The sequence below is a fragment of the Schistocerca nitens genome, chromosome 8 (assembly GCF_023898315.1).
Source record: "Schistocerca nitens isolate TAMUIC-IGC-003100 chromosome 8, iqSchNite1.1, whole genome shotgun sequence".
Taxonomy (NCBI): Eukaryota; Metazoa; Arthropoda; class Insecta; order Orthoptera; family Acrididae; genus Schistocerca; species Schistocerca nitens.
This window is the reverse complement of record NC_064621.1, coordinates 424,698,804-424,842,982: the sequence shown is the minus strand read 5'-3', so window position 1 is coordinate 424,842,982 and position 144,179 is coordinate 424,698,804.

Sequence of the window (144,179 nt, the reverse complement as noted above, 5' to 3'; positions counted from 1 at the left end):
CGCGAACGTTATCCATATTTTTATAGCCAGTGTATTTGACTCGCCTTTGCCACCCAGGACCCTTGTCCATTGTGGTTTTAAAACACCTGTTAGTTGTTTACGGTTTCTCGAAAATAATCTGTTTGGTTTTAATTAGACCTGTCCTTGTTTCTTTTGTTTTTTGTGTGCTTGGAAATATAAATGTTGTCAGTAAAGTAAATCTTGTTTGCCTTCTCAATTACATCATTACTTTAATAGAGTAAACCCAAATGTTTCTTTTCATTGTATACAACGTTAACAGGTAGCCATTCGTTGTGTACGACATTGCCAGGATAACTAACTTTTTATTGTCAAGTCTCATTACAAACAAATTGTTGAAAAGTATTACAAAAAGGAAACACGGCAGCAACTGTACCGAGGCATGTTGAACCTCAGGTGATCTGCGGCACGCACATTAAATGATGCTTATTTCAACCTGACAAAAAATGTAGCTACATGAGTGTGGGTTGTGAACCACTTAGGGAACTTTAGAAATATTGATTTTTGAGCTGTTGGCGAGTGTTTGAATAAAGTCGTTCAGTTTTCACCAAAGAAGGACAGTCATATGTTAATAAATAACGTCTAAGTCAGCTAATCAAAAATCTCTCATGAGGTTTACTTAGAAATATCATTTCAAAGATGTGATTAAATTTTCAAGAAAAGAGATTGAAAATGGTAGGAGTTATTCTGCGTGCTGTTTTGAAAAGTCGTATACTGATAAAAACATCTTTAAAGTTTTTAAATTTGTTAGAGACATGAACATATAAAGAAATTCTAGTTTTAGATAACTCTTGCAGTAATATACTATACCAAGTCTGGACTGTCGTACAGCTTCCGTGTTTCTAGAAATCATATCCACTAGTTTATCACAGAACAATTAAAATGTCGGTCGTGGCAATTCCATGAACGCAAAGAACTTTTAAAATCCGTTTATCCCTACTCCAAGCAGTCGCAGTGCTAGAACGCTTCGACGACTGTTTACATATGCGTTCCGTATAAAGCTACAACTTGGTGTAACAAATCGGGGCGGTCTTGACAAACAACAATCATACACAAAACTGTATACTGTATGAAAACAAACTATGAAAAGTCCATATTGCACAGAAAAATCCAGATTGAAAGCGAGAGCATTGTCCTTCTCACACACCTACTGACACTTGCTGATCCCAGGCTAACGTCTTATTGTTTTGAAATGCCTCTAACTATACCCAGACACTACATGTTGGAGCAGGTAGACCGTTTCGGGTCATCCGGCGCGCTAGGGGAGGAGCTCGGAATTCCATAGAATAATAATTTTTTTCCAAATGGTTCAAATGGCTGGACCACTATGGGACTTAACATTTATGGTCATCAGTCCCCTAGAACTTAGAACTACTTAAACCTAACTAACCTAAGGACAGCACACAACACCCAGTCATCACGAGGCAGAGAAAATCCCTGACCCCGCCGGGAATCGAACCCGGGAACCCGGGCGTGGGAAGCGAGAACGCTACCGCAAGACCACGAGCTGCGGACTTTTTTCTTGGGGGTGAACTTTTTGCCTCATATTTTGGAATGTTCAAAGCATCTTTAAAGCCGGTAAAAAATGATTTTCTAGAAAATTCTGCAGTTGTGTTACCCCTTAATCTCCCCTGTTTCGCGCCCTGCCGCTCCAACTCACGTCGACGCAGCGTTAGCTGGGGTATGAACACCGAAGAGGTTGGCTCTTTCTCAGATACATGCGCCAGAGTGACGCCACCAGAGCTGACTGCGATGGTAAGAAACAGAAAGTACCATGAATTTTGGATACACGTAGAAATGGATACATTGTGGTTTTTTCTTTCTATGTGAATGGACGTAATGACAATCAGCTATGGCAGGTTATAGTCTCGTGACTGTTTAATGCGTTGGTCAGCCGGGACGCAATGGCAGGCACCATACCTGATCGCACCTCACAACAACGCAGTGCGGCCCTGCCCCAGGAAATCCTGGGCCTAATCTCAATGAGGAATCGCCTCAGGAGACAATGGCAGCGCACCAGGCGTCCGTACTTCAAACGGCACATTAACAGACTACAGGGCATCATTCACGATAAAATACAAACACATAGAACACAACAGTGGAATCAAAAACTCGAAGGGCTTGACACCGCACGACCTGGCGTGTGGCAACTAGCCTGACACTTCACCAGGGAATAAATATACACCCCAACGCTTCAAGGGCCTGACGGACCTGCATACTCAGCGGAAGAGAAAGCAGAACTAATGGCTCGAACACTCGCAGTGTCATTCAATCCGAACCTGGTACCATCAGATCCAGTGTTCACACTTGCTACTGACCAAGAGGTTACACGCATTCTAGCCCAACCATCGCGCGACGACATTCGACATGCTAGCACAGCCGAAGTCTCCTGGGCTATACTGCATTCCGCTGCTAGGAAAGCCCCTGGTCATGATGGCATTCAAAACCGTGTCCTCCAGGAGTTCACGGATAAAGCAACTGAGTACCTAACACACATAACGAATGCCATACTAAAACACCAACACTTCCCCGCCTTTAGGAAGACGGCCAAGGTCCTGATGTTCAGGAAGCCGGGGAAAGACCACAGCCTCCCACAAAATTACCGACCCATCAGCCTTCTGAGCTCGCTCAGTAAGATTCTTGAGAAGGTGATTGTCAAACGCATCACTAGGCACTGCATAACAAATGACATCCTGAGAGCGGAGCAATTCGGCTTCAGGAATCACCACTCCACAACACTACAACTCCTACGGGTCGTTGAACATATAACACATGGCTTCAACATAAACAAAGCTACAGGGGCAGTGTTTCTGGACATCGAAAAGGCTTTCGACCGTCTATGGCACAACGGCCTCATCCGCAAACTCAGCGACGCGGGATTCCCCGACGGGCTGCTGCGTCTAATACACTCATACCTCACAGACAGGAGTTTCAACACTGACGTGCAGGGAAAACAATCAACACGACACGGTATACACGCGGGAGTACCACAGGGAAGCATCCTAGGGCCCCTACTGTTGAACCCCCACATAAACGATCTCCCAACCACACACAACACAATGATGGCAATCTACGCGGATGACACAGCCATCCTTGCGCAAGATTGGAAACCATCAAACATTACGACACGCCTACAGACTGCACTCAGATGGCCGAGCCTTGGTTGGAGAAATGGCTTGTTAGAGTAAACGTCGACAAGTGCGAAGCCGTTCTGTTCACTAGAAGACCGAAGCAACTGCGCAAACACCGCTACTGCAGACCAATAACTCTACATGCACGTCCAATACGTTTCCGCGAGAAAGTCAAATACCTCGGTGTCTGGCTGGACCGGAAATTACTCTGGGGGGACCACATACAATACATGACCAACCTAGTTAGAGCGAAGCTCAAACAGCTCTATCCTATGCTCAACAGGCGTAGCACACTGAACAGAAGGGTGTCGAGGTCCATGTACATGACACTTATCCGACCCCTGATGACGTACGCAGCTCCTGTCTCGGGATACGCTGCGCCTACACGCCTGCGCCGTCTGCAGCTCATACAAAACAAAGTACTCAAAATAATAAGCAATGCTCCACGATACACACGCATCGCGGACCTTCACCAGGAATACCGACTTGAGACTCTCACGGAGGTAATCCACAAACTCACCACAAGGCTATACAGAAACTCCAGACATTCGCAGAACCCGCTTATTCTGAATCTGGGGAACTACGACCACAACCATAGATGGAAACATAAAAGACCAAAAGACATACTTGTAAGGACATAACATCTATGGCCAAGCATACGCAAACATAACGGCACAGGCGAGCCCCTGTTAATTAGACGCCATTACTGGATATCCAGCTGAAATACACTGCCGAATAACTGGCACCACACAGGGAAGCCGTACCGTACACTGCATGCAAACAAGCTCTACACATCCCCCACACAGTGAGATGATCTATGGCCGAACTCCCACTACTGTATAACGATCTTGATTGTTCCAGGAATGTAGCAGCTGCAGCAACTGGGACACATTGCCATCGCTTGTCACGGTAATGATGCATGATACCTATACTAACAAATCCAACTTTGCATGAGCTATCGCATCTAGTAAACCACTACTGCTCTTACTACCCATCCCACTGACGCAGAGGTTTTCTTCCCACGGCACGAGCCATGGCACTTTTTTCCCTCTGCTCTTCAAATCGCTACCCTCACTCGCGTTTCGTCCACTATCTATCACCTGATGGACCGTGTTAATGCGTAGCCTTACCCAGAAGCACGGACAACATCACAGCCCAGCATCCTGTGATCCACTTACTGGACAACTAACATGTTTACGGAGGTGACAGTAGAACTTTTGGTTTGGTCACCACGTTGGTGCGGGTGTGGAGGGGCCCCATCTAAAAAAAAAAAAAAAAAAAAAAAAAATGCGTTGGTCAGATAATTGTTAAAAAATAAAATGTTTAACATCTGCGGTTACTTATTTTAGAGATATAAAATTTTATTGGACGTCATCTTCACGTATTATATAGAACTGAAATGGTAAGAACGAAGGGAACTGAGAATATGTTGTCTTTGCGGCAGCTTTTCGTAAACACCCAACATTCTCTGTTAAATTCAGTGAAAGATGAACCTCTGTCATAAAACAGCTGCTGTTGTTGCAAACAAAGGACGCACATATAATTCAGCAGAGAACCACCACGACTGGCATATCACCATCCTTAGCTATTCCAGATATTGATAAAGCAACTATCATCTCCATCGCACTATGCATTCAACCAAAAATACTGATTCTACGTCCCACATGGCTAATAATGCTTATTCTTGCCTATTGCTTTTAATATGAATAGATGAGAAATCTTAATACTGGCACAACCTCGTAACTTTTAATTACAACTTAACAGTACTGGATATCCAGAGAAATACTGGGTTGGTGCATAAGTTCGTAGTGTTTCCTTTTTCCTTTTTCTTTTCTTTCCTTTTCTTTTTTTGCGTGTTGATATTCCGGTTTCTACGCCTTTGTTTATCGACTGTCATTTTTTGTTTGTAATTCAATGAATTTATTACATATTGTCACTTTGTTATTTGGAGATTGTGATCAGAAATGTGGAAACTAGAAAATGGAGTGAGAAGTGCTGAAATCGGAATATTTACTGCTTATTCTTGTGTTTTAGTTCAAAAAGGGGATAACAACCGGAAACATTTGCGCCGTGTATGGAGATAATGCCACTGTGCAGGCTATGGCAAGGAAATGGTTTCCTCGTGTTAAAGAGGATCGTTTTGACATTAGTGAATCTCCACCTTCGGGGTTTGATAAAGATCGTTTTAACGCATTGATCCACAATGATCCACGTCATTGTACTTGAGACCACGAAAATCTGATGAACTGTGATCATTTCCCCCTCGTGCGACGTATGTATGTAATGGGGAAGATTAAAAACTTGGGTGTATGGATAGCGCATGCCGTAAGCCAAAATCATAAGAATTAGCGGGAGGCAATTTGTGTGTGTCTCTGGCTCGTGAAGAGCACAGACCATTCATATCCTGTATCGTTACTGGTGACGGGGGACGATGTCTATGTGCTAATTTAAGGAAAAGAAAGGAATAATTGAGCCCAAACAAAGCAGCACAATAATTTTAACAGGAAAGAAGAAGGCTTGAAGCTAGATAAGATATGGCGATCGACTCTGTACCAAAGATGTGACAATCGATTACCTTCGATCGAGAGTAATGACGCCAGCCAGAGATAGCTTTACTGGTGACAACACGTGACGAGTGGTGGCGCCCTCTACGCGCTCTATATAAACAGGACCTCCACGGCCTAGCAGCCAGTCGTAGACTCACCTCAGATGATGTTGCCCAGCAGCTGGCAACGAAATGTCAGGGAGAAGTATTTCTACTATTGGACCACGGCCTCTTAGCCCGGAAATTTTAATTACTAAAGCAGCAACTCCCCGTAGAAAGACCTGCACGCATCCACAAAAGGTAATGTTATGCATCTGGTCGAAGACCGTCGTGGTTGTGTTCTAGGAATTGCTTCGCCGTGGTGAAGCCGTCACTGCTGCCATTTAATGTCAACTATTGAGAGGTTCTGCAGACGCAGTCTGAGAACAATGACCGGGACGGCTACGTGATGTGATGCTACTTCGTAACAACGCCCACCCACATTCTGCTAGACTGTCAAAGAACAATGTACAGGAGTTGAGTTGGGAAGTCATTCCGCACCCATCTTATTCCCCTGAGACCGCGACATCATATTTTCACCTTTTCCGCACTCTATCGAACGGCCTTCGAGGGACTTCATTTTTCGATGAAAATGTGCTCCGATCACGGCTCGACGAGTTTTTCGCCTCGTAACGACATGGTTTCTACAGTCGCAGAATCGAAAACTTAGCTCGGAGTTGACAGACTGTTACAAATAGTGAAGGAGATTGATGCCTAACGTTTCTGTTATGCATACGTGTTCTGTGTACTGAACTTATGTAAAAACGCTAGGATCATGTGCACCATCCTAATGGCAAATTACAGGAGTCCAAAGATATATCAGCGGATAACCGCATCCCCGAAGTCCTCTAACACATCATAGTGTTTTCTTACCAATTATTTCAACAGCGGTTCTTGCAACTTGATAAAAGTTTGAGAACTTCATAATCATCCACCACGAAAAGATATTGCCCCTCAAAGAAAGCAATTCATCAATTCGAACACAATGATTCTACTATTTCTTAAGGAAGTTCGTATTTTACCTTTGAAAACACAGTGATGCAGTGGAGAAACTGAATAACTGATCTGTGGTGGTATGTTGCCTCTCTTCTGTTATTTTGGCCTTTTTGTTAGCTAGGCTCACTGAGACAGAGAGGCAGAAAGAGAGAGACAGATAGGCCCTCAACTCGGTAGGCCACAACCCACGTAGTGTGACTGCCACAGCGCGCATTGTGTTGCTGAAATACGGGACGCACTCCGGCATGTTCCCCATTCACAGCCGCTCCACGTAGCCCTCGCCCTTCAGTGCTGATGACAAATACGGCAGTCAGCTGCTAGCTCGTACGTTTAATCTCTAACTGCGCACAGTCTACACTAGAACCACCGTAAAGTACTGATGCTCGAGTGACATACGAAAGATAGCGACATCTATTTACTGATTACAGTTGCTAAAATTTAATTGAAGCGAACCGCTATTTGTACTGTTACTTTCTTCAAATGCTTGTATTTAATTTGAACTCTTTAGACATTTTTCCGAATATTTACTACGAATCGTTTCTTTTATACAAACAGCCCTCTTCGATCCAGTTTAAATGCATTTCGCTGTGTGCGTTACTGTGTCAATAAATAAAACTTAACGTCTTGCGAAGACTTCAAATAGGCGAACGAGAAGGAGAGAGAGCAACCCTTGCATCTCTGTGGATGCGTCTTGTATGCTGGATTATGATAATCAGTAAGTGGAGTACTGAACTACGCGTTAACGTGATACAACATGGTTGAGGCACCCACACCAAAATCTTACAATGATGTAGTAATACCACCACTCTGTTGTTGGCTGATTGATACGGCAACCAGTTATCATTGATATATACTGTAAATAAAACAGTCTCGGTTGCAAAGTTATTTATATTAAAAATTAACGCGTTTCGCCATGGTTGGGCATCACCAAATTATCGAAAAGGAAAAAGGAGGTTAATTCAAATAAATATTCTGTAAATATTATAAGTCATGTATCCTACCTGCCCCACTTGTTAAATTAAAACCGTAAACGACACTCACGTAAAACTGTCAAATCCCCACTACCAACGCTCTGTGTCAACGACATACACATCAAACGGTCTGAACGAAAATCCGATCTTTAGGAAAACAAAGGGACAGTGGGAACCTAGATGGAAAAATTTCGGAAATCAGCTCACAGCCACAAAGGAAAAGATGTGTGAAAAACTGATAAAGAAAACAAAGGGAGAATAAAAAACCCTTCACCAATGTCTTACATGTTGATTAACTTTTAATAGTACCGTCGTGTACCACAATACTGTTATTTTAGCGTCTACAGCAAGCATCATTGTGTACTGCACGTGATTTGGATGGTCTACATTAGCTGTTTAGTCATTTTAATTTTTATTACATATTAATTTTAATCTAATTTAATCCTTCTTATCAAATATACGTTAATCAGTTCCATATTACCCTTGTCCGCTACTGACGACAGTAGTGCTATCACGTTGGTCTGGTAACCAAACAAGTGAGTGGTCTAACTGCCAGCGACAGTGAATAACTAAACTGCAGAAGGCCGCATTCGGCCGAGCAAATACAGCGGAAGCGTAACAGATGGCACTACTGTCTTCAGTTACGGACTAGGTTAATATGGAAGTGATTAACTTGTACTTGACCAGAAGGATTAAATTAGATTAGTCTAAACATTAAATAAACAGTATTGTGGTACACGAAGGTACTATTAAAAGTTAATCAGCATGTAATCAGCATTGGTAAAGGGTACAAAACAGCGTCCATGAACAATTAAATAAGAAAACCAAACGTAAAATTGCAGTAAAACTTTCACAAATCTTAAGGGAGGTAGGACGTCAAACGGGCCGACTTATAGCAGCAGATGCACCACAGGACATTTTAATTTCCACTATCTATACTTTTACAAATAAATTCATAAACATTTGTCAGCATGACCAAGAAGTATTCAGGATTCACACTGATAGCAGTGGACCATGAAAAACATAACAAAAGCAATTTGTTTTATATGTGAAATTCGACCATTTTTTCCGTTACCATTGGCAGCGTTAATTGCTGTAGCTACACTTTTCTTCATAAGTAAGAGAGATTCTTCAATGAATTTTCCGCAACATACAAATCATACTTAAAGGAGTATGAAACTCTAGAATTTATTTGATGTATGAAAAAATGATTGAGTTATTACATGGTAAACTTCATGCTTTGAAAAAACTCAAATTTTATAGTAAATTATCCCAATTTTTACCACCAATTTTTAGTACATTTGGAAAATTCTAGAGTTTTGCATTAAAGAGTTTTTGTATAATAAGCGTACCAAGTTTGATAGTAATAGGATATTTATTTCGGATGCTATATGTACCTAAGTACAGAAAATTGTGTTCCGCGGAAAATTGCCGTTAAAGTATCTGCTTGTATTTGGCGTAGTTTTAGAACTGTCCAGCACCATAAGCAGGTTCTTTTTTTGTTTTCAATATCGGTTTCCGTCCTCTTCATATTCCTATGATGCACTCTTCTTGATTTTATGACCTCTAAAAATGATTTATCTGCTATCACTACACGCTCTCTGTCTATCGCATACAAAGCTTTGATACAGTTAACTCCGGGCTTAATTCCCACTTTCTCTAATACATATTTCCTGCTTTGCAACCCGTCATTAAAACATGAAACTGCATCATAAACACCCATAGCAAGTGCATTTCTTCCCACAAAAACGGTTTTTGGCAATCTTTCCCATACAGATTTGTTAAAACTTTCATTTGGGTTTTGGGTACCACCACGAAGGCATTTCTTCAGTAAGTTTTCATTTCCAAGATCCCTGAATATAGGTTTGATGGCTTCCATTACAGCAGTTGGTAGAGAATTCCTATGATGATATTCTTCACCACCAGCAATTGACCTTTGGTAGCCACACCATGATTCACTTCCTTTTGGGCATAAGTTGTGGATGGGGTTATGGTCTCTGGACATTCTGTGGAAGTATAAGGCCCAAACTGCTTGCTTCATATTTTTCAAGTCCTCTGTGTTCCTTCTTGTTGCCAAACGATAATATTTGTGTAGTTTGTCAATATCTGCATCCGTCACTCGCCCACTCCCTTTTATTCCCTTCCCATCAGATAATTTTTTCCGTGACCAATCTTGTCTCATCCTGCTAAGTCTAGTGCCAAGTCTTTTCTGTACATGTCCCACACATTATAACTTCTGCACAATAGTCTCTGCTCCATATGGTGCACACTTTTGAACCTTAAGGAAAGCTTTACTGTTACCATCACCAAGGTACTTCACATAACGCAGGCCACGGGAGGCAACAGATCTGGTAAACAAGCTTACAACTCCCTGCACTTCCATACCTCCACTTGAGCCTTTATAGTTCATATTACATACATGATCTGCAATCCCTTTCACACAACTATGACAAAATTTACTCAGTACTTCAACATCTAGTACCTTACCAGTGTCAACAGATGTTGCTGTTACAACACCATTCAATGATCTGTGTCCTCTTTTTTGACAGGTACCATCAAAAGCAGCCACTATGTCCCTGTCACCACCATTTTCGACAATAGATTCTTCTGCAGCACTTTTCACTGAAGATTCTGCAACTTCTTTTACAGCCTCAATCAGTAAGCCATAATACCTCTCAAACTTTGCTAAGGTAGAAGTAAGATTTATCACTGCACAAAGTGTTCTTTCTGCCTTCTGTCCCCAACCAATACAGCGCGTGCCATATGCTAACTTGAAGTTGACGTCATAACCTTCGTTTGCGATTTTAGATGTCTTGCAAGACGCACCAACGTTGTATTTGCTGGATATCACAGATAAGTTCGTAGCAAGGCCTTTCCTGGCACTCTTATCTTCCACCAAAGAAACACACTGAACACCAAAGCAATGCTTGCCCATAACATTGTCCAATATTAATTGTTACAGTATGTTAACATCAACTATAATATTACATGAACCTTTGGATTCACAGCCTCCATTTTCATTAGCACCATGAACATGTTTCCTTCTAGAAGCACTCGGTGGTGAATTGTTTACTGGCTCTAAGACGTTGCAGTCTTGAGCCACTGGTGTAACATTTGTTGTAACGCCCTTTACTGTGTATCTGTTGCCTTGCTGACGTTGTTTACGGTTGAAGCAACGAATTCTAGGCATCCTGTGCGATAATATGGCACAAACGAACACAAAACAACACAGCAAAATCAAAATTGCGTCGAAGATCACAGCACCACACTGCACGCCTTTCAAAACATAGAACAAACAAAACCTGCGATCAAAACAATGCATGTCGATAGCAGCAGAGAAAGTATCGATATCGATAGTCCTGTAGCGACGCTGCCGCGCGCTAATTCAAGCTCGCCAGTGTGTGTGTGTGTGCTGTGCGCGTGTGTCAGTACAGTGATGTAGCGACGCTGTGTAGTTCCGCGCCCAGCCTCTAGAGGCGCTGTGTTTTATAACTTTTATATACGTTCTGTTTCTTATGATTATTATTCCTTGTTTTTTAGAGTTAGTGAGTAGTTCCTTGTCTCCTGACTTGTGTGGACGGATACTATTTTCTCTCCTAACTACAGAAGTTCCCGAGGATTGAGGATCCTCTGTATAGATCGGAAGCAAAATTTTATAGCCCCGAACTGTCCACGCATGCCGGGCGTCGTCAGATACGCGCCGCAATAAAGTTATTATTACTCAACTGAAGGTCTTCATTCTTCCGAATCACGTCAAGCAAAAGTCGGACAGCCACCAGTTTAGCTGTACCCGACAAGTGGTGACCCCGACGTGATTCAAGCAGAGACCGACGTGATTCAAGCAGAGACCGACGTGATTCAAGCAGAGACCGACGTGATTCAAGCAGAGACCGACGTGATTCAAGCAGAGACCGACGTGATTCAAGCAGAGACCGACGTGATTAAGAAGAAGCAGTCGTGAGCTACGCAAGTAACGAGCACATAATGACCGAACAGCAGGCCGTCTCCAGGATTGCAGTCCGTTTGCCGCCGTTCTGGCCCGACAACCCAGTACTCTGGTTCGCGCAGGCAGAGGCAAGTTTTAGCTGCGCTGGAATAACGGTCGAAGCAACTAAATTTGCGCTGATTGTGAGCCAACTCGACCAACGTTATGCAGCCGAGGTGCAGGACATAATCACAGCACCGCCCGAGGCTGGAGCTTATGCCAGGCTAAAATCAGAGTTGATTCGACGGGTTGCCGCGTCACAAGAGGACCGGATACGTCAGGTTCTGACACAGGAAGAAATTGGCGACAGGAAGCCTTCCCAATATCTGCGACATCTACGCAGCAAGGTTGACACCGTTACTGTGCCAGACAGTCTGCTCAGAACGCTGTGGAGCAGTAGGTTGCCGCCGCAAATAAAAGCCATAATCGCCTCACAAACGGACATGCCGCTGGATGACGTGGCGCAGCTAGCAGACCGGATTCAGGACGCGATCACACCGGCTCCGGTCAGCGCAGTCGCGGCGTTGGACAACAGTGCAAACAGTACCGCGTCTGTGGCACGAGCCGACCATGATTCTCTCGCTGCCAAGGTTGAGCTTTTGTGCGCCCAGGTCAGTGCGCTGCTAGCACGGGACGACGACAATAATAGAAGAAGTCGATACAGACGGCGGCGTTCGAGAAGCAGATCTTCCGGCAGTGCTACCACTCCGCAAGGCGAGGTACCGTTGTGCTGGTACCACCGACGATTCGGCGATCAGGCAAGGAAGTGCACATCGCCATGCTCGCACCCAAACGCCACCGGCGGTCGACAATAGGCGCAACCGACTGCCAGTTATCCTCCAAGCGCCTGTTCGTTACCGATAGGAGTTCCGGCGTTAAGTTTTTAATTGACACTGGGTCGGACCTGAGTATCATACCACGAACAGCCATACATCGTTGCCGGCCGCCAACTGCCTTCCGTCTGACGGCTGCCAACAATTCTTCCATCGCAACATATGGCACACAGAGGATGGAGCTTAATCTCGGCCTACGTCGCGCGTACGAGTGGAATTTTACAGTTGCTGACGTCACGGAGGCGATCGTCGGGGCTGATCTCCTCGCGCACTACCACCTGCTGCCGGACGTCGCGAACGCACGCTTGGTAGACAGCGTCACTGGCTTAGCTGTCACGGGTTTCCGTCGCAACACCGCAACGCACAGTGCCAAGTTGGTCCATGCTACGGAGGGTGAGTACACTGAATTACTGCTTAACTATCCGAACTTGACCAGGCCGCCCGGCGCTCCCAGGTTCATACCACATGACACGGTGCATCACATTCAAACGACTGATGGTCCCCCAGTAGCATGCCGACCTAGGCGTCTCGCTCCGGACAGATTGAAGATAGCGAAGGCAGAATTCGACGCCATGATTCGCGAGGGCATAATGCGGCCATCTAAGAGCCCGTGGTCCTCCGCATTACATCTTGTTCCGAAGAAGGGTGGAGCTTGGCGCCCATGCGGTGACTACCGTGCGCTTAACGCGCGAACGGTGCCGGACAGATATCCCGTTCCGTTACTGAGGGATTATAATCATGCTTTACATGGTGCCACGGTGTTCACAGTCCTGGACTGCGCTAAAGCGTAAACACAGATTCCGGTGGCCAATGACGACATTCCAAAGACTGCAATAATAACGCCTTTCGGTTTATTTGAAAGTAAATTTATGACTTTCGGTTTACGCAATGCCGCTCAGACCTGGCAAAGGTTTATAGACTCGGTTCTCCAGGGGCTGCCGTTCTGTTTCGCCTACCTGGACGATGTGTTAGTGTTCTCTGCTGACCACGATCAACACCGACAACATCTGCGAGAGATTTTCGAGCGATTGTAATGTTACGGTGTCGTCTTGAACGTGGACAAGTGTGTTTTTGGGCAGTCAGAGGTGACATTTCTTGGCCATAAGATTTCTGCTGAAGGCTCTCTTCCTCTGTCCGAGAAGGTGGACGCTATCTTGCAGCTACCCCGACCAACTACAATCAAAGAATTACGTCGTTTTTTGGGGATGCTCAATTTTTATCGACACCTTCCTCACGCTGCGGAGCTGCAGGAACCTTTGACGGCGGCATTATCAGGCCCTAAAGTAAATAGCAAGTCTCTGATACAGTGGACAGAGGACATGTGTTCTGCGTTCGAGGCAACAAAGAGGAGTATGGCCGACGCGGCGCTTCTCGCACACCCACGACTCGACGCGCCATTAGCAATTGTCGTAGATGCGAGCCAGACGGCGATCGGTGCCGCGTTACAACAATGGTCCGACAACGCATGGCAGCCACTGGCGTATTATTCCCACAAGCTTTCGCCTGCACAGAGAAAATGGAGCACATACGACCGTGAACTCCTGGCAGTATACCAAGCAGTGAAATATTTTCGCCCTCAAGTGGAAGCGCGAACTTTCACGGTATATACAGACCACAAACCACTCACTTTCGCCTTCCGTCGGAATAGTGTCAACTGCTCTCCCCGTCAATTTCATCACCTTGAGTTCGTGGCCCAGTTTACTACCGACATTAGACATATTTCTGGGATCGACAACATTGTTGCGGATTGCCTTTCACGGATCAGCAGTGTTTCCAGTAACATAGACTTTCCTGCACTGGCACAGGCACAGAGAGACGACGAAGAACTCCTTGCCTATGTTGAAGACACGGCTTCAGCATTGCAACTGAAACTTGTTGATGTTCCGGGGGAGGACACACAGCTATACTGCGACGTTTCTCGTGGCCGACCTCGTCCCTTTCTGACGCCGGCTTTTAGAAGGCAAGCCTTTGATACGGTACATGGATTGTCCCATCCAGGGGTACGCCCGACATTCCGCCTAGTATCGCAACGTTTCGTGTGGCCAGGCATGCAAAAAGACTGCCGCGAGTGGGTCCAATCTTGTCTTCAGTGCCAACGCTGCAAGATTAACCGCCATGTACACGCACCGATCGGCGATTTTCCGGATACCACCGCCCGCTTTGCCCACGTTCATTTGGATGTAGTCGGACCACTTCCACCTTCGAACGGGCAAAGATATCTGTTTACAATGATCGACCGTTTTACGCGTTGGCCGGAGGCAGTGCCGGTGGATAATATCACAGCAGACACATTAGCTTCCGCTTTTGCAATGACTTGGTTGGCAAGATTTGGATGCCCACTACATATTACCACTGACCGCGGACGGCAATTTGAATCAGACCTGTTCTCACAGCTGGCCAAGTTTTGTGGTTACACCCACCATAAGACCACAAGTTATCACCCAGCAAGCAACGGCATGATCGAACGCTGGCACCGTTGTTTGAAGGCCGCGCTGATGTGCCACGAAGAAACCTGGACAACCGCACTACCAGTGGTCTTGTTAGGCTTACGGACGACTTTCAAACCAGACCTGGGGTCTTCAGCGGCAGAACTGGTTTACGGAGAAACACTGCGCCTTCCTGGTGACTTTGTAGACGCTGATGCCACGGAGACAGTTGCTACTGGCCAGCCGGATTTCTTGCGACGATTGAGGGACCATGTATCAAAGATTCGCCCTCCGAAAGCCACACGTCATGGCAAGCCGCCCACTTTCGTGCACCAGGACCTGGAACAATGTCGTCACGTCATGCTCCGCACTGAGGGCGTTAAACCGCCTCTACAAGCTCCTTATTCTGGTCCATATGAAGTGCTACGGCGCAGTGCCCACACCATGGATATCCTAGTGAACGGCAAAACGACGACTGTCGCGTTGAATCGGGTTAAACCTGCATATGTTTTTCCTGACACCCCACTAGCGGCACCTCGTCGTAGGCGTCCACCTACCGCTGTTCCAGACACTGACGCCACATCTCCGGCGCCGGCTCTTCAACATTCGCCGCCCAACGCAGCACAACATCCGCCTCCTGACGTTGTTCCTCCTCCTCCGACGAGGACGACCCGTTCTGGACGTCGGGTGCACTTTCCGGCGCGGTATCTTGACGCCGACGCTCCGCTTCCGCCCGGGGGGCTGATGTAGCGACGCTGCCGCGCGCTAATTCAAGCTCGCCAGTGTGTGTGCTGTGCGCGTGTGTCAGTACAGTGATGTAGCGACGCTGTGTAGTTCCGCGCCCAGCCTCTAGAGGCGCTTTTATAACTTTTATATACGTTCTGTTTCTTATGATTATTATTCCTTGTTTTTTAGAGTTAGTGAGTAGTTCCTTGTCTCCTGACTTGTGTGGACGGATACTATTTTCTCTCCTAACTACAGAAGTTCCCGAGGATTGAGGATCCTCTGTATAGATCGGAAGCAAAATTTTATAGCCCCGAACTGTCCACGCATGCCGGGCGTCGTCAGATACGCGCCGCAATAAAGTTATTATTACTCAACTGAAGGTCTTCATTCTTCCGAATCACGTCAAGCAAAAGTCGGACAGCCACCAGTTTAGCTGTACCCGACAAGTGGTGACCCCGACGTGATTCAAGCAGAGACCGACGTGATTCAAGCAGAGACCGACGTGATTCAAGCAGAGACCGACGTGATTCAAGCAGAGACCGACGTGATTCAAGCAGAGACCGACGTGATTCAAGCAGAGACCGACGTGATTAAGAAGAAGCAGTCGTGAGCTACGCAAGTAACGAGCACATAATGACCGAACAGCAGGCCGTCTCCAGGATTGCAGTCCGTTTGCCGCCGTTCTGGCCCGACAACCCAGTACTCTGGTTCGCGCAGGCAGAGGCAAGTTTTAGCTGCGCTGGAATAACGGTCGAAGCAACTAAATTTGCGCTGATTGTGAGCCAACTCGACCAACGTTATGCAGCCGAGGTGCAGGACATAATCACAGCACCGCCCGAGGCTGGAGCTTATGCCAGGCTAAAATCAGAGTTGATTCGACGGGTTGCCGCGTCACAAGAGGACCGGATACGTCAGGTTCTGACACAGGAAGAAATTGGCGACAGGAAGCCTTCCCAATATCTGCGACATCTACGCAGCAAGGTTGACACCGTTACTGTGCCAGACAGTCTGCTCAGAACGCTGTGGAGCAGTAGGTTGCCGCCGCAAATAAAAGCCATAATCGCCTCACAAACGGACATGCCGCTGGATGACGTGGCGCAGCTAGCAGACCGGATTCAGGACGCGATCACACCGGCTCCGGTCAGCGCAGTCGCGGCGTTGGACAACAGTGCAAACAGTACCGCGTCTGTGGCACGAGCCGACCATGATTCTCTCGCTGCCAAGGTTGAGCTTTTGTGCGCCCAGGTCAGTGCGCTGCTAGCACGGGACGACGACAATAATAGAAGAAGTCGATACAGACGGCGGCGTTCGAGAAGCAGATCTTCCGGCAGTACTACCACTCCGCAAGGCGAGGTACCGTTGTGCTGGTACCACCGACGATTCGGCGATCAGGCAAGGAAGTGCACATCGCCATGCTCGCACCCAAACGCCACCGGCGGTCGACAATAGGCGCAACCGACTGCCAGTTATCCTCCAAGCGCCTGTTCGTTACCGATAGGAGTTCCAGCGTTAAGTTTTTAATTGACACTGGGTCGGACCTGAGTATCATACCACGAACAGCCATACATCGTTGCCGGCCGCCAACTGCCTTCCGTCTGACGGCTGCCAACAATTCTTCCATCGCAACATATGGCACACAGAGGATGGAGCTTAATCTCGGCCTACGTCGCGCGTACGAGTGGAATTTTACAGTTGCTGACGTCACGGAGGCGATCGTCGGGGCTGATCTCCTCGCGCACTACCACCTGCTGCCGGACGTCGCGAACGCACGCTTGGTAGACAGCGTCACTGGCTTAGCTGTCACGGGTTTCCGTCGCAACACCGCAACGCACAGTGCCAAGTTGGTCCATGCTACGGAGGGTGAGTACACTGAATTACTGCTTAACTATCCGAACTTGACCAGGCCGCCCGGCGCTCCCAGGTTCATACCACATGACACGGTGCATCACATTCAAACGACTGATGGTCCCCCAGTAGCATGCCGACCTAGGCGTCTCGCTCCGGACAGATTGAAGATAGCGAAGGCAGAATTCGACGCCATGATTCGCGAGGGCATAATGCGGCCATCTAAGAGCCCGTGGTCCTCCGCATTACATCTTGTTCCGAAGAAGGGTGGAGCTTGGCGCCCATGCGGTGACTACCGTGCGCTTAACGCGCGAACGGTGCCGGACAGATATCCCGTTCCGTTACTGAGGGATTATAATCACGCTTTACATGGTGCCACGGTGTTCACAGTCCTGGACTGCGCTAAAGCGTATACACAGATTCCGGTGGCCAATGACGACATTCCAAAGACTGCAATAATAACGCCTTTCGGTTTATTTGAAAGTAAATTTATGACTTTCGGTTTACGCAATGCCGCTCAGACCTGGCAAAGGTTTATAGACTCGGTTCTCCAGGGGCTGCCGTTCTGTTTCGCCTACCTGGACGATGTGTTAGTGTTCTCTGCTGACCACGATCAACACCGACAACATCTGCGAGAGATTTTCGAGCGATTGTAATGTTACGGTGTCGTCTTGAACGTGGACAAGTGTGTTTTTGGGCAGTCAGAGGTGACATTTCTTGGCCATAAGATTTCTGCTGAAGGCTCTCTTCCTCTGTCCGAGAAGGTGGACGCTATCTTGCAGCTACCCCGACCAACTACAATCAAAGAATTACGTCGTTTTTTGGGGATGCTCAATTTTTATCGACGACACCTTCCTCACGCTGCGGAGCTGCAGGAACCTTTGACGGCGGCATTATCAGGCCCTAAAGTAAATAGCAAGTCTCTGATACAGTGGACAGAGGACATGTGTTCTGCGTTCGAGGCAACAAAGAGGAGTATGGCCGACGCGGCGCTTCTCGCACACCCACGACTCGACGCGCCATTAGCAATTGTCGTAGATGCGAGCCAGACGGCGATCGGTGCCGCGTTACAACAATGGTCCGACAACGCATGGCAGCCACTGGCGTATTATTCCCACAAGCTTTCGCCTGCACAGAGAAAATGGAGCACATACGACCGTGAACTCCTGGCAGTATACCAAGCAGTGAAATATTTTCGCCCTCAAGTGGAAGCGCGAACTTTCACGGTATATACAGACCACAAACCACTCACTTTCGCCTTCCGTCGGAATAGTGTCAACTGCTCTCCCCGTCAATTTCATCACCTTGAGTTCGTGGCCCAGTTTACTACCGACATTAGACATATTTCTGGGATCGACAACATTGTTGCGGATTGCCTTTCACGGATCAGCAGTGTTTCCAGTAACATAGACTTTCCTGCACTGGCACAGGCACAGAGAGACGACGAAGAACTCCTTGCCTATGTTGAAGACACGGCTTCAGCATTGCAACTGAAACTTGTTGATGTTCCGGGGGAGGACACACAGCTATACTGCGACGTTTCTCGTGGCCGACCTCGTCCCTTTCTGACGCCGGCTTTTAGAAGGCAAGCCTTTGATACGGTACATGGATTGTCCCATCCAGGGGTACGCCCGACATTCCGCCTAGTATCGCAACGTTTCGTGTGGCCAGGCATGCAAAAAGACTGCCGCGAGTGGGTCCAATCTTGTCTTCAGTGCCAACGCTGCAAGATTAACCGCCATGTACACGCACCGATCGGCGATTTTCCGGATACCACCGCCCGCTTTGCCCACGTTCATTTGGATGTAGTCGGACCACTTCCACCTTCGAACGGGCAAAGATATCTGTTTACAATGATCGACCGTTTTACGCGTTGGCCGGAGGCAGTGCCGGTGGATAATATCACAGCAGACACATTAGCTTCCGCTTTTGCAATGACTTGGTTGGCAAGATTTGGATGCCCACTACATATTACCACTGACCGCGGACGGCAATTTGAATCAGACCTGTTCTCACAGCTGGCCAAGTTTTGTGGTTACACCCACCATAAGACCACAAGTTATCACCCAGCAAGCAACGGCATGATCGAACGCTGGCACCGTTGTTTGAAGGCCGCGCTGATGTGCCACGAAGAAACCTGGACAACCGCACTACCAGTGGTCTTGTTAGGCTTACGGACGACTTTCAAACCAGACCTGGGGTCTTCAGCGGCAGAACTGGTTTACGGAGAAACACTGCGCCTTCCTGGTGACTTTGTAGACGCTGATGCCACGGAGACAGTTGCTACTGGCCAGCCGGATTTCTTGCGACGATTGAGGGACCATGTATCAAAGATTCGCCCTCCGAAAGCCACACGTCATGGCAAGCCGCCCACTTTCGTGCACCAGGACCTGGAACAATGTCGTCACGTCATGCTCCGCACTGAGGGCGTTAAACCGCCTCTACAAGCTCCTTATTCTGGTCCATATGAAGTGCTACGGCGCAGTGCCCACACCATGGATATCCTAGTGAACGGCAAAACGACGACTGTCGCGTTGAATCGGGTTAAACCTGCATATGTTTTTCCTGACACCCCACTAGCGGCACCTCGTCGTAGGCGTCCACCTACCGCTGTTCCAGACACTGACGCCACATCTCCGGCGCCGGCTCTTCAACATTCGCCGCCCAACGCAGCACAACATCCGCCTCCTGACGTTGTTCCTCCTCCTCCGACGAGGACGACCCGTTCTGGACGTCGGGTGCACTTTCCGGCGCGGTATCTTGACGCCGACGCTCCGCTTCCGCCCGGGGGGCTGATGTAGCGACGCTGCCGCGCGCTAATTCAAGCTCGCCAGTGTGTGTGCTGTGCGCGTGTGTCAGTACAGTGATGTAGCGACGCTGTGTAGTTCCGCGCCCAGCCTCTAGAGGCGCTGTGTTTTATAACTTTTATATACGTTCTGTTTCTTATGATTATTATTCCTTGTTTTTTAGAGTTAGTGAGTAGTTCCTTGTCTCCTGACTTGTGTGGACGGATACTATTTTCTCTCCTAACTACAGAAGTTCCCGAGGATTGAGGATCCTCTGTATAGATCGGAAGCAAAATTTTATAGCCCCGAACTGTCCACGCATGCCGGGCGTCGTCAGATACGCGCCGCAATAAAGTTATTATTACTCAACTGAAGGTCTTCATTCTTCCGAATCACGTCAAGCAAAAGTCGGACAGCCACCAGTTTAGCTGTACCCGACAGTCCTTTGTTTCACGTATGACTATCTTTGGTACAAATATTACATTCGAATTCTACAGAGCGAAATACACTCAGGTATGACAGACGGATGTTGTGCAGAGGGGCGTGGCGCTGCACCTTCATACACTTAAGACCAAATTACGTACCTTATACCTCCTCAAGTATGTATGTTTTTTACATCAAATTATTTAGGAAGATGTGAGCTACAAAATAAGTGTATTTTTGAAAAATCTAATGTTTTTTTAATTTTGATGTCCTACCCCCCCCCCCTTAAACACGTTAAAAAAAATACATATGTACGTGTTAGACACAGAATGCTATGACAGTGTACTATTAAATGCATGCTCGAGAACCACACAGTTATAACGTTCGTACAGCACTATAAAAACTTTGACACTTGAGTGCTTACGTGGTAGTTCTGTGACTAAGACATCTCATACGCCACAAAAATGGCGACAAATACAAGATGCGGAAACAATGTGTACCAATGGTACACAGTGTATAGGTTTCAGGTTATAATACGAGAATACAATGCTAAAACAATTTAAGACAGTGGAGGGAACTTATGCAGGTATCATTAAATCACAAAATGCCTGATTAACTATTTTTCTTAGTTTCATGAGAATAAAAATTCATGGAAATTCGTAGTTTCTCTAAAATATACTGTAGTTGGTCAAGACGACTGAATATCTGCAGCTTGCTCATAGCACATAGTAGATTAAATTACATTCTTTGTGCTAAAGGTAAAAAAACTTTTACCTTTATAAGAATTGGTAAAAAAAGCTGTGTCCTCATGGACTGCCTACGGTTTTCAGTTTCAGAAATGTAAAACATACATCAAACTATTATTATTGATATTCCACTAAACATCACATTTCTAGATCGTCGTCTTCGAATCTTGTCGCAGTTAGTGGGATTTATGGTGAGAATAACATTTTGCTTTTATTTCACGGCAAATCAACGATTTATTCTCCTACAAAGTTCATTTTCCGTGTTTTCAGTTTGATTTTACTATTGTAGTAAGTCTGTGTTTCTTTTGGGATAGAATTCCATCATCTAGTAGAGATTAAAGATATCAGCCAACGAGCTGCAAACCCAAAGTTTATTTAGTCCTTGACCTAGGTTTAGAAATTTATTATAATATCTTCTTCAGAAGGAGTAGACTAAAAATTTATATTAGCGGTTACAAACTGTCTTTAAATACACAACAAAATATTAATAGTAGAAAAATGTTTTTGAGATAAGCGTATGGTGACATGTCAGGTTACAGAGCACAGCCACAAATGTATTCGCTCATTGGTAAAGGCTCTTGTCTACATAAAATTACAACAGGAGTCGAAAGAATAACGTATTTGTATAACGTATATATTCACCGTACCAGAGAAAATGCCAGCTGCTCGAAGCTACAGACTCAAGCGATAAGGAAACATTGGGGTGGCTAGTCCGTCAGCTGGCATCCTAGCTGTTGTCTTCATTAACTCAATTGAAGAAGGCTTCTTCAAAACCATATCAGTATTAGTGACTGAAATACGGATTTCTGTGCGTTATGTAGACGACTAAATTTTAGCATTTGTTGGAACTGTCCAAGAATTAGATTATTTAACATCTGTAACGGCTTCCACGAGAAAATTAAATTTACAAAAGAAATTCGAAACGAGAACGGTGATTTCCTTAATGTGAAATCACGCATACAGAATTGCAGTGTCACTTTCGATATTCATCATGAGACAACCTACTACGATAATATTATTCCATCAGATTATTTCCACTGAAGGCTCAAAGTTAAATCGTGATTTAACAACATCACTTTCCTCAAATTGGTTTTACAACGAAATTCACTTGATTAAGATTATTCCTAGCAATAATAATCATAAACAAGACCTAATCGACCAGATATTTAGTAACAAACGAACAAATAAAGAGTTCTCAACACTAGGTGACAACAAACTGAAGAGTAATGAAGACGGTAAGTTCATTTGGGTCCCATATATTAGGTAATGGGTCCCACAACATTGGCCGCGTTATGACTAGAAAATACTGTTGTAAAGTTACGTTCTCTACTAACAATAGCTTGGAGAAATTTTTAGTACATTGAAAGGTGGCTACACTGAGCCACAGCGCCAGAGATCGCTAGAGAGCATTGTTCCGCCGCCTCCACTGGAGTGATTATTGAGCTGTCGTAGTGGGCAGTGCTTGTCGAGGACTCGTAGTAGTCAGTTCGTGTTCAGATGTGCTAGTAGGGAGTGCTTGCTGAGATGTGATACTGAAAAGTTCTTGTTGAGATGTGGTAATAGCGAGTCGGTGTGGAGATATATTGTAATGATTAGAGTGATTTTGGTCAATATATGAAGGTAACGAAACTTGATTTATTTTTCATTATTTCCATGTTTTAAATAATGCGTCATTACAGGTTCAGTCAACAAAGCATCTGGCTTGTGTTCTTGTATTAGAGTGTAATTCTGGTTTTCTTGAGTAATTATGGTATTTTTATTTTCTTTAATTAATTCAGTATAAATGATATTTAAAATTTCTTGTGTTATTGAAGAAGAACCGTGCCAGATGCGTACGTTGAGTTATACTTCCACACGCAGAACAGCTACACTTGTGCTTTGGTTTCGTAGGTTTTATAGTTGCTGGGGACTTAATTAATTAATTATGTTATTGATAATTTCCATTTCATTCCTTGTTGTTGTTCTATGCAGTCAGATTGCGTAATAATACTAGTCAGGGCCAACCGTTTACGAGACTTCGTAACCGAACATACAGCTACTAAAGCAAAAAATTAAAATTATTTGCATTTTATTTTAATTAAGCCCACATGCACGTGGCGACCGCTGCTTCGGATCGTCCCTTGGAATTCTTCTGATTGTAAAAATAGTAGACAGTAGTATTGTTGTAGTAATTTGTAATTTAGTAATTGTAGTCTATTTTGCATGTGTAGATTTGGTAATTGTCATTCTTCTAATGGTATTTTTTTCTCTGAATTTGATTGTTGTCCTCTATACGCGTTTGACGATTTAGTGCAATTATTTCAATTGTTCGTTAATCGTGTTTGAGGGAAACATTTCGAGTGAATGGTATTGTTGGAGATAAAGAGTCATTGTGTATAATTTCCGTACAGTGACGAGTTTTGTATGTTTTGTAAATGATTACGCGATCAATGAAAAAGGCGAAAATGATGGATAGTGAGAATGACGAAATTGTTAACATGGCGAACTCGCCAACAGAGGAAAACAGTATGATGGATAATGAAGTGGAAAACAATGTAATAAGTCGGGAAAATAGTCCGGAACCATTTCAAAATTTTTCTCAATCAGAAAATTCACAGATTCCGAGATTAACGACAGAAGATTCTGAAATAGTATCGAACACAGATAGATTTACAGCCATGACGAAAGAAGTTGGTTTCGCGGGAAATGTTGGGGGCGAAAAGAATTTCGAGCCGGCTATTACGGAGCAGTTGATGAGTGCTATATTAAATTTGGGAGCACGAATGGAAACAATTAAAACAGAGATAGGAACTTTAGCAACACGGTTAGACTCACAGGGATCACAAATAGGAATAATTACAACTGGTATGGGAACAATGGAGCAGTTTCGATCTGAATTTAAAACAGAAATAGGAACAATTAAAACTGAGATGGGAACAATGGAAACACGGTTAGATTAACGAATAGGGACATGTTTCAAAAATATGAAAGATGAATTAAAGAAAGAAATCAGAGAAGAAGTACAACCGATTTTGAATGCTCACAATAATAGATTAATTGCAGTAGAGATTAGACAAAGGGAACAGGATAGAGAACAGGAGGAAAGAGATCGCGTGATAGTACAAAAATTTTCAGAGTTAAATTTACAACGTGCACACGATAAGGAAGAAATATTTGAGAGAATCGAGGAATCCGTACCAAATGACAGATTAAATAACCTAACACAACAATATGGACAGTTAACTACCAAATGTGTCAATACCGAAACCCGAGTTGCGACACTTACGGAAGACGTAAGTAAACAGAAAGAAAAAATAGGTGACTTATCGGAAAGAGTTGAGGAGATTTCAGATAAATTGACAAATCTAAGTTTACATGGGGACAGAGATTCGGATGATACAGCTCCATTACCATTTGCAGAAACCGAAGAGTACCAGAACATAAAAAAACATGTTGACAATCAGGGAAAATTTAATGAACGTGTTAAAAGGGAATTTGAGGCATTAAAAAAGCAAGTCAAACAAATTGAAGGCGAAATCGTAGGAAAAGACGGCAAAAGAAATTTAGAACCACAGATACCAGAGGGGTTTGAAGAAGATAATTTGTTTCATTTATGGGATGCAACAAGGGAGCGCCAGGCGCGCGAACTTGACAATAATCAACATTGGGACTGGGACAGACGCGGTAAGTCTTTGTCGCCACGAGGCGAAAACTTTGACTATAAACACTTTTTGACTGTTCGGAAATTTAAGATCTTCCGCAATTCTAAGAATGACATACATCCATGTACATGGTTAGATCAATTTATGTATGCACTCCCACCAAATTGGCCACTAAGTCACAAACTGGAATTTATGTGTGGATATTTAGAAAATGAACCGGCGACGCGGATGCGCGCACTCATTAGAGATTGTAATAATCTGAATGATTTTTATCATGCATTTCTATCGGAATATTGGTCCGAAAACACGCAAGACAGAGTCAAACACAGTCTTATTATGCAGCGTAATTTCAAACAGTCTGAGTTCCGCACGCCAGCGGAATATTTTGAAGACATGATTCGAAAGAATCAGTTCCTTTCCAACCCTTATAGCCCGACTGAATTAATTCGCATTTGTTTAACTAAGCTGCCACAATCCATAAGACAAATTGCTTTAGCCGGAAGATGTAAAGACGACATTGAGACTTTTAAGACTTTATTGCAAGAACTTGAGTATGACAACGACGACGGGACTTCTTGTAACTTTTTCAGTAACAGTAATTACGATAGATTTTCAGAGAAAAGGGATAGTGATCGGAACGGGCGTTATATGGGTAATTTTGAGAATGACAGACGTAACAGACAGGACAATAGATACCAGCCTTATGACAATAACAGACGTTCTAACAGAAATTACACAGACAATTATAATAACGGTAATTCGTACCGGAATGATCAATCATACGGAAACAGTAATCGGTATCATCAAGACAGAAATTATTCATACAATAATAGAAACTCTTACTACAGAAATAACCAGTGTAGTAGGTCTAACAATAATTTCAGAAGTGACTGTCGAAATTATACAAGTAGTAGTTATGCAGACAGAGAGGAAAACAGAAATTTTAATAACAGACACAACCAAGAATTTGCATCTAACAGACAGGAAGGACCTAATTGGCATCCTCCGCGTGACAGAAATTCAGAGAGACAAGTGGAAATAGTAGAAATTGATCCGCGAAATGTCGGGAATAATCAAAGACGTGACGCAAACAATCGACAATGACTAGCAGCTTCGGCTTCTGGCAGCAATATAGACGGTTCAGAAAGTAATGACACTACAACTTTACACTACGTACGCCTGGAAGATATGAGAGACATTTTGCTTGGCGAAAAGGAAAATAATGTAGACGCATTTTTACATCCTGTTATTGAAGTATGTGTGGGTAAGAATAAGTTCACTGCAGTTTTAGATTCTGGGAGCCCATTGAACGTCATTAGTGAATCAGTTTTTCGTATATGTGAAATAACTATTGCCTGTCCTGTGTTACCTATTTCTAAAACTACAATTCGAGGAGCGATTTCTGGAAAAGGTGTGGAAGTTAAACAACAGGCCAACCTAAATTTCATTTGTCAAAGATACGAATTGTCTGCTAATTTTATTATTGTTCCATTACTCAGTACACAGATTATATTAGGTATGGAGTTTCTTAACACACATAAGGCAATTTTGAACTTTAAAGAAGGAAGTGTGAATTTGACTGTTGCCGGAATGCCGAAATGTTTGAAATTTTTCGAGTGTTTAGCAAGATCTGAATCAGATACAAAATGTTTAAGGTTTCTTACTTCTGATGTTTTCGTTGAGCATTATGACGACAGTGTGTTTATTCATGACAATGACAATAGATACAGAGACGCGATGGAGGATATAATTAGTAGCGAAGAATTAATTAATGAAAAGGTTAAAAAAGCTGAAGTGCCAGATGAGGTTGCAAGGGAAGAGCTGCACCATATTTTGACTTCACATGCTACAGTGTTTAGTCATCACACAGGAACTATACAAGGCTTACAATATTTATTTAAAGCAAAAGAACACACACCATTTCGCGGGAAAACGTACGCTATTCCTTTGGCTTACAGAGACAAGGTTAAGAATGAACTTCAATACATGTTAGATCAGGGCATTATTGAGCCTGCAGTCAGTCCTTATACTAGCCCATTACACGTTGTTCTTAAAAAGGATGGGTCAATTCGTTTGGTTCTGGATTCCAGACAGATAAATAATATCATCATTCCTGAAACTGACCGTCCACAAAATTTAGATGAACTTCTTCAACATTTCCATGGAATTAAAGTTTTATCCACGATTGATATGCGCGCAAGTTTTTGGCAAATAGAACTCCACCCTGATTGTAGAAAATAAACTGCCTTTTTAGCCTTTGGTAACTGTTACCAGTTTCGGAAATTACCGTTTGGACTTACTGTATCTTCAGCAGCATTCATTCGTAGCTTAAATGAAATTTTACCTGTTTATCTTCGTGACAATATTACTTCATATGTTGACGATATTCTTATTGCTAAACGTTCTCGGAGTGAGCATAACAAAATTTTGGATTCATTATTACGTATTTTTGCACGAGTTGGCATGACAGTGAACTTGGAAAAATCTGAATTTGGTCGTTCTCAGGTGAAATTTCTCGGTCACATTATTTCTACAGAAGGTATTCTTCCTGATCCAGAAAAACTAGACGCTATTCGTAATTATGCTGTTCCTACCACAAAACGTGATGTTCGTAGTTTCCTTGGTGTCTGTAATTTTCTTAGACGCTTTGTTAGATTGGACAATTTGGCCACACATCGTTTATGTGAACTATCTGGAAAGAATTCTAATTGGTGTTGGGATGAGGAAGCTCAATCAGAATTTGAACAACTTCGTGACGCTTTAGTTGCTGCTCCACTTCTTTCACATCCGGATTTATCTAAAGATTTTTGTTTGGCGACGGACTCATCATACAAAGGCCTAGGTGCACATTTATTTCAAGAGATAGAAGAAAACGGCGTTGTAGTACAGAAGACTATTGCATTTGGAAGTCGTGTTCTCTCTAAACCCGAAAAGAATTATTCGATTACGGAACTTGAAGCTTTGGCTGTTGTTTGGGCTTTCACAAAATTTCGCACATTTTTGTTTGGTAGACATACTAAGGTTTACACTGATCATCGAGCTTTGGAATTTCTTATGTCGACAAAATTAACTCATGGCAGATTGTCACGATGGGCGCTGTATCTACAGGAATTTGATTTTAGTATTGTTTACATACAGGGATCTTCAAATATTGTTGCTGATGCTTTTTTCACGTGCACCTATGGGTTTGAAACAAAGTGCTGAAGAGGACAGCAAAGAAAACCATTATTGTTTGATGTACATTCAAGGTGTTGCGTTTGAGAACTTTATTTCATCTTCGCTCCAGGACATCGCTAAGGAGCAAAATAAGGATCCAATCTGGAAGGACATTAAGGAGAAGTGGAGGAGAAAGGAAAGCGTAGCGATCAGACAGTATTATTTAGTTCGCAATGATATTCTTTTCAAACGAAAATCGGTCGACAACTCTGTTTAGTTAGTTTGTATTCCTGATGAGTGGGTCAATAAATTGATTTGGAACACACATTTTAGTTATGCGCACTTTGGTCCCAGAAAATGCTTTCATAAATTACGAGAAAGTTGCTACTCCAGTAATATGGAAAAACGTATTCGATCTGTTCTTGCCTAATGCAAATTATGTCAAAAGGCTAAGCCGCCAACAATTTCTCACAGAGCACCGTTGTTTCCTATCATTCCAGCGAAATTAAAGGAGATGGCTGCAGTTGATTTGTTCGGTCCAGTGGTTCGATCTACTAATGGTTTTGCGTACATTTTTGTAGCAGTGGAATTGACATCAAAATATGTGTGTTTTACACCGTTACGCAAAGCAACAGCTCGTTCAGTATCTAATGCTTTCATCAAACATTTTCTTAAAGAAGTGGGTCATGTTGACAAGGTTATATCAGATAATGGATCACAGTTTCGCTCTAAAATTTGGCTTCGTACTCTATGGCGTCGTAAAATTAAACCAATCTTCATTTCACTTTTTCACCCTCAATCTAACGCTTCAGAAAGATGGATGAAGGAAATCAATAAATTGTGCCGTCTTTATTGTCATCAGAATCACAGAACTTGGGATCAGTATCTTCATATTTTTTAAAACATTCTGAATGAACTTCCTAATGACTCAACTTCTTTACCGCCTCTATTGATATTAAAAAATAAAGTACCAACAAATCGCATTTCTGAAATCGTTCCATTTCCTCCTTCACGGAAACTGCGGCATTCTGAAGTTGTCAACCTGGCTCTACAAAATATTGCATCTGCGGCTGTTACAAGAGAGAAATCAGCTAAACGTCCTGGTCGTTTAAAAATCTTGTCAGTTGGTCAGAAGGTGTTAATTAAGTCTCATCGTTTGTCTCATAAAGGAAAAGGCTTGTGTCGCAAATTTTTTCTGCTTTATAACGGTCCATATAGGATTCGCAAAATTATACATGATAATACTGTGGAAGTAGAAACTCTTAAATCTCGGCGCTCTAAGGGAATACATCATATATCGAACGTAAAAATTTTTGTGGAATGACATACTTTTGAGAAACCAACAGTCATACGTAAACAGGTGGAGAATGCAAGGATACCGCGCCGTGTTCCGGCGGCGGCAGATACTCAAAGCAACAGTGAAGACTGCGCGCCGCAAAAGGCAGTCGTTGACTGCAAACAATTACTTCCTACGTCACGCGCCAACAGCTGATCGAGCACTCAGTGTGAATGCACTGACAGCCGTAAACAAATACAGAGTCTAATTTCTCCGATTAAATTCTGTATAAGCTATGGTGACTTTATAAATTATGTTATTAACGTTCAGTATTTTTCAGGATATGGTTCTATAAAATATTTAAGAACTTCAGGTAAATTCTGCGCGTGTCCGACGTTAAGACGACTTGCTATTGAGAAAATTTCAGGAAGAATGTCATTTCGAAGAAGAAAGTAATAAACAAAAAAGGGTACCTATTAATTGAGTTTATTTTTCAGGTAACATATTTCCACTTAGGTACGTACTTTAGACGTAATTTGCTGCTTGCGATTACGTGATTCATACTTTGTGCTAAATTTCATGTTCTATGAATTTACTAGTGAAGCGACGTGCTTGCGCACATTAACTGATTTTGACAATGATTGACTAATGAACAGGGTTGTTATTTGTATATATTATGCATCGCTTGGCTGCTATGCTTTTTCACTGATGTTATATTTTTTTTATTATGTGCCTGCTGTGCTTATTTATTAAAATTGTAATTGTCACCTGATTAATTGTGCTGATATGGTTATGTATGTAGGTTACACTTTGTGATTTCTCTGCTTGCGCCTTCATGTTTACTTATTAAGATTACATATAAACATATATTTGCTTATGCTGATATGATGCTAATGACTTGTTTATTACGTAAGATATATGTTTGCTGCTGTGCGTATGGATTGCATATTTACACATTTCTGTTTTGTTGTCATAACTACTCTTCAATTTAGTATATAGAAATGCTGATATACTGTGTACAAATATAGAGTTTAGGTTACACTGTGGTATTAATTATAGATTGTTCGCTTGGCAGAGCCTCGTTGTAGGAATTGTGCTGCATCCACTTGTTGACATTCAGTTCTCTACTGGTATATTTACTCGCTATTGCATGTTTTGCTTATGCTCAGTGCCTTATATTTTTAAGATAAGAAAATGAACTGCTATAATTCGACGAACGACGTGAGTACAAGAAACTTCATAGAAGTCACATGAGCTGAGGTTTTATGGAAGCTGTATAAATTTATGCTAATAGGAAGGAAGCTAACGACATGACATACCAAAACTAGGTTTAGACCATTGACAGTTACTACACTGCATTTTTCGTGAGCAATTGAAATAGGAAGTGACACTTGACACAAAAAATACTCCACATGTTTGCTTCTGCTATGATTCTTGAAGTGGTGTACACACTGTGAAATATTATGATCATTCACACTCCGTAATCGTACTTAATTACTGAGAGTTATTCGAACTAATTCTGTTAGAGGTCATGTACGCATTTCTTTTATTTAATGATGGACAAGGAACCAAAATGTATCTTATAATTTATAATGAGTAGAAAATTTGGGTCAGATGGATTACACAGAGGTTGTGTGTAGACACTGTGTCTTCGGATTGTATGGGATGATGAATTGAAGTTGCACTAGGATTTTGTCTGTACTTGTTCGAGGAGACTGACTAGAGGAAAGAGTTGTTATGGAAGTGAAATGATATTGGTGCTGAGGTTTATATATATCGGCGTAGTGAAGAGGTATTATTGAAGTATTAAGATTAAGTGATGATTATTGGAGTTTTCGTGGACAAGAGGTAAGGTAAATGATATTGATGATAAGGTTTATATGTATCGACGTATTGAAGAGGTATTAGTGAAGTATTGAGATTATGCTGATGATTATTGGAGTTTTGGTGGATAAGAGGTAAAGTAAGTGAGGAGCATATTTCTTTTTGTTGGTCCATATGGAACAAGGAGGATGAAGATGGCAGACTAGAACACTCAAGTAGAAGGAAGATTGTCTACACACACACTTTGTCAAATCACAATGCAGTATATACTTTTTTTTGAGAGAGGAAGCATTTGCATATCTTGGTACACTGACAGTTGTTCAGCAACCGTACATTTTGATCTGGCTTGGCAAACATTGGTCTTGACATGATGACTATGACGTTGACTTAACTATTATTGACTGTTCTACATTGCTGCCACTACTACTTGGTACACATGATGAACATCAAATCTTGGACAGAGTTACATTTACACAGTTAACACTATTCAATTACACAGTAGTACTTAATGTGGATGAAAGATGAGTGAGTGTGTTTTGTGTGGTTTCCTTTCCTAATCCTACCCACCTATCTCCTAAATATTATTTTATTTCTTGGTAGTGGCTTGCACTGACACCCATAAATGTTATAGGTTTACTGGTATTTGTGTATTGTAATAGTTAATAGGACAATTATCTGATATCATTTGTGTGTTTGTTATGATTTGTATGTTTAGTGTAAAAGCATTGTATGTGTATTCAAACTATTGTTCATGCCTGAACTGTCTGATTAGTGATGGTGCTGCACTTTTCAACATGATGTGTGACATTTAGTCATGTTTAATTTCTGCTGATGAACTGTGTGATCAGTGATTGTAAAAATTATGGACTGTTACTTGTACCTTTTCTACATGATTGGTGCCACTAGGACATGTTTAATTTCTGCTTATAAACTCTGATGAACAGTGTGATCAGTGATAGTGACATTTACGGAACTGCTTCTGCTGAGAAATGTGACTTGTTGCTGTGTGTACCTGCTCAACATTGCTGGGTACCACTGATGGACTGCTTCTACTGAAATGGTGTTACTTGTTGATGTCTGCACCTGCTCAACATTGCTGGGTGCCACTGATGGATTGCTTCTACTGAAAAGATGTCACCTGTTGATGTCTGCACCTGCTCAACATTGCTGGTGCCACTAATGGAACTGCTTATACTGAAATGGTGTTACTTGTTGGTGTCGGCACCTGCTCAACATTGCTGGGTGCCACTGATGGACTGCTTCTACTGAAAAGATGTCACCTGTTGCTGTGTGCATCTGCTCAACATTGCTGGTGCCACTAATGGAACTGCTTATACTGAAATGGTGTTACTTGTTGGTGTCTGCACCTGCTCAACATTGCTGGGTGCCACTGATGGACTGCTTTTACTGAAAATATGTCACCTGTTGCTGTGTGCACCTGCTCAACATTGCTGGTGCCACTAATGGAACTGCTTATACTGAAATGGTGTTACTTGTTGGTGTCTGCACCTATTCAACACTACTGGGTGCCACTGATGGACTGTTTCTACTAAAAAAAATGTCATTTGTTGGTTTTGCACCTGTTGACCATTGCTGGGTGCTACTGCTGGAACTGTCAACTGCTTATTCTTGAGCTATGGAAAGCGTTTATGTGAATATTTGTATAAACTGATTTTTTGTGTATTACTGGTTGTGAAAAGTTATGAGACTCTTACCTGCACATATTCGTCATTGCTGACGCTATTGATTGAATTGTTTAACCACATAATACTTGTGTAAACTATTATGTAAAGTCACATGTATGAAAGAATTTGTATTGCTTACTGTATTCTATATAATAGGTTATTGAAAGGTCAGTGCAAAGCCAAAATTTTATCTAGTTATATGATATTTACGTATTAATATTATCTTTTATTTTTGTCTGTATTTTTTTGACGAATTTGGTGGTATTTTCACCACCAATGCTGGCAAAAATACCATCAAATTCTAGCCGTGGAGGAAGGGCATATGAAAGGTGGCTACACTGAGCCACAGCGCCAGAGATCGCTAGAGAGCATTGTTCCGCCGCCTCCACTGGAGTGATTATTGAGCTGTCGTAGTGGGCAGTGCTTGTCGAGGACTCGTAGTAGTCAGTTCGTGTTCAGATGTGCTAGTAGGGAGTGCTTGCTGAGATGTGATACTGAAAAGTTCTTGTTGAGATGTGGTAATAGCGAGTCGGTGTGGAGATATATTGTAATGATTAGAGTGATTTTGGTCAATATATGAAGGTAACGAAACTTGATTTATTTTTCATTATTTCCATGTTTTAAATAATGCGTCATTACAGGTTCAGTCAACAAAGCATCTGGCTTGTGTTCTTGTATTAGAGTGTAATTCTGGTTTTCTTGAGTAATTATGGTATTTTTATTTTCTTTAATTAATTCAGTATAAATGATATTTAAAATTTCTTGTGTTATTGAAGAAGAACCGTGCCAGATGCGTACGTTGAGTTATACTTCCACACGCAGAACAGTTACACTTGTGCTTTGGTTTCGTAGGTTTTATAGTTGCTGGGGACTTAATTAATTAATTGTGTTATTGAAAATTTCCATTTCATTCCTTGTTGTTGTTCTATGCAGTCAGATTGCGTAATAATACTAGTCAGGGCCAACCGTTTACGAGACTTCGTAACCGAACATACAGCTACTAAAGCAAAAAATTAAAATTATTTGCATTTTATTTTAATTAAGCCCCCATGCAACATACATCAAAAGCTGAACAAGAACCTTTTCCAGAATCACGCACCTGTAAAATCGTCTGTACAGATTGCTCTAGCTATTGTATAGGGCGGACTGGTAGAGCTATTAAAGCCAAATATAAGCAGCCACTGTTGGGTAACAAAGGGGAGTAGGTTCGTAATTCTTCTTTTGCTTAACATTTACTTATTTCAGACCATTCTCCGAGGGAATGAGAAGATACAGTAATTTTACGTAAGGAAATAAAAGGCTAGATAGTGAATTTATTAGAAGAACTTTAAGTTTATAAATGTGTTGCTAAGAGGGACGCGAATATTTCGATCAACTGCAACTCGCGAGTAAGCACTTCCTTCAGGGCTTTAAATTGCTGCTCATGGTCACACAATATGTGTTTACCGGTCCCCACTAACATCGTCGAATTACCATTTTCCTCCAAATACGTTCTTTCTAGTACTGAGCTACTTACATGTCATACCACTGGGTTTCATGTTTCGTGATCTTTTCAGCATATGTTCCTACAGTTAGTATTAAAAAAAACTTTATTTTGTAATATGGTTTACACTTAGGGTTCTCATTTTTTTTGTTGTGTTGTACCTTTATCCATTTTACTTTTTCCTCCACCTTTGTGTAACAGAAGTAATTTTTTGTAATAGCATTGTTATTTTCTGCATGCTAAATTTAGGTTCAGTATCACTCTGATATGTAAATGTTTTGCAGATAATTTAATATAAACCTCTAATATTATTGCATTCATAACTGGTCTCCTGCAGAAGACTGTGAGTTTGCTTTAGTGTAAAATTATGTTACTTCCCACCGACTAGGCGTAGGCCTTTGCATATGTATATAGCGCCCTCTGCTTTCCAATTTTTCCTTATCGCTTAAGGTTAGGTAATGTTAAGCGGAGTTTCTCTTTTTAGTAACGTTGTTTTAGCTCAGATTTGCTCTTCTTCCCCAAATATTTGCTTAGTATTATTCTGTTGGCAATTGTATTACGCATCTTATACGTCATACATACCTGTAAATTTATTGCATTATTATTAGCCATGTTGAAGAAATATTCCTTCTTACTTTAGTGTAAAATGCTGTTACTTAACCCAAGCAAAGCAAGGTTCTTACGCTCATGTATATAGCGCACTCTGCATGTCAATTTTTCCTTATCGATAGAGCCTGTACCATTGAACAGTTGGCCTTTGGCATTGTAAATACTTACATTACTCAAAAATGTTATTCTTTAGACTCCGGTTATAACTTTGTCTAGGAAAGATCCTTTACCAGTGGACGAGTACATTTGTGCATTTAATCTGACGTACACTCAATGTAATCCGGGTGCTGTCTTAAGCCGTGGTATTTGATCTTTTTGAGGTGCAGCTTATGTAATTTACCACCGTGTGATGTAACAAGTGAGTACGCTAACTCACAAATATCTTTCTGTAATTAATATGTTGTCATGTATGTAAAAATAGCCTGTAACCGTTTATATACATTTTCAGGGTCCACTATTTCAGAATTTTTTTTTTTTTTTATAAATACCAAAACCTTGGTCAGGGGCTAAATAAAACCTTCGGATGTCTTCAGTCTCTTCAAATCCATACGGTTGCTGAATGGCAGCCGTGTTTAAGATTTTGATCCGCTAGTTTCTAAACGGCTTCTGCACACGATACACCTTTCTTTCCTGTGTCGTTCCGCCACAGCTATTATTGTGTTTTGGAATTACAAAGCTATGTGGTATAGCCGAAACCAACGCCTATATTAGTACTACAAAATCTTGCAGGCTCTCTAACTGTTGTTCATTCTATACAGTTTTGGTTGGTAGTGCCGATTACTCCTCTGCCTATGTAATTTGTATTATTTTTGTTTCAGCAATTTGAAGATATTTTATTTAATTAATACTACCCTATCATTGCGATGTAATCTGAAATGTTTAAAACGGCCAATACTATTCGTGCTGTATTAGCCGATCTGTACATCGGTATACGCATAGTTGTTAAACCATTCTGATCTCGTGAAGCATGTATTTCATACAACTTCCAATCTTAGTACCGTTTTGAGATGGTTATAAACAGTCGTTGAACTCAGTGTCGTGCTGCCTCAACGCCTACAGGTTCGCAATTTTCGATACATACTATTAAAACGTAAAATACCTTTAAAAATATGCTATTCTGGATTCCACTCATTACGTACAGTACAAATGCCACAGTTTTTACCAAAAGTAGCTGCTGCTCAAATGATTTATTCAAGAGATAGGATTTTCTCATATTTTCTGAAAATTGTGGGAACTAGCAATGGAACAAAGACGTCTTCATAAAAAGATGTTCTGGATAAAAATGATTACTTCGGTAAAAACAAACATTTTCAACATTTTTGATATACACTGAGGTAACACAGGATAGCGATATGCACATATACAGTTGGTGGAAGCATCACGTATAGGAGGTATAAAAGAGCAGTACATGAGTGAAGCTGTCTGTACTCAGGAGATTTATGTGAAACGGTTTCCGAATTGATAATGGTCGCCGGACCGGAATTAACAGACTCTGAATGAGGAATGACAGAAGGAGCTAGATGCATGGAACATTCGATTTCGGAAATTGTTAGGGAATTCAGTCCTCCGAGATCCACAGTGTCATTGTCACGCATTACGTCTCACCACGAAAACACAGTGGTCGACCGCTTTCACTTAACGACAGAGAGAAGGGGCATTTTAGTACAGTTATCAGTGATACCAGACAAGTAAGACTGCATGAAATAACCGCAGGAATCAATGTTGGACGTACGAAGAAAGTAACCAATAGGCAGTGCGGCGAAATTTGGCGTTAATGGCCTCTGGCAGCAGACCACATTCCCGCGAGTGCCTCTGCCAACAACACATCACCTGCAGCGCCTCTTCTGGGCTCGTAATGGGTGGGCTCTAGACAACTGGAAAACCGTGGCTTGGTCAGGTGCGAACCGATTTCAGTGGCTATGAGCTGGCAGTAGGTTTCGAGTATGGCGCAGACCCCACGAAGCCACGGGCCCGAATTGTCATCAAGGCACTGGGCGAGCTGGTGGTGGCTTCATAATGAACCGATCATTGACTGGAAATGCTTATCTACGGCTACTTGGAGACCATTTACAGCCATTAATGAACCTCGCGTGCCCAAACAACCATGGATGAGAGTGCGCCGTGTCACTGGGCCACAACTGTTCGCGATTACTTTCAAGGAGACCGTGGACCATTAGGGAGAACCATATACTTCCTACACCGGCAGCACTTTCGCAATTATGAACGGCTACAGGGGCAGCAGGACTCAATATTTCTGCAGAGTACTTCCAGCGACTTCGGGAGTCGATGCTACGTGGAGTTGCTGCACTTTTCCTGGCAAAAGAATGTCCGACACGGTGTTAGGAGGTATCCCATGACTTTGGTAACCGCTTTGTATGACATACAGAATATCGTTATTTCTTCGCTTACAGCCGGCCGCGGTGGTCTCGAGGTTCTAGGCGAGCAGTCCGGAACCGTGCGACTGCTACGGTCGCAGGTTCGAATCCTGCCTCGGGCATGGATGTGTGTGATGTCCTTAGGTTAGTTAGGTTTAAGTAGTTCTAAGTTCTAGGGGACTGATAACCACAGCAGTTGAGTCCCATAGCGCTCAGAGCCATTTGAACTATTTGAATCTTCGCTTACATTTAGCTGACATTGTCGAGCTTAGAAGAGGGGAATCAAGTTATAGAGGTACGTTGAACAAAGGCTCATCATTTGTGAGCAATCAAAGCAATGGGACTCATGACTGGTTTCCGCAGATATAAATGGCGCAGTCTATGTTAGCCCTGTTAAGTGTATAGTTGACATAGGTATTTTGCTCGATGACCACAAGAAGAGCGGCGCGTTTCGTCACAGGGTTATTTGGTAACCGTGATAGCGTTACGGAGATGTTTAATACACTCAAGTGGCAGACTCCAAGAGAGGCGCTCTGCATCGCGGTGTAGCTTGCTCGCCAGGTTTCGAGAGGGTGCGTTTCTGGATGTGGTATCGAATATATTGCTTCCCCCTACTTATACCTCCCGAGGAGATCACGAATGTAAAATTAGAGAGATTAGAGCGCGCACGGAGGCTTTCAGACAGTCGTTCTTCCCGCGAACCATACGCGACTGGAACAGGAAAGGGAGGTAATGACAGTGGCACGTAAAGTGCCCTCCGCCACACACCGTTGCGTGGCTTGCAGAGTATAAATGTAGATGTAGATGTAGATGTAGAAGGTTGCCACGTTACTTTGAAGGTAACCCTAGTGTGCACTGTTTAAATGATTGAGAAAGTTGTCATAATTGTATTGTTCTAATAGCATCTATTTACTCTTTAAAACATATATAACTTATGGTGAACAAGTTATTGGCTGAATACCGTAAACAACTAACAGGTGATTCTAGACTACACTGATCAAGAATCCTGGGTGGCAGAGACAGTATAACTAGTGGCGTGAGTCAAGTACTCAGGCCCTAAAAATGTGGATAATGCAATCTGAATAGATCTGACGCTGAGCAGACTTTTATTGACCTAATCTGCTGTAGTTTGTCTACATAGGTGCAACTGAGAGCAAGTGGCAATTGAGATCTGTACGCCCTGACAATGCCAGAACGGCAGTACGTTACCAATTTGCTTCTTGCTTCGATGTAACTTGCAGCTGGCAAGATGTATGCGACGGAGGTGAGATGTGGCTGCAGCATCTGTGAATCGATCATGGTCACGAAAGAAATGCAGAAAACTCACGGTCTAGCGATCAGGCAGGTGGGTCACCATTTATTCTCTACAAGAGAGCTGAAATATTGGTAGATTTCAGTGTCTGACACACCCATTCGCTGGTCACACCTAGGAACAATTTGGCTCACTTATACGACAAGTGCACAAGGATACCAAACGTCAAGACCGGTAAACTAAAAACGAATAAGTGTCCCCTCGGCAAATGAGTACTCCGAGACATTTGAAGTCACATTGTCGGCACATTAAGAACTTCACCACAGGCTCCCCAGTCTAAACTACACACATGTAAAGTCAGTGTCAGGATAGGTCCCAAGTACCAACCACACATGCCAGAGCTTCAACCAGAATTGCTTCCAGACCAAAGTCCCACACCAAAAAGCTTCACACCATTCCAGAAAAAAAAATCCGTTTTTCCTGTAAAGTGCACTAACGAAACCACCTTCTCCCATCTTGATCCAATCACAGGGCTCTAGAGGCGCCAAATCTACCCTCCACCACAACAGCACAAACTCGTGTCGAATCAGGGTGAGAGTTACGAAACCTGCATCTCTGAGAAAAACGAAACCACTAATTACTGCCTTTTATTTTTAAGTTTTCATAGAGGGATAAGATGATTTTCTTTGAAGTCGTGTCGCTTCCCACAGCAACAAGCAAACACATACAATCTTAAAGATCATTATCTACATTGCCTACGCCTTAGAGCTTTTTAGTCCTAGCTATCAAGTGTAATAGAGATTCTAACTCTAAATATTTCTCAGACGCAGGAGTTTGTAACCTCCCCACAACACATTCTTTTAAAAAATACAACTATATTTATTAGTAATGGAGCCACAACTAAGTGTGACCTTCCCACAGAAATTTTAAAAACAATATTTATTAGAAATGGTGCCACAGGTAAGTATAAACTCGCCACAAGAATATTAATGGCAAAGACAATTAAATGAAAGCTCGCTATCTGACTCAAATACAAGTTCCCATTAAATAATGAACGCTAATCCCATGATAATGAAACTGTAATGATAACCTAAACTCAATTCAACCGAAAAGTCGGTGTTTGCCCTGTGCGAAACGAGAATAAATTTCTTACCTTAGTGAAACTGCATGTCAAAATTCTGCTCTTATTGTTCTCTGTCGCTTGCATGAAAAGCATTGGAAGTACCTTTTTAAAAAAAAAATCTTTGTTAAAAGGAAATGGAAGGAAATTTGAATGATTGTCTCTAAAATTGGTTTTAAATCAAAATTATAATTGGGGGCGATTTTTGAAAGTTAAATTACAATGAGTGTTCGTTACATTATCTGATGAGCGCAAAGCTGCATGATTATTTATTTAAGTAAATTATACCTCGTCCTGAATCTCGACCATTGCGATGCCGGCGCCCGCCGACTGCTCTCCGCTACTGCTAGCAACCGACTCCAAGCACTACTGAGGACTGACTACTGCAGACTGACTGACTGCTCGCTACTGCGAGTCGAGCGCAACTGCTCTGGTCAGAGATTCTACAATGTCTCAGCATCGCTGCCGCACAACATACGTGTTTCATAACCCTCCACTGGGGGGGCAAAAATTTGGCAGCGATGGTGAGTCATTTGGACTTGCCATCGTAACAAATTTTTCTTTTAATTAATTAACATTTACAAAATATTTAGATGTATCACATGAATTAAATGTTGTGCGCATGCACCGATTACAAAACATTACAGACAAGACAAAATATAAGTACAAAACAAATCAGGAAAAATGTATATACAAATTATTTGACAGATAACAAAGTGTACACACACTGAAAAATTCTTTAGCAGTTTCATAACAGGCAAAAAAAATCATGTTGACAAGTGTCATGAGTGCACATGCACTGCAGTGGAGAACATATCAGTAAAAGACGAAATGTATATACAAGAGTAACAAATGACATAAATCATAAAAGGTATACAGAATGAACACAAATCATATCGAAAATTGAGAAGAGTGCACAGGCACTGTAGTTCAGTTGAAAACATATTCACATAAGTGCACATGCACTGAAAACTTTTGAACATTTTTATAACAAATAAACGCAAGAGTAAAAAAATCATCAAATCACAAAAAGTATATACAATATAGATGACAAGAGTGCACACATACTGCACTTCAAAACAAATCGAAAATGTCTTTAGTATTTTGACAACAAATGGCAAAAATCATGTCGACAAGTGACACAAGTGTACTCGCACTAGAGTTCAACAAATCGAGAAAAAATGTATATGCCATGAACATAAATGATGTTAGTAAAAAATGATTTTCACTATTAGGATAGGAAAGGAAGGATTGCATCATGGTTGTAGCACTTTAGTTTGCACATAGCTGCACTGAAAGTCCATATCTTTCCACAGAATCACAACTAAGTGATACAATCTGCAGTTCCGTTCCCAGAAGTATTTATCAGCTTATCAAGACAGTGAAACGTCGTAGTAGTATTCCATACTATCATTTGGCAGTATACCAGGTACACCAAACAGTGCGACCAGAATAACGTCTTCATCGGTTACGGTGGTGGACAGCATGTCGTGTCAACACCACGCTCTTAAGAGGCGGCACACAGTGCTCCATAACAAAGTCTTGATTAGTGATTACATAAGTAGTTTCTTCGCCTACAGTGGTGGACAGCATGTCGTGTCAACACCACGCTTTTAAGAGGCGGCACACCAACGTAGAATTAGTGCAAAAACCAAATATAGTGCTCCATGATAATGAGGATGGACAAGACAAATGGATGTTACAATAATTTCAGGTAGTTAGGTCAGAAGGTGAAGGACATTAACTAACACACAAGTCTTGATTAGTGATTACATAAGTAGTTTGCGGTATCCATACTCTAGTCATTGAACATTTCTGTACCATGAATGTAGTATTACAGAAAAATGTTCATTAATTAATTTAAAGACAAGAGTGGTAATCAATCGCCATCAAGTATTGAGTATTACAAAACATTTTTCCTCGTTCAAATGACATATTTACAAGTAACTATTAACACTTAGTGGCCTAGCAACTTTCGATTAGTACAAAATATTTATCATCATTCAGTATTAATATGGGAAGTCATCATTCAAAACACTAACAAAACGTTAAGTTACATTAATTATGGGCACTCAGTGGCCAGCAAGTATTGAATAGTATAAAACATTATTCATTATTCAGTATTCTTCATATCATTAAGAAATCATTATTAGAAAAATCAGTTAATTACAGTCATAGCATTAATAAGCATGGGCATTATAAGTTACATTAATTATGGGCACTCAGTGGCCAGCAAGTATTGAATAGTACAAAACATTAGTAGCATTAATAAGCATGGGCATTATAAGTTACATTAATTATGGGCACTCAGTGGCCAGCAAGTATTGAATAGTACAAAACATTAGTAGCATTAATAAGCATGGGCATTATAAGTTACATTAATTATGGGCACTCAGTGGCCAGCAAGTATTGAATAGTATAAAACATTATTCATCATTCAGTATTATTCATATCATTAAGAAATCATTATTAGAAAAATCAGTTAATTACAGTCATAGCATTAATAAGCATGGGCATTATAAGTTACATTAATTATGGGCACTCAGTGGCCAGCAAGTATTGAATAGTACAAAACATTATTCATCATTCAGTATTATTCATATCATTAAGAAATCATTATTACAAAAATCAGTTAATTACAGTCATAGCATTAATAAGCATGGGCATTATAAGTTACATTAATTATGGGCACTCAGTGGCCAGCAAGTATTGAATAGTATAAAACATTAGTAGCATTAATAAGCATGGGCATAATAAGTACTCTCATTACAATAGATAGTGGCAATTATGTTTTGGTATCATTAAGAAGTCATTATTCAAGTGACATACTATTCAGAGGTGATCAGTGTTATTCAGAATTATCATAAACTAGTGACATTATCTGGGACTGTTAATACGTTTTGTTTTTTCTGCTAGCAATGCATTGCTTTGGGTAATTACAATGGAAAGCAAGAAGAAATAAGAGAAAAAATTGCTTCTAGGTTGTTCCTATAAATGAAAAGATTGTGTAACGTCATTCGTCATGAGTCAGCTGTAGCAAGGTTATCACATTTATAAATGATAGACACAAGTGGGTAAGAAAAATGCAAGTACTAGAACAGATATAATAAGTAACAGGTTTAGTAAGTATCATAAAAAGCTTCTCCTGAAAGAAAAATACAAAATGGATTATTGAGCTGAAAGAAGAAATGCAGACTATGCTGAAAAGTAGTGAACTTCGAATTAACAGGTAGTGAAATGTGTATAAAAATGTGTTCCATAGCTGTCCTTTCCAAAACCTTCAGTCATCCTACTACGCAATATAACACCTGCTGTCAAAGTAAACTGCAACAAATACTTAAATAACTACATAGCATAAATACATAACTTCAACATTATCCTCATCTGTAAAGAAAAACTTCATTATTCATATCATCATAACTCCATCATTATCATCACCTGTAAACAAAAACTTCATTATTCATAGTACCATATTCTTCATCATTGTTCATTATCAGCATTCATTATCATCTGCAAAAATCATTTCATTATTCATCACACAACTATTCCTAATCCCTAGCATATTTCATCACTTAAAACTAAAATGTGTAGTTCTGTCTGACAGCTTGCATCAATCGCTTTGTATTCTGAAAGAAAAAATTAGTTAAGACTGCTATTCTGTGATGTGTATAATATATTCTGGTTAATGCTTGTTAATTCTGATCCATTTACTCGTCCTCATTAGCTTATTGCATCTTCTTTCGTTTATTCCGTAGGTGAAATTCCCACTTCTGTTTAATTCATTTCCTGTACGCATCATTTATTTCTGAAATTGATGAACAAAGATTAATGTCTTGCATTTAAATCATATACCCATTAAATAGTGACTGGTTAATGGTGACTCAATTAAGCATACAACATAACATGACAGAAAACGTAATATCTCAAAACACAGACAGTGTTTAAAGGCAAAAAGTGTACAGAGAATATCGTAATGCAGCAGCAAAAAAGGAAAATGTAAAACAGTCACGATGTTGAGATATCACAAGGCAAAATGTCAAAGTCAAATGGTGTGTGTTATACCTTAACTAGTTCACAGTGCATACAAACAAAACATGAAAACAATCGTACATACATAAGAAAGACAAAATGTGACATTCGTTGTGTTCAGCTTATATGTAGTGTAGTTAATAGATGCGATAATTAGAGACTTCAATGGAGAGAGAATTTGATAAAATTAATGCGTCATTATAGAGAATTGCATAATTATTCATAAAATGCGTAAGTTCATCTGAAAAAAATGTGCACGGTCTGATGTGTAACGACAAGAAAAGCGACCTGCTAACCTTACCTTGCCGGGCACTTGCCAAGAAAAAATACGATAATCATCAGTAATTAGTCATGTGAATATAATTGCATAAGTGGTCATAAAATGTGTAAACGGCCTCATAGCATGTTACATCGTAAAGTGGTTTCATTCGATAAAGGGTTTAATGTTTGACACATGATGGTTGCCTTTCGATTTTCTGGTTCTCAGAGTTTCGACGTGTACAACATTGGGGTGAGGAATGCTGCGAATCCGATATGGACCTGCGTATAGAAGTTCAAATTTACTGCACTTACCTTTTAATTTGCTGGATAAATAGTGTGTACGTACTAATATCTTCTGTCCAACGTGAAAGTCTCGGTGTCTACAAATCTGTTTTTGCTGTCTTCTCCGGCGCTCTGCGGCACGTTTGATGTTGTTCAGCGCAATGTCAACTATTTCGTGGTGTCGTAATCGACGAGATGTAGGAAAATTTACTAACTCTTTGATTTTGTTGGGTGGTTCAACGTTTTTCAGTATAACAGACGGAGGTAGCATAGTGGATTCATTTGGAATGGAATTAATTACATCTTGAAATGAGTGTACGTGTGTGTCCCAATTAACATGTCTTTTGTGGCAGTATATTCTACACAGTTTACCAATTTCTTTCATTAATCGTTCACAAGGGTTCGAAGAGGCGTGGTACTTGGATATATAAATCGGAGAAATGTTTCTAGTTCGTAACATGCGTGTCCATATGACAGAACGAAATTGTGATCCATTGTCAGAAATTACTTTCATCACATGCCCTACATGAAATAAGAAATGCTTTACAAATGCTTTCGAAACAGTTTTAGCAGTAGCTTTGCGTAACGGAGTGAAGGTAACAAATTTTGAAGTGAGTTCAACAGCGACAAAGATGTAGCAAAAACCTCTATTAGTTCTCGGAATTGGACCAAAAATGTCTACTGCGGCCATATGTCTTAATTTAACAGGTACAATGGGATATAATGGAGGAATGTGTGAAGTGGTGTCTGATTTAGCTTTCTGGCAAATTTTACATGACGCTAAAACTCGTCGTATACGTTTTTCCATGTTTGAAAAATAACAGTTCTGTCTCAATATAAGAAAACATTTTCTTGCTCCATAATGTGCGTAGCTTAAATGCGTGTACCAAATTAATTTGTTAACCAGTTCGTCAGGAATGCATAATAACCAATTGTTACTGTCTGGATGAGAGCGGCGAAACAGAATGTCATTGCGTACAGTGTAGTGGTTTCTAATCGTAACATTATTCTTATCTTGCCAAAGGTGTTTAATTTCTTTCCATACATTGTCTTTACTTTGCTCTTTTGCTATGTCCTGTAATGACGATGAAATAAAATTTTCAAATGCAACTTGTTGAATGTACATGACGCTGAAATTTGCTCTGCAGAAGTTGGTTGCTACGTCTTGCTGATTGTTGCTGAGAGAACGAGAAAGTGCGTCTGCTATAACATTTTGTGTGCCGGGAATGTGAACAATCGTAAAATTAAATTCTTGTAAATACAGTTTCCATCTGCTTAATCTGTCGTGAGTAAATTTAGCTGAAAGTAAAAATTGTATAGCTCTGTGATCTGTGTAAACGGTGGTATGTCTGCCATAAAGAAAGTGCCGAAATCTCGTAAAAGCCCATACAACACACAACGTTTCCAATTCTGTGACGGAATAATTTCGTTCAGCAGGTGACAGAATGCGGCTTGCAAATGCGATGTTTTTAATTACTATTGAGCCATGTTCTTCAATTTCCTGAAAAATGTGTACGCCTAAAGCTGTGTTGGAACTGTCGGTGGCAATAGAAAAATTTCTAGTAAGGTCTGGGTGCGATAAAAGTGGAGCATTCAACAAAGCATGTTTCAGGTTCACGAATTCAGAGTGTGCTTGCTTATCCCATGACCAAATAGTGTTTTTACCAGTTAATTGGCATAATCTAGGTGTGTCTAGTGCAGAGTGATGAATAAATTTGCGAAAAAAGTTAATTAAGCCCAAAAAACTGCGTAATTGTTTCTTCGTTGTAGGAACAGTAATGTCACGTAGAGCTTGAAGTTTTTCTGGATCAGGCGCAATGCCTTCAGCTGAAATTACGTGTCCAAGAAATTTTATAGAAGTTTTACCAAAATGCGATTTACTGAGGTTAACTGTGAGTCCTTGTGCATGGAAAGTTTGCAATAGTCGTTCTAAAATCAGATTATGTTCAGACCAGTTAGCTTCTGCAATAAGAATGTCGTCTACGTACGTCGTAATTCTGTCTTTAAGTTCTGTCGGAAGTATTGTGTTCAAACCGCGAATAAAAGCAGCAGAAGAAATAGTTAGGCCGAACGGTAATTTACAAAATTGATAACAGTCACCAAAACAGAGAAAAGCTGTATATTTTCTGCAATTTGGATGAAGTTGTATTTGCCAAAATCCCGATTTCAAATCTAATGTGGAATAAATAGCTGTACCGTGAAATTTCTGTAGTAGTTCTTCTAATGTCTGTAGTCGATCTGTTTCATTAATAATAATGTCATTAATGTGACGTGAATCAAGTACAAGGCGAAGTGAGCCATCTTTTTTTTTTAACAATATGCAGCGGGTTTATGTACGGGCTAACTGCTGGTTCAATAATTCCTTGATCGAGCATATCCTGCAATTCTTTTTTAACTTGTTCTCTGTGGATATATGGAATGGGATAATGCTTTGCTTTAAATGTGTCGTGCTGTTTGACTCGAAATTCGTACATAAAGCCGGACATAGTACCAGGAATGTTATCGAAAACTGGAGCTTGCTGTAAAAGAATTTTATGTAATTGCGTTCGTTCGTCGTCTGTATTTGCACTGCTTTGTTTAACTTTATCAGAAATCATTTGCATTACATCGTAGTCAGTTTCGTCTGGAGTGTTATAGTTATGTACGTACGTATCCGTAAACAATGTGGGATTACAGTCTATGTTACGTGTTGCGGAAATGACCTCTGTGCGGTTAATTGTTTGTTCTTCTGCAGATAAAGAATGCTGAAATTCTAAAGCCAATTGCACATTTTCATCTTTTAACATTAAATAGGAATTTTGGAAATCAACCACTGCGTCGTGTTGTACCAGAAAGTTCATGCCTAAAATTACGTCTGTTGTCAATAAGGGAACAATCCAAAAATTTGAGTGAAAAGTATGACCTGCAATACAAAATGATAAATGCGTCTGTAATTTAACGTCTACTCCTTTACTCGATACTGCTCCTTTCACTTTCGTTTTGCCTAAAGGAAATGTGGGATAGGTGTTCTCTTTGTTACACTCGTTGAAAGTTTCCTCATTAATGACTGACATAGGTGAGCCAGAATCAATTACTGCTGAAAATTTCGATGAACCTATTTTAATTTCGATGACAGGATGTGAAATAATTTTCTGAACAACTGGTTTTTCCTGCAAAAGAGTGTCTCTGATGTCGTCAAAAGTAATTACATTCTCGTGAACAACATTTTGCATGTCAAAACTAGTGCTTGTGTTATTGGAAGATGCGATTTTTACAGTATCTAGTCAAATTCTATCTGACGTGTTACTATTATCAGGAGGATGTTGTGGCATTTCTACTATTTGAACTGTCCTATTACTTCTTCCAGACGTATTACGCTCTGGATGATACCTACTGTCGGGTTCATTCACGAGAATATGTTCTTGTGGATAATTTTGCTGTTGGTATGATCGACTGTTGTTAGATGTACGCTGAAAACTATCGTCATTATTTTTACGTCTATCGTAATAGTCATTCCTATACGGTGCATTGCGATTGGAATTGAAAAACTGTCTTCTCTGTACGTAGTTATTCCTTTGCTGCCATGCGTTACTATTTGTTGTACCAGGGACTATACGTGCACGCGGCGAAACATTAAAGCCTGGTTGACCTTGTGCATTCCATTGTTGGTTAGGCATGTTAACCGGTTGACTTTCATGCTGTTGTGGTGGAAAACGTCTATTGTTACCAAAATGTGATTCTTGTTGCTCAAAATTTTGACGATATTGATAATTAGAATTTTGTCTGTTATTAAAGCTTTGGTGGTTTTCATTCCTAAAACGTCTGTTACTTTTCCTATTAAAATTACGTGTCTGATCATAATTGCTATACGTCTGTTGGCCTTGGTTATTATACGAAAAGTTTTTATTTACAAAAGAATAATCAGATTGTTGTACTTCTAAGAGTTGTAACAGATCTCTGAATGCTGAAATATTTTCCTTTTGCTGACCCGTTAGAAGTGAAACTCTTAATGATCGTGGCAGTTTAGAAATGCATAATTGTATAAGTGCAGATTCACTATAAGGTTCACTTAGGTACTGGTTTTGTTGCACCATGTGCTCAAAAAATTGCGTCACACTCGGAAAATTGGAGTTCTCATAATTTGGTAAGCTAATTAACTGATCTTTAATTCCGCGCTGTGTCGTTTTTGACCAATACGCAGATAGAAACGCATTCTGAAACTCTTCCACTGAATAACATTGCCTCGCGATCGGCCTCATACGAGTTGCCGGTTCGCCTTCCAAAAAGCTGCAAATAAATTCAAGTTTATGCGTTACAGGCCAAGTCGGTGGAAAAGCAAAGCTAAATTGTTGTATCCAATCTAGCGGGTGAATCTGTGTTCTGTCGTTTTTAAACACTTTAAACTTTCTCACTGACAGAAAATGTTTGTAATCGAAATTGTCGTCTCTGTGTGATGAAACAGGTTCATGGTTGTAAGAGAATCTGTTGAACTGTGATTGTTCGGAATCTAAGTCCCGTACTCTCTGTAGATTACCCAAATTATACGCTTTGCGCGAGTCTGGCAAATGTTCGAAAAGTGGTGTCTGCTGTGCTGTGTTATTAACTGAAGTGTTTTTCATCTCTGTTACTTCTTGCTGTAAACTTGACAGTTTTCGACGCAATGTGTTATTAGACGAATCAATCTCATTAATTGTCTGCTGTAAATTTTGAAATTCCGGTGTTTGATTAAATGCAACCGGTGAAGTATCGTCTGATTTATTGTCATTAGTAGTTTCGATGACGTCAATACGACTGGCCAATTCATCACATTTTTCAGTCAGTATTTTTACCTGATCATCGGTTTTAGTGTCATTGGCATTAATCTGGTTTTGCAATTTACGTGTAGTTTCGTTCAGTTTTTTAACATCAGCTTTCACGACATCGGAATCCTGTGTTAGTTCTAATTGTTCGAGTCTATCGGTCACTGTTTGAAAATCTGTTATGTATGTGTCAGTTTTCGATTTCAGATCATAAATTTCGTCACGTAATTCTGTGTTTGACTGTTCGATGGTATTAATTTTGTCCGAAACTGTGGCAATATTATTGTCTACATACGTTTTTGCCTTCGCAAACATTTTACGTTTGTCTTCTTGTCTCTGTGCAGTGATTGTTTCCATTACTTGGCGTTTTACTTTATTTTGATCACCAATAAATTTACGAAAACGCGTATTACTGTTTTCTATGTGAAGACTAAGACGTTCGTTAATTTGTGTGTTCTGTTGTTCGAATTTTGCGTCAATCTTTTCATCCATTGTGCGCGAAAGTTCTACCGTCATTGCTTTAAACTCGTCGCGTAATTGTGTAGCTTTTTCAGAGCATTGTTTAGCGACTGTACTGATTTCCGCTCTAAGTGTTTCTGTTGCAGCTGTTTGCAATTCCCTTAATTCCTGAGCAACAGACTTAATTTCTTCGCTACTTTTTCGTGAACAAGCCTCAATTTCCTCGCGTAACTGTTCCTTAGTGTCATGACATTGTGCGGCAACGGCCCTAATTTGTTCACTTAACTGTCTGGAATTGTTATCTAATTTTTCATTCTGTTGTTTAGCCTGTTCACTAAGTTGTTTGAGATTTACATCATTGTTGTCTTGTTTTTCAATAATTTGGTTAATTCGTTGCAGCAATAGTGCCATAATTTGATCTGAGCCAAAATTAACATTTCTATTCTCTGTGCTGATTAATGGTGGATCTGGAATCGTTTCGCTTTCTGTAACCATTTGGTTATTTTGCGATTTACAAGAAGGTTTGTCAGTCAGATGTACACTGTTAGACATTATTTCGGAATTAAATAAGTCCGGCGTACTTTCCGTACACTGATCATTTTCATTAGACAAATTTGTCTGTTCGTCACGTGAATTTAGTAAACCGGTTGTGTTAGGCTGGGCAGCGCTCATTACAATAGAGCGTCCCGCGTCATTGATTGTCGTCAAATCAACAGAAGACATAACCGAGTTCGTTTGTTCATCATTAAGGTAAAAGTCGTCATTCGCGATTGGAACGCACTGACTGTTAGTGAACACAGCATTGTCATCATTACACTGCGTGTCACTAGTACTATCGGTAAAATTGTTTGAGTCGGTAACTTCATTCACAATACCTCGCGATACACTATTCACAGTCTTTCGCGGCATTTTTACAGTAGTCACAATTAATCACAAAACAAATAAGCACAATGCAAAATCAACACACAAATACAACAGAGCAACGAATTGCCGTTGACCTGTAGAAAGAAAGTCACAAGATTAGTAAAAGCGTTGCGCCAAATTATAATTATATTTAAGCAAATAAGAGCAGATATCTGACTGTTTTTCAAAAGATTCTCTACGAAATACGATCCTGGACCGGGTGTCGCCAAGTGTAACCTCCCCACAACACATTCTTTTAATAATACAACTATATTTATTAGTAATGGAGCCACAACTAAGTGTGACCTTCCCACAGAAATTTTAAAAACAATATTTATTAGAAATGGTGCCACAGGTAAGTATAAACTCGCCACAAGAATATTAATGGCAAAGACAATTAAATGAAAGCTCGCTATCTGACTCAAATACAAGTTCCCATTAAATAATGAACGCTAATCCCATGATAATGAAACTGTAATGATAACCTAAACTCAATTCAACCGAAAAGTCGGTGTTTGCCCTGTGCGAAACGAGAATAAATTTCTTACCTTAGTGAAACTGCATGTCAAAATTCTGCTCTTATTGTTCTCTGTCGCTTGCATGAAAAGCATTGGAAGTACCTTTTTAAAAAAAAAATCTTTGTTAAAAGGAAATGGAAGGAAATTTGAATGATTGTCTCTAAAATTGGTTTTAAATCAAAATTATAATTGGGGGCGATTTTTGAAAGTTAAATTACAATGAGTGTTCGTTACATTATCTGATGAGCGCAAAGCTGCATGATTATTTATTTAAGTAAATTATACCTCGTCCTGAATCTCGACCATTGCGATGCCGGCGCCCGCCGACTGCTCTCCGCTACTGCTAGCAACCGACTCCAAGCACTACTGAGGACTGACTACTGCAGACTGACTGACTGCTCGCTACTGCGAGTCGAGCGCAACTGCTCTGGTCAGAGATTCTACAATGTCTCAGCATCGCTGCCGCACAACATACGTGTTTCAAGTTTCCTATACAACCAAGGTGGTCAATGGAAGTGGCTCATAGGCCTATTTGCAGTATTGGTGAACACAAAAACATGTAAATTTTGATTATATGTGGCTCTGCACACAATGCCTGCTTATCGACGTCACTGTGTAGGCCCGTTCCTTCAGACCGTTACCCACCGCCAGGCTTCGGCTGGCGCGGCAGCAGATATTGCGGCATTGTTCTGCTGGAATCCTGTCTCGACAAGGGGCTGCCCTGTCTGTCCTGTACAGCTGTGGGCCTGTTCTGCAAGATTTACTGAGGGATGGGCTAGCCGCCAATTGCTTTCAACTCCCAACTTGCCATTTATACAAGCTAAGAACCATAAAAAATACATCATGCTTTTAGCGCCCTACCAGGCTCCATCAACATCAGCTGAGGCCGTTAACTTTCTAGAGTTTTGCTCAAGGTGCATTAGGTTGTAACAAAATCTACAGTAATTTTCCTTATACGAAAAACAGGTGAAAGAATAACTTGTCCTCTCTCAGCTTGTTTGTTCATTAATTCTGTGCAGTCAGCTGAGAACTAAAGCAAGTGGCAAGAAAATGGAAACCGTTTTAGAAGCAATGAGAAAAGGTAAGTGTAAAGATGGTATATGTAACGACAAAGGAAGACTGTTTGTAGGAAATGGTACAAGTGCCAAGATACCTCATATTCAAATTTTGCATTGAAATCGATGTAGTGTTGGTAACACGTATGAAACAACACAAGTGTCAGGCCATTCTCATTTAGCTTAAAGTGGTGTCCAAAGATGGCACCAGGAATATGATCATTGCATTCTATGGCGAACGATATAAGTGCCATCTACAGAGATTGTTAGTGCAGAGGCCTCATATACATACTGTTCTCAGCGCTTTATCCATAGACATACAAATTTACGTGATTTAGTAGGGTATAATGCATGAAGACGGACCATAATTCAGAACATAATACAGATAGGAAGAAAACGGTTGCTAGTAAAGACTTCAAAGTACATGTCACCTTCATAACTTTAAAACATTTCTGTGAACCATATTTATTCTAGGTCTTATTACGCTACTGGCCATTAAAATTGCTACACCTAAAAGAAATGAAGATGATAAACGGGTATTCATTGGACAAATATATTATACTAGAACTGACATGTGATTACATTTTCACTCAATTAGGGTGCATAGATCCTGAGAAAGCAGAACCCAGACAAACCAACTATGGCCGTAATAGCGGCCTTGATACGCCTGGACATTGAGTCAAAAAGAGCTTGGATGGCGTTTACAGGTACAGCTGCCCATGCAGCTTCAACGCGATACCACAGTTCATCAAGAGTAGTGACTGGCGTATTGTGATAAGCCAGTTGCTCGGCCACCACTGACCAGACGTTTTCTGTTGGTGAGAGATCTGGACAAAGTGCTGGCCTGAACATAATACAGATAGGAAGAAAACGGTTGCTAGTAAAGACTTCAAAGTACATGTCACCTTCATAACTTTAAAACATTTCTGTGAACCATATTTATTCTAGGTCTTATTACGCTACTGGCCATTAAAATTGCTACACCTAAAAGAAATGAAGATGATAAACGGGTATTCATTGGACAAATATATTATACTAGAACTGACATGTGATTACATTTTCACTCAATTAGGGTGCATAGATCCTGAGAAAGCAGAACCCAGACAAACCAACTATGGCCGTAATAGCGGCCTTGATACGCCTGGACATTGAGTCAAAAAGAGCTTGGATGGCGTTTACAGGTACAGCTGCCCATGCAGCTTCAACGCGATACCACAGTTCATCAAGAGTAGTGACTGGCGTATTGTGATAAGCCAGTTGCTCGGCCACCACTGACCAGACGTTTTCTGTTGGTGAGAGATCTGGACAAAGTGCTGGCCTGGGCAGCAGTCGAACATTTTCTGTGTCCAGAAAGGCCCGTACAGGACCTCCAACATGCGGTCGTGCATTATCCTGCTGAAATATAGGGTTTCGAAGGGATCAAATGAAGGGTAGTGCCACGGGTCGTAGCATCTGAAATGTAACGTCCACAGTTGAAAGTGCAGTAAATGCGAACAAGAGGTGACCGAGACATGTAACCAATGCCACCCCATACCATCACGTCGGGTGATACGCCAGTGTGGCGATGACGAATACAGGCTTCCAAAGTGTGTTCACCGCGATGACGCCAAACACGGATGCGATCACGATGCTGTAAACAGAACCTGTATTCATCCGAAAAAAATGACGTTTTGCCATTCGTGCATCCAGGTTCGCCACTGAGGACACCATCGCAGGCGCTCCTGCCTGTGATGCAGCGTCAAGGGTAACCGCAGCCATGGTCTCCGAGCTGATAGTCCATGCTGCCGCCAACGTCGTCGAACTGTTCGTGCAGATGGTTGTTGTCTTGCAAACGTCCCTATCTGTTGACTCTGGGATCGAGACGTGGCTGTACGATCCTTTACAGCCATGCGGATAAGATGCCTGTCATGTGGACTGCTAATGATACGAGGCCGTTGGGATCCAGCACGGCGTTCCGTATTACCCTCTTGAACCCACCGATTCCATATTCTGCTAACAGTCATTGGATCTCGACCAACGCGAGCAGCAACGTCGCAATACGATAAACCGCTATCGCGATAGGCTACTTTATCAAAGTCGGAAACGTGATGGTACGCGTTTGTCCTCCTTACACGATGCATCACAACAACGTTTCACCACGCAACGCCGGTCAGCTGCTGTTTGTGTATGAGAAATCAGTTGGAAACTTTCCTCATGTCAGCTCGTTGTAGGTGTCGCCACCGGCGCCAACCTTGTGAGAATGCTTTGAAAAGCTAATCATTTGCATATCACAAATTCTTCTTCCTGTCGGTCAAATTTCGCGTCTGTAGCACGTCATCTTCGTGGTGGCTCTGTGCACTATGGGACTTAACATCTGTGGTTTTCAGTCCTCTAGAACTTAGAACTACTTAAACCTAACGAACCTAAGGACATCACACACATCCACGCGTGAGGCAGGATTCGAACCTGCGACCGTAGCGGTCAGGCCGTTCCAGACTGAAGCGCGTAGAATCGCACGGCCACACCGGCTGGACATCTTCGTGGTGTGGCAATTTTAATTTCCAGTAATGTATAAATTAAATTCACAATGTTGTAATAGTGAAAAGATACATGATTCGTTTATTTTATATAATGTATTAGGGAGTATTTGTATCGTTATACTGCAGGTAACATACAGGTGCAAATAAGAATGTAAGTAGCTCTCAAATGAATGGAAAGGGGTGTTACCTCGAGACTTTTTTGAGACGGACGCCGTAGCAGATCTGTGCATCAATACATTAAGCTGACCCAACTCTCTTCAGTGACAGTGAGTAACTCCAAGAAAATTCTTATCAAGAAAACCTTCAGTGAAACTGAGAAATGGGACGCCCATTTCATCTTCAAGGAAAGATAGAGATTGCAAAATGTGACCCATTAGGAAGATCTTCGTCAGTTAAACCTATCACCTCAAAGAAGCGGCGAAATAAGATCTTCTGTCTGTGCCTCCTTGCGTGGATAGGAAATATCACATATGTTGCAGAAATGTTTGTCAGTAAGGCAATTGTTTTAAAGAGATAGTTTTAAATAAATTTCAAAACACCTAACTTTTCTTTTCACAGAATCTGTTATTTAGAAAATTTTCTTTTTCAGCACTGGTTGTTTTTGTACTTAAGGATCCAATAAACCCATTATTAATGACAAACATTACATAACATTCGAGAAGTTTTTTTTTTCATTCCCTGTCTCTTATACCGTTTTCCACAAATGCTCTTCATTACTGAGGATGAAAATGGAAGACAAAACCCTCAACGGAGACGCTCACGGCAGAGAAGCAATGGGATTACCGGAGGGCAAAGCTGACTCAAGGACGACGAGCTGATTGGAGAATTTCGTCGTCAACCCTTGGCAATAAGGCCAGGACGTGGGCTCTGGTGATAAGCTTGATGGCAGGGAATGGGTGGGGAAGGGGGGGGGGGGGGGCAAGGTCGGGTTTAAGACGCTGCGAGGCAACATCCGTGGCTGCAGCAGCTACATCGCCGCAACGACGCAGAGGGCGATGCGAGCGGCATGAGGCGGCGAGATACGCCGGCCACGAACACCCGGCTCCTCTCCCCGAACACCCTCATCCGGACGGCTGCAGTACTCTCAAAGACATTACGAGCATTAAGTGGAGGGTACATCTGGCGGCGGACGGCAGCGTCCGTTGGCAATGACCAGGCGTGTTCGTCAACCACGGGTGACGACGGTGATCAGCGAAGACCGCGCGGTAGCTGCATCGGTTAAAGTAGTTATGTTATCTCCGGGGAAACTATGGCTGAATTGTAATTATTTTAAAAACATCAGAAATCATAACCTCAACTGTATCAACAATATTTTTCATCCTAGTGAGTCTATCCGAGCCGAAGGCCTCTTGACGGAGATGTGCGTAGCACAGTTTGTCGGAAGAAAGGAAACGAGATTAAAAATTAACGCCATGTAACTATCATGAGTATGGTCGGGTTACTACCAAAGCAGAACTTGGCCGTGGTCTTGGTGCAGACACAGTCGCTCGACGTAGGCTGCGAACAGTTGTTATTTCAGTCGTGTTAATTCTGTTTTTATTGTGGGCGGGAGGGGAGGGACTCACATTGAATTTTTGTTACCTAGAGCTTCCGCTAGTTCCGTGGATATGCTATGTGTTTTAAAATCCTCCCTTATCCTGTGTGAGTTGTAATTAACGTTTTCACCTAATATTTTCATTGTCGATTCAGCAGAGAACATCCATATACCTTGTCTGATCGGTCCATATAGTTCTGGGTATACCTCCGCAATAACTATTGAAGGATTTCGTTCCTCTTCTTCTCCGGTTTTTCCACAACCGACTCAGTGAGTGAGAGCTGCAATATGGGGAACAAAAGTGCATAGCACTGGGCTACGGCGATACTTCGGCTTGTTATTCACCGTGTTTATAACCGAAATCAGCTTTTGTAATAAAACTTTGGGTTGATAATGAGCACATGTTCATCTTCGATACCCTGAAACCTGTGCCCATAGGTCAAAAGGTATGCATTTTACTTGCAGAACCCTTATTTACTAGACTTTTTTCCTTGTTTTAGTCTAACGAACCTATCCTTCAAGTCCCTAAAAGGAATTTAGTTACACGTATTTGCTAGAGCCTGGGGTGTGTTGGTAGTAGTAAACAATGTTTGGGGACATAGAAAATGGATGCGAGGAAGGAATTTTAGAAAGTATAATTCGACATAAGAGACGTATTAGCAGAGATAAAACTTTAGCTTGCACACCGTAGAAAAAACGATGAAAATGCAACAAACTTTTTGAAAAAATGAAATGTAAACTTATTTCTCTAAGCCTCAGCCGTTGCTGGGATATTACCAGTGAGAAAAACAAGAACTGTGAAAACCGTAAAGTAAATATAACGCCTATTTCCATCAGTTCGTACAATTGAAAAAAAGTCATTCGAAAGTGTTAAAAGCAAGACCGTCTCCTAAATTTCGTAAGTGGGAGAGTCATAAAGAGAAGACGTGTCAAACTCCAGATGCAAACGTACGTAGGAATGCTGATATCAAGATTGGCACGACGTAAGTGTAACAGAGTTATCACCAACGAAAGAAACTCAGGTACGAATTACTGATTCAGTAAATACAGAAAATAATGCTGAATATTTACGTATAGAGACAGATTGGAATACACGTTAGACCTGGACATTATGTAAGTGGGGTCCGTTAAATATTTTAGACGTCTTTTTTTTTTTTTTGGCAGGGGGATGGGGTGACCGTTGTAACATGTGGGATACAGCGTACGATCTAAATAAATATTTAATTTTAGTATACTTTACAACAAAGGCAACAGCGAAACGTTAGCTGATGAATGAACAAATCCGTCGAACGACTCATTCACATAACAATTAAACAAATAATCGGTAATAAGGTTGTCGTAATACTGACTGTACATTTAAGGCAGTTTTCGTCTCATTGTTGTCAAACCATCAAAAGACGTTATGTAATGGTATATTTGGGAACAATTTATCAAAAAGTTTTCTGCAGTTACCGTTATGCAAAAATTTCATGGACTTTTATCTAGTTGCTCCCATCTAATGGAAGAGAAACACAATCCCAGTATATTTCGTGATTAATGTTGTGGCATCAGTGTAAAAAAAAAAAAAAAGTAGATTTGCGACCACGAGAAAAATTAAACTACTTAACCGCATTATAGAACCCATGGTGAATGGTGTTTCCTTCTGTTACCTCTTTTTTTCTATAGTTCTCCATGACATTGTACTGTGAGAGGTTATCACTGTCATCGTCATCACCACCATCACCTCCATATCCACCAACACCACCATCACCATCAGTATTCTAGTACCCACTCCTGGAATGAGCCTCCTGAAAAAATTTCCTATGATTATGGTCCTTCGTAACGCGTAGCTGTAAACATTATACTAACGACAACCCTTAAGGTTACTTGACGCGCGACGGTAAAAGAATACAAACACCCATTGTTGATAGTTCTTTAAAAAAACGTTGTTCACATGCCTATCGAAAGCTATGATTTACTGAGAAAAATATAACCGCTTCAGTTTCACACCACACTCTTATTTTCACACTATGGAGAGTCTCATGGCGTAATTGTTAACAAATTCAGAAATACAACGTTGATTATTCTGCGACTTCACGTATCGCAGTAAATGCAGTCAGGTTTATCAGAAGGAAAGATATCTCTATTATTTAAAAATTTTAAAAGCAAGTTTTTATTTGTGCACATTTCTGCTACTACTGACACAGCAGCCTTATGTTTTATTTTGCACAACTACTTTCTCTCGCTTCTTTTAAAAGTCCACTTCAAACGTACCCAGTGAAGCTGGTCCCGGCGAGGTTCGAGTCCTCCCTCGGGCATGGGTGTGTGTGTGTTTGTCCTTAGGATAATTTAGGTTAATTTGTGTGTAAGTTTAGGGAGTGATGACTGTAACAGTTAAGTCCCATAAGATTTCAGACACATTTGAAAATTTTTCTAACGTACCTAGTAATCCCAAAACCCTTATTCAATCTTTAAGAGTCAGAAGAGCGCACCTCGTGGGATGGAAACATCGCCGCCCGCCTTATCACACGTAAAACATCACGTATATGTGAAAAGAAGAGCGTGCTCAGGAATCAAATGACACATGTTAACACCACTTTTGACTGCGTCGGATAGCCATCATTAGCGTTCTTCTCATGAGAAAAGGTCGGCAGTTGAATCTGTTTTCCTCTGGTATTTCTTCCGATTCGAAAATTAATCTTCCACTAGTGCTAATTAGTATTGTTTCTTTGTTGCGCAGGAGATCGTAAGCGTCAAGCAGTTGAACAGTTGAAGTGGTGCCTGCCTCAATCCTTTGGTTGCAGCTCCAATGGACGGAGATGTATAGAAAAGGCCACAGTTGAAGCGCCGTGGTGCTCAGACAACTCTCGTAAGCGAGACAGCCATTGTTGCTGTTGACGGATGCGCCAACATCGTTGGACATTTGTCAGTATGCTCACGTATCCAAACGACTGCCTCACATTACTGATTCTGAGAACCAGAAGTCTTATATTAGAAGAAACAGAACTTCCGATGCTCACACACACGCTGAGAAGAAGTAAGAATATTTGTAGGAATATAATAATTAGATCGAGGAATATGAAATTCATGTGACTATTTGTTCATCGGATGCATACAAGGAGCCTGATGTGCATGTTCAAAGCTACAGCATTGAGCAATTAAACAGAAAAGATGGATGAAGGTGGCAATACTACAGTACAAACAGGAGCAAAAAACGGGATGCCGTAGGTCAGATGGAATGAAGAGAGCAGCAAGAATAGAGGGTATATAGATCAAGTAGGAGGGAACAGCCAACAATGGGATAAGATACATCGAGGTTGAAATGTCACAAATCAGAAATAAGTAGGAAAGCTAGAAAATCTAAAATTTATAATTCCAAGTCTTAATCTAGGTATAGCGGGGGTCAGTGAAATGAAAGGGTAAGATCAACTGCAGCTAAAAATGAGTTACTGTGAACGGTTCTTTGATAGGATTTTTCCTCTTAGATTCGACAGCAAACCAAAGCCGGCAATGATTGTTCATGCATACACGCCAACGTTGCAAGCAGAAGATGATGAGATACAGGGAGTGTATGAGCATATGGAATAGGTAATCCAGCATGTGGAGAGAGATGAAAATCTAATAATCATTAGGGATTTGAACGCGGCAGTGGGAGAAGGAATAGAGGAAAGTATGGTATCGTCAGTAGAAAGAGGTCCGTCCCATAATAGAGACGGAAACACACCCAAAGGGCGCATTCGGTGCCAGACGCTGCCACAAATGAGAGATCCTGAAGAAGACACGTTCTCAACATGTTCAGCACGCTGCTGCTGCTGAAGTTTGTGATAGAGCACAGTACCGTTTAATCCACTATATGATAGCATCATTTTAGTTCAGATCCAGGCAGAGAGCTAATACCATCAGTCAGAACTCAATACTATAGCTCTAGTTACATGCAATGTGGTATGTAATTGTTATTACAGTTCGAAGTAATAAACAGTTATCACTGTGTTCCGTGACAGTAATAAATATGTTTTATCATTCGTGTGAGCATGAATTTTGTCGAAGTTAAATAAGTGTACATTAAAGATTTTTACTCAACTTATATTCTTTGCATGAGTTGTAGTAACCACTCGACGGCATCCAGAAGTAAAACTAAAGAACTGTCTGCTACGTTGCTAAGAAACGTGTAAAAATGGCAACAATGATTTTCTCACATATGTTCAAGTATGAATGGACTTGCGCTCTCGAAAGCCATAGTGGATGTTGTTCCTATTCTTCTAGTCAAAGCGACACTAACATTGTGTATTGTATCTAACACTATTACTAAAAGAAATTGTTCGGTTTCAACAATAGCAGAGTGAACGACAGCTGCTCAATTTTCAACAGATGACGAACTTACTGTCGCCTCTAGCAGCACGATAGCTGGTTGATGCACACGGCTTTCGCCAGTTTAAAAGCAAGGAAAAGGATTCGTCCAAATATCGCTGTCAGTCAGGAGCACACTTCGCTGCATACTATATTAAACTTTTGACGCGCATTGTGTAGTTTGAATCCATTGTCGGAGCCAACGTCTGTGGCTTGTATATGGAACTGTTTCCCGCATAGTTCAAATGGCTCTGAGCACTATGGGACTTAACTGCTGAGGTCATCAGTCCCCTAGAACTTAGAATTACTTAAACCTAGCTAACGTAAGGACATCACACACATCCATGCCCGAGGCAGGATTCGAACCTGCGACCGTAGCAGCAGCGCGGTTCCAGACTGTAGTGCCTAGAACCGGTCGGCCACCCCGGCCGGCGAACTGTTTCCCGACTCTCGCCCAGCTGACGTTGATTACGACGAAATCTTTAAAAAAATAGACGAACATTTCGAGGAACAGATCCACAATGCTGAAGCGAGATTTAAAGTCTTTTGTCTTGAGAAGCACCCTGGAGATTGATTGAAACATTAGATTGTTGAAAATTGATTGGTGATAGTATACGGCAGCGTCAAATATTCTTGAGGAAAATTTATAGTGATGCTATATTACATGGTGCAATCACACAAAATGCGTCAGCCTCACACATACACGCTGCTGCACTAATATTGCCAGATCTTTATCTGAAACGGTTTTGTCAGTTTTATAGTCTAAGAGTTCTGTTGACACAACTGACATTGATTTTGAATTTCCGTGTATTGCTTTTCTTCGGAGTGCACAAGGCACAAAGCAGAAGGCACGCAGTCTAATGTTCTCGTTAGAGGGAGCACAAACAGGGCTCAGAGTAAACCAACAGTAAAGATCAAACCAGCCAGTCATGCTGTACATGTGGTGTGGTTCAGAACAACGTCGGGGAGGGGACATAATTTCGTCAGTGGTTTCTACTCATGATCGAAAAGCTCGTCTATATCGTGAGGCTCAGTGTTTCAAGTGTGGTACGCAAGGTCACATCCTGGCTGTCTGTCCACAACACCACCACGCACGGAGCCAGTCCAGCGCACAGCTGCAGCGTAGCTCTCAGCAAGTGTATGTTATGACGGCCGAGCCAGTACAGCCAGCACCGACAAAGGCTCCCTTTTCTGCTTTGCGGAAGCCCTCTGGTCTACTCCACAGAGAGAAGAACAAACTTTTGGTCCCATTGAGAGTATCTCAAATGACAGTTAAATTCAATTACATACAAGTGCATCTATTTCTATAATCAGTCAAGAATCTTATGAAATGATCTGTAACCTACTCCAGAAGCCTACTTCTGTTTTGTCTGCGTATAAAGAACACTAAATATCAGTACTTGGCGTGTGCAGTTTGCCAGCAACTTTTCGTGACATCAAAAAGTGCGTTTCATATCATGTACTATGTTCTAGAAAAAGTGTGAACATTTTTGGCTTGATTTGTTCAATACGTGCATACAAGACAGTAAGTTACACATCAGTGTTTTAGTGCATCGTACTCATGTTTCTGACTTGTGCATTCAGTACAATGAACTCTTTGAACCAGCCTTAGGCAGGTCTAAAAGCTTTGAGGTGCACATTACTGTCTAAGATAATGTGCAGCCAAAATAACATTTTCAGCGCTAGGCCTGTCCCCCAAGAGAGCACGTCGCCCAGGAACTGCAACGTTGGAAAGACAGAGGTCTGATACGACCCGTTACTTAATTCAGTGGACAAAGTGGTACTTAATAAGCCATGAGAAGGTTTACATGTGTGCAGTAATTTCAAAGCCGCGGTAAACCCTCAAGCTGTCGTCCATTCTTTTCCTCTCCCATTGGCTGAGCAGTTGATGGACCGATTGGGACGGGAAAAATTCTAAACGAAGACTGATTTACTTGAGGCATATTTACAGTTACCACAGGATGAGCAGCTTGAGCAGTTGTTTGTGTTCAGTAACTGACCGGATGTGTTCCAGTTTCAAAGACTGCCAAGCGGAACTGCTTCAGTTCCTGTTATTTCTCAAACCTTTTGTGGAAGAGGAACCAAAGTTCCTTCGTGTACAAACATTGTAGATGATGTTATGTTTGTGGAGCGCACTCATGCTGGACGTATGGGAAATTTAATGTTGAAAGTTATCACAGAGACTGGTTTAAAACACAACAAGAAAGAATGCTCCTTCAATGGAGAACCTAAATATTGAAGACCTGTCATAAACGCACAGGATATTCATCCTACTCCTTCGATGTGTGTGATGTCCTTAGGTTAGTTATGTTTGAGTAGTACTAAGTCTAGGGGACTGATGACCTCAGATGTTAAGTCCTATAGTTCTTAGCGCAATTTGAACCATCTGAACCTGAATGGCATACCAATTTTGGACTGTATGGACTTCAGACGGAAACTATATGCCCCCCCCCTCTCCCCCTCATAAATTTTTTTCAGTTGTTCGACGGTAGATGGTACTCACTATATGCAGTCAACAAGGTCATCGATAGTTTTAAACTGTCATTATATCGACAGCACTCTCAGCTGTCGCCTATCCCTACTTCAGCCAAGACCAACTACTCTACGTTGTTGGCATTACTTCAGTTCAGTTGTTATTGTGTTAATGAGTTTACTTCTTACTTGTAGCTGAATTAAATGTAGACACTGCCTTTAATGTGTTTGTGCTGTACGCTGCTGTGATACTTTATACCTTTGGGGAAGATTGTAACAAGAAATAAGAAGGAAATAGGTTTTCATTCGTCCACGCGGGTTATGGTAATTTAAAAATATGTTTGCACTACTGTAATGTCCTATCTATAGCAGTCTAATGTTTTCAGGAGTTGTTATTTGGTAGAACTTTGGTTTTTCCAGTAGTTCAATATTTCTCAAGGCCGTCGAGTAATAACTAGCATTACAAATAACATTAAAATCAGTGCATAGCTATTTACTTGGATTTGCAAGTGGCGCCCAGAAATCTCGTTGATCAACAAAAATGTAGCCCAAGGAGCGAGTTACATTTTATTTATTTGCTCAAAATTCTATCATTACTATCGCAAATAGTAAAACATCGCTCAGCCAGGTCCCACGGGCAGTACTGAAATTAAGGAAACCAGCTCCGGCAGAGAACGATGTGGAAGGGATTGCTGAGAGCGAAAGGTGTATGAGATGACAGCACATTCCATAGTTCGTGTGCTTCTAACATATTTTTCCCAACGAGCTGCTCAAATTTGGCCGTGCCGATTGTGAGCTGCGTACTCTCCCCTGCCCCCTCCCCCTCCTTTCGTCCAAAACATATTTATATCTTCTTAATAACAACTGAAGCCACGCATTCCCTGCACTATTAAATGTTCAAATATGCGTGCATTCCCGCACTATCACACGCCTAAACATGCACAGTTAAAGGGAGAACATGAAATTTATGAATTCCATCTATTGTTGTGTTGTATCTTTTTGTGTGGAAACAATTTGTAACAACTAGTTTTCCGAAATTTCTCACCGACCGAAGCAGCTCTGCGCCTTGATCCGATGAGCTAGCAGTCCCTGGATTCAGAAAGCGAGATGGTTCGAATGCATTTGGCGGCACCCTTGAAGATGGTTTTTTGTGGTTTACCATTTTCAATGTGGGCAAATGAAGGATAGAAATCGCAATTTTGTAGTAAGTATCTGTGCATGAAAAGTCTCACTTGGGGAACCGATATATCATATGTTCAAGTTTTACTACAAAACTGATATTATACAGTGAACCGTATTATCCGTAATATACTTGTAAGAGTCATTCCATCCGTTACAACTCTGACGTATTTTTAAATAACAACGTCTGCTGTACACGACAGAGGAGTTCATTAGCATCAAAGAGTGTATAACGTTATCATGGATATATACAAACTGATTTATGGCGTCGCATACTTTGGAATCTAGTTGTAATTACAACGTGACTCAGCTTGAAGATCCAAAAACTATAGCTCATAGTATCTTTCTATCAGGTTTTATTTTGTCAGTAAATGTGGTTGCAATAGTTTCAGGTTGACTTTAGAAATAATAATCTGAAAGAAGTTCCAGATCATCGAAGGAACCTGAAGCGTTATAATGAAATTACTGTATATTACAAATATACAAAGAAATAAATGCTCCTCATCAAATCACACCTCCCTCCCACCCCCTATTTTAATATTTTAATACAATCCTGGATACCTCCTTCCCAGATACTGTATCAGATGCAGGGCACCTTCTGACTATGATAAGAATGCGTCGTAGTTACAGAATTGTAGAGTAGGACAGGCGTGTTAAATCAGTTATTTGTGGGTTCAGGAAACCCCTGAATAGTCGCTTTGCCCTAATGTTCTGCTTCAGTTCACTGGCTGTCATCCTTTCGCCTTGTAGTCACTGCATACTCGGTTTTTAGCTTCGTGATAGGATAACGATGACTGTTTGCTGCTCCTATCCCCTTCTGAACCTTACCGATCATCCGATGTCATAAACAGTTTTGTTGTTTTCACTGAACTGGTTGTAATTAATCCTTGCTTGCTTTAATTTTTACTGCACCTTTTAATAATTAGTGGATACATGGTACACCTAGATTTTCCTCTCGTAGTTAATGAACCCATCCTTATCCTTATGCAGAATAAGGACTGAGACTCAGCGAGAATGAGTTCTTAGGGCACAAATGGAAGTCTCACCCCTCCCCTCCCCCACACGTCCCTTCACGCAGAGACCTTGCCAAGTTCTTTAAATTCCATGATACAACTTGTATACACCGCACTGGTTCGTGAGGAGCGATCTGATACCGTAGCTGCAGCGGCCAGATCACTAACCCCGCCAGTACCAATGCATATTCCATAACGTGAACAACCAAGAGGATAGGGATATCTTATACCTTTCGTAGATTTTTGTTATTCATTAAAAACATATTTGTTTCTAGGTACTCATGTATAAGTATCGTCCAGAACGAGAAAATATCTTTTTTCACAATCGTAGCATATCAATGCATTTTCAATTAAATGTACACGAAAGGGGACAGATACTTCATTACCACCACGGAAACAAAAATTTAAAAATTGAAATTTCCTTAGCTATTTTTTATTTTTTTAACAACATACTTTTTAAAGCTATATATACAGGATGTTCCAAGAAATGTGTCGAATACTTTGCGAGGCGATAGTGCTCATCGAAATAAGAAAAATAAGTCCAATAAACATGGATCCGGAAATGCATACCTTTTGCGATAAACACGTTTAATGGAGGTGTTCAAAGTGGCGTCCTTTCATTACAGTGTACCTCACTGCCCTCCGGCGTAATGAATGACACACGCTTTGAAGTACACTCCGTTGTTGTTAACCGTGCTACCATGCACTGAAGACGCGCTCCACTAGTGTACGCACGTCGTTGATTGGCGTGGCGAATTCCTTCAAGTGTACCCATTACCAAAATTCTACAGGATTTTGATCTGGGGAACAATCAGGCCAAGGTGTTCTGCACACCCCCGCTGCCGACCGATCTAGCGATACTGAAATGTCAGCAAGAGATTTTCGTGCACACTGTGATGAAAGGGTGTTGATGCTCCGTCATGCAAGAACCGCATTTTTATTCGTTGCTGCAGCGATATAACCTCCAGCACGGTAGACAGTCCAGACAATCTGCCCCAGTTAACCTTTGTGGTAGCGCGTACAGCCCTGCTAATCTATCGCCATGTATGGCTGCCCATACGTTGATTGACAGTCGGTGTTGATGGCCTCTTTCCTGAACTGATTGGCGATTTATATCTGTCCTTATATGCTGATTATGAAAACTGACAACACCATCTCTTGTAAACGCTGCCTCATAGGTAAATAAAATCTTGGCTGTGAGCAGTGGATATGCGACACACTTCTGCAACAGCCTTTGACGGAACCACCGCCATGATGATCCCGTGGCCTTAAGCTTAAGGCGTAAATGCGCTGTAGATAAGAGGCGGAGGCAGGCCTTCTGCTGCTGCTTGTGGTCGCACACTGGTCTCAGGGGTTTCTTTCTACAAACGGAGAACACACTCCTTCATGGCAGGCGAGCGGAATGTTCGGTGCATTCCACTATCAGTCTTCTGAGGTGCAAGGGTGCTTGTGTCCGTCAGCTTATCAGAGAGCACTCTGCGGTGTGGATATTTTTATTTGCTAAACCATAACAGAACATCATATCCCCCGTTTCACTTGTCAAGTAGTGGGAAAGAGAATATGTAAATGTACTACACCATTTGTACGAACAAACAAAGGAATAAAGCAGTAAACACATAATTAAATCCGCGTTTGTAAGGAGGTAAAGCACAATGATACGTACCCAGGATTGGCAGTATTGTGCGATAAGGCACACAAACAGGGCGAAATTTAACGACTCGAACCACACAACTGACTGCAGACCACCTACTGAAGATAGATTTCTGTGCGACATCGTAATACCCTGTCCAGAGGGCGACAATGCAAAGACATCCGCAGCCAGGCGTCTCGCAGCTGTTACTGTAAACACGTGTTTATCTCGGAAAGAATGCGTTTCCGGACCCACGTTTATTAAACCTATTTTTCCTGTTTCTCTGAGTTTTAGCACCTTTCAAAATATTCGACACTGACTTTGAAAAGAAACTATTCAAATGATTAAGGGAGACAGAAATTTAATAGTGATGGGGAATTGGAATTCGATAGCAGGAAAAAGAAGGAATGGAAAAATAGTAGGTGAATATCGACTTGGAAAAGGAATGAAAGAGGAAGACACCTAGTACAGCATAGTTTAACCATCACCAACACCTGGTTTCAGAATCATGAACTGATATTGTACACACGGAACAGAGCTGGAGACACTCGAGGGTTTCACACTTATTATATAACGAGAGAGATTCATAACCATAGTTTAAATTTCAAGACGTTTTCAGGGGCAGAAGTGGACTCTGACCACAGTTAATTCGTTGTGAACAGCAGATTACTACTGAAGAAAGTGAAAAAAAGGTAGGAAATTAAGAAGGCTGAATGTGGATGAGTTGAAATAACTGGAGGATATTGAGAGTTTCAGAGAGAGCATTAGGCAAGGATTGATAAGAAAAGGGGAAATGAATGCAATGGAAGACGAATGGTTACCTTTGAGAAGCGAAACAGGGAAGGCAGCAGAGGACTATAAAGGTAAAAAGACAGGGCCTAATAGAAATCCTTGGATAACACAAGAGTGAATTTACTTGATGCAGTATATGGAACAGTCGAAAGGGAATACAAAACAGATTGACAGGAAATGGCAACTAGCTAAGAGAATGGACAAATGTAAGGAAATAGAACCATATATCACTATAGGGAAGACAGCTACCGCATACAGGAAAATTAAAACGTCCTTTGGAGACAACAGATACAACTGCAAGAATATCAAGAGCTTGACGGAAAGCCAGTAAAAACAAAGAAAGGAAGGCTGAAACGTGGAAGCAGCATGTAGAGGGTGTATAAAAGGGAGACGTTCTTGAAGGCCATATTATGGAAAGAGAGGAGGAGATGGGAGATATGATACTACGAGAATTTGACAGAGCACAGAAAGTCCTAAGTCGAAACAAGGCCCCCACAACAGACAACTTTCTGTCAGAACTACAGACAGAGCTGAGAGAGATATCCATGACAGATGTATTCCATCTGGTGTGCATGATGTATGAGACAGGCGATATAATTTCAAACCTCAAGAACAATGTAATAATTCCAACTCCAAACAAACCAAGTGCTGATAGGTGAGAATGTTGCCAAGCTACCAGTTTAATAAATCTTGGTTACAAAATGCTGACACGAATTCATTAGAGAAGAATGGAAAAACTGGTGGAAGCTGACCTTGGGAAGGATCATTTGGGAAATGTAGGAACACGCAATGTAATACTGACCATATGACTTCTCTTAGGAGATAGTTTAGGGAAGGCAGAACTACGTTTTTAGCGTTTCTCGACTTAGTGAAATCTTTTGACATAGTTGACTGGGGGTCATTCTTTGAAATTAAGCAGGTAGCAGGGCTAAAACACAGGGGCCCAAAAGCTATTTACAACTTGTACAGGAAGTACCAGCACTTATAAGAGTTGAAGGGCGTGAAAGAAATGCAGTGCTTGAGAAGGGAGTGAGTCACGGTTGTAGCTACCCTCAATATTGTTCAATCTGCGCATTTTTCAAGCAGTAAAGGAAACCAAAGAAAAATTTGCAGTAAGAATTAAAGTCCACGGAGACGATATTAAGCCACTGAAATTTGCTGATACTGTAATTCTGTCAGAGATAGCGAAGGACATGGAAGAGCAGCTGAACGGAAAGGACAGTGTCTTGAAAGGAGGATATAAGATGAACATCAACAAAACAAGGATAATAGAATATAGCCCAGTTTAAATCAGGTGATAAGAGGGGAATTTAGTTAGGAAATAAGACACTTAAAGTAGTAGATAAATTCTGGCATTTATCAGTAAAATAACTGATGATGGTCGAACTAGAGAGGTTATAAAATGTGGAGTAGGAATAGCAAGAAAATAGTTTCTGAAGAAGAGAGGTTTGTCACTGAATATAGCTTTAAAGAGTTAAGCATTCGAAAGTCCTTACAGAAAGTATTTATGTGGAGTGTAGCCATGTATGGAAGTGCAACGTGGACGATGAACAGTTTAGCCAAAAAAGATTTTGAGTGAAGTGTGGTGCTACAGAAGAAAATTGAGGATTATATGGGCAGATTATGTAACTAATGAGGAGGTATTGAGCTGAAACTGTGGGAAAAATTTATGGCACAATCTGATTAGAAGAAGGGATCGGTTGATAGAACATGTTTTGAATAGTCAAGGGGCCACCAATTCACTATTGGAGGGAAATGTGGGGGTTCAAAATCATAGAAGGAGACCTACAGATGAATACAATAAGCAGATTCAGAAGGATGTCGGTTGCAGTAGATATACGGAGATGAAGACGTTTGCACAGGACAGAATAGTATAGAGAGCTGCATCAAACCAGTTTTCAGTCCGAATTCCACAGTAGCGCAACTACTCTGTCATGTTGAACATGATAAAAGACTACCAATAAAAATGTAATACAGCACAGCAGAATAAGTAGATAAAGACAAGGATAAAATACGAGGACAGACACGATAAAAAAGGAGACAGATGACTGTGGATGGGTGATCCCTTAGAATTTATGTGTGGCCTACCTAGTCTATGACGCACCCAGTATTTTGGAAAGAAGTTCGGTTACCTCAGAAAATCTTAAAACCAAATAACTGTCATGTTAGTATCACTTAAATTAACGGGTAGGTTCTGTGTGGGATCAAAATCTGCCCTCAGCTCATGACATGAGACACAATTAAAATATTTGTCGAATCAACTGCTGTCCCCATATCTGTGGCACACTAGCAGGCCGATGTGGCCGAGCGGTTCTAGGCGCTTCAGGCTGGAACCGCGCGACCGCTGCCGTCGCAGGTTCGAATCCTGCCTCGGGCATCGATGTGTGTGATATTCTTAGGTTGGTTATATTTCAGTAGTTCTAAGTTCTACGGAACTGGTGACCTGAGATGTTGAGTCCCATAGTGCTCAGAGCCAGTTTGAACCATTTTTGTGGCACATTGGGAGCTCCACCTTTCACGAAAGAGAAAGCCGTGTGACAATGGGAAATTAATAAAAGACAGGCTCGTGGGTTCTCGCACGTCGTAAAATACCTTATGTAGCTCCAAGGCCTTAAACGGTCTACGACTGAAGAGATAGGTCTTTACCAACCACACGTTATATAACAAGTTTTACAAATATAGAAGAATTTTACTTGCTATTAATGTCTATCATGGGAGAACTAAAACTTAATTCGAAATAGCATAAGTATATTTACAAATGCTGCACAAAGCGCAACCACCTGTCTAGCAACAACAACAAAATATAGAACATGGCGGAAACCCCTTATGGCGATCTCTAATGCGCATACCTTCGCGTGATTCTAAAAATCAGTCACTAAGCTGAAGTACTGATGAGCGGACATCATGTGTTCCTAGATACACAATCCTCTAGGTACAATATATTGCCCTACTCAGTGATCAAGAAATGCTTATTTGAGTCTGGCGTGGTGTATATTTGTTAGTAAATATACGTTCATCTCCAATTTTGCTTCTTTTCTTTTAGTAATGTGCTTTTAAATTCGTACATACAGTACTCGTTAAATTTCATCGTAGAAACTTAAACTGCATCACATTCGAACTAATTTACACAATTAAAAATAGTGTCACTTACGAATATGTATTTTTAATTTCGGTATTATTGTATAAGTTTTATTATCCGTTATGGAAAACATGTGTCAAAATACACTCCTGGAAATTGAAATAAGAACACCGTGAATTCATTGTCCCAGGAAGGGGAAACTTTATTGACACATTCCTGGGGTCAGATACATCACATGATCACACTGACAGAACCACAGGCACATAGACACAGGCAACAGACCATGCACAATGTCGGCACTAGTACAGTGTATATCCACCTTTCGCAGCAATGCAGGCTGCTATTCTCCCATGGAGACGATCGTAGAGATGCTGGATGTAGTCCTGTGGAACGGCTTGCCATGCCATTTCCACCTGGCGCCTCAGTTGGACCAGCGTTCGTGCTGGACGTGCAGACCGCGTGAGACGACGCTTCATCCAGTCCCAAACATGCTCAATGGGGGACAGATCCGGAGATCTTGCTGGCCAGGGTAGTTGACTTACACCTTCTAGAGCACGTTGGGTGGCACGGGATACATGCGGACGTGCATTGTCCTGTTGGAACAGCAAGTTCCCTTGCCGGTCTAGGAATGGTAGAACGATGGGTTCGATGACGGTTTGGATGTACCGTGCACTATTCAGTGTCCCCTCGACGATCACCAGTGGTGTACGGCCAGTGTAGGAGATCGCTCCCCACACCATGATGCCGGGTGTTGGCCCCGTGTGCCTCGGTCGTATGCAGTCCTGATTGTGGCGCTCACCTGCACGGCGCCAAACACGCATACGACCATCATTGGCACCAAGGCAGAAGCGACTCTCATCGCTGAAGACGACACGTCTCCATTCGTCCCTCCATTCACGCCTGTCGCGACACCACTGGAGGCGGGCTGCACGATGTTGGGGCGTGAGCGGAAGACGGCCTAACGGTGTGCGGGACCGTAGCCCAGCTGCATGGAGACGGTTGCGAATGGTCCTCGCCGATACCCCAGGAGCAACAGTGTCCCTAATTTGCTGGGAAGTGGCGGTGCGGTCCCCTACGGCACTGCGTAGGATCCTACGGTCTTGGCGTGCATCCGTGCGTCGCTGCGGTCCGGTCCCAGGTCGACGGGCACGTGCACCTTCCGCCGACCACTGGCGACAACATCGATGTACTGTGGAGACCTCACGCCCCACGTGTTGAGCAATTCGGCGGTACGTCCACCCGGCCTCCCGCATGCCCACTATACGCCCTCGCTCAAAGTCCGTCAACTGCACATACGGTTCACGTCCACGCTGTCGCGGCATGCTACCAGTGTTAAAGACTGCGATGGAGCTCCGTATGCCACGGCAAACTGGCTGACACTGACGGCGGCGGTGCACAAATGCTGCGCAGCTAGCGCCATTCGACGGCCAACACCGCGGTTCCTGGTGTGTCCGCTGTGCCGTGCGTGTGATCATTGCTTGTACAGCCCTCTCGGAGTGTCCGGAGCAAGTATGGTGGGTCTGACACACCGGTGTCAATGTGTTCTTTTTTCCATTTCCAGGAGTGTACATTGTTATTAAAAGCATTTGTCTAATACCAGAATGTGATAATTAATGTCAAGCAAATTAATTCGCTGGTTTTATTTCAGTATTTGTAAAGTAAAAAGCAATGTTGGAAATGGGATTCAAGCAGAATTTCTTTCATTTTGCTGCGAGATGCGTCGCTTATGGGCACTTCGGTGCCAATGAGATAGCGACTACTGCCGACGAACTACACAGGAGGCGCAGATTGGTCGGAGTCCTCTCAAAAGCCTGTGAAGGGCGATCTACACAGACAGGCGGATCAAGCCATTTCAGAAGAGCTGCCCCACTCTTGTCTCTGTGCAAATACCCGAAGTCCCCACACGTGCATGCTCAGAGCCAGCTTGCGACTTCAACTATTCCGCCGCACGATAATGGGACAGTCGCAATAGTCTCAGCTATCGGTATTGCCCTCTCCGCCATGCAAGTAAACTTAAGAGCATTTGTACGTAACTGCTTAATATAGAGCGTCTAATGAAATTACATTTTCATGAGACTTCACTGCCAAAAAGACAATCGATTTGCCGAACTAGAAAATATGTTGTGAAAGGAAATAATTCTTCAGAACATAATGATTATATTACACCCTGGCAGCTATATCACTAATCATTTTGATTTTTGTTAAGTAATTTTCCTACTTATGCACTACCTGATCATCAGATGCCGGGACATGTCATTAAAAGCATGCACATACGAAAAAAAATTCGAACAGTAAACGAAATTACCAGTGATACGGTTCTTTTATGGTAGACACCAGCTGATAAATATAGCATTCTCCTGATACTCATTTTTCCACTTCTCTATTAGCAACGAAAACAAAATACTAACTATATTTGTTGTATTATATGGTACCGAAAACATTTCATTTCCACGTATTCGTAAAAACATATTTCAAATTATGAAACAATTGTGCAAGGAAATATGCGTAATGTACAAATGTATAATACAGTATCCACATTAAGAAACGTAGAGTGCAGGGTACAAATTTTCTGTAATGTTTATTAAAGTCAGAACTTGATTATAAATAATATTTCTTGTTATTTGTCGAGACATCTGGGCGCATCTGCTTCGCGCGTCAACACGCGACTTTGTAAACGTGGCTATAGCAATGTCTCTTCGTAACTTACAGAAGGCTATTATTTTAGGCTACCACCGTTTACGCTTCGCAATTGAAAACTGTGAAAAGCTCTCCCAGGTGTAAGAGATTTTCTTGAGTCGGTTGTAGATGTATTTTAGTAGTAAGCTACATTAGAACTTCTTGTACGATGCAGCATTTTTTCGAGCATCTCAGTCTCTATGACGTCATATCTCTTGAGCTATCTGTCGTAGAATGATATAATTTTCTACGTACATTCAGCATCATATGTCGATACTGCAGAAACGGAACTTCTTGTACCGTTCCAATCTTTTATTAAATTGCTAGCACGCAGAAAGCATTAGCAAGAGTTTCTTCTCTTGCAGGTAATACCTCAGCTGGTGTCCAAAAGGAGAGAATGGACTAAACAGTGTTCTTTATTGAATTTTTTTCTGTTGTGTACCACGTTTTCCATTTTCCTTTCCTTTGTGCGGCCTGGACGGTATAAATGAGTGAGTGTGTGAACTAGCAGAAAGCTTTAGGCACGATTGTAACAGTGCATGAATGGTCGTTCGGGGGTAGGGTAGTACCAACCCCCCAAGCGTGAACAAGTTTAGCAGAGGCCACGTTTGCAGGTCAGGGCAAAGATGACACGTAGGCGCGCGAATTGGCCCTGTCATGTTGGCGAGCCACCCTCACCACGTTTGTAAGCGGAACTGTTAGGCGTATTCTGTTGGAAGAGCACTTGTTCCTGGGTCGTGGTGCGGGACAGACATGGAGACACAGCTCTCGTTTTGGTAATCTTAACCTAGGTATTAGATTGTCTGAAATCTGCTCTGTAATGAAGTCCAGATGTTGAAATCAGGTGCGAAATTACCTGAACCCCAAAAGGGAATTGATTTTCTTAATTTACTCGAATTTCATTACACCTTGCGTTAGTGCCTTGTTCAGGCAACGCACCATGTGCCTTAAGCTCACGGTCACGTTATTGCTCCGTGATTAACGGAAATTCACTCATCCAATGTATTTTAATCTGTTCTTCCATTTACAATAATATTTTGGGGATTTTTATTTATTTTCCATATGTTTTCTTTGTGGACTTGCTTTCGCGCGACGTGGTCGGTTGGAGCAACCGCCGCATTGATAAATTGTAGTTTCGGTCTGAAAATATATTGTACACGATGAATAATCATACGATTTTGAGCGAGTGTAAAATTGGGAAGGAATAATCTTGTGCGTCCATATTTTTCTGGGTTTCTGTTGGCTACTGAAACTTGGCCATGTGGGTTGAACAGCATTGAAGTGATGTTTCTTGTGCACCCCCATAACGATTCGATTTGCTGGCAGTGTTGTGCGTTAAGTAAAATACTCGTGCCACTAGGAAAAGTATCGGATTTTAATGCCCACTGATTTGATAAAGATTTGCGAAATACTCTTCCACCCTGACCTAGTTTAGGTTGTAGTGTTTTTGCGGAACTTGTTCTGAGTAATCTATAGCAACTGAATGTAATAACCGTGGGTTTAGGTATAATTGTGCGGTTATATAAAAATTCATTGAAGCCAGGTCTGCGCTCCTCTGTCCCATTCCATAATTACGTGGCGAAACTGAACCATGTTAACTAGAGACCGGTTTTGATGATGTACATTGCAAGAGAAACGCTACTGGTTGTTGATATACCATCAGTACTGAATAAATATCACTTAATCTCTACCCTCGACTGATTATTTACTCCGTTCATCATAAAGAATAGGTGGCAGTCAGTACCACAGCCGAATTCGGGGTCATGAAAGCAAATAAAAGCTAAATACTGCCTATTAAGCCCTGTATAGGTGCCTTCTGTATTGGTTAAAAAAAGTGCGTTATCCGTTGCGTTAAAATTTTTACCGGTTTGTTGAAACCTTCCACTAGAAATTATTAATACCCAGCAATAACTCGCAGGGGCCAGTAATTTCGTGGACCACACGGATTTAAGAAACCATTTACTACAGGCGGTAGCTTGCAGGAGCGGTAGGACATGTCAAAGCGACGGTAATCTACCTACTTAGTTAGACTTTTACCACCACGAATACTGGAAGGATACGTTGCACTGCCCACAAAACAAGTTGCCAATAGAGATAGCAGTAAAGAAGTAATAAGCTTAAATGTCAAGACCAATGCGGCTATTTGTCACGAATCTCAGGTTTGTGACGTCATATCTCCTGAACTGTATGTGGTACCGTGACAAAATTTTGTAGTAGCATTTAGCGACGTATGTGGATGCTGTCAGGGAATTTCATTCCGAACAGTCAGAAGCACAGAAGAAATAAATTTAAACGTCATGCATGAACTTTTTCACACATCTCATCGTTTATGACGCCATAACTTCTGAATTATGACAGTTAGGTGTTTCTCACCCCCAATGCGATTATTTCATGACAATAAGGAATATTATGTGTAACAAGTTTGGTGGGAATCAGTTCCGTGGTTCAGGAGGAGATGTGGAACATACACACACACACACATACTCACACGCACACACACACACACACACACACACACACACACACACACACACACACATTTGAATATAGGCATTTATATACATGTAGCTAGTGCATTAAAGCTCTCGCACCTTGGCCCCTTGTTCTTGTGATAAAAACTGGTGGCACTCTTTCGTAAAGGAAATATTGTTTTATTTCATTCAAATAAATTTATTCTGTTGTCACGAGGAAAACACAATTGAACATGCTGCAAATAAATATTTTTCTAGATTGGATTAACGTAACTGTCTACGAAAGGTTGTGTTTTTACTATGGTTACGGAGATACAGTTTGAATGAAACTGACGGCGCTCCTACTGGAACACTCACATTATACACATCCGCTGAAATAAAACTTGATTTTGGTTCATCAAGCCCTCTAGTCGATGACCAACAAAATTAATCATGGCTCGCTATACATCAACGACGATATACATTCTGCAAGGCCGAACAAGCATTGATTACGTCATGTAAGTTAAAATATTGACCGTTCTAGTGCCGTAAATCTGCATTTCGTTGCAGCATTTCTCTTTGAATTTGCATGTTAATGGAAGCTGTCGAAGCTGTTTCGTGGTGATGTATCGTGGCCTGTGTTGTCGATTACTGTACATTTAGACAAGTGGCAGCATGACAGAGAATAGCTGAGAACAGCGAACTGCATTAAGAATCAGAATCCATAGTGGCCGCCTTACATACTGTGCCACGCTTACTCTGCGGACTGACAGAAAGCCAGAATGGAATATGTCGTTTTTTCTTCCAGTAGTTATCCATGTGTTCACTGGCGCATGATTCCTGAAGCCTTCAATAGTTCTGAGTCCATCTACTATAACAACTTCTGACTTCTTTGGCAGTTGCTGTCTGCTTTTTCCCAGAGTGCGAGACAAGTCTGAAGTGATAACAAGGACGTGAAAGCTTTGTGAGTACATAAGTCGAGTATTATAAAAAGCTGAAAGGAAGAACAAAGTGTTTGAGGAAACCATGCAAGCATATGTCAATTTCTAGGTGGTTTAACGAGTCAAGACTGAGCGAGAGCTCAGTGGAAGAAAGAGCTCCCTTGGATGAACTTAACATAGAAAGAAGATATTGTGTTTTTCCACATGTCTACTGGAAACACCATGATTGTAGTAAACAACATGGTACAACAATCGAAATTAACAGGTTTGTCGAGTGATGTTACTTACTGGGAACTTAGGTGTGGTCTAACGGTATAGATAAAATGAAATTTCTAAACATTGTAGAATTACTCGTGACATGTCCAGGAGAGTCATTACTGAAGTCGCACTCTCACCAAGATTTTGTGGAGTATCAAATGTCAATACGGAAAGCAGCTCATCCAGCCCATAGTTATTGGCACCGGATCATCCACATACAGTCCTGTGATTTATCTAGCCTTCATTAAGTCAATAATAGTGGCGCAGACAATCGTATCTAACGAAATCAGCTCACTTTGTTCAACTTATACAGGAATTAGAAAAACAGCACAGCCTGGGCAGTCTGCACGTATAATCGCAAGAAGAATATATCAATTGAAGTGGCAATAATAATTCTAAGGGAACGTATAATTCCTTATGTCTGTGATATCGCAGAATTATATGTGTTGTTAAGTGATGTTATGTTTATCCATATTAAGAAGACAACGGCACAACAAACTAGTAAATAATTTAAAGAATGCTGATAAATGTGTTATTGAAATATTACACCATTAAGTAGCATAAGAAACTATCACTGTGTGGTAGTCTGGTAACCTGACCATAGATTTCAAATGTAATTACTATAATGGAATGGGGTCCTATGGTGGTGGCAACCTGAAGTCGTCTCTCCAATCTAATGCAGTGTTTCTTCAGTTTTCAATATACATTTAATTCCAAAACTAATGGACACTGCCGTTACTGATAAACAATTAAAGATCTGTTCACCCTCTTCCTGACTCCCATCCACCCTCCTCTGTTTATCTTTTTTCATTCTCTTCCTCTTAATTCTTTTTCATTTACTCAGTCAAGCACATATACACACCCCACGTCCACCCACAAAGGCAAACTGACACAAAATGAAGAGCAAAGGTAGGTAAACTACTGCAGATAAACCGCGAGAGCCTTATTAACAAAGATAGTTCATAATAATGGACGGTTAAACTTGACCTTTGTTCTCTATAGTGTTGCTCATCATCCTGCTACCTTAATACCTGTGGCACAGCAATAATCATTGTTTCTGAAGTGAAATATGTTCCTGTATCCTATTTTATGGGTCAACAGTCTTTTCATTGATCTGATGCGTCTTGCACGACTTCCTTTACTATACCACCCTCTGCATCTCACAGTAACATTTATTCCCACTGTTTGTTCAATATTTTCCAATCTCTGTCCTCACGTACAGTTTATGCCGTCTCGCTCTAGTACCGTGGAACCCATTACCTGACATTTTAACACGTGCCCACAATCCTGTCCACCGGCCGTTGTGGCCGAGCGCTTCTAGGCCCTTCAGTCTGGAACCGCGCCACCGCTACGGTCGCAGGTTCGAATCCTGCCTCGTGCATGGATGTGTGTGATGTCCTTAGGTTAGTTAGGTTTAAGTAGTTCTAAGTTCTAGGGGACTGATGACCTCGTTAAGCCCCATAGTGCTCAGAGTCACTTGAACCATTTGAACCATTTGAACCATCCTATCCCTTCTAGTCTGTGTATTGCCGACAGACGTGTCCTCGGATACTCTGCGGAGGACATCCACATATCTTACCTTATCAGTCCACCTTATTTCCAGTTTATTTGTGTCAGACCGCGTTATAAACGCTTTGATTCTCTTAGTTTCCAATCCTCCCAGCGTGCTGGAGCAGATTTTCCTATCTCAAAGTAACTATAACGTTAGATGAACTTAAAGTTTCTTTAGTGAAGTACTCCCTCTTTTCCTATGTAAGATGCTTATTAAACGGCACCTGCTTCGTCCAGCATGCGTTATTTTGCTTAAACAGTTGCATAATTCCTGCACTTTTTTGTTACGTGGTTCACTAGTCTTAGATTAGGTTTCATCTTATCTCATTTCCCCTGCTGATGAAATGCGTCTTGCTATCTTCCGTTCCATGACAGAAATGTCAGCGAATATTATCCACGACATCTTTTTACCCTGAATAAACTCACTATGCAGCTTTGCTTTTATATCCATTTGTTCCTTAATTGCACAGTAGGAGATGGGAAGCGGACTGCATTTTTTAGTTACACTCTTTTCTATCCGAGCGCTATCCTTTGACTCTGATACTTTTGGTGTTCTTTTTGATTTATGTGCATATCAAATATTACTCGTCTTACAGCTTAAACCTACTTTTCTAAGAACATCTTATATTGTTTACTGTTGACGAACACTTCTTTAATACGGAAAAATACTGTGAAAATGCCTGATTTTGAACAAGTATTCCCCCATCATCAAGCGAAGCGTCATAATTGCTCTCTGATTTCTTTATTTTTCCTGAAGCGTGGTTGATCGACACCGAATACATCCTCAAGTTTCCTTTTCACATATCTGTTTATTGTTATTGACAGTAACTAGCATGTATTGGTTTACCTGATTTTGATATCTTTCGCAATACGTGCATATTTTTCTACTCAAAATCATATGGCACATCTGCATTCTCGTATATTCTAGACTCAAACGTTAATAAACGCTTGGTTGCCACATGTCAACAATTTTACAAATTTCGAAATAATTTTATCTATCCTGTCTGCCCTAAAATATTCCACAAGCCTTCCAAAATCTCTTCTGATACCATTACTGGTGTCTTCCATATCTATTCATTCTTCTTTTATGGCATCAAACAGTTTATTCTCCACACAGAGACGCTTATCTAGTCTCTCCATTTACCTGTTCTTTCTCCTACGTATAAGTGTGCAATTCCTTCTCTATTCATAATGTGAACACCCTAGCTTTTAAATTCAAAGGCACTTATTTTGAATTTTCTGTACAGGGTGATAGAGAACACTACCGACAATATATCGGAGATTGTTCGGAGGCATTTTTTGAGAATTTGGGTGTAAGGGACTGATGGTGTCCGGTGGCTCGTTAGGCGTAATTGCATTTCGTTTGCTTTCTTGCCCTAATTTATCTTCGTATCTATGTTTCACTGATAATATCTACACAGAAATGAAAATGTCGACCATACGTATGTGTGTCTAGTTTGGAAACAGTTGCTCAATTCACTCCTGGCACTTGTTGCTGACAATAGCGAGGACCACTTTACTCTTCCATCGCTAGATTGCGTTCAATACTACTCGGATCCGTTTCGACATTTTTTGGCTGAGTTAGCAATTAACAGCGATACACAGCAGTGTGGATAGGTGCACTGATGGATCCCGTATGTCTCGTTTATAGGTCCACTGAATCCAACCAAGGAGTAGCGCAATGACACTACGCTGAGACATTCTCCCGTCGACGACGCACCGTTATATCATTCCTGCATGTGAGTGGGGTCGTTGCATTAAGCCGTGTCATCTGTTGTCACGTTAGAGACTTTTTAATTTTTGTGAGGGATGCTTTACGCTAAAAAAAGGTAACTGGAGCGATTAACTGAATAAACCACAATTACATATTTTCTCTACAACGAACAACTGGAGACCACGGCTCCCTCACATCAAAATACTCAAAAAATATCCCTGACTATCCTTCGAAATTTTGTCGGTGGAGTTCTGGTTCACTTTGTCCACTGAATCTCTCCTTTTTTAATTTTTCATCACACGTTTCCTGCAGTAATTTCGCTTTAGCTTCCTCCTACGTCTTACTGATTTCCTTCCATATCTACTTGTATTACTGTAGTCCTTTGTTTTCGGGAACATTTTTGTTTTATTTTATTTCATCGATCAGTTGGAGTGTTTATTCTATCAACCAAGCTTTCTCCGCATTTACCTTCTCCGCACCTTCATTTTTCTTTACAACATCAGTAATCTTTTACACATGACTTTTCTTTCTTTACTGAAATGCATACGGTGGCTTTCATTACAGCTATGTCTACAGCCTCATACCACTTCAAATGCACATCCCCATTCCTCAGTACTTCAGTAAACCATCTCTTTACACACACTCATCCTAATTATTCTCTCAAAACTCCACCTGCATTATAATTGTGATATGAGTGATTATCGGCGCCTGGGTACGCCGAATATTCGCACCCCTGCGCCAGGCAATACGCATGTGTATCTGTGAACTTGTGAAGATAAGCTATTTAGATTGTAATAACAGTTAGCTTACTACAGATTAGTCATTACATGTGTGTATTAACTGATTTCTCTTTTCGCGAGAAAATTGTAAACTCGGGTTCTTGTCATATTTTTGTATATGTTTTGGCACGGAAACGTAGAGAAACCGGATTAATTTTGTTTCTATTCTTCACAGGAATTTAATTGGAGCATACCACTTCACTATTAAGTTCATATTTCTAGAAAGCATTTAGAAACTTTAGTTCATTTATCTACAAGATTAGCACTCAAATGTTTCAAGTGGCTCTAAGCACCATGGGACTTAACATCTGAGGTCATTAGTCCCCTGGACTTAGAACTACTTAAACCCAACTAACCTAAGGACATCATACACATCCATGACAAGTCAGGATTCTAACCTGCGACGGTAGAAGCAGCGCGGTTCCGGACTGAAGTGCCTTGAACCGCTCGGCCACAGTGGCCAGCGATTAGCAGTGATAGCTTGTTTGTATAGAGTTTGCGTGCATTAAAGCTACTTATTATGGATAAATTATTTAAAGGATATTGCAAATTACTGAGTACTAAGTTTTGTTTTAAGCGGAGATAATTAGCTTTTTACGGTGTATCACATATCTGAAGTGCTTAACTGAAGGCAAAATTTTCCTGTCACACAAATAACGAAAACCGGTGTAGTGCGAATTGTCTTAGGTGATTTAATTCAATCATAAGACATGTAATATGTGTTGCAATGCGTGATAAGTGTGGATGTCTCTGTAGGGTAGTCACACAGGGAGCGGTATATGAAGATTATGGATTGGAATTCCCCTGGGGAACTGTTGTGCCCAATTATATGGAGAACTTAGCGAGACCCCCCCCCTACTCTAGGCTCAGGAAAAAGAACAAGATAATTGATGGGTGGTACAAAAGGATTATACCTATTAGAGTTCATTAGAAGACATAAAGTAGAAACGCTGGAGGGGTAAAAGGACAGCAGGATCTGGGTGAAGTCAACAAGAAATAGGCGAAAGGAGAAGAGCTCTTTAACCTCTTCATCTATGTACATTTGAGATCACAGTACGAAATAAATAGCATTTGTTGCGTTAATTATGAGGGAAGATCCATACCAAGCAGTATATCACAGTAGAATGTAGTAGACTTCTGGATACAAATTAATGGGAAACCCTTGATGCAAGGTTGAAGTTGAGGTTGAAGATAAGCTCATTTGAACGTGCTGTGTTAACAATTACGACAGGAAAAATTTTAGCAGCTAATGACTCATCATGTGCATCAGGAGGGTTGACGGAAAATGTGTGTCCCCGAGGTGTAGAGATCAATCTTTCGTGTAATGTAGGTATTAGCACGTCACAAAATGGTCATCGATGACGTTCAAGAAATGTTCAAGAGAAACCATTAACTTATACCATGAACACCAAATGCAAAATGTCGCGCCACAGTGAACACAAATGCTCGTACTGTCAAGATTAGGCGAACTCGTTGGGAGCTACAAACCGTGCAGGACGTTCCGCTAGATATCCGCTCTCTGACAATGCCTTCCGAGTCATGTTGTTGTAACGGAGTGACAAGAACTGATGGAATGTGACGGCATGCAACCTAATACGAAACAGTCTGCCGTGGAGCTTATCGTGAAGCTGGCTATTCCTTAGGGCGTAGTTGCAAATAGTGGGATAATGTGTTTCATAGGCACAACGTAACTCGCAGAAGTTGTATTTGCCTAGCGGTTCCAGATGGTATGAAGTGCTAGGTAACACATTCTTCATGGGGATAGTTTATTCTATAGGTGTGTGATTTTTTTATGCACACCAGAAATCAATCAAAAGCGAATTATTTTAACCATCTATTGCCCAAAGGCAGTGAGGCAGCGTTCATACAGTAGTTGTAGTTCTCTTACGCCCATTTTTCCACCCTTGCTTGCTGTAACGTATGTATTCCCTATTGTCCTTGAAAGACATCGCATACGAGAAAGACTCGTATGGGGCAGGGCACATCAAACATCTCGCAGCACATTATATAGCTTTCTAGTCAGCTTACCAGACAGCTTAACAGTCGTGATAATTGTATACGAATGTGATATTTCATTGATGTAGTGGTTATGATGCTAAACTGTTGCAAGGATGGTTGTGAATTAAAGACTCACCTGGACTGTACAATTGTAATATCTATATTAGGCTAACCAGAGACTGCGTTATATTTTCAGGACACTTAGAAAAAGTAACAGATCTACTAAGTAGACTGCCCAGACTACGCTTGTCCGTCCTCTTTTAGAATACTGTTGCGCGGTGTGGGATCTTTACCAGATAGGACTGACAGAGTACATCGAAAAAGTTCAAAGAAGGGCAGCACGTTTTGTATTATTGCGAAATATGGGAGACAGTGTCACAGAAATGATACAGGATTTTGACTGGATATCATTAAAAGAAAGACGTTTCTCGTTGCGACGAAATCTTCTCACGAAATTCTGATCACCAACTCTCTCTCCTCCGAATGCGAAAATATTTTGTGACACTGACCTACATAGGGAGAAAGGATATTCACGATAAAATAAGAGAAATCAGAGCTCATACGGAAAGATACAGGTCTTCGTCCTTTCCGCTCGCTATACAAGATTGTAATAATAGAGAAATGTGAAGGTGGTTCAATGAATCCTCTGTGAGGCACTTAAATGTGATTTGTCGAGTATGCATGTAGATGTAGATGTAGATAACAGTTGATCTTCGCACAACTCTCTTGACACGTCTGATTTCCAGGATTACTTTCATATGCATTTCCTCTTCAAAACCCGATTTGTCAGGGTTGAACAAAAATTCGTTACTGAACGATAAGTTTCTGTATCTCAACTACAAATTTTCTGACCAATTCCGCAGTTTGCTGTGTATCGTTGAGTTGACACTTTGTTTGAAATTTTATTATCTTATTTTTTCGAATTCTGGAGTACTGTCTGAAGATATGCAACCATTCACTGCCTCCAATGAAATCACTGTAATCTATGTATCGTGCAGTTTAATGTGCATAACACAGTAGGACACTGTAATGCACATCCTATAAATAGTATGGAGCATCCTTGAAATGGGCAAACATCATTTTTGGCAACAACTGCGCCTGTCATCCTTTGAACATCCGTAGTTTTTCTTATGCATTACATGGGTTACAATGCTGCGGACTTATTCGACAACTGTACATTTTCTTTTTACTATGCTGTAGATGAACCATGTACATAATTATGTTTAGCATCCGCTCCTTGGACAGCGATGGTCCATTACTAAGCGTCACTGAAACTACTGAGTGCGACTTCTGTTTCAATATGCTTTGACTTGTGAAGCGCGTGTCGTCGTCATTGTACTCCTTACGTACACTATCCGCACAGCCGAGCATATATGACACTACACATTGCAGTGCCTCATCTTGCACAAATCCTAATATTTCGTCTGTCACTTTTTTCTTATTCTGTGAAATTCATTGTGTACCTGTCTGATGAAATGTTAACTTCACCAGCGGTTGTTTCAGATATAATGCAACGTGTACTTTCTTTGTCATTGTTCTAGTTCAACACCCCTAACAGTGCCCAAACTCGTGAGTACTCGTCGACTAAGCATTTCTACTACACTTAGTAGCCTCACGCTGCGCTCACCACTCGATACCTCCAGTCACGCCTCCTACTGCCACTAGAAGCCTATATTGTTGTTGCATGGTAGACAATATATCGTGCGTCGGATGCCATAAACATCATTGGTCTGTTGCGACCTCGCACTTCAGGGGTTCGTTGTAAAAGTAGATCGTCACCAAGAGAGCGTAGGTAGAAAATAGTCCGGTTGTTAGATAGTAGTCGTAGTAGGGATGTTGCCCAACGGGTACATTATGAATCATGAACCGAGTACAATATCACAAGTATTGTGAAGTCAACTGACGGCCCTAGCTTGGCAACAGAAGGCGTAGCGAATTTGTGTAAAGATATTGACAAAGAGGATGCTTTCTCATAGAATGTGGGGCAGGGAACAGACTGTGGAGAGATAGAAATTACAGCATTAGGGTTGACCTGTACGACTTGGGAGAAGCGACTACACTCACAAATGTGAGTTTGTGTAGGTACTCCAGCGTCCTGACCAGCCATGGATTAAGAGCACAGAAAGCTTTGTGAACATTGAGCTGAGCATATAACTTATGACAGAAATGAAATCTCACGTGAGTACAGTACCTGATGCTACAATTGGAAGATGGGGATATACTATACATGGCCAACATCTGAATAAGATGGGAAAACGTAGGTTGGCGAATCTACTTATAGAACGTGTACTGGGAGGGCGTCACCATCACACAAATGAAGATTCCTGCGGTTACTGGCATCAGAGACGCAAAGTTTTATATTAGAACAAGGATTCAGGTAAACTATTATCAAACATGTTAAATAACACAGGAGCCCCACAAGTTCTTACGAATGCACAGAACTGAGGGGTTATCTTACTTCATCATAATACTACAGGTTTGAGCAATGAAGCAGAAGAGCTACTAGTCTGTTTCGAAAATTTAGAGAGGTCAGTGCCTATCTGAGCAGCACGTAAGTACAGGATCCGACAGGTTACAAATAAATGAGAGCACTAGCATCTTACTCATTTAGAACTAATGTGGAAAAAGTAGTAGTTATTAGATATATTACGACAGAATAAAAGTTCAAAAACATTAGGATAAGTAGATTTTATAGTGATCAGCACAGAGTAGTGTGAGCTTGCGAATAAGAGCTGAAAAAAGTTCACTTTTTATTGTAATTGTATATAGATCTCCAGTGGGAAATTCTGGTACATGTGGAGTCTGGATTTCTTATTTTACTATCTCTCAGAATCAGGATCTGATGAGCATCTGTGGTGATACCATTGTAGATTTTCTTAAGGATTCTGATAGGGAAAATGATCTGGTAACCTTGTATTGTATTGTACGGAACTGGGGAGCTATAAACGACGGAGAGGCTTCGTCCCCGCCGTAGCCTGCAGTGGCAGACAATCCCGAAACAGGCTACAGCAGTCCACCTACCCCAGTGCCGAACCACACCGTTATTGTGCGGGTGCGGTTCAGCTCCCAGTGCCCCCCCCCCTCCCCGTAACTGAGGCGGAATAAGGGGTACCAGCCCGCCTTAAAAACTATCCAAAGACCGGCCGGCACACCGGACCTCGACACTAATCCGCAATGCGGATTCGTGCCAGGGACCGGCACCCCTAGCTTTTGAACACTTGGGGATAAAGACAGTAGGAAGCTAACTGATAGTGTTTTCTTTTTTTTATGAAGCTCAAAGCGAGAAAGTGACTGTACTAAACAATGTGCAGATGCTCTCTCTGATCATGATGCACATTTAGTTATGGCGAGAGAGATAGTGCCTTACACTACTGGTACTCCGCAGAGGAAATCAGAATAATTAAGCTCCCGAAAACAAAGTATTTAAGAATAGTTCGCAAGAGACGACCTCGGATAATAGTTTTAATGAACCAAATTCTGACGGAAAATTGAGTCTATTCCATGAGGAATTCATCTTGTTATTTTAAAATAGCTTGCTGTGTAAGTTAATCAGAAAGTTCACTATACAGCCAATTGGAAACCATCAGTCATTTGAGGAATAAAAATACCTCGCGAAAGGAAAAGCGTAATGTCTCTAGGTAATGTTCTCATAGTTTTGGGCCACAGTCATGTGATAACATTTGAATAATGTTTCTGCTCTATCACGGTACAAATTTCTTGATTTTATATTACTAATGTGACATCTGCCTTATACCATTATCAAGTGCAACAATTGTGGGTATAATTGGACTTTATTAAGTGACATCATCAAGATCCATTGAACTTAGTGTCTCAATCTGTTGAGAGGTGCCAAATCACTAATATGTATGTTTGTATTCCCAAGAGCAAGTAGAGATCCTGCAGTGGTTGCATAGCACGAAAATTACTTGCAATTACTAAGGAAATTAGTAAAAACCATGGAACATGCGCATTATGTCAGAAATCAGTAACACTAACTACAGTCTTTACTTGGAGTGTAGCGAAAAGAAAGGTAGGGCAACCAGCCACAGAAAAGTCCAACATAACTACTGAACAACATTGTAGGGCTATTAATGATGAGTCCAGACAGCAAAAACATTTAATAATTAACCATTTTTGATATACAGTAGAAACTATAGAGATAAACAGTCCAAGAGAAAAATTACATCAGTATGTTGAAAAAGAAACTCTTATAGAAAGCAATGATGCAAATGTATCACCACAGTCTCTTTCCGAACTTATGAAAATCATAAATTATCTAGATTTATTCCCCTACAATGAGCCCTGTCTTATCCGAAATAAGTCGTTCATCACTAACTCAATGCATTTTCCTAGAGAGAATGAATATCCAGTTGTCAAACCACTCTGTCAAAAGTTGATACGGGAGATGTCAATAACTGCCGACCTGTTTCACTAACGGTCTTATTTTCCAAAAAGTTCCTCACCTGTGCTACAATAATATCCTAATTAAACGACAGTTTAATTTCGGAAGACTTGCTCTACTTACATGTTCACTCGGCAAATTTTACAACTGTTAAGTAACAAAATAGCGCCCATTGGTATTTTCTGCGACATGTAAAAGGCACTTGACTGCGTGAACCACAATATCACCCTAAACAAACTGAGGTTATAATGGACTGATGGTGTGGCCAACCAATGGATAATGCTATAAATCAAAACAATGTTGGAAGTTGTACCTATTAATTCAATCAGTGTAGGCCAGGGGATAAAGGCTCTATTATAGATCTGATATTGTTCCTAAAATATGTTAAAATATTTCTGTCCACTATACGACAAGCAGAATTAATTACTTTTGCGAATGACGCTAGTACTGTAATCAGTATATGTTTCAACAGAAGAAATGTTAACAATGTTCTGAAAAGTGCCATTGCTTAGTTTTCTGGGAATGGTCCCACCGTCAATTTAAACAGACACAACAAATTCAGTTCTGCGCATCTCGAGACACTACACTAATAAGAAATGTAATACATAGGTAGGAAATAATAAATAGGGCAGAAACTACAAAATTCGTAGGTGTCCAATATGAATGGTCGCTTGTTCGAGCCCTGCCTTGGGCATGGATGTGTGTGATGTCCTTAGGTTAGTTAGGTTTATGTGGTTCTAAGTCTAGGGGCAAGCAGTAAAGGAAACAACAGAAAAGTTCAGAGCAGGCATTAAAGTCCATGGAGAAGAAATAAAAACTTTGAGGTTCGCAGATGACATTGTCATTCTGCCAGAGACAGCAAAGGACTTGGAAGAGCAGTTGAACGGAATGGACAGTGTCTTGAAAGGATATAAGATGAACAACAACAAAAGCAAAACAATGATAATGGAATGCAGTCGAATTAAGTCGGGTGATGCTAAGGGAATTAGATTAGGATGCGAGGTGCCGGGGCTAACAGTGTATTTAACACTAAATTCTTCTGGAATCTTCATATGGAAATGATGCTCTAAGCCCCCCTTTTCTAACTCCTACTTTTGCTGTTGCACATGGATTAAGAAGAAACACGAACTGACTGTAATCGACCCTTCAGGAGGAGTAGAAAAGAGTTTGGCACCTGCAATAATTTAATTCGATAGACATTAATTAAATAAAGGAAAGTTTTAGCAACATAGTGTGAAATGAAAGGGTTGCTCTACCGATTAACAGAGTGATAGTTCTGTCCAAAATAACGATTTGCTTTATTATGACTAAACTCAAAATCATAAACAAAACTCATGAAACAATTACAATACATCAAAATGGATCAAATTGGATACTCAAATAAATGCTGTGAAGGTGAAGTTGCCCATAAACTAAATTGCGACATTTATGACGAAGTGGTATGTGGAGCCAATCCCTTGCAACTCAAATCATAAGAGAAACACACAACCAAATCAACATTAATAGCTGCTACAGTAGTGAGAACTCAGACAATGAACACCCAAGACAGAACAAAGTTAGAAAAAGACGAACAGGAGCGCTCTGCTTAGCTCTGATTATCACAGTGCAAATTCCCTAATCTGCCAGTGCTGCGGACATACATTACCAAGCTGTCTTCTTAACTGCAAGGACACGATCTGGCGTACCGGAAGCGATGGCTGGTTGCTTCGACGTCCTGTCGTGGTGATGATATTGTCGCGAGTATAGCTTGAAACAAATTATACTGGTCTGCTTGATCTGGACTAAACACTTCCTAGCAATACAAATGCGCCTCCGAGGGAGATGAAGAAGGCTCGCCACACAATCACTGACGGTACAGTGATTGATTTTAACAAGTTAAGTCACACAGTATCTCTGATACAGTCAACTTTAGCCAAAACTGCTCAAGACAGACAACATAGGCCTCTTGTACGCAGAATGCTTAATTACCAAGTGTACGGCATTGCCACGATTCCCGTCATCTGCACAGTTCTGACAAAAATCTTATGCCTAACTTTTTCCCATGCCCTTCTATGATATGATAAATGTACATAACGGTACATTGATGGTCTGTCATTTCAGACACTCTTATATTAATTTTACAGTTATCAATCTATGGCTATCATTATAACAAAATCTTGGTGTATCTAATCTAGACGTGAAAATAATCTATCTTGATATTTGTGTAGAGACTGATCTCACTTCTGTACATGGTGTGTGACGCTATATTGGATGAACAACTAATTGTGCGGGCCCGCACTAATAATACTATTACTTATATAGAGCGACAGTAGACATGCTCAAGAGTTAACAGCCATTTGCCAACGATCTACATTCTATGTCTTTTGAAGAAATTATGTTATTATGCAGGTGGAAGTTTTACTGAGTTATAAAGAACATGCAACTACTCTACGTTCGCTCGCCCGTCGTCCCTCCACCTCGGGGTCTGTGGTTTGGTGCCCTGAAAAATAGCATTCCAACAGGCGCGCGCCAAACACTTGTGGTAGAAAAACCCCAAAATATTAAGGATCTAGTTATTGTTAAATCCTAAGCTTTAACTTATCCTAGTATATGGTACTCTCCTTTTTTCATTTTTTATTTACATTTATATTTTTTTTTTTACCTTATGCAATACTCTTACATAATTCCTGTTACGCTGAGATGTCTCGCTGCTCGCCGCTATTGAGGACGACAGTGATGTGCGCGCCGTACCACACGGCCTCCTAGTTCTAACTACGCCTCACTGAAACTCCAGGTACGGGGTTAGCCATGGGTATACAAGACAATAAATTTACAGTTGCAACTTCTTTTTCTATGTGATGCTGTTTTTAGCGATCAAAAGGGCACCTTTTCAGAGGCAATGTAATATGACCAAGCCAGGACTGGTTCCTGTTGAGGATTCAGTCGCCCACGACACGACAGCTACACGGTATGGCCCGAATCTCCAAGTATAATTCCTTGGCTATTCACCTGTCACAGTCACGAGCAGCACGCTAAATCTTAATCCAGCACATTGGCATGGTAGGCTTTATTCCCGCATTTCTACCGTCTAGGGCACCATTGAAGTCAAACGCTCACAGATTCATCCCGACTTGCAAGACAACGATGCTGGCGCATCACTGTAAAAACTATACTGCCCCTATTCATCCTCGAAATCACGCAATATACCTCAATCTTGCAGTGCACTGACGCGTGCCTGCAAGCATTAGTATGAACGTCTCACGGACTGGTTGTGGCCGCTATGGAGCGTATCACAACTTCTCAGAACGCTTCGAAGAGCACGTTCTTGTATGCGCCCGTTTGTGCGACATCTCCTCACTCATCATTATCCCTCAACATGGACACCAGATAGGAAAGGACAAAAACAGTGCTCATGAAAAGGTAGTGTCTCCTACTCCATCGACATTGGATGTCGCGAACATAAACAAAACAAAAAGTTAGCAGCAGTACATTCTTATGCGAGAAAACGCAGCGTGTTAATACCTTAACAATCTTAATCTATTAATGCAACGATTATTGTTCCTCTATTCTACAATGTACACCACTTAAAATACAATTATTCCACGAACTTCTTTGTGTGAGAGGTGTGGTGGAGTCCTATGGACTAGCGCCAATCCCTTGTCAGACTCCCCCTCCTCTGACGTGCATTAGGATTTGCAGGTCTAATTTCAATCTCCGGGTTCTCCTGTTGTCCTCGGTTTCGCTCTCTCCAATTACGGTCGCTTTGCCATTCGTTATTCCTCCTGTCCCAGATACCTTGTCTAGATTGACCCTGTTCCCTGATGTTCTGGTTTCCGTGTCTCTGGTTTCCATAACCTTGAATGGCGTAAATTTCATTTCCGTAACACTGGTTTCCTAACTGCGATTGTGCGATCTGTTGTCTTCCCTTGCTGGCCCGTGGTATTTGTTATTTTGTGCCTTCTTCTTGTCCTTTGCGTCTTGTTTATCAAAGACTACTTCGAGTTCGCGCAATAGACTCTTGAATGCTTCTATGTCAGATCCACACATTCCGACAAGTGTCTATTGATACCTAACTGGCAATTTGGAAAAGCAAAATTTCATGATTTCTCCGTTGCTATATGGACTATCTAAAAACTGATTCTTCTTGAGTAAATTATCAAAAAATTTCGTTGTGCTCCTATGCCCAAACACTTCCAGTTCAGGACAAAATATTATTTCCTCTTTAATCCTGTCCTGCGTTTCCTTTGACAAGTAGGTCCGCAGGAATGCACCAAAAAATTCCTCATAAGTCCGACACGTCGCTGCCATACCCTGCATGTTTTCCGCGGCTTGGTCTTTGATGTGTCCACACATGAATTCTAATTTTGCCTGCGTTGGCCATGACGACGGCAGTGAATTTGTATACTGCATCACCCAGCTCTTCGGATGCATCGACCCTCCATTATCTTTGAACTTCTGGAATTTTAGTATGGACAGGAAGTGATTCTGATCAAATCCTGTCCGATGCTCGCACAGGTGTAGTCACTCGTTTCCGATACTTGTACGTCTGCTGAGTGTCTGGATCTATCTTGCTGATAACTGTGATGTGCTACCTCTGTATCACAGTGGAAGTGGCACTCCGAATTCACTCTCCTAAGTGGGCTAGTATTATTGGCGCTATATCTCTCTGTTCCTGCGTGTGCATTGTTAATCCCGCTCTCTGTCACTGGGCTAGAGCACGGCGGGCTTTTCCTCGGAGAAACAATTCTGTGTACTCCATCATTGGTATCCGAACGCGCAGTGCTCGTGTGCCCGTTTCGCTCTAGTGTTGCTATCCGACTCTCTACTTCTTTCATTCGTTTCTTGATGTTCGTAACCGCAATATTACCTTGGGATTTTAAGAACGCTAGGGATTTTGAGTGGGCTTGTGTTGCACGTCGCAAGCGCATTGCGAGTTGAGGAGTTACTTTTGCGATTTTCATTGCCCCTGTTGCTGCCGTTTTGGCCAGGCCTGCTACTTTTTGTGCTACCACTGACATTTGTTTTGCTTCTCCACATTCTTTCTTTACTGTTAGTAATTCCCCACGAATTTCCCCTATATGCGAAAATATTGCCTCAGTGTCCTTATTACGCTGTTCGTCAGCTTTTTCCTTCTCCTTCTTACGCTGTTCGTCAGCTTGTTCCATCTCCTTCTTATGCTGTTCGTCAGCTTCTTCCTTCTCTTTCTTACGCTGTTCGTCAGCTTCTTGCTTCATTGATCCTAGGAAACTCAGTATTGTGTTAATGTCATCTTTTTGATCCGCGTCACACATGGGTGATGTAACTCTGGACACCTGGGCGCTAGAGCTCTGACGTGACCGAGCTGGCCCCTGTCTGCTCTCGTTCGTTTGATTATAAACTTTTGCTACCGTCTGGGCCTGTTTGCCTGTCTCTGTTTTATCCTCTACTTCACTATCATAATCACGGCCGCGACGTTGCTCTAAGATCGCGTCCAAATCACCTTCGTCATCAATGACCTTGTCGTCCTGTCCTGCTAAAAATGTGCCCATCTCATCTCCGAACCTATCGCCGTCAGTAAACTGCCCCTTATCCATTATGCTATCCTCTTTTGTTTTAGCTTCCCTCGATAATAGTTGTGCCTTACTTCTCGTGATCACTTATGAAAATCAATTTCATCTAAAATGCACAATAAAAATAAAAATCTACTCCATATATTTTCCACATAGACATAAAATTTCAACGACGCCATCCCAACGCTGTAATTACATGCACGATTTGTTGTCGTACAGAAACTGTACACAAACCCGACAAAGTGTGGTGGTACGGACACCACATCAAAGGAACACATAAAACAATGAACAAACAAACAAATATATACGCTGAAAACAAAAACAGTAATCATGCGACGCTACTAAAAACTAATCACGGAACTACAAGAAAAAGAAGTTGTGTATTAATCATTTCAAAAAAACAGAGAAGAAAAAATTTGAATGTTTCTACAAAGAATACTGGTTGCTTATCAGTAATTCACAGGAAAGATCCTGGCAGGGCCGTCATTTTATGCAAGGTGCCGGGGCTAGCAGTGTATTTGACACTAAATTCTTCTCGAATCTTTATATGGAAATGATGCTCTAAGCCCCCCTTTTCTAGCTCCTACTTTTGCTGTTGCACATGGATTAAGAAGAAATGCGAACTGACTGCAATCGACCCTGCAAGTGGAGTAGAAAAGAGTTTGCCACCTGCAATAATTTAATTTGATACACATTAATTAAATAAAGTAATGTTTCAGTAATGAAGTGAGAAATGAAAGGGTTGCTCTACCGATTAACAGAATGAAAGTTCTGTCCTAAATAACAATTTGATTTATTACGACTAAACTCAAAATCATAAACAAAACACATGAAACATTTACAATACATCAAAATGGATCAAATTTGATACTCAAATAAATGCTGTGAAGGTGAAGTTGTCCATAAACTAGATTGTGACATTTAAGACGAAGTGGTATGTGGAGCCAATCCCTTGCAACTCAAATCTTAAGAGAAACACACAATCAAACCCAACATTAATAGCTACTACAGCAGTGAGAACTCAGACAATGAACACCCAAGACAGAACAAAGTTAGAAAAAGACGAACAGGAGAGCTCTGCTGAGCTCTGATTATCGCAGTGCAAATTACCTAATCTGCCATTGCTGCAGACATACATTACCAAGCTGTCTTCTTAACTGCAAGGACACGATCTGGCGTACCAGAAGCGATGGCTTGTTGCTTCTACGTCCTGTCGTGGTGATGATAATGTCGCGAGTATAGCCCGAAACAAATTATCCTGGTTTGGTTGATCTAGACTAAAGACTTCCTAGCAATACAAATGCGCCTCTGAGGGAGATGAAGAAGGCTCGCCACACAATCACTGACTGTACAGTGATTGATTTTAACAAGTGAAGGCACACAGTAACTCTGATACAGTCAACTTAAGCCAAAACTGCTCAAGACAGCCAACATAGGCCTCTTGTACGCAGAATGCGCAATTACCAAGTGTACTCGGAAAGTTATGTTGACGTAGAAATTTCAGCAACTTCGTCAAACAGTTACAATTAAATAGAAGTATAGTAGACAGCCAACGGAAGGCAGGCTGTCCAGAGCAGCGAGAGCTCAGTCTTGTAACCTACTCCGACCGAAAGGCAGAGCCGTCTACCACAATAGCACCCGTACAAACCGAACACAGTACATTCCCGCTCCCAAGACAGTGGTCGTGGTTAAACGTTCCAATCAGCAACTCGAAAACCGGCGGGAAATTCCACGCTATTGCCGAAGCACTACCATTCCACCAATGGAGATTCGGCGCCAATTTCTGCGCCGATTTTGTTATGGCAATGAGCTCTTCCCTGAGCAAGCCAATCACAGTTACAATTTTGCAGAAAACGCGAGAATTTCCCAACGAAGACTGCATGGGAACACAAGTCATACCGACGCCTCGCTGGTAGCCCGCCAGAAAGTGTTTTCGCTAAGTTTCTGCGAAGTAACGGAATCTCTTGCCCAGACACTCCTTCAGGCCTCTGCAGGCGTGTCTCCGCCGCTATTATGACAATGTCGGCGTCTGGAAAGCATTCACTTGACTCACTCACACCCATGGGTTTAACCTTTTCAAGATCCGCAGAGCCTGCATGTCACCGGACCACCCGGGTGATGAGAGACGCTGTGTGGGAAGTCTGCGTGTGGAGGAATAGCAACTTTTCACTGCATGCAATTAGAGAGGAAAACCGAATTACTCAGAGTAAGATAGAAATATGAGAGGGGGCTTTTGCCACCTCTCATAGCACCTATGCCATTTTAAATTGTAATTGGTGAGCTGTTGGCTCACTTAGGAGCAAGGTAGTGAGTCAATTGCCCAAGAACAATCTTGCAAACTGACTTCACATGCCGCACTCTATAAAAGAAATCAGTGCAACTGAAAAATGCAACTCATAGAGGGAGGATTATTTATGATGTAGTCAACTTCACCTTCTTAATATGGAACTCTAACACTCACATCACACATCCATGCCCAGGGAGCCCCTTCCAAACACCGATTCACAGACATTCACGCTCTAAATATGGACTGGGCACGTGAGCCCAATATGGAGCAGTTTATTCTTTACAATCAGAGTTGGAGTGCTCCGCAATTATATGCCCAAGATGTATCAACAATTTCAATCATTTAACTAAAGTGAACTCAATCACACATGTTACTATTTAAGTTTACAATCTCTTTGTGAGCTTCCAGAATCTAATTCCAACCCCCGATTCATTCAGTCTCCCTGCAGCGTGAATAACATTTACAAAATGTTCCCTGAACTGATGGTCCTTTCACAATGACAGTGGTGGTATCTGCTTCAGTTTATGGGGACTACAGGCACACTGTTTTCAAACACACAACAATAAATACATAATACAAAAATCATGGTGTGGAGAACAATACAGTGATTCGTGCGCTCTACTCTATTACTTACATAAGAATTACAATGCAAAACACAAACACATACAAGGTATAACATACATTACAAAAACAACAGTAGAGAAAGAAATTTAAGAAAAAAAAAAAAACAAGTTTCATGGGGTGTCAAGTTGTGCTTGCACATTGCACAATGTTCACGACTGTGCTGAGAATGAGGCACTAAATCACATTGTTAGAAATACTCGAAACACTTCACAAATTCGTTAGTTTCTCTGAGGGGTTTGGTATGTTGAGTCATATGCATTGACGCACGTGGGTCGATGTCTTGAGCATCGGAGGGGGGCTTTTGGGATGGGGCCACAGTACTGACATCACATAGGGCTAAACGTCGGGTGTTGTTGCTACGTTGTTGCAACAGCAATAGGGTGTGCTGGAGCTTCTGCAGTACGCTGTTGCGATTGCAGCAAGACCCACGCATATGATCACGGCAGTACAGTAGGAGACATAGTTATAGGCTCTCCTCATGTCGATTAATTGTCTCCGAGGTCTACTACTTGGGATACATCACTAGCCCAGGTCTCTTCTCTCCCTGGACAGCACTTTACGTTTCCCTATATTGCAGTTCGACGAGGGATGATAGCACTTGGAGTGACTCCACAAGTGTGTGAGGTCATCCAGACAGGATCGAACTAGGATCAATGATTGCTACAACGTCTCTATAAGTGAGAGGAGAAGTTAGAAATGAGACAATTCATTTGTTAGAGGTTGTGGCACGATTCTGCTTTGTGTATGCAGATTGGCCAACGCTAGTGAGTTGTAAAAACTCAAACAGGTGATTATATAGCTTCCCTTTCTGTCCTGAGGCCCATGAGATGCAGGTTCTGACATCTTATGTGATCTTCTTCGTGTACTCACGACAACGTGGTCTGCCGCAGGGAATCCCTCCAAACGGCTGCCGTGTCCAGAGAGATAGCTGGTTCTTGCGTGCTGGTCACGTGTCAGTGTCAACGGCCAGCCACACTTTCGCTTGTGGCCCGGCGAGGGCTGTCTGCCGCCTAATACCTCAGGTATACGGCCCAGTGACTGTCAGCTTGTAGGACCAGACTCTCCCGTACCCTTCTCGTCAGGTGCGGCGCAGAGCTCCCCTTCTTCCAGATAGCCGATGACCTCTTCTTTTTGCTCCAGCTAGCCTCTGCATTGCCACAATTCCCGTCATCTGCACAGTTCTGACAAAAATCTTATGCCTAACTTTTTCCCATGGCCTTCTATGATATGATAAATTTACATAACGGTACATTGATGGTCTGTCATTTCAGACACTCTTTTATTAATTTTACAGTTATAAATCTATGACTATCATTATAACAAAATCTTGGTGTATCTAATCTAGATGTGGAAATAATCTATCTTGATATTTGTGTAGAGACTGATCTCACTTCTGTACATGGTGTGTGACGCTATATTGGATGAACAACTAATTGTGCGGGCCCGCACTAATAATACTATTACTTATATAGAGCGACAGTAGACATGCTCAAGAGTTAACAGCCATTTGCCAACGATCTACATTCTATGTCTTTTGAAGAAATTATGTTATTATGCAGGTGGAAGTTTTACTGAGTTATAAAGAACATGCAACTACTCTACGTTCGCTCGCCCGTCGTCCCTCCACCTCGGGGTCTGTGGTTTGGTGCCCTGAAAAATAGCATTCCAACAGGCGCGCGCCAAACACTTGTGGTAGAAAAACCCCAAAATATTAAGGATCTAGTTATTGTTAAATCCTAAGCTTTAACTTATCCTAGTGTATGGTACTCTCCCTTTTTCATTTTTAATTTATATTTATATTTTTTTTACCTTATACAATACTCTTACATAATTCCTGTTACGCTGAGATGTCTCGCTGCTCGCCGCTATTGAGGACGACAGTGATGTGCGCGCCGTACCACACGGCCTCCTAGTTCTAACTACGCCTCACTGAAACTCCAGGTACGGGGTTAGCCATGGGTATACAAGACAATAAATTTACAGTTGCAACTTCTTTTTCTATGTGATGCTGTTTTTAGCGATCAAAAGGGCACCTTTTCAGAGGCAATGTAATATGACCAAGCCAGGACTGGTTCCTGTTGAGGATTCAGTCGCCCACGACACGACAGCTACACGGTATGGCCCGAATCTCCAAGTATAATTCCTTGGCTATTCACCTGTCACAGTCACGAGCAGCACGCTAAATCTTAATCCAGCACATTGGCATGGTAGGCTTTATTCCCGCATTTCTACCGTCTAGGGCACCATTGAAGTCAAACGCTCACAGATTCATCCCGACTTGCAAGACAACGATGCTGGCGCATCACTGTAAAAACTATACTGCCCCTATTCATCCTCGAAATCACGCAATATACCTCAATCTTGCAGTGCACTGACGCGTGCCTGCAAGCATTAGTATGAACGTCTCACGGACTGGTTGTGGCCGCTATGGAGCGTATCACAACTTCTCAGAACGCTTCGAAGAGCACGTTCTTGTATGCGCCCGTTTGTGCGACATCACCTCACTCATCATTTTCCCTCAACATTGACACCAGATAGGAAAGGACAAAAACAGTGCTCATGGAAAGGTAGTGACTCCTACTCCATCGACATTGGATGTCGCGAACATAAACAAAACAAAAAGTTAGCAGCAGTAAATTCTTATGCGAGAAAACGCAGCGTGTTAATACATTAACAATCTTAATCTATTAATGCAACGATTATTGTTCCCCTATTCTACAATGTACACCACTTAAAATACAATTATTCCACGAACTTCTTTGTGTGAGAGGTGTGGTAGAGTCCTATGGACTAGCGCCAATCCCTTGTCAGACTCCCCCTCCTCTGACGTGCATTAGGATTTGCAGGTCTAATTTCAATCTCCGGGTTCTCCTGTTGTCCTCGGTTTCGCTCTCTCCAATTACGGTCGCTTTGCCATTCGTTATTCCTCCTGTCCCAGATACCTTGTCTAGATTGACCCTGTTCCCTGATGTTCTGGTTTCCGTGTCTCTGGTTTCCATAACCTTGAATGGCGTAAATTTCATTTCCGTAACCCTGGTTTCCTAACTGCGATTGTGCGATCTGTTGTCTTCCCTTGCTGGCCCGTGGTATTTGTTATTTTGTGCCTTCTTCTTGTCCTTTGCGTCTTGTTTATCAAAGACTACTTCGAGTTCGCGCAATAGACTCTTGAATGCTTCTATGTCAGATCCACACATTCCGGCAAGTGTCTGTTGATACCTAACTGGCAATTTGGAAAAGCAAAATTTCATGATTTCTCCGTTGCTATATGGACTATCTAAAAACTGATTATTCTTGAGTAAATCATCAAAAAATTTCGTTGCGCTCCTATGCCCGGACACTTCCAGTTCAGGACAAAATATTATTTCCTCTTTAATCCTGTCCTGCGTTTCCTTTGACAAGTAGGTCCGCAGGAATGCACCAAAAAATTCCTCATAAGTCCGACACGTCGCTGCAATACGCTGAATGTTTTCCGCGGCTTGGTCTTCGATGTGTCCACACATGAATTCTAATTTTGCCTGCGTTGGCCATGACGACGGTAGTGAATTTGTATACTGCATCACCCAGCTCTTCGGATGCATCGACCCTCCATTATCTTTGAACTTCTGGAATTTTAGTATGGACAGGAAGTGATTCTGATCAAATCCTGTCCGATCCTTGCACTGGTGTAGTCACTCGTTTCCGATAATTGCACGTCTGCTGAGTGTCTGGATCTATCTTGCTGATAACTGTGATGTGCTACCTCTGTATCACAGTGGAAGTGGCACTCCGAATTCACTCTCCTAAGTGGGCCAGTATTATTGGCGCTATAACTCTCTGTTCCTGCGTGTGCATTGTTAATCCCGCTCTCTGTCACTGGGCTAGAGCACGGCGGGCTTTTCCTCGGAGAAACAATTCTGTGTACTCCATCATTGGTATCCGAACGCGCAGTGCTCGTGTGCCTGTTTCGCTCTAGTTTTGCTATCCGACTCTCTACTTCTTTCATTCGTTTCGTGATGTTCGTAACCGCAATATTACCTTGGGATTTTAAGAACGCTAGGGATTTTGAGTGGGCTTATGTCGCACGTCGCAAGCGCCCTGCGAGTTGAGAAGTTACTTTTGCGATTTCCATTGCCCCTGTTGCTGCCGTTTTGGCCAGGCCTGCTACTTTTTGTGCTACCATTGACATTTGTTTTTCTTCTCCACATTCTTTCTTTAGTGTTAGTAATTCCCCACGAATTTCCCCTATATGCGAAAATATTGCCTCAGTGTCCTTATTACGCTGTTCGTCAGCTTTTTCCTTCTCCTTCTTACGCTGTTCGTCAGCTTGTTCCATCTCCTTCTTATGCTGTTCGTCAGCTTCTTCCTTCTCTTTCTTACGCTGTTCGTCAGCTTCTTGCTTCATTGATCCTAGGAAACTCAGTATTGTGTTAATGTCATCTTTTTGATCCGCGTCACACATGGGTGATGTAACTCTGGACACCTGGGCGCTAGAGCTCTGACGTGACCGAGCTGGCCCCTGTCTGCTCTCGTTCGTTTGATTATAAACTTTTGCTACCGTCTGGGCCTGTTTGCCTGTCTCTGTTTCATCCTCTACTTCACTATCATAATCACGGCCACGACGTTGTTCTAAGATCGCGTCCAAATCACCTGCGTCATCAATGACCTTGTCGTCCTGTCCTGCTAAAAATGTGCCCATCTCATCTCCGAACCTATCGCCGTCAGTAAACTGCCCCTTATCCAATAAGCTATCCTCTTTTGTTTTAGCTTCCCTCGATAATAGTTGTGCCTTACTTCTCGTGATCACTTATGAAAATCAATTTTATCTAAAATGCACAATAAAACAAATCTACTCCATATATTTTCCACATAGTCATAAAATTTCAACGCTGTAATGACATGCACGATTTGTTGTGGTACAGAAACTGCACACAAACCCGACAAAGTGTGATGTGGTACGGACACCACATCCAAGAAACACATAACACAATGAACAAACAAACAAATATATACGCTGAAAACAAAAACCGTAATCACGCGACGCTACTAAAAACTAATCATGGAACTACAAGAAAAAGAAGTTGCGTATTAATCATTTCAAAAAAAAAAAAAAAAGAGAAGAAAAAATTTGAATGTTTCTACAAAGAATACTGGTTGCTTATCAGTAATTCACAGGAAAGATCCTGGCAGGGCCGTCATTTTATGCAAGGTGCCGGGGCTAGCAGTGTATTTGACACTAAATTCTTCTCGAATCTTCATATGGAAATGATGCTCTAAGCCCCCCTTTTCTAGCTCCTACTTTTGCTGTTGCACATGGATTAAGAAGAAATGCGAACTGACTGCAATCGACCCTGCAAGTGGAGTAGAAAAGAGTTTGCCACCTGCAATAATTTAATTTGATAGACATTAATTAAATAAAATAATGTTTCAGTAATGTAGTGAGAAATGAAAGGGTTGCTCTACCGATTAACAGAATGAAAGTTCTGTCCTAAATAACAATTTGATTTATTATGACTAAACTCTAAATCATAAACAAAACTCATGAAACATTTACAATACATCAAAATGGATCAAATTTGATACTCAAATAAATGCTGTGAAGGTGAAGTTGTCCATAAACTAAATTGTGACATTTAAGACGAAGTGGTATGTGGAGCCAATCCCTTGCAACTCAAATCTTAAGAGAAACACACAACCAACCCAACATTAATAGCTGCTACAGCAGTGAGAACTCAGACAATGAACACCCAAGACAGAACAAAGTTAGAAAAAGACGAACAGGAGAGCTCTGCTGAGCTCTGATTATCACAGTGCAAATTACCTAATCTGCCATTGCTGCAGACATACATTACCAAGCTGTCTTCTTTACAGCAAGGACACGATCCGGCATACCAGAAGCGATGGCTTGTTGCTTCTACGTCCTTTCGTGGTGATGATAATGTCGCGAGTATAGCCCGAAACAAATTATCCTGGTCTGGTTGATCTGGACTAAAGACTTCCTAGCAATACAAATGCGCCTCTGAGGGAGACGAAGAAGGCTCGCCACACAATCACTGACGGTACAGTGATTGGTTTTAACAAGCGAAGTCACACAGTAACTCCAATACAGACACCTTTAGCCAAAACTACTCAAGACAGCCAACATAGGCCTCTTGTACGCAGAATGCGCAATTGCCAAGTGTACTCAGAAAGTAACATTGAAGTCGAAACTTCAGCAATATCGTCAGACAGTTACAATTTAATAAAAGTATATTGTACAGCAAACGGAAGGCAGGCTGTCCAGAGCAGCGAGAGCTCAGTCTTGTAACCTACTCCGACTGAAAGGCGAGAGCCGTCTACCACAAGAGCACCCGTACAAACCGAACACAGAACATTCCATCCCCCACGACAGTGGTCGTGGATAAACGTTCCAATCAGCAACTCGAAAACCGGCGGAAAATTCCATTCTATTGCCGAAGCACTACCATTCCACCAATGGAGATTCTTGGCGCCAATTTCTGCGCCGATTTTGCTACGGCATGGAGCTCTGCCCTGAGCAAGCCAATCACAGTTACAATTTTGCAGAAAACGCGAGAATTTGCCCACCAAGTCTGCATGGGAACACATGTCATTCCCACGCCTCACTGGTAGCCCGCCAGAAAGTGTTTTCGCTAAGTTTCTGCGAAGTAACGGAATCTCTAGCGCAGCCGCTCCTTCAGGCCTCTGCGGGCGTGTCTCCGCCGCTATTATGACAATGTCGACGTCTGGAAAGCTCACTCACACCCATGGGCTTAACCTTTTCAAGATCCGCAGAGCCTGCATGTCACCGGACCACCCGGGTGATGAGAGACGCTGCATGGGAAGTCTGCGTGTGGAGGAATAGCAACTTTTCACCGCATGCAATTAGAGAGGAAAACCGAATTACTCAGAGTAAGATAGAAATATGAGAGGGGGCTTTTGCCACCTCTCATAGCACCTATGCCATTTTAAATTGTAATTGGTGAGCGAACATTTTACTTAGTTTGTTGACTCATGAACCTTGTCTTATGTTCCTTTTAGCTGGTAATACTACTTACTGTTCTGTGTTAGCATGGTCGCCAGTGAGGTTTCTGGAGTCTCGGAGTTAAGTAAGGAAGAGCTAATTTATGAATTAAAAGTTCGAAGTGCTGACACTTGCGCAGCACGGCCGACTTCTTAAAATATAAGGCAGCAAGTGTCTATATATGCAGTGAATGAAACGAAAAAAGTACGACCAATTTAGTCTATCGTCTGCACGATGTTATTGCTCGTCCCATGACAATGCCGGATCTGCAGGAAGCAAAAATGAGTAATGCCGTCTCCAGCATTATCACAGCCTTAGGAGACTTACAATATTCTTCTCTTTTGGAGTTAGCGAGCCACTTCGCTCTTAGAGCCCATGATTAGAGCCCACGTAACTGCTTATGTTAACAGGACGCAGGAGTTCTGCAGCGTCAGACCGTCCAACTTTGTGTGTAACTTACGGTGTGGACAGGTGGGTGATATACTGATATGAACCCACGGTATACTTGTTTTGAGGGCGGAAAATTGCCTAAAGTGATTTAGGTGCACAAGCACACTGTAAAGTTTACAGGTCACAGAGCAAATTCCCTGTGGACCCCTTCTATAGATATTGCTCGCATGTTTGGCAATGTGGTGGTGCTTTTTATGTATTGGTTTTTATATGTTACGAGAAGTAGGAATTAGCGTTATTCTGACTGCGTCATAACTGAAAAATTCTTTATGTCAGTGACTTAGTTGTGGTAGTTCTCACAATTAGTTTGCCCGACGCCATGTTTTTATTTTAAAAGACACCACCAACACTCACAATTCCTGATATAAAGCTGCATTTATAATTGCAGTTTAATTTTGTTAAATAGTTTTTACATTTATGAAAATGCAACGCTAAGGAGGTTCTTACAGTTTCGTTAAGTGAATATCGTAAAAAGTTTACGGAACTCACTTTACTCAAATATAATTAAGTATTGGAAAAAAATGATTACTTTGACTGTTTCATTGAAGGACCGCAATCTCCTACATTTACATTTATTTTTACTTGTCAAAATTAGCGAATACTAAGATATTTGTTACTACTCTGGGGCGTTATCCTTTAGATCAATGGTGCCTACCTCTGCGCCAATGTTCCCCTATAAAATTTTCATTTAGTATTACAATATATCACTTCATGAATATAGGAGTTGCTACAGAAAAACATTAGCGACACTCTTAAGTAATATTTGATTATATTAAGAATAAATATTATATGACACTTACAGGTTTTCGTGGCTCGTCACCAAAAGGCTTCTTGCACTATCAAGAAGCAAATGGGAAGAGACCGCGATCCTTTTTCAAAAGGAACTGAGATTGCAATTCCACTCGCAGATCATATTAACTGATTAGAGTCTTTGTGCCCCCCATGAACCATGGACCTTGCCGTTGGTGGGGAGGCTTGCGTGCCTCAGCGAAACAGATAGCCGTACCGTAGGTGCAACCACAACGGAGGGGTATCTGTTGAGAGGCCAGACAAACGTGTGGTTCCTGAAGAGGGGAAGCAGCCTTTTCAGTAGTTGCAGGGGCAACAGTCTGGATAATTGACTGATCTGGCCTTGTAACACTAACCAAAATAGCCTTGCTGTACTGGTACTGCGAATGGCTGAAAGCAAGGGGAAACTACAGCCGTAATTTTTCCCGAGGGCATGCAGCTTTACTTTATGGTTAAATGAGGATGGCGTTCTCTTGGGAAAATATTCCGGAGGTAAAATAGTCCCACATTCGATTCTCCGGGCGGGGACTACTCAGGCGTACTTTATTATCAGGAGAAAGAAAACTGGCGTTCTACGGGTTGTAGTGTGGAATGTCAGATTCCTTAATCGGGTAGACAGGTTAGAAAATTTAATAAGGGAAATGGAGAGGTTAAAGTTAGATTTAGTGGGAATTAGTGAAGTTCGGTGGCAGGAGGAACAAGACTTCCGGGACTTCTGGTCAGGTGAATACAGGGTTATAAATACAAAATCAAATATGGGTAGGTGTAGGTTTAATACTGAATAAAACAATAGGAGTGCGCGTAAGCTACTACAAACAGCATAGTGAACGCATTATTGTGGCCAATATAGATACTAAGCCCACGCCTGCCACAGTAGTATAAGTTTATATGCCAACTAGCTATGCAGATGACGAAGAGATTCGTGAAATGTATGATGAGATAAAAGAAATTGTTCAAATTGTGAAGGGAGACGAAAATTTAATAGTCATGGGTGACTGGAATTCGATAGTAGGAAAAGGAATGGAAGGAAACGTAGTAGGTGAACATGGAATGGGGGTAAGGAATGAAAGAGGAAGCCGCCTGGTAGAATTTAAACACAGCATAAATTGATCATAGCTAACTCTTGGTTCAAGAATCATGAAAGAATGTTCTATACATGGAAGAAGCATGGGGATACTGGAAGGTTTCAGATAGATTATACAATAGTTACACAAATATTTAGGAACCAGGTTTTAAATTGTAAGACATTTCCAGGGGCAGATGTGGACTCTGACCACAATCTATTGGTTACGAACTGTAGATTAAAACTGAAGAAACAGCAAAAAGTTGGGAATTTTAGGAGATCGGACCTGGATAAACTGACAGAACCAGAGGTTGTAGAGAGTCTCAGGGAGAGCATTAGGGAACGATTGACAAGAATGGGGGAGAGAAATGCAGTAAAAGAAGAATGGGTAGCTTCGAGAGAGGTAATAGTGAAGGCATCAGAGGATCAAGTAGGTAAAAAGACGAGGGCTAATAAAAATCCCTGGGTAACAGAAGAGATGTTGAATTTAATTGATGAAATGTGATAATACAAAAATGCAGTAAATGAAGCAGGCAAAAAGGAATACGAACGTCTCAAAAATGAGAACGACAGGAAGGGCAAAATGGCTAAGCAGGGATGGCTAGAGGACAGCTGTAAAGATGTAGACGCGTTAATCCCTGGGGGTAAGGAAAATTAGAGACCTTTGGAGAAAAGAGAACCACTTGTATATCAAGAGCTCAGATGGAAACCCAGTTCTAAGGAAAGAAGGGGAGACAGATACGTGGAAGAAGTATATGTCTGGTCTATACAAGGGCGATGTACTTGCGGACAATATTATGGAAATGGAAGAGGATGCAGATGAAGATGAAGTGGGAGATATGATTCTGCGTGAAGAGTTTGACAGAGCACTGAAAGACCTAAGTCGAAACAAGACCTCGGGAGTAGACAACATTCCATTAGAAATGCTAATAGGCTTTGGGAGACCCAGCCTAACAAAATTCTACCATCTGGTGAGTACGATGTACGAGACAGGCGAACTACTCTCAGACTTCAATGAAGAATATAATAATTCCAATCCCAAAGGAAGCAGGTGCTGACAGATGTGAAAAATACCGTACTATCAGTTTAATAAGCCACGGCTGCAGAATACTAACACGAATGGGAAAACTGGTAGAAGCCGACATCAGGGAAGGTGAATGCATCAGAGGATCAAGTAGGTAAAAAGACGAGGGCTAATAAAAATCCCTGGGTAACAGAAGAGATTTTGAATTTAATTGATGAAATGTGATAATACAAAAATGCAGTAAATGAAGCAGATGGAGCAGGCAAAAAGGAATACAAACGTCTCAAAAATGAGAACGACAGGAAGTGCAAAATGGCTAAGCAGGGATGGCTAGAGGACAACTGTAAAGATGTAGACGCGTAAATCTCTGGGGGTAAGGAAAATTAGAGACCTTTGGAGAAAAGAGAACCACTTGTATATCAAGAGCTCAGATAGAAACCCAGTTGTAAGGAAAGAAGGGGAGACAGACACGTGGAAGGAGTATATGTATGGTCTATACAAGGGCGATGTACTTGCGGACAATATTATGGAAATGGAAGAGGATGTAGATGAAGATGAAGTGGGAGATATGATTCTGCGTGAAGAGTTTGACAGAGCACTGAAAGACCTAAGTCGAAACAAGACCTCGGGAGTAGCCAACATTCCATTAGAACTGCTAATAGGCCTTGGGAGACCCAGCCTAACAAAATTCTACCATCTGGTGAGTACGATGTACGAGACAGGCGAAATACCCTCAGACTTCAAGAAGAATATAATAATTCCAATCCCAAAGGAAGCAGGTGTTGACAAATGTGAAAAATACCGAACTATCAGTTTAATAAGCCACGGCTGCAAAATACTAACACGAATGGGAAAACTGGTAGAAGCCGACATCAGGGAAGATCAGTTTCGATTCCGTAGAAATGTTGGAACACGTGAAGCAATACGGGTCCTACGACTTATGTTAGAAAACAGATTAAGGAAAGGCAAACCTACGTTTCTGGTATTTGTAGACTTACAGAAAGCTTTTCACAATGTTGACTCGAATACCCTCTTTCAAAATCTGAAGGTGGCAGGGGTAAAATACAGGGAGCGAAAGGCTTTTTACAATTTGTACAGAAACAAGAGGGCAGTTACAAGAGTCGAGGAGCATGAATGTGAAGCAGTGATTGGGAGGGAGGGAGATAGGGTTGTAGCCTCTCCCCGATGTTATTCAATCTGTATATTGAGCAAGCAGTAAAGGGAACAAAAGAATAATTTGATATAGGAATTATAATCTATGGAGAAGAAATAAAAAATTTGAGGTTCGCCGGTAACATTGTAATTCTGTCAGAGACAGCATATGACCAGGAATAACAGCTGAACGGAATGGACAGTGTGTTGAAAGGATGATATAAGATGAACGTCAACAAAGCAAAACGATGATAATGGAATGTAGTTGAATTAAATCTGGTGATGGTGACGGAATTAGATTAGGAAATGAGACGCTTAATGAAGTAAATGAGTTTTGCTATTTGAGAAGCAAAATAACTGATGATGGTCGAAGTAGAGAGAATATAAAATGTAGACTGGCAATGACGAGGAAAGCGTTTCTGAAGAAGAGAAGTTTGTTAACATCGAGTATAGATTTAAGTGTCAGGAAGTCGTTTCTGAAAGAATTTGCATGGAGTGTAGCCATGTATGGAAGTGAAACGTTGACGATAAATACTTTAGACAAGAAGAGAATAGAAGCTTTCGAAATGTGGTGCTACAGAAGAATTCTGATGATTAGATTGCTAGATCACCTAACTAATGAGGAGGTATTGAATAGAATTGTCGAGAAGAGAAATTTGTGGCACAACTTGAGTAGAAGAAGGGATCGCTTGGTAGGACATATTGTGAGGCATCAAGGGAACCACAGGTCAGTATTTCAGGGCAGCGTGAAGGGTAAAAATCGTAGGGGGAGACCAAGAGATGAATACACTAAGTGGTTTCAGAAGGATGTGGGTTGCAGTAGCTACTGGGAGATGAAGAGACTTTCTCAGGATAGAGTAGCATGGAGAGCTGCATCAAACCAGTCTCTTTACTGAAGATCACAACTACAACAGTCTTTCCGATTTTTCTGCGATAGTATTTATTTAGTTACGACGTCAGTTTTCGTATATTTGCGAAGTTATTCAATATAACGTCATCACGTTATGTGGCGTACCGCCGCAGCAAGTTACTTAATCCGTTAGCGGGACAGTTGCGAGATAGTGACCATTGATAGATTCTGCTGAGGGAGTGTCGAATGCCATGCTATTTCTTTGTCGGTTGGCCGGTTCGAGGGGAATAGTTTCGTTAGATAGTAATCGTCTCTACCAGTTTCTGAGCTCCATGTTGGGCAGTGAAATATTCGTTGTCTTGTTTGTGATAGAAAAATTGTCTAACACTGGCAGATAGACGCATTATTATAACGACGAGACTCTCAAATAAAGAGAACGAAATGATCACCATAGCCGATTTTTGTGGACAGTCATTAATAGGGTGATGGCAGACCGTATACCAGTAATACAGATTTGAATCTCCATTGCTGACGTGCATAAAATGCATCCAAGGAATCATAACTGGACTTTATAAAACATTCAAAGATGATGAAAATAAATTCTTTGATTGATCATGCGAATTTGCTTATAGGCGGGCGATAAGTCTCATCACCTTATCAAGACTTCCATACTGTCTCGTCTCATGCTAAAGCTGAAACAGATTAGAAACGGGTTAGGACAAGGTAATTACAAACATTTTAGTAAAAATGTAGAAATGTGCAAACATGAATGTGACGGCGCACCTCCTAAATACAGCGTGCATCTACCACAGTAGAAGACAGAGTGTGAAGGACACAAGATCCATTGCTAAAAAAGCGAGTCTCATTTCTTTCAAAGATTATGTTACAATTTTACAAAGTTGCGTAAGTCTACCGATTGGTCAATAGAGGAGTTAAATTTCGAATTCTGAGGACGGGCGGTGGCAATTGCCTTAAATAATTCTGGGAGCTAATTTGTCGAAATTTTGAGCGCTCGTGCGCGACATGGAATAATGGGTAACGGCTATTTTAGGATGCGGCGATATGAAGAACCGTTAAAAAGTTTATTTCCTTCACCTCGCAATAAAAACGTAACTAACCTCTCAATAAAATTCTGACTCACATATAACCTTTCAATAATGAACTGACTGCGTGTTTAAACTGGTAAATTTTGGGCGTCAGCAGTGCTGCGTCATGGCCCTGAAAGATCATTCTGAACAAATTGAAAATTCTTACTTCAATGAAGTCGCCGGATAACGCGTATATATGTGCTCCTTTAAGAAATTTTTCTGGCACAGCCCAGTACAATGCTGGCCATTAGATTTGCTATGAATAAAATGAAACAGCTGATTTTTCTTTGCGATAATAGGGATGGCCATGGATAGGAGAATTTAGTAAAATAAGTTGTCAAATGAATGATTGTCAAAAGTTATCTTTATAAGAAAGATTAATATTAAAAGATTTTTTAAAACATTTACATGGGACTTGATACAACAATAGTACAAAATCAGTTGTTACAAATTACATATGCACGCGGCTGCTTTTACCTTATACTACATCGCTCTTTATGACCGGCCCAACTGCCCGACGGCGAGCTACAACTACTACTGCAGCCGACACTGCTCCTACTGCAGCCGACACTGCTGTCTGGTCTGCGATTCTATTGTAGCTTACATATCGCAGCCAGTGCATGAGCAATCCACAGATATTACATCTGCCCGAGTGCGCTAGCATTAAATTTCTTAGTCATGGACCTCTTATTAGGTGTATTAAGAGAATGAAAGGTAGCACTAGAAATTTGTGTTTGAATTATACCGAAGGTCAGATGAAGGAATAAGTCCTAGTCGCCGATCCAGGGCGTGTTTTTGTGATCGTCTAAAATGCTTGCTCCACTTGACCATTAGTGTGCAAGCTGTAGTGCGTTCTTATCAGAAGTGGGAGAAGGGTTTCGGCTCTAGATGACAGAAAACTGAATGTAGTAATCCGGACCGGTGGTCGTATTCGTTGACGAGTGTAAAGAGGGTTGTAACATAGCAAGGGATTCTATGCTTGTAAACGAAGAGCTCATTTATGGCTTTCTCGGTATCTGAAGGTCCGTTTCTATATAAGTTAACATGGCCTTTCTACTTGTGTATTGCGACAATCGAAAGTACTACACGTGCGGTTTCCACAGAATAGATTCGTAGTCGGGGGCTTGTATTGTTAGCCAATCGACAGTCTGTAATAATATTTAGAAGGTATATTTTTGTTCAGATATACACTTTTTTAAATGGACCGATGCTTACTAACATTAAAAAAATAAATGCGAATAGTTTACAAAATGTATCTTGAGACGCCCGCACACCGACACTTGTAAAATATCTCTGACAGGACTCACTAAAGAAAACCGCAAGTGATTACTCTGTAGTTATGTGGATTCTGACCAGTAACGAGACAAAAAAAACCGCCAAAGGGTATTCTAAACTACCATCGGCGTCGGCAATACACGCTTCCAGTCTGTTGTGGAACGACTGCTCCACACATGCTACCATTGCTGTGGAGATGTCCGAGGAGGCTTCACTAATACGTCGTCATATATCACCGGACGCAGTAGATTTTGTCCTTGCAGACAGCGGCTTTCAGCTTTACCCGCAGAAAGCAATCTACAGGCGTCAAATCCGGGGAACGGTATGGACAAGGTAGAGGTCCTCTGCTGCCAATCCAGTGATTTGTAACCAATTCGTCAAGACATGCTGTAATACTTTGCGCACTATTGGCTGGATCGCTATCATATTGATGCCACAGGTTCCTCCTCGTCGGCTGAGGGACTGCGGCGGAGCGGGCTGGTCTCTCATTATACTTTAAACAATCTGTCCACCTACCTGGATATGCTTCATGTAGTCTGCCCCTTCACTCTGCGACGGAAGATACTGATGTAACCGGAAAAAGATGCTCTGACATAAATTCTACTAAATACATACCACGTAAAGGCCACTTAACTCCAGGACATGGGCAACAGCTGGAAGTTAGACTATCGAGTGTTCGAGAACCTTGCAGGAATCGTTTGAAAATAATATCAAAATTTCCATTTAGTTGGTTTATAGACTCTAAAGCAAGGATAGTGTCTATCAAGTCCGTATTTAATACCCCGACACTAATTATGCCATGTTACTGACTGTCTCTATAACAAGTTCACACTCAAAAGCAGCCTGAAAGTATTCCGTCTGACCCGATATTTTAAACTTCCTAAACAGTCACTAGCCCGCGACTATCTCCGAGTTAACGCAGTCGATCGTTCGGTACTCTTCTTGTACAGAAGTGCTCACTATAATGTCTCGTAATTTGCACGAAACACGCCACGCGGAGTTTATGTACGACTTGAAACGTTCACAAGCGAAATCACCTAAAACAAATCACTCACAAACCTCAAACTTTCTCTAAATAACACTTTGTTCGCTTTTCGTCAACCACACGAGACCCGAAAAAACGCGCTGTTTTCATCATTTTGGAACAAATTTTATAAGCATTACTTAACATAGGTGTCTACTAGAAGATGGCTCCCGAGCGACTATCTCGTCTCATATAGCTGAGGCACAAAGCCCTACTCAAACGCGCGGGAAATGCTTCATTCCTGTTGGATAGTATATTAAGCAGCGAATCATATCATCTAGAGCACTTCTGTACTCGCGGCATTTGTAATGTCAGTGAATCAGACTACCACAAGTACTTGAGACTAGAAACCTCATAATTCAGAAACTAGATAAAATTTAATTAAAAAGTACTATTCGTTTTCACAGAATAAATCACTAATAAATTTAATACATAACGCGCCTTTTGGTTGCCCTCTAGCAAATCAAGCTCACTCGGGCATACGTCACAAATTCCTCTGTTACATTACAAATTTTTCACTCTTACTGTTAAACACTTTATTTTTTTTTTTTTAAAAAAAAAGAAAAAAGCCGCACGGAGTGGCCCCCCGGTTACAGGCACCATGTCACGGATAGCGCAGCCCCTCCGGCTGGAGGTTCGAGTCCTCCCACGGGCAAGGGCGTGTGTGTGTGTGTGTGTGTGTGTGTGTGTCTGTGTGTGTGTGTGTCTGCCTGCCAGCGTGGCCGAGGGGTTGTAGGCGCTTCAGTCTGGAACCGTGCGACCGCTACGATCGCAGGTTCGAATACTGCCTCACGCATGGATGTGTGTGATGTCCTTAGGTTAGTTAGGTTTAATGAGTTCTAAGTTCTAGGGGACTAATGACCCCTGAAGTTATGTCCCACAGTGCTCAGAGCCATTTGAACCATTTTGTGTGTGTGTGTGTGTTGTTTAAGTTAGTTTAAGTAGTGTGTAAGTCTAGGGACCGTTCAGCAGTTTAGTCACTTAGGAATTCACACACTTATAGTTTTAATAAAACAACACATTCTGACTTTGTGCATATCCGCCATTCATTCTCTCAGTCTCTGCTCTCAGTCTCTCCAAAACACACAACCGAAACAAAGTGAAATAACAATTTACCGATGTACTGTTAATTACGTCATAGCTCTGTGGCAACGAAACTGAAAATTCCAGAAAATTAGATTATATGAACATATCCTCTTGACTGTAGTTTCAATTGATACTATAGATAAATACGTTACAGTCACTACCCGGTTTCGCTATGACAGCACGTTTGTTATGTGTTTAAGGTAAAAATTTATATCACTAAAGGTACTGAAGTTACTGATTTGAAATTTCAGCAGTATCCATAGAGTTTAGTACTAAGTATGAAAATGATGGATTATTATTTAACAGTACTTCTTCAGATTTATAGAGAGTATGTGTAACTAATTGCACGCTGCATTAGTCGAGTTCAACGCTCGCCTGGCCCAATAGCCACCGACAGCTGTGCGAGCATGAGAACCAACATCTCCTCTCCTCCCGGCTCCCGGGCAAGATACGTTCTCAATGCAAGGTGCCAATTCGTAATCGTCTGCTACGTCACAGAACGTGTTTTGTCATTAATGGAAGATGGCCTGTTAGGAGGCTACACTGTTTGTGAACGTTCAGTGGTCCGTCTAAAAAATACGGACCTAAGAGATGATGGCTCGCTATCCCACACCACCGTCTACAGTCCAGGGCTGCTGACGTTCCACCCGGCGAATCCAACGGGGATTGTCAGCTGACCAATAGTCCATGTTTCAGCGGTTTTCTTGGTAATGATTGGTAATTATGGCTTCTTCACTAAGTAAGATACGTGATACATCTGGAGTATTCCGTCTTAATGCCTTTGTACAGAAGTTGACATGATTGTCACACTCGTTTCCATGCAGCTGATGATCGAGAAGGATGTGATAGGGATGGAACCTATGTCGAAGGAGAATGAATAGGACACTTGTCTGACTCATGCCACTACCTTTTGATAATTGCGCGGCAGCCAACGAGCGGATCAGCTGCACCAGCAGCAAGAATATTAACTTCCCCCTTTACTTTCATCATTTGTTTCCTTCTGTTACGTTGTTCAGTATTTACACTTCCACTTCCACGTAACTGGCTGAAGATGCTGATAAATAACTGCCGAGATGGTTGACGGCTATTTGGATGTCTGACCACAAACACCGTACAAGAACGAACTGGTTTCTTACTGCACTCTCCATACACCAATAGCATGTAGGCAATTACTGCATTGCTAATTCCTATCGGACACTCACGACGTACTACTAGGACTTTTACGCAATAACAAACAAGTTGCAAAGTACGCAAAGAACAACAAACACATGGTAAACAAACATAACAACATCGTTTATAACAACTACGCAGCATCGGTGATGAACTTTTCAAAATAAAATTTCTCGTAAACGACTCACACTAGAATCCTGCTACAAACTCTATTGCATTCAAATTTATCCTACTTTTAATCTGTGACATCTAATAGGCATTGTTCTATTTTTGTAAAAATGGATGTTTACAAATAGAAAAAAATACACCTTTGCTGCTCTAGTATTAATTCTAGTTGAGGGAAAGGGAAATTTTATCAATATTCAATGAAGCGCGGTTGGGCGATGAAGTATGACGCTGCTTGCAGAGTGTGGTAACAGTCGACAGCCAGTTGGCCAGGAAAGGCAAACATGACACTCGTGGGCACGGAGCTGCGAAAGCAGTATTGCAAGCACAATTTGTTTTGAGTGGAGCAACAATGAGGCAGAAAACAGCACCGTTGCTTTAAGTAGTTGCTATATATGAGGTGGGGCACTAGGCCAGAGCCAAGAGTGGCGATTTGTAAGTGGCTGACGTGTGGGAATTTACGCTGCCATAGTTTCTGTCTCATTCTGACACTACGTCAAAAGCGAGGGAGAAACCATTATAAATAGATGAGCAACTTTTGCTTGGGTCAGGGTGTGCCAGGTCAATCGAGCGTCAGGACGGACCTGTGCTGGTCTTCGCTAATAGAGGCCAGTCTTGCAGCAATGTTATAACTATTCTGCATAAAATTGTAATCTCTTTTTTATGTACTTCTTCAGGCTGTATTCCGCCTCCGGGAACACAACACCAGGGAGGGATAGAACGTCAGCCTGGAACTTGGAGATCGTATGATCTGCCTGAAAGAGGACAGTGACAGTGGTCTGTAGGACTCGGTTCCACTACGGGCCATGTTCGCTTCCCACCACGCGTACTGAGGTCGGGGCGAGGCATACACTGCAGGAGGCGCTGCAGCGCTGCAACAGCGCCACAGATGGCGGCGGGTGCTGCCATGCGGCAAGCACCACTAGCACAAAGTTGCGGCACAGCATCCAGGACGGTGCGGGTTCGAGTCCAGTCCTGTCCTGGGAGCAGCGGCGGCCCGAGGGCCACGGGTGACACGTACACCCACCTTTGTCCCACGGTCGGACAGAGCAGGCCAAACGGGCCAGTGGGCGGTGAGGACCAGGGACTGTAGTAGTCTCCAGAATCGCGGGCAGCTGTGGGGCGCAAGTCACAACGCATCGCAACCTGGAGAGTGCTGCCGACTTCCAGCAGGGCGGCCTTGATGACGGCAGCAGCGGCGTCGGCATACCAGGAGTCTGCTGAGATGGCTGGACCCGCGGGGTTGCACGCAGACGGCATGCCGACACTATGCTTCACCCATCGAGTACTGTAAATTATCGGAATAAACAAATGTTACAAAATACCGACTTATCTCCCTGTACTGCCCCTTGACGCCCTTGAACTTGCTCAGCCTCCTAACAAAATACGATGTGGTGGGTGCTGGCTTCAGTTTTCCTAAATTTTGGTATCGAGTGCTGTATCAAGAAGTTATTTCTTAACACTGAGAGAGAATTTGGTTATACCTATGACTAATTACATAAGATTCGAGTAAATATTTTTCTTTGCGTGGCATCAATTTAATTTAAACACATCCCTCCCCATGAGGGAGCAGCTAGGATAAAGGCCTCAAACATAATTGTAGAAATGGATTAAATTCCCTTCTTATCTACATCTACATGACTACTCTGCAATCCACATTTAAGTGCTTGGTAGAGGGTTCGTCGGACCACAATCATACTATCTCTCTACCATTCCACTCCCGAACAGCGCGCGGAAAAAATGAAACACCTAAACCTTTCTGTTCGAGCTCTGATTTCTCTTATTTTATTTTGATGATCATTCCTACCTTTGTAGGTCGGGCTCAACAAAATATTTTCGCATTCGGAAGAGAAAGTTGGTGACTGAAATTTCGTAAGTAGATCTCGCCGCGACGAAAAACGTCTTTGCTGTAATGACTTCCATCCCAATTCGCGTATCATATCTGCCACACTCTCTCCCCTACTACGTGAGAATACAAAACGAGCTGCCCTTTTTTGCACCCTTTCGATGTCCTCCGTCAATTCCACCTGGTAAGGATCCCACACCGCGCAGCAATATTCTAACAGAGGACGAACGAGTGTAGTGTAAGCAGTCTCTTTAGTGGACTTGTTGCATCTTGTAAGTGTCCTGCCAATGAAACGCAACCTTTGGCTCGCCTTCCCCAGAATATTATCTATGTGGTCTTTCCAACTGAAGTTGTTCGTAATTTTAACACCCAGGTACATAGTTGACTTGACTGCCTTGAGAATTGTACTATTTATTGAGTAATCGAAATCGAACAGATTTCTTTTGTAACTCATGTGGTTCACCTCACACTTTTCGTTATTTAGCGTCAACTGCCACCTGACACACCATAGAGCAATCTTTTCTAAATCGCTTTGCAACTGATACAGGTCTTCGGATGACCTTACTAGACGGCAAAATTACAGCATCATCTGCGAACAACCTAAGAGAACTGCTCAGATTGTCACCCAGGTCATTTATATAGATCAGGAACAGCAGACGTCCCAGGACGCTTCCCTGGGGAACACCTGATATCACTTCAGTTTTACTCGATGACTTGCCGTATATTACTACGAACTGCGACCTTCCTGACAGAAAATCACGAATCCAGTCGCACAACTGAGACGATACCCAATAGGTCAGCAGCTTGATTAGAAGTCGCTTGTGAGGAACGGTGTCAAAAGCTTTCCGGAAATCTAGAAATACGGAATCAACTTGAGATCCCCTGTCGATAGCGGCCATTACTTCGTGCGAATAAAGAGCTAGCTGCGTTGCACAAGAACGATGTTTTCTGAAACCATGCTGATTACGTATCAATAGATCGTTCCCTTCGAGGTGCTTCATGATGATTGAATACAGTATATGCTCCAAAACCCTACTGCAAACCGACGTCAGTGTTATAGGTCTGTAGTTAGATGGATTACTCCTACTACCCTTGTTAAACACTGGTGCGACCTGCACAATTTTCCAAACTGTAGGTACAGATCCATCGGTGAGCGAGCGGTTGTATATGAGTGTTAAGTAGGGAACTATTGTATCAGCGTAATTAATCGGTATACAATCTGGACCTGAAGACTTGCCCGTATCAAGCGATTAGAGTTGCTTCGCAACCCTTAAGGTATCTACTTCTAAGAAACCCATGTTAGCAGCGGTTCGTGTTTCAAATTCTGGAATATTCCATTCATCTTCCCTGGTGAAGGAATTTCGGAAAGCTGCGTTCAATAACTCCGCTTTAGCGGCACAGTCGTCGGTAACAGTACCATCGGCACTGCGCAGCGAAGGTATTGACTGCGTCTTGCCGCTTGTGTACTTTACATACGACCAGAATTTCTTCGGATTTTCTACCAAATTTTGAGACAATGTTTCGTTGTGGAACCTATTAAAGGCATCTCGCATTGAAGTCCGTGCCAAATTTCGCGTGTCTTGACTTTAACATGATGATTCAGTTTTGTAACATTGTGCAAATGTACTGTGGGGCGGCAGGTGGAGAAATAAGGTTATTACACTCCTGGAAATGGAAAAAAGAACACATTGACACCGGTGTGTCAGACCCACCATACTTGCTCCGGACACTGCGAGAGGGCTGTACAAGCAATGATCACACGCACGGCACAGCGGACACACCAGGAACCGCGGTGTTGGCCGTCGAATGGCGCTAGCTGAGCAGCATTTGTGCGCCGCCGCCGTCAGTGTCAGCCAGATTGCCGTGGCATACGGAGCTCCATCGCAGTCTTTAACACTGGTAGCATGCCGCGACAGCGTGGACGTGAACCGTATGTGCAGTTGACGGACTTTGAGCGAGGGCGTATGGTGGGCATGCGGGAGGCCGGGTGGACGTACCGCCGAATTGCTCAACACGTGGGGCGTGAGGTCTCCACAGTACATCGATGTTGTCGCCAGTGGTCGGCGGAAGGTGCACGTGCCCGTCGACCTGGGACCGGACCGCAGCGACGCACGGATGCACGCCAAGACCGTAGGATCCTACGCAGTGCCGTAGGGGACCGCACCGCCACTTCCCAGCAAATTAGGGACACTGTTGCTCCTGGGGTATCGGCGAGGACCATTCTCAACCGTCTCCATGAATCTGGGCTACGGTCCCGCACACCGTTAGGCCGTCTTCCGCTCACGCCCCAACATCGTGCAGCCCGCCTCCAGTGGTGTCGCGACAGGCGTGAATGGAGGGACGAATGGAGACGTGTCGTCTTCAGCGATGAGAGTCGCTTCTGCCTTGGTGCCAATGATGGTCGTATGCGTGTTTGGCGCCGTGCAGGTGAGCGCCACAATCAGGACTGCATACGACCGAGGCACACAGGGCCAACACCCGGCATCATGGTGTGGGGAGCGATCTTCTACACTGGCCGTACACCACTGGTGATCGTCTAGGGGACACTGAATAGTGCACGGTACATCCAAACCGTCATCGAACCCATCGTTCTACCATTCCTAGGCCGGCAAGGGAACTTGCTGTTCCAACAGGACAATGCACGTCCGCATGTATCCCGTGCCACCCAACGTGCTCTAGAAGGTGTAAGTCAACTACCCTGGCCAGCAAGATCTCCGGATGTGTCCCCCATTGAGCATGTTTGGGACTGGATGAAGCGTCGTCTCACGCGGTCTGCACGTCCAGCACGAATGCTGGTCCAACTGAGGCGCCAGGTGGAAATGGCATGGCAAGCCGTTCCACAGGACTACATCCAGCATCTCTACGATCGTCTCCATGGGAGAATAGCAGCCTGCATTGCTGCGAAAGGTGGATATACACTGTACTAGTGCCGACATTGTGCATGCTCTGTTGCCTGTGTCTATGTGCCTGTGGTTCTGTCAGTGTGATCATGTGATGTATCTGACCCCAGGAATGTGTCAATAAAGTTTCCCCTTCCTGGGACAATAAATTCACGGTGTTCTTATTTTAATTTCCAGGAGTGTATTTCTTTTGTATTGCTAATCTCAACACAGGCTCTCTAACTACAATTTTGGCAACAAGAAACTGATTATCAAAAACGTGATGCCTGCAATTAAAGTTCAATGTGCCCACTCTGAAGGAGAAAAAGTTATTGATTACTGAAGTTCCTTACGCTAAGGATTTAGGATGATATCTGGGATTCATAGAAAATGCAGTTTACTATAACAATTTCACTATATGCTGAAAACGATAACGCGCAAAATTCCAGACAAATGATTACCCATATCAGCTATTGTACTATCAGAGCAGCTAAGAGTCTATTGCGCGGAACCTATTATCCGTAGATAACGAAACTGTTCAATAATCGTTATCGATGTAATTGTTCAAAGTGAATGCTCGCCAAAATTTGATGTTAATAGTGATCAAACGCCACGCTAATATGGTAGAAAGTCTGTCCAGCAGCGACACGTGAAATTACGACATACACAAACTGAGAATAAATTACTGGAGTCATTCCGTTATTAACGCTTTACCGCAATGCAAACTCATTGTTACGTGCATACCGATTTACGTAATTCGGCATCCAAGACTGTTCCTGGCAACTACACAAACGCAACGCGGCTTCCGACACGGAGTGCTCGCTGATACAAATCCAGAATATAACTGGAGGCTTTCTCTAGCTCGCATGCTCTTATTCATATAGCTGCGGTGCGCACCGCCGAAGGCGCAGCGAACAAAATTTGTCTTACTGATTAGCCACTGGGCTAGCAAAACACCAATTCAATTTATTAAATAATTAATTTCTTCATTCGCTGAAGGCCAATGTAGCTCTAGATTAAATTGTTGCAATCAGCACACGGGTAGGTATCTATAAGAAAATTCTAATGTGGCTAGGTTAAATATTTTGCTTCCGAACTTTTAGGACACAAAAACAGAAAATCATGAATTACAACCAAAATATTACTTTATGAGATCCAGCATGGTCCGCAGCTCGTGGTCGTGCGGTAGCGTTCTCGTTTCCCACGCCCGGGTTTCCGGTTTCGATTCCCGGCGGGGTCAGGGATTTTCTCTTCCTCGTGATGACTGGCTGTTGTGTGCTGTCCTTAGGTTAGTTAGTTTTAAGTAGATCTAAGTTCTAGGGGACTGATGAGCATAGATGTTAAGTCCCATAGTGCTCAGAGCCATTTGAACCATTTTAGATCCAGCATGTTGTTGCCATTAAATTACAGGGAAAAAGGAATCCGAATATAAATTTTGAAGTTACTGTCGCCTTCCTGTTGCGCCGATGAATTTTTACGTAAAACATCCAAAAAATGGCTCTGAGCACTATGGGACTTAACATCTATGGTCATCAGTCCCCTAGAACTTAGAACTACTTAAACCTAACTAACCTAAGGACAGCACACAACACCCAGCCATCACGAGGCAGAGAAAATCCCTGACCCCGCCGGGAATTGAACCCGGGAACCCGGGCGTGGGAAGCGAGAACGCTGCCGCACGACCACGAGATGCGGGCGTAAAACATCCAAATTCCGAAAACTGTTAAAGTTACCAAACTGAAACTTAACACATTATTATTTTAGCATCACTCCTAACATGCTATTACCTTTTCAGATTATTTACTTTATTTTTTAGGTACTGTGCAACATTCGTGACATCATAGCTAGTTACAGCGGCCTATGCTGGCACGCAATGGAAAGCATTATGAATTCTAGATGACGTGAGTAGACGGCTTCCCTACATCACCCCGTACTTAATGTTTTTTAATGTAATAGAAAAAAATTAATTACAAAAAGGGAAGCCCGAGTACAGCTAAACTTCCTATGAAAATGTAGAAACTGAAATTTAAACATTTAGAAATATTAAAAGGAAACTTGTTATCTACTTCAACTGTCTAGATTTCTGGCACGTACACTGCCTTTGAAGCAGAATTGCAAAACTGGTAAGAGCATCTATAAAATACGTAAATTGCAAGTCAGAAAATTCATGGCATTAGTGGCTTGCATATTGAATTATTCATGAAACATTTATTAAAAAGACGGCATGATACTGCCTAGAAAATCACCCAAAATTTTAACTAGTTTCGAAAAGCAATGAAACAATATGGCATACTTATTGCCTCAAATACATAAACACATAAACATGTAAAGTTATGAAAATGTCTTGCTCAAGTTTGACTTAATTAGGTGATAATCTTAAACCTGTAAAGTTGTCTGTAGTTATTTTTAAATACATAGGTAGAAGGAATATTAGATGGTTATTCTTGTTACATAAATAAGTAAAGAAATTTTAGCAGTTTTTTTACACGTGAATGGGAATTTCACAATACATAACACATCCACTTTTACATACGTTGTTGTAACCGCTTTGGCTGGTGTTCTACATTTTGATTCACAAGGGTAGAGGGGGGAAGTTGCTATGGTGTGCTTCCTTCACGTTCACTCTATACTACAATGGGGAAAGGGGAGGGGTCACTGTGAGTTGTGTCCAAGTAACTCCATGCTTTCACGTAGCTATCAGGCTGCCATTATCTGGTTTGTCCTGCAGAACAAGTAAAAGGAGTGCCTCAGATTCTGTTCACTTAATAACTATGGGAGGGTCACAATGAAATGAGGATATATAAATTTTACCTCTCAACTCGTTACTGAAACAAAGTTAACAGAACGGTTCCTTATTTCAATTTTATGGTTACTTTACTGTAAGTAAATCGGTAAGTAAATAGCTCAATACGCCGTTTATTATGTACTAAAGAAAATTCATTGCCCAAAGCATACAATCATGAAACCTTTAAATCTCAAATTATTATTTCTGGGCCAGAACACTGAACCAATGCTCGGTACATTCCTGACACATCTGTATTTATTAACAGGATGACTCACGGTCAGCTTCTCATTCATAGAGACGGTATGCGTATACATAATTATTAGTTGTCATTTTTAGCTTCTCTTTACATTTGAGTAACTTGTGGTAATAGGAGTAAAATTTCTGAGTGTTCAAAACACACTATGATTAGCCCATTACTAAATTAGCTTATTGGCCTTTCGCTGCTGTGTCTGTTCCACATTTCATTGAAGTTTAATTATGCTGAGCTATTAATAATATTTCACGTCTGCAGTTATGTTATCCATTTACTTTGCTAGTGTCTCTACTTATGTAATACTTACTCTTTTAACAATTTAAAGCAGAGGATAGCACAAAGATTTAATTTATATGGTGTATTGCTGCTGATCAGTTTGCTCACGTGGCATTTCATGACCACTCGATCGGATGCTGAAACCACAGGTAGTCTCTCTCGACTACCACTAAAGTGCATTAAGTAATCATGGACATGCGTTATGCTATATTCCTTAAACCGATAGGACACCATGAGCTGCTTTGTCTCATCTAACATAAGAGGACCTAGGTCGCATTCACGCCTCCAACTCATAACCTTAATACGTGTAGGTGTGTCCTAACATACACTACACCGAAATAATGGCCAGCTCCAACCTCATAAATACTTCAAGGACGTGTCCTTCACGTCTCAACCACAAACACTGTTCAATTCCATTAATATTGCCATTCCCTGCTATATAAGGTGAGTTCATCATTACAACTTACCTGCATATATTCCATAACACTAAGCAATCTCCTCTGTTATTTACAGTTAGCTCTAATGCAGACAATAGATCTCATTGCTCTTCGGCTTCTGTTTACATAGGAATTTGCATATCATTTTAATATTACTGTGGAACCATTTCCAACAAACTACACTTTGTTGTTACAATTTTAGCAAGGTTCTTCCTAAAACGTATGTATACATACATACTTGTCAGTCAGATACATTTAAGTCTTCATTACTTCATACCTAACCTCGCGGTATTAGTCGAGCGTCTATGGCGCAGCAATCATAGACTGTGCGGCTGGTCCCGGCGAAGGTTAGAGTCCTCCCTCGGGCATTGGTGTGTGCGTTTGTCCTTAGGATAATTTAGGTTCTACATCTACATCTACATCTACATTCATACTCCGCAAGCCACCCAACGGTGTGTGGCGGAGGGCACTTTACGTGCCACTGTCATTACCTCCCTTTCCTGTTCCAGTCGCGTATGGTTCGCGGGAAGAACGACTGTCTGAAAGCCTCCGTGCGCGCTCTAATCTCTCTAATTTTACATTCGTGATCTCCTCGGGAGGTATAAGTAGGGGGAAGCAATATACTCGATACCTCATCCAGAAACGCATCCTCTCGAAACCTGGCGAGCAAGCTACACCGCGATGCAGAGCGCCTCTCTTGCAGAGTCTGCCACTTGAGTTTATTAAACATCTCCGTAACGCTATCACGGTTACCAAATAACCCTGTGACGAAACGCGCCGCTCTTCTTTGGATCTTCTCTATCTCCTCCGTCAACCCGATCTGGTACGGATCCCACACTGATGAGCAATACTCAAGTATAGGTCGAACGAGTGTTTTGTAAGCCACCTCCTTTGTTGCTGGACTACATTTTCTAAGCACTCTCCCAATGAATCTCAACCTGGTACCCGCCTTACCAACAATTAATTTTATATGATCATTCCACTTCAAATCGTTCCGCACGCATACTCCCAGATATTTTACAGAAGTAACTGCTACCAGTGTTTGTTCCGCTATCATATAATCATACAATAAAGGATCCTTCTTTCTATGTATTCGCAATACATTACATTTGTCTATGTTAAGGGACAGTTGCCACTCCCTGCACCAAGTGCCTATCCGCTGCAGATCTTCCTGCATTTCGCTACAATTTTCTAATGCTGCAACTTCTCTGTATACTACAGCATCATCCACGAAAAGCCGCATGGAACTTCCGACACTATCTACTAGGTCATTTATATATATTGTGAAAAGCAATGGTCCCATAACACTCCCCTGTGGCACGCCAGAGGTTACCTTAACGTCTGTAGACGTCCCTCCATTGATAACAACATGCTGTGTTCTGTTTGCTAAAAAATCTTCAATCCAGCCACACAGCTGGTCTGATATTCCGTAGGCTCTTACTTTGTTTATCAGGCGACAGTGCGGAACTGTATCGAACGCCTTCCGGAAGTCAAGAAAAATAGCATCTACCTGGGAGCCTGTATCTAATATTTTCTGGGTCTCATGAACAAATAACGCGAGTTGGGTCTCACACGATCGCTGTTTCCGGAATCCATGTTGATTCCTACATAGTAGATTCTGGGTTTCCAAAAACGACATGATACTCGAGCAAAAAACATGTTCTAAAATTCTACAACAGATCGACGTCAGAGATATAGGTCTATAGTTTTGCGCATCTGCTCGACGACCCTTCTTGAAGACTGGGACTACCTGTGCTCTTTTCCAATCATTTGGAACCCTCCGTTCCTCTAGAGACTTGCGGTACACGGCTGTTAGAAGGGGGGCAAGTTCTTTCGCGTACTCTGTGTAGAATCGAATTGGTATCCCGTCAGGTCCAGTGGACTTTCCTCTGTTGAGTGATTCCAGTTGCTTTTCTATTCCTTGGACACTTATTTCGATGTCATGTTAAGTAGTGTGTAAGCTTAGGGACTGATGACCTTAGCAGTTAAGTCCCATAAGATTACACACGCATTTGAACATTTTGAACTTTATACCTCTCCATTGTTAATTTTTCACTATTAGGTTTGTCACATCCAGTAGTTTCTTCACGAATCGGTGGATAAGAAGAAATCGAAATCTTGGGAATAGGAAAGATGAAGGATGAGTGAGATCTGAAATGGGGGAAGAAGATCTCACTCAGCTGGGACTGCACAGCTGCCAAACTGTGTAGAGGTTCTACATCTACATCTACATCCATATTCCGCAAGCCACCTACCGGTGTGTGGCGGAGGGTACCCTGAGTACCTCTATCGGTTCTCCCTTCAATTCCAGTCTCGTATTGTTCGTGGAAAGAAGGATTGTCGATATGCCTCTGTGTAGGCTCTAATCTCTCTGATTTTATCCTCATGGTCTCTTAGCGAGATACACGTAAGAGGGAGCAATAGTCTGGTTGACTCTCCGGTGAAGGTATATTCTCTAAACTTTAACAAAAGCCCGTACCGAGCTACTGAGCGTCTCTCCTGCAGAGTTTTCCACTGGAGTTTATCTATCATCTCCGTAACGGTTTCGTTATTACTAAATGATCCTGTAACGAAGCGCGCTGCTCTCCGTTGGATCTTCTCTATCTCTTCTATCAACCCTATCTGCTACGGATCCCACACTGCCGAGCAGTATTCAAGCAGTGGGCGAACAAGCGTACTGTAACCTACTTCCTTTTTTTTTGGATTGCATTTCCTTAGGATTCTTCCAATGAATCTCAGTTTGGCATCTGCTTTACCGACGATCAACTTTATATGATCATTCCATTTTAAATCACTCCTAATGCGTACTCCCAGATAATTTATGGAATTAACTGCTTCCAGTTGCTGACCTGCTATTTTGTAGCTAAATGATAAGGGATCTATCTTTCTATGTATTCGCAGCACATTACACTTGTCTACATTGAGAATGAATTGCCATTCCCTGCACCATGCGTCAATTCGCTGCAGATCCTCCTGCATTTTAGTACAATTTTCCATTGTTACAACCTCTCGATACACCACAGCATCATCCGCAAAAAGTCGCAGTGAACTTCCGATGTCATCCACAAGGTCATTTATGTATATTGTGAATAGTAACGGTCCTATGACACTCCCCTGCGGCACACCTGAAATCACTCTTACTTCGGATGACTTCTCTCCATTGAGAATGGCATTCTGCGTTCTGTTATCTATGAACTCTTAAATCCAATCACACAATTGGTCTGATAGTCCATATGCTCTTACTTTGTTCATTAAACGACTGTGGGGAACTGTATCGAACGCCTCGATACAAAATTTATTCCTATGAATTTCTTCAGGTCGATCACGTTTCTGTAACCTAATACTTTTCACTCTTCGTGTACTCCAGCCTACACGCATTTGCATGCGGTTTCCCTATAATCCTGAGAGGTCCTTGGTATACGAACATGAATTTCCTTGTTTCTGCATTAATTTTCTTAGACTTTTCCTTGATTTTGACAAGGACTAACTGACATCTCAAAACTGGTAGGTACAGCCTTCGCGTCATGGCGCTTTTTCCTTCCCAATGCTCGTTTCCTTATGTTTGCCCTAGCTCTTAAGTTTTTCTCGTCGGTGGATATTTGCGTTAGAAGAGGGAATTCGACCATCACATTGTGCTGTTCTTGGCCAAACATCAATTCGCAAGGTGCTAAACCAGTTGCATCTTGCCTTAGATTGTTAATCACATTCTCAAAAAACTTAATGTGCTCGGCCCAGCTTGAGTGTTTCCGAGCACAATAAGTCTTGCAGAGCCTATTCAATTCCAGCATAATACGTTCGCTTGTATTTCCTTGAGCGAAATACGCAGATATTTTCAGATGTTTCGCTCCAGCCTTATCCAGACATTCTTTAAATCTATCAGGTGAAATTGAGGTCCATTGTCTGACAGAAAACTCTTCGGAACGCCAACATTCACGAAGAAATCTTTTTCCAGTTTTTCTACCAGCGTCTTTGCATTCGCTCTTTTAATCGGGTATAGCTTAACGTATTTACTAAACCCATCTAGAACAACAAAAACATGGGTGTATCCACCTCACAAAGCAGGAAGAGGGCCGAACAGATCACAAGCCAGTAAATCTAAGGTTTCAGTTGGCTCTACTGAATGCATATCCCCTTGTATTCTGGTGTTAGCAGCACTGACTTCCTGGCACGCTGCAGAAGATGCTAGACGTTTGGCAACACGGCGGTATATGTTGTCAAACACAACTTTCTCCTTCAATTTGGCAATGCTCTTCTTTGAACCGTAGTGCCCATACCTCAGGTGTACATAGTCCATTAGTAAGTCTACACGTTGTGAGGGAAAGCACAGCTTCCACTCCGAAACACCTACCTGTTTCCTTCTAAACAGAATAATTTTATGCTAACTGTAGTTTTTTGAAACCTTAGGATAGTTCGCATCTCCTAAATAGCTCTTTACTAACTTCAGATGGTCATTTGCAATCTGCTCGCGTCTCAAGTTCTGAATTACCTTTTTAATGCATTCTCCTCCTTTACTTCATGCAATGCAAACATTTCTACTTCACTTAAGTCCATTGTTGTAATTCCTGCGTCATCACAGAGCTCCACACTTCTAGATAACACATCAGCTACCAGCTTGTCTTTTCCTTGGATATATCTGACCTCAAGGTGAAACTGCTGGAGATACAATGACCATCTCATCAAACGTTAATTCCTCAACTTATAGATTTTAAAAAGGTAGGCGCCTTATGGTCACTATGAACAATTATCTTATGACCTAGTAAATACTGCTCAAACTTCTGCACCCCAAATACAATGGCCAATGCTTCCAATTATGAAATGCCACAATATCTCTCTGCTGCCTGTAGAGATCCACTTGCAAAAGCGATAGTTCTGTGCACTTATTGTTCGTTCTCTATTTCTACTTGGAATACCTCCACTGCTGTACCGTAGTCACTTGCATCCACAGACATACAGTAGGGCTTTTCAAAATGAGGGTGATGTAAGATAGGACTATTAATCAAAGATTGTTTAAGCTCATCGAACGCCTGTTGGCATTCTGTTGGCCAAACCCAAGGCGTATTCGTTTTCAACAGGAGGTTAAGACAGGGCGCATTAAAAGCCTGATCACTAACAAAACGCCTATAGAAGACGAAAAGACCGAACATTGATCTTAACTGCTTCTTGTTTCTGGGAGCCTCAAATTTTTCAATGACCGCTAGCTTACCTGGGTCGGGCAAAATACCTTTATCACTTATCATATATTCCAAGAAACATACCTCCTCTTTAACACACTCTGTCTTTTCTATCTTTAGTTTCATTCCACCTCTCTCAATAGCCTCTAACACTTCTTCTAACAAAACTATATGCTCTTCCCAAGTGTGTGTTGCTAGTAAAAGATCATCTACGTAGGCCGTGATTTTATTAAATAAGGCTGGTCCTAATACATGGCAAATCACACGTACTAATGCATAAACACAGATATTAAGTCCGAAAGGGACCACACGGCACTGGTAACAAACACCTTCGTACAAGAAAGCTGTGTTTTTCCTTGAACTTTCCGCCAGTGGCAAATTCCAATATCCACATGTGATGTCCGTAGACGTTAAGAATTTAACTCCACAGAACTTTTGCAACCACTTGTCCATGTTCTGCTGTCTGTCACTTTCCCTAACCACTATTTGATTCAACCAACGAGCGTCCAAGACCAATTTGACACTTCCGTCTCTTGGTACAACAACAAGATTATTGTACTCACTGATCGCTTTTTCTTTGGTGTCACCGTCAGACACCACACTTGCTAGGTGGTAGCCTTTAAATCGGCCGCGGTCCGTTAGTATACGTCGGACCCGCGTGTCGCGACTATCAGTGACTGCAGACCGAGCGCCGCCACACGGCAGGTCTAGTCTAGAGAGACTCCCTAGCACTCGCCCCAGTTGTACAGCCGACTTTGCTAGCGATGGTTCACTGACTACATACGCTCTCATTTGCAGAGACGAGAGTTTAGCATAGCCTGCAGCTACGTCACTTGCTACGACCTAGCAAGGCGCCATATTCAGTTACTATGTCTTCTGAACAAATAATATTGTGACTCATGTACCGGCAAGAGCGACGTTCATCATTAATGGATTAAAGTTATGTATGAAACTAATTACGTCCGCTTTCTGAATTCTAATTCCTTGGCATGTTCCAGACCTCACGTCAGTAAAGTTCTTCCCTCCTCACGCCAGACTGCGTGAGCTAAAACGCGTGCATTTCGGCCTCCTCTACTAACACGGTGTTGGCTCTTCTGACAACACAACATTTTCAATCACCCTCCACTCTAACATTCTTTGTATTTCATTCCGAACAGCTTCCTTTCCGAGATACATGTACTGGTATGGCTTCCTGAAAAATACTTGGCCAGGTTTTACCTTCAATTGACATTCATAACCTTCGAAAATTTTAAAATACCTTATGACGCCTTTTTAAAACCTGCCTCAGTTCTTCTTTCTGACTAGCTGAGATCTTCTCAATTTCTTGTAATCCAGCTTCTATTTTGTCCCATATAATTGCTTCTTCTTCTGTTGTGTTCAACCTATCTTTACTAAGATAAACATCTTCGTCCCAATACCTTATATTTTTCAGAAGTTGTATAGGCAGCTCTCATCATTAGTTACTATGTGTTTGTCAACAAATGGTACCGCAATTAATCCGGTTATTGGTAAGACTATTTATAACTGGCTTCTCACAAAGTCAACAAGATCCCGATACTTTGACAAGAAATCTATGCCAATTAGAACCTTGATACTGAGATTGTTTACTATTAATCATGGATGATCAAGTACATTACCATTAACATTAAAGGGCAGCAAACCTTCTTGCTTTACGGTTTTGGACACCTTGCCAGTAGCACCAATTATTCTCAGTCCTGTCACTCTCATAACTGTAAGCTTATCTTTACTAGGTAATGCACCAAAGAAGGAGTGAGACAACGCACTCACCTTACTGCCACTGTCTAAGAGACAACTTACATTGATACCTAATATATTTACTAGTATTATAGGGTGGCTTATTCTAAGTTCTACAGGTGGTTCCTCAAATTCATCCAACAGTTCCTTTTGGATTTGTCTCCAGATAAAGTAATCGACATCTGTCTTAATTACATTTAGGTCAAGGTGTGTAGGGGTTGCATGCGCCACATTTTCAGCTGCCTTTTCCAGTCGGTCTACTAATTTCAAATCGAAACACCGCAGCCCTAACTCTATCAGCAGAGTATCAACAGGCTGCAGAGGCAGTTTAGATAAGAGATCATCATTCTCGTTTTAAATATAAGCATGAATTTATTCTGCTTCTTCACCTGACAATTCAGTACTTTGTAGCTCTTCCCTAACATTACGCTGCTGCGCCTTATATTGCTATTCCCACTTAGAAAGCGTCTCTAACACGGTATCAACTAAATACTGTGAGTTGTTTAATATATCTGCTGTATCATTGGAGGCTACCGACTCATCGTCCGAATGCTCGATTTGAGTATTTTGATCTGTCTTACCAATCGCTGTAATTACTGGCTTAGGAAAAGTAACAGCCTGGTGAGCGCTAGTGTCCTCATAAATGGAAACTAGCTTTCCTGCCTCTGCCAACTATTGTTTACCCTATTGCCATTATTGCTAACGGGAACAGTATTCCTTTGAACACTGTTGTTTACCTGCACATTTTCATTAGGAACAAAATTACTATTATCAGGTTGCCATTGTTGGTTATGGTTACTATTTCTCCATTTCCTACCTTTCTTAGGATGGGGAACATCTAACGTTCGCATTTTAACATTTCCATTCTGTTCATTCTTAAAATTACTATTAATGCTATTACTATTTCTATTATTATGTGCCTGCTCTAGAAGAGAACTGGAGCGTTACTCTAGCTCGCATGCTCTTATTCATATAGCCACGGTGCGGACCGCCGAAGGCGCAGCCGACAAAATTTGCCTTACTGACAAGCCACTGGGCTAGCAAAACACCAATTGAATTTATTAAATAATTAATTTCTTCATTTGCTGAAGGCCTATGAAGCTCTCAATTGATTTGTGCAATCAGCACACAGGTAAGTATCTATAATAAAATTCTAGTTTTGCGAGGTTAAATATTTTGCTTCCGAACTTCTAGGACACAAAAACAGAAAATCATGAATTTCAACCAAAATATTACTTTGTGAGATACAGAATGTTGTTTCCATTAAATTACAAGGAAAAAGTAATCCGAATATAACTTTGAAGTTTCTAGCTCCTTCCTGTTGCGCTGATGAATTTTTGCGTAATTTGTCCAAATTTCGAGAACTGTTAAAGCTACCAAACTGAAACTTAACACATTATTATTTTAGCATCACTCCTGACATGCTATTAACTTTTCAGATTATTTACTTTATTTTTAAGGTACTGCGTAACATTCGTGACGTCATAGCTAGTTACAGTCAAAAAACATAAAATTTCGTATTTGATCGATTTGCTTTTTAACATCTAAGTGGGTGTGTTAATCACTTTAAAAGTCTTCGTTATTTTGCATCATTACTTTACACACCATTATAAAGTTATTTCTTTCGTAAAATGCAAATCTAAATTAGATATGATTAAAAACTTATGATTTACGTGATATTAGTCTGTGTTAATGAATGTTCTTTAAAATCTCACTCTGGTATGACTCAATACAGACACAGTGTAGAATTATGATCATCGAGTGGGTGGCATCAGACGAAGGTTGCTGTGTGGGCATATTGAGGAGTTCGTGTGACGACGGTCCATGTCACATGGTCGGAGACTTTCGATGTCCGATGACGCGACGATACCACTTCAGCGATGTAGTTGACAGGTACAAACGTCTGCCGATTGCGTCACGGTTTGCACTTTGGCTCTATGACGTAACTCTTCTTATAGCCGATCATCGGTTCATATGATGCACGTTAAGGGCAGCATTAGAGGTACAAAACACATTTTTCACGCTATGCATCATCGAAAAGGATTTTGGTTAGAATCTTTTACTTGTTAGAGGTTCCATAGAGTTTATGGTTGCAAGCTAAGATCCCAAAGATGTTCGGGTTCACATTCGATTCCTCTTCGTGAAAATGTCTTGGCTCAAACTCGTTTAGGGGTTGAACTGCGTGTGTCGCATTACACGCCCTAAATTAGACACTTGTGACCCTTTGGTTAAATTGTCTGGCTAATGGCAAGTTAGCGAAATTGTATGAAACATACAGGGTTAATACAGCATATAACAAAAGTAATAATAATATCGGGAGCTAAATTAACGACCCGTAAATAATGGAGACCACCCAGTTGCAATTTGGTTCGAATAATGTTTATTCACAAAGCAAACTAATAGCAAATATCGTCGTATTAAGAATTACTGTTACACTTGAGTTCATATCCCTTTGCCACTGTTCGATCGTTCACAGTCTCATCGCGAATTACAAGTCCAATACTCCACCTCGTTAACTAAGCGAAAAGTTAGAGTTCACACCAGGCGCGCGGCTGCTCACCGCTCAAAGACTAAGTCCCGCGGTTCTACACAGCGGGAAATTCTCTAAGTCGTTTCCCTTCCTAGCTACCTAAAGACCGACTGTCCGCTTTCGCGTCTCCACCAGAACTGTCCTTCTGCCCGTCCCCGGCCGCGTTTCCCATACGCTCAACATCCTCGCTCAACTGACTACTGCAGTTCCCTTTCCTGAAGCTGTCCATCTGATTGGCAACAGCTTATTCCACATTATTTTGCATTCTAACATATTTAAATAATCAAAGCTTGACCAAATAAAGTAACAATAATATATGTAAACGTAGGCTTGACTGTAACATTAATATACATAATATACATAATAAACGTTAAATTGTTTTACATAAAACCAATACAATTTCCTTCTTAACTTTGAGTGTCACGGCCAGTAGCCATGCATAAATGTGCTCTCTGATGGATAAATAAAGAACAAAGTAACTATTATGCATTAAACCTTACAACAAATATCCTATTATCTAATGATGTAATAAGATATCATCGTCCAATGTGTTTTGTGTGCGGGAAATGATGATGTGATGTTTAACTGAAAATACTGACAATTTAAGTTTGCTATATCTTGTAAACAAATAAAGTTACAGAGTTGATATTTACAACATTTCAAATTTTAAGGATGCGCTTCTACATGAAATGTCGATCCTTAAGATCGACAAAAGCGTTCAGATTTTAATATACAGATCTTTGCTACAAAACTTGTTAATTCCACTTTAACAGTAAATCCTAAACTGTTATAGATATGATCAATATTCAAGTTTTATTAGGATCACCATGAAAATTTATAAAGGATTGCAGATTACAATTACTGTGGCTTCATTCCGTGAATTACTACACATTTAAATAGTTTTCCTAAATGTTTCCCTTTATGGTCGATCTTAGGTCCGCCATATTTAACATAGGTATGTATCCCTGGCCACAGACAGTTTCTATGGGGCTTCCCTGTAACCTAGGTTCTCATCTGTCTCGCTCGCACACTACAGCGCTTAGCCCTCATTCAGCACGATAGACGCCTGTGAATTTCTCATCTTGTGGTAAATCTGCGCTTTTCGTGGCACACAGTCCTGGACGACAGGTTTCGTTTCACAATTCCTGAAGGGTGACTCATTCGGCCGAATACTTAAATGATAGTGAAATGCTCGTTAACTGACATGGTCGTTATTATGTATCTGATCCATAAGGAGTGGGATCCCATGTCTCCCACTAACTTTACGTTGGTGCTGGGCTGCACTATACATAGCCTCGACTGTACAGTTTTTGTTAGCATGCTACGTGTTGCTTAGTCTCTGATAACTGTATTTATCAATGAGTGTACCACACCGATTGAGCTTTTTTACACGACGTAGGTTTTTGTACATTATTTTAAGGTTTTGCATGTTACACAAGCACAATCATACGTGGCAACAGTAGTGGTCACGTTAAACGCTATTCCTGATTATAATTACAGCAGACGTAAGTTCGTTGTAGCAATATTACTTTCATCATAGGTGTTTGTTTATGTTTTTGTGCAACATCACTTTTCGAAGAGAAACAGTATTAAAAGCGTTTTTAGGTTCTTCACACGAATACTTACATATACCGTCACAGTAAACGCGAGTACAGATTCATTTAGTACTTCGAGCTATCAAAAATTTTATTCGATTGCCTTTCCATAGCCTATCAGCGTCACATAAGTGACAGGAGTCTCTCACTTTGATAAATCTACTAGTTCTACGGACTAGCTGAGTCCATACATTAACATGTTTCTGTATAGCCTGACAAATGAATAGAGCAGACTCAAATATTTGGGTCCCATAGATGGTAAAACTTCTTACAGTATTATCAACTAGTTATACATTGAATATCCTTCTCTCTATCTCTCTCTCTCTCTCTCTATCTATCTATCTACCTTTAAGAGTGCAGCTATACAGCCAAGTATTTTATGTTAGCTTTTTACTCGGCCGTGTTCTTAGTTACTTGTTCGGGTTCGAAGGCATAAAATTGTGTTTTTCATTAGAAAAGTTAGAAAGAAACAATCCACCGCTTTTGCGAATATAAAACATGTGTTTCTTAAGATACCTCAAGATAAATTTTGTCTTACCTAAAGATCGACTGCAGTGCAATGAGCTTATATCATCAGCATAAGGCAAGTCACTAAGAAATGTCCAACTGCTAGATTCTGAGCAAAAGTTAACAATTGAATTCGAAATAATAAAGCTAAATCACAAGATATAAATATTTACATACTTATGCCTTATTTGAATGGATTATGCCTCATCTTTACGTGCTCTTCGCAGTGCATCTCATTCACACTGACTTTCTTAACTACGAAATTGTCGACCTATAATTGCTATTTTAGTATTCAACTGCATACTGTCTACGTTTATGGCAGATAACGTCTCTCGAACAGTGTAACTTAAATGTTGTGCTTCCATGTCACACCTTGCAGTTCATGGCTTTACATGTCATAGCCTAATTATTTTATGCCAAAATTTCTTCTACCAGTTAAAAAAAAAATGGCTCTGAGCACTATGGGACTCAACTGCTGTGGTCATTAGTCGCCTAGAACTTAGAACTACTTAAACCTAACTAACCTAAGGATATCACAAACATCCATGCCCGAGGCAGGATTCGAACCTGCGACCGTAGCAGTCGCACGGCTCCGGACTGCACGCCTAGAACCGCGAGACCACCGCGGCCGGCCTACCACTTCAAAAGCTATGTTTAAATTTCACTCACTATCTACAGAGGTATATACACCTATATGTGAGTTCATATCAGCAGCACAAGCGCTCGTCTTTCTTTAACTGTCTAGAGATGAATAAATTATGTAGCCTGTACTTAATTACAAAATTTACTTCAGTTTTCAAGAGGCATATTTATGACTTAAATATTATAAAATTCCAACATAGATAACTATACAATATATGAACTGAGATTATGTACAAATATCAGATACTGCTCAGGTACAAACATGGTATGAAACAATGCCATACATCCTAGCTTTCTAAATCAGTGCACTAAGAGGTCACTTTATACACATGTACTTCACCTCTTAACTAAGATATGTATATACACTCCTGGAAATTGAAATAAGAACACCGTGAATTCATTGTCCCAGGAAAGGGAAACTTTATTGACACATTCCTGGGGTCACATACATCACATGATCACACTGACAGAACCACAGGCACATAGACACAGGCAACAGAGCATGCACAATGTCGGCACTAGTACAGTGTATATCCACCTTTCGCAGCAATGCAGGAAGCTATTCTCCCATGGAGACGATCGTAGAGATGCTGGATGTAGTCCTGTGGAACGGCTTGCCATGCCATTTCCACCTGGCGCCTCAGTTGGACCAGCGTTCGTGCTGGACGTGCAGACCGCGTGAGACGACGCTTCATCCAGTCCCAAACATGCTCAATGGGGGACAGATCCGGAGATCTTGCTGGCCAGGGTAGTTGACTTACACCTTCTAGAGCACGTTGGGTGGCACGGGATACATGTGGACGTGCATTGTCCTGTTGGAACAGCAAGTTCCCTTGCCGGTCTAGGAATGGTAGAACGATGGGTTCGATGACGGTTTGGATGTACCGTGCACTATTCAGTGTCCCCTCGACGATCACCAGTGGTGTACGGCCAGTGTAGGAGATCGCTCCACACACCATGATGCCGGGTGTTGGCTCTGTGTGCCTCGGTCGTATGCAGTCCTGATTGTGGCGCTCACCTGCACGGCGCCAAACACGCATACGACCATCATTGGCACCAAGGCAGAAGCGACTCTCATCGCTGAAGACGACACGTCTCCATTCGTCCCTCCATTCACGCCTGTCGCGACACCACTGGAGGCGGGCAGCACGATGTTGGGGCGTGAGCGGAAGACGGCCTAACGGTGTGCGGGACCGTAGCCCAGCTTCATGGAGACGGTTGCGAATGGTCCTCGCCGATACCCCAGGAGCAACAGTGTCCCTAATTTGCTGGGAAGTGGCGGTGCGGTCCCCTACGGCACTGCGTAGGATCCTACGGTCTTGGCGTGCATCCGTGCGTCGCTGCGGTCGGGTCCCAGGTCGACGGGCACGTGCACCATCCGCCGACCACTGGCGACAACATCGATGTACTGTGGAGACCTCACGCCCCACGTGTTGAGCAATTCGGCGGTACGTCCACCCGGCCTCCCGCATGCCCACTATACGCCCTCGTTCAAAGTCCGTCAACTGCACATACGGTTCACGTCCACGCTGTTGCGGCATGCTACCAGTGTTAAAGACTGCGATGGAGCTCCGTATGCCACGGCAAACTGGCTGACACTGACGGCGGCGGTGCACAAATGCTGCGCAGCTAGCGCCATTCGACGGCCAACACCGCGGTTCCTGGTGTGTCCGCTGTGCCGTGTGTGTGATCGTTGCTTGTACAGCCCTCTCGCAGTGTCCGGAGCAAGTATGGTGGGTCTGACACACCGGTGTCAATGTGTTCTTTTTTCCATTTCCAGGAGTGTATATAACCTAACTTAATATATATACACTCCTGGAAATTGAAATAAGAACACCGTGAATTCATTGTCCCAGGAAGGGGAAACTTTATTGACACATTCCTGGGGTCAGATACATCACATGATCACACTGACAGAACCACAGGCACATAGACACAGGCAACAGAGCATGCACAATGTCGGCACTAGTACAGTGTATATCCACCTTTCGCAGCAATGCAGGCTGCTATTCTCCCATGGAGACGATCGTAGAGATGCTGGATGTAGTCCTGTGGAACGACTTGCCATGCCATTTCCACCTGGCGCCTCAGTTGGACCAGCGTTCGTGCTGGACGTGCAGACCGCGTGAGACGACGCTTCATCCAGTCCCAAACATGCTCAATGGGGGACAGATCCGGAGATCTTGCTGGCCAGGGTAGTTGACTTACACCTTCTAGAGCACGTTGGGTGGCACGGGATACATGCGGACGTGCATTGTCCTGTTGGAACAGCAAGATCCCTTGCCGGTCTAGGAATGGTAGAACGATGGGTTCGATGACGGTTTGGATGTACCGTGCACTATTCAGTGTCCCCTCGACGATCACCAGTGGTGTACGGCCAGTGTGGGAGATCGCTCCCCACACCATGATGCCGGGTGTTGGCCCTGTGTGCCTCGGTCGTATGCAGTCCTGATTGTGGCGCTCACCTGCACGGCGCCAAACACGCATACGACCATCATTGGCACCAAGGCAGAAGCGACTCTCATCGCTGAAGACGACACGTCTCCATTCGTCCCTCCATTCACGCCTGTCGCGACACCACTGGAGGCGGGCTGCACGATGTTGGGGCGTGAGCGGAAGACGGCCTAACGGTGTGCGGGACCGTAGCCCAGCTTCATGGAGACGGTTGCGAATGGTCCTCGCCGATACCCCAGGAGCAACAGTGTCCCTAATTTGCTGGGAAGTGGCGGTGCGGTCCCCTACGGCACTGCGTAGGATCCTACGGTCTTGGCGTGCATCCGTGCGTCACTGCGGTCCGGTCCCAGGTCGACGGGCACGTGCACCTTCCGCCGACCACTGGCGACAACATCGATGTACTGTGGAGACCTCACGCCCCACGTGTTGAGCAATTCGGCGGTACGTCCACCCGGCCTCCCGCATGCCCGCTATACGCCCTCGCTCAAAGTCCGTCAACTGCACATACGGTTCACGTCCACGCTGTTGCGGCATGCTACCAGTGTTAAAGACTGCGATGGAGCTCCGTATGCCACGGCAAACTGGCTGACACTGACGGCGGCGGTGCACAAATGCTGCGCAGCTAGCGCCATTCGACGATCAACACCGCGGTTCCTGGTGTGTCCGCTGTGCCGTGCGTGTGATCATTGCTTGTACAGCCCTATTGCAGTGTCCGGAGCAAGTATGGTGGGTCTGACACACCGGTGTCAATGTGTTCTTTTTTCCATTTCCAGGAGTATATATATATATATATATATATATATATATATATATATATATATATATATATATATATATGCTACTCTATCCTGTGCAAGCTTCTTCATCTCCCAGTACCTACTGCAACCTACTTCCTTCTGAATCTGCTTAGTGTATTCATCTCTTGGTCTCCCTCTATGATGTTTACCCTCCACGCTGCCCTCCAATGCTAAATTTGTGATCCCTTGATGCCTCAAAACATGTCCTACCAACCGATCCCTCCTTCTAGTCAAGTTGTGCCACAAACTTCTCTTCTCCCCAATCCTACTCTATACCTCCTCATTAGTTACGAGATCTACCCACCTTATCTTCAGCATTCTTCTGTAGCACCACATTTCGAAAGCTTCTATTCTCTTCCTGTCCAAACTAGTTATCGTCCACGTTTCACTTCCATACATGGCTACACTCCATACAAATACTTTCAGAAACGACTTCCTGACACTTAAATCTATACTCGATGTTAACAAATTTCTCTTCTTCAGAAACGATTTCCTTGCCATTGCCAGTCTACATTTGATATCCTCTCTACTTCGACCATCATCAGTTATTTTACTCCCTAAATAGCAAAACTCCTTTACTACTTTAAGTGTCTCATTTCCTAATCTAATTCCCTCAGCATCACCCGATTTAATTTGACTACATTCCATTATCCTCGTTTTACTTTTGTTGATGTTCATCTTATATCCTCCTTTCAAGAGACTGTCCATTCCGTTCAACTGCTCTGTCTCTGACAGAATTACAGTGTCATCGGCGAACCTCAAAGTTTTTACTTCTTCTCCATGAATTTTAATACCTACTCCGAATTTTTCTTTTGTTTTCTTTACTGCTTGCTCAATATACAGATAGAATAACATTGGGGAGAGGCTACAACCCTGTCTCACTCCTTTCCCAACCACTGCTTCCCTTTCATGACCCTCGACTCTTATAACTGCCATCTGGTTTCTGTACAAATTGTAAATAGCCTTTCGCTCCCTGTATTTTACCCCTGCCACCTTCATAATTTGAAAGAGAGTATTCCAGTTAACGTTGTCAAAAGCTTTCTCTAAGTCTACAAATGCTAGAAACGTAGGTTTGCCTTTGCTTAATCTTTCTTCTAAGACAAGTCGTAAGGTTAGTATTGCCTCACGTGTTCCAACATTTCTACGGAATCCAAACTGATCTTCCCCGAGGTCCGCTTCTACCAGTTTTTCCATTCGTCTGTAAAGAATTCGCGTTAGTATTTTGCAGCTGTGACTCATTAAACTGATAGTTCGGTAATTTTCACATCTGTCAACACCTGCTTTCTTTGGGATTGGAATTATTATATTCTGCTTGAAGTCTGAGGGTATTTCGCCTGTCTCATTTATCTTGCTCACCAGATGGTAGAGTTTTGTCATGACTGGCTCTCCCAAGGCCATCAGTAGCTCTAATGGAATGTTGTCTACTCCCGGGGCCTTGTTTCGACTCAGGTTTTTCAGTGCTCTGTCAAACTCTTCACGCAGTACCTTATCTCCCATTTCGTCTTCATCTACATCCTCTTCCATTTCCATAATATTGTCCTCAAGAACATCGCCCCTGTATAGACCCTCTATATACTCCTTCCACCTTTCTGCCTTCCTTTCTTTGCTTAGAACTGGGTTGCCATCTGAGCTCTTGATATTCGTACAAGTGGTTCTCTTCTCTCCAAAGGTCTCTTTAATGTTCCTGTAGGCAGTATCTATCTTACCCCTAGTGAGACAAGCCTCTACATCCTTACATTTGTCCTCTAGCCATCCCTGCTTAGCCATTTTGCACTTCCTGTCGATCTCATTTTTGAGACGTTTGTATTCCTTTTTGCCTGCATCATTTACTGCATTTTTATATTTTCTCCTTTCATCAATTAAATTCAATATTTCTTCTTTTACCCAAGGATTTCTATTAGCCCTCGTCTTTTTACCTACTTGATCCTCTGCTGCCTTCACTACTTCATCCGTCAGAGCTACCCATTCTTCTTCTACTGTATTTCTTTCCCCCGTTCGTGTCAATTGTTCCCTTATGCTCTCCCTGAAACTCTCTACAACCTCTGGTTCTTTCAGTTTATCCAGGTCCCATCTCCTTAAATACCCACCTGTTTGCAGTTTCTTCAGTTTCAATCTGCAGTTCATAACCAATAGATTGTGGTCAGAATCCACATCTGCCCCTGGAAATGTCTTACAATTTAAAATCAGGTTCCTAAATCTCTGCCTTACCATTATATAATCTATCTGATGCCTTTTAGTATCTCCAGCATTCTTCCAGGTATACAACCTTCTTTTATGATTCTTGAACCAAGCGTTAGCTATGATTAAGTTATCCTCTGTGCAAAATTCTACAAGGCGGCTTCCTCTTTCATTTCTTCCCCCCAATCCATACTCACCTACTATGTTTAATTCTCACCCTTTTCCTACTGACGAATTCCAGTCACCCATGACTATTAAATTTTCGTCTCCCTTCACTACCTGAATAGTTTGTTCATCATCTGCAGAGCTAGTTGGCATATAAACTTGTACTACTGTAGTAGGCATGGGCTTTGTGTCTATCTTGGCCACAATAATGCGTTCACTATGCTGTTTGTAGTAGCTAACCCGCACTCCTATTTTTTTTATTCATTATGAAACCTACTCCTGCATTACCCCTATTTGATTTTGTATTTATAACCCTGTAATCACGTGACGAGAAGTCTTGTTCCTCCTGCCACTGAACTTCACTAATTCCCACTATATCTAACTTTAACCGATCCATTTCCCTTTTTAAATTTTCTAACCTACCTGCCCGATTAAGGGATCTGACAATCCACGCTCCGATCCGTAGAACGCCAGTTTTCTTTCTCCTGATAAAGACGTCCTCTTGAGTTGTCCCCACCCGGAGATCCGAATGGTGGACTATTTTACCTCCGGAATATTTTATCCAAGAGGACGCCATCATCATTTAATCATACAGTAAAGCTGCATGTCCTTGGGAAAAAATTACGGCTGTAGTTTCCCCTTGCTTTCAGCCGTTCGCAGTACCAGCACAGCAAGGCCGTTTTGGTTAATGTTACAAGGCCAGATCAGTCAATCATCCAGACTGTTGCCCCTACAACTACTGAAAAGGCTGCTGCCCCTCTTCAGGAACCACATGTTTGTCTCGCCTCTCAACAGATACACCTCCGTTGTGGTTGCACCTACGGTACGGCCATCTGTATCGCTGAGGCACGGAAGCCTCCCCACCAACGGCAAGGTCCATGGTTCATGGGGGGTATATATATTAGTTAAGAGGTGAAGTACATGTGTATAATGTACATGTATATATATCATTACTACAGAGAAAAATCTTTCTATCCATGATACATCTTTACATTCTTCTGGTGATATGGCCCTTTTATTTTGTTTGAATCACTGTAAGCTCGCACCATCAGAAAAATTACTACATGTGTAATTATGTTTCATTATTTACAGCCACTCTTCGGGCATACGGAACAGAATAGTTTGTATTACAATGTGAATGATGTGGGACTACCTGTATATGATATTTATTTATTTATTGCGTATTTAGCCTGACCATATTATGGCCTTAAGGCCCTCTGCCACATCTGGCCAGGAACGTACAAAAATTGTTACTTATCATTCACAAAATAATAATTTTCATTATTATCAAAAGTAGTAATTGACAATAACAAATAATAATACTAACACTTAACAATGCGACAAAATAATGGATTGGTACTCTTTAATAACACTAGGCTTATTCGAGCAAATATTTATATATGTAGATAACAAATGAGTTAACTTTTCGTTGGTCTGACATTCAATCAGATTCTCTCATTTTGGCCTGAATTCAGAATAAGATACCCAAACATCTTCGATATTTCTGGATTTTGGTGCATTGTGAGTACAGTACTGTTCGCCATTATTGCACAGGAGCTTAGTCTTTAATAACTTGACTTTAATATTGTCGCAATAGCTGCCATGACGTGCCCTTCACCGCAACAAATTCAAATTTAATACCATACTACCTATTAATAAACGACATTTGGCGCTCGGAGTGTCGATCTTTGCGTCCCCTCGTCGCAGGAAGACCACACCGAGCAAACAGGACGCAGACAACAGAGACTTTCCTTTTACTGTTCTGCTATCAAATTCAACACTTATCTGCACCTGCGATATAAGAAATTGTCTCTTGGAACCATTTGCGCCGGAAACTATGCAATTCTTGACAGGCAACATCCGTACTCGACTTTTACTGGCAATTCTTAGGAAAAAGCTAGGACTCAAGGAAATGTACCCTCACAATTGAGTCTAACACAACTGCCGGGGTATACCTCCCGCGAATGCGTTAACTGCTGCCTGAACTGTTCTCCTGTAAGTTTTGTGTACGATGCGAATTCGGCACAAAGCTCTCCTCGAATATCAACATCTCCGCTGTATCTCAGTGTGTGTATTTGTTCATCCTGACAATTAGTCTCATTCCATCACTGTCCGACCAACATCAAGGAGTGTAATGTGGCCGGTTTTAGTTTGACGAGCCGTAGCTCTTTGAGCGGCGTTCCTGAGCCACCTGTACTTTCATTACTGAGTTATTCTGCAGGGGTGGTGCCTAATTAGGCGGTGGCCACATGTTTTGTACAGGTGTGCCCTGTCCATTATTAATGTAGTTATTCGGTGGGTACAAGAAATCTGGCTGCCATTGGTTACAATCCTGTGTTTGCATATTGCAATATTTATGTTACGCCGACAGACTTTATACCTTAAAACAGAACGATGTTCAATATTTTGATTTCATCGTAATCTGTCTGCGTGTGACGGGTTGTGGATATTTTGCTGCCTTTTCTGGTGTTCGTTTGCATAACACCGCGTTGCGCCGTTGCCCGACCGCACTGAGGGATGTACTTGATAGTCGTTGTTTCCCAAATCATTATGTGGCACCCGAATGAGTTTCTCACGTATCGGTATTGACAGTTTGGTTCTGAGTATTCTCATGAGGTACTAATTCGATGTTGGTTCGTCACTACACGAATGTTAGTGTTATGTCTCTCAAAGTACTTCCGAAGATTTCCCTATTGTGTATTGTAGATTTCTGGACTGGAAACTGTTTTCCTCAATCTCTCCTGAACAAATATCGACCAGTACTTTGCGAGGAATACCTTCTCAAATTCGTCATGTGTTGTACAAACTTCTGCTGCCGCGGTTGCCCATAAGGCTGCTTCACCCTGAATGTGAGGTATGACAAACTGAATTTTTTGCTTCTCATTGCCAGACATTGTCAGTACTCCTCTGCAAGCTTTTACGAACACGACTGGGTGATATTTCCTTGCTGGGGAGCAAAACCTGAAGCTGACTGTATCAGGCTTTCATCTGAAAAAGACTGTTAAGGTCGGAGCTGCCCCCTCAGATTTGGCTGAATAATCGGCTTATGGACCAGCTGGACTTGGCCCATCTCCGTGGACTCGATTGTACTGGTTCGCATTTCCTCTTTCAGGTGGATATGTCGGATACACATCAAGCCCGGTATTCTTGATGGCAACAACATTAAGACACAAATCAATTACTTCTGCGTTTGCACCACTGCGCTTTCCAGTTATTCGCTCTTTGCTATCTGTTTCATTAGTGAAAGGTGTCCTTGAATATATTCACCTACGCTGACGCACACAAGTGACGCCTCTACAGTTATATATTGCACTGCTACATGTAACTCAATATCGCGAATGTTGTTGTTCATAGTATGCGTATCCCCTAACCAACGATTGAAATCATCTACCAATTTTGTGCTCTGAGTTTTGATTCCTTGATGATTGTTAATTCATTGAACTAGTGCATAAGTTGAGTGACATTTCCCCGTGGTGTATCGCGCACAGTTTCTAGTGCACCTTCTTCTTCTCCTCTGGTTGCGCTACAGCCGTTGATGAGCCTTGGCTTCTTCTACGATTTTCCTCCACATTTCTCGGCTGTTTGCTGCTCTTTTCCACCGACGAACTCCAGACTCCATACTGGCGACATCCACAATTACGTCGTCAATCCATCTTCTTCTACATCTCACATTTCGCCTAGTTGCAATGGATCACACTCTTTTTTTTTTTTTTTTTTTTTTTTTTTTTTTTTTTTTTTTTTTTTTTTGTAATTACATCGTCTGCCATTCTCTTCACGTGTCCTAGCCACCGTACTCGCTGTGATTTCACAAATTTTACCATGCCCATACCTTGTTTAAGACTTGTATT